This window comes from Hyla sarda, chromosome 2 (assembly GCF_029499605.1).
Source record: "Hyla sarda isolate aHylSar1 chromosome 2, aHylSar1.hap1, whole genome shotgun sequence".
NCBI lineage: Eukaryota > Metazoa > Chordata > Amphibia > Anura > Hylidae > Hyla > Hyla sarda.
The window spans coordinates 338,252,180-338,396,358 of NC_079190.1; the positions used below are offsets into that span (position 1 = coordinate 338,252,180).

At 45.0% G+C, this 144,179-nt stretch overlaps 1 protein-coding gene across 1 annotated transcript; it reads left to right on the forward strand.

The window, feature by feature from the left end:
• Positions 1-36,459: 36,459 nt before the first annotated feature.
• DSTYK (dual serine/threonine and tyrosine protein kinase) lies at positions 36,460-107,621 on the forward strand. Its single transcript, XM_056558075.1, has 13 exons — positions 36,460-36,804; positions 62,828-63,216; positions 83,897-84,548; positions 89,312-89,547; positions 90,058-90,141; positions 90,331-90,507; positions 91,459-91,588; positions 92,763-92,919; positions 95,077-95,209; positions 96,474-96,587; positions 98,058-98,172; positions 101,063-101,197; positions 106,323-107,621. The coding sequence occupies exons 1-13, from the start codon at positions 36,597-36,599 to the stop codon at positions 106,502-106,504; spliced, it is 2,712 nt and encodes a 903-aa protein (XP_056414050.1). The 5' UTR covers positions 36,460-36,596; the 3' UTR covers positions 106,505-107,621.
• The last annotated feature ends 36,558 nt before the right edge of the window (positions 107,622-144,179 follow it).

Sequence of the window (144,179 nt, forward strand, 5' to 3'; positions counted from 1 at the left end):
CATCCAACAGTCCTATCAGCTTGAGTCCCTGTATGTCCTCAGGGCTCACCTGCAGTGCTCCCCCATAATGTAATTAGTTGTACAGTACATTGAATGTAAAGGACCTTTGATATGGTCACATGGTTATTAGTCACATGATAATGGTTGTCACATGTTAAAGTGACATGTTTTGTTACCCAGAGAGCACCAGGTTACCAGATGACTCGCAGTTAGCCTATGGGCTCCTTGCAAAGCCCCCCTTTATAAGGAAGGGAGGAGCAGCAATCTGCCTCTTTTGCTCTTGTGTTTTACTTTCTGCTGAGGTCAAGTCCAGTCCAGACGTCTCAGAGCCAGTGTCCAGCACATCTGGAGACCTCAAGCCTAAATTACAGCCACAAGTCAGTAAGCCAAGTCATCTCTGTCTGCTGTCGCTATCTTCAGTCAAGTCAAGTCAAGTCAGCGTGACTGTGCTAAAGTCTGTCCAAGCCACTGCAAATCCCAGCAAGCTGTGAGGTCCCCTGTGTTACTGGTCATCTCTCTGGGATCCTGGCCTAGCTGTAAAGACTGTACCATCTGTCTACCTCAGTAAAGCTACCGTTAACCTAACCTGGCCTTGGACTCTTATTTGCCCTGCCTAAACTAGGACTAGCGGTGCTACCATTTGGGTGGTTTTCGGTTAAAACCATGCCCTGGCATCACGAACATGAAGGGGTTAACAACACCTGTCCCTGGGCTACAACACCTGCCCCATACACCTCACCTCACACCCCGTGTCTTTGCCACAGTATTATATTCAGAGGGCGCAGTGTGTGGTATTATTATATTCAGAGGGCGCAGTGTGTGGTAGTATTGTATTCAGAGGGTGCAGTGTGTCAGTGTGTAGTAGTATTTAATTCAGAGGGCGGAGTGTGTGGTAGTATAATATTCAGAGGGTGCACTGTGTGGTACTATTATATTCAAATGGAGCAGTTTGTGGCAGTTTTATGTACAGGGACATGAAAAACATCCACATGCAGTTTTCCCTTCTATTGTGTTTCAGTGATTTCAGTGGTCAGGACACATAGTAAAGGACAAGTATCATGAATACAAATGTATCCCCTATCTGAAGTTTTAGATCACGGGGGGTCTGAGCGCTGGGGCCCACTGCGCCCCAGCACTCAGACCCCCCACAATCAAAAATGTATTCCTTTTCCTTCGGATGGGAATAAGTTTCTTTTTCATGATACTTGTCCTTTAATGGAGAATTATCAAAACCTGTGTAGAGAAACATTGGAGCAGTTGCCCATAGCAACAAATCAGATTGCTTCTTTAATTTATTTTAAAAAGGCCTCTGAAAAATGAAAAAAGGCAATCTGATTGGTTGCTATGGACAATTGCACCACTCTTCCTATACACGGGTGTCACGATGCCGGCTGGCAGGAGGTGGATCCTCTGTGCCAGAGAGGGATTGGCGTGGACCGTGCTAGTGGACCGGTTCTAAGTCACTACTGGTTTTCACCAGAGCCCGCCGCAAAGCGGGATGGTCTTGCTGCGGCGGTAGTGACCAGGTCGTATCCACTAGCAACGGCTCAACCTCTCTGACTGCTGAAGATAGGCGCGGTACAAGGGAGTAGACAGAAGCAAGGTCGGACGTAGCAGAAGGTCGGGGCAGGCAGCAAGGATCGTAGTCAGGGGCAACGGCAGGAGGTCTGGAACACAGGCTAGGAACACACAAGGAAACGCTTTCACTGGCACAATGGCAACAAGATCCGGCGAGGGAGTGCAGGGGAAGTGAGGTATAAATAGGGAGTGCACAGGTGAACACACTAATTAGAACCACTGCGCCAATCAGCGGCGCAGTGGCCCTTTAAATCGCAGAGACCCGGCGCGCGCGCGCCCTAGGGAGCGGGGCCGCGCGCGCCGGGACAGGACCGACGGAGAGCGAGTCAGGTACGGGAGCCGGGGTGCGCATCGCGAGCGGGCGCCACCCGCATCGCGAATCGCATCCCGGCTGGAGGCGGTATCGCAGCGCACCGGGTCAGTGGATCTGACCGGAGCGCTGCAGTAGCGAGAGTGTAGCGAGCGCTCCGGGGAGGAGCGGGGACCCGGAGCGCTCGGCGTAACAGTACCCCCCCCCCTTGGGTCTCCCCCTCTTCTTAGAGCCTGAGAACCTGAGGAGCAGACTTTTGTCTAGGATATTGTCCTCAGGTTCCCAGGATCTCTCTTCAGGACCACAACCCTCCCAATCGACCAAAAAAAAAGTTTTCCCTCTGACCTTCTTGAAGGCCAGTATCTCCTTTACGGAGAAGATGTCCGAGGAGCCGGAAACAGGAGTGGGAGAAACAAGTTTGGGAGAGAAACGGTTGATGATGAGTGGTTTAAGAAGAGAAACGTGAAAGGCATTAGGAATACGAAGAGAAGGAGGAAGAAGAAGTTTGTAAGAGACAGGATTAATCTGGCACAAAATTTTGAAAGGACCAAGATAGCGTGGTCCCAATTTGTAGCTAGGGACACGGAAGCGGACATATTTAGCGGAGAGCCATACCTTGTCTCCAGGAGAAAAAATGGGGGGAGCTCTTCTTTTCTTATCAGCAAACTTCTTCATGCGTGATGAAGCCTGTAAGAGAGAATTTTGGGTCTCTTTCCATATGGTGGAAAGATCACGAGATATTTCATCCACAGCGGGCAAACCAGAGGGCAAGGGAGTAGGGAGGGGGGGAAGAGGGTGACGGCCGTACACCACGAAAAATGGGAATTTGGAGGAAGATTCAGAGACTCTGAAGTTATACGAGAATTCGGCCCATGGTAGAAGATCTGCCCAGTCATCCTGGCGGGAGGAAACAAAATGCCGTAAATAATCACCCAGGACCTGGTTAATTCTTTCTACTTGCCCATTGGATTGAGGATGATATGCAGAAGAAAAGTTTAATTTAATCTTGAGTTGTTTACAGAGAGCCCTCCAGAATTTTGACACGAATTGGACGCCTCTATCCGAGACGATCTGCGTGGGCAACCCGTGAAGACGAAAAATGTGTACAAAAAATAGTTTTGCCAACTGAGGCGCTGAAGGAAGACCAGGAAGAGGGATGAAATGTGCCATCTTGGAGAATCGATCAACGACCACCCAAACAACAGTGTTGCCACGGGATGGGGGTAAGTCTGTAATAAAGTCCATACCAATCAGAGACCAAGGCTGTTCGGGGACAGGCAGAGGATGAAGAAGACCAGCGGGCTTCTGGCGAGGAGTCTTATCCCGGGCACAGACAGTGCAGGCTCGCACAAAATCCACAACATCCGTCTCCAGAGTCGGCCACCAATAGAAACGAGAGATGAGTTGCACGGATTTCTTGATGCCCGCATGACCTGCGAGATGGGAGGAGTGACCCCATTTGAGGATTCCGAGGCGTTGGCGTGGAGAGACGAAGGTCTTCCCTGGAGGAGTTTGCCTGATGGAGGCTGGAAAAGTGGAGATCAGGCAGTCAGGAGGAATGATGTGTTGCGGAGAGAGCTCTACTTCCGAGGCATCCGAGGAACGAGAGAGAGCATCGGCCCTAATGTTCTTATCGGCAGGCCGAAAGTGAATTTCAAAATTAAATCGGGCAAAGAACAGAGACCACCTGGCCTGGCGAGGATTCAGCCGTTGGGCAGACTGGAGATAGGAGAGGTTCTTGTGATCGATGTAAATAATAACTGGAAATCTTGATCCCTCCAGCAGATGCCTCCATTCCTCAAGTGCTAATTTAATGGCTAGAAGCTCTCGATCCCCGATGGAGTAGTTCCTCTCCGCCGGAGAGAAGGTCCTAGAAAAAAAAACACAAGTAACAGCATGCCCGGAAGAATTTTTTTGTAGAAGGACCGCTCCAGCTCCTACTGAGGAGGCATCAACCTCCAATAGGAAGGGTTTAGATGGGTCAGGTCTGGAGAGCACGGGAGCCGAAGAAAAGGCAGACTTGAGCTGTTTAAAGGCGTCTTCCGCTTGAGGAGGCCATGACTTAGGATTGGCATTCTTTTTGGTTAAAGCCACGATAGGAGCCACAATGGTGGAAAAATGTGGAATAAATTGTCTGTAATAATTGGCGAACCCCAAAAAACGTTGGATAGCACGGAGTCCGGAGGGGCGTGGCCAATCTAAGACGGCAGAGAGTTTGTCTGGATCCATTTGTAGTCCCTGGCCAGAGACCAAGTATCCTAGGAAAGGAAGAGATTGGCATTCAAACAGACATTTCTCCATTTTGGCATAAAGTTGATTGTCACGAAGTCTCTGAAGAACCATGCGGACATGCTGGCGGTGTTCTTCTAGATTGGCAGAAAAAATCAGGATATCGTCCAGATATACAACAACACAGGAATATAAGAGATCACGAAAAATGTCATTAACAAAGTCTTGGAAGACGGCAGGGGCGTTGCACAGGCCAAAGGGCATGACCAGATACTCAAAGTGTCCATCTCTAGTGTTAAATGCCGTTTTCCATTCATCCCCCTCTCTGATGCGGATGAGATTATAAGCACCTCTTAAGTCCAGTTTGGTAAAGATGTGGGCACCTTGGAGGCGATCAAAGAGTTCAGAGATGAGAGGTAGGGGGTAGCGGTTCTTTACCGTGATTTTATTAAGACCGCGGTAGTCAATGCAAGGACGTAGGGAGCCATCTTTTTTGGACACAAAGAAAAATCCGGCTCCGGCAGGAGAGGAGGATTTGCGGATAAAGCCCTTTTTTAAATTTTCCTGGATGTACTCAGACATAGCAAGAGTCTCTGGGGCAGAGAGAGGATAAATTCTGCCCCGGGGTGGAGTAGTGCCCGGGAGGAGGTCAATAGGACAGTCATAAGGCCTGTGAGGAGGTAGAGTCTCAGCTTGTTTTTTGCAAAAAACATCCGCAAAGTCCATATAGGCCTTAGGGAGACCGGTTACAGGGGGAACCACAGAGTCACGGCAAGGAGTACTGGGAACCGGTTTAAGGCAGTCCTTGAAACAAGAGGGGCCCCAACTCTTGATCTCCCCAGTGGACCAATCCAGGGTTGGGGAATGGTGTTGAAGCCAGGGTAGTCCAAGGAGAATTTCGGAAGTGCAATTGGGGAGGACCAAAAACTCAATTTTCTCGTGATGAGGTCCGATGCACATTAGGAGGGGCTCCGTGCGGAAACGTATGGTACAGTCCAATCTTTCATTGTTAACACAATTGATGTAGAGGGGTCTGGCGAGACTGGTCACCGGGATGTTGAACCTGTTGACGAGAGAGGCCAAAATAAAATTTCCTGCAGATCCGGAATCCAAGAAGGCCATAGTAGAGAAGGAGAAGGTAGAGGCAGATATCCGCACAGGCACAGTAAGACGTGGAGAAGCAGAGTTGACATCAAGGACTGTCTCACCTTTGTGCGGAGTCAGCGTACGTCTTTCCAGGCGGGGAGGACGGATAGGACAATCCTTCAAGAAGTGTTCGGTACCGGCACAGTACAGGCAGAGATTCTCCATGCGGCGTCGTGTCCTCTCTTGAGGTGTCAGGCGAGACCGGTCGACCTGCATAGCCTCCACGGCGGGAGGCACAGGAACGGATTGCAGGGGACCAGAGGAGAGAGGAGCCGGGGAGAAAAAACGCCTCGTGCGAACAAAGTCCATATCCTGGCGGAGCTCCTGACGTCTTTCGGAAAAACGCATGTCAATGCGAGTGGCTAGATGAATGAGTTCATGTAGGTTAGCAGGGATTTCTCGTGCGGCCAGAACATCTTTAATGTTGCTGGATAGGCCTTTTTTAAAGGTCGCGCAGAGGGCCTCATTATTCCAGGATAGTTCTGAAGCAAGAGTACGGAATTGTACGGCGTACTCGCCAACGGAAGAATTACCCTGGACCAGGTTCAACAGGGCAGTCTCAGCAGAAGAGGCTCGGGCAGGTTCCTCAAAGACACTTCGAATTTCCGAGAAGAAGGAGTGTACAGAGGCAGTGACGGGGTCATTGCGGTCCCAGAGCGGTGTGGCCCATGACAGAGCTTTTCCAGACAGAAGGCTGACTACGAAAGCCACCTTAGACCTTTCAGTAGGAAACTGGTCCGACATCATCTCCAAGTGCAGGGAACATTGAGAAAGAAAGCCACGGCAAAATTTAGAGTCCCCATCAAATTTATCCGGCAAGGATAGTCGTAGGCCTGAAGCGGCCACTCGCTGCGGAGGAGGTGCAGGAGCTGGCGGAGGAGATGATTGCTGAAGCTGTGGTAGTAGCTGCTGTAGCATCACGGTCAGTTGAGACAGCTGGTGGCCTTGTTGCGCTATCTGTTGTGACTGCTGGGCGACCACCGTGGTGAGGTCGGCGACAACTGGCAGAGGAACTTCAGCGGGATCCATGGCCGGATCTACTGTCACGATGCCGGCTGGCAGGAGGTGGATCCTCTGTGCCAGAGAGGGATTGGCGTGGACCGTGCTAGTGGACCGGTTCTAAGTCACTACTGGTTTTCACCAGAGCCCGCCGCAAAGCGGGATGGTCTTGCTGCGCCGGTAGTGACCAGGTCGTATCCACTAGCAACGGCTCAACCTCTCTGACTGCTGAAGATAGGCGCGGTACAAGGGAGTAGACAGAAGCAAGGTCGGACGTAGCAGAAGGTCGGGGCAGGCAGCAAGGATCGTAGTCAGGGGCAACGGCAGGAGGTCTGGAACACAGGCTAGGAACACACAAGGAAACGCTTTCACTGGCACAATGGCAACAAGATCCGGCGAGGGAGTGCAGGGGAAGTGAGGTATAAATAGGGAGTGCACAGGTGAACACACTAATTAGAACCACTGCGCCAATCAGCGGCGCAGTGGCCCTTTAAATCGCAGAGACCCGGCGCGCGCGCCCTAGGGAGCGGGGCCGCGCACGCCGGGACAGGACCGACGGAGAGCGAGTCAGGTACGGGAGCCGGGGTGCGCATCGCGAGCGGGCGCCACCCGCATCGCGAATCGCATCCCGGCTGGAGGCGGTATCGCAGCGCACCGGGTCAGTGGATCTGACCGGAGCGCTGCAGTAGCGAGAGTGTAGCGAGCGCTCCGGGGAGGAGCGGGGACCCGGAGCGCTCGGCGTAACAACGGGTTTTAACAAATCATAGCACTTTACACATACTAAATACTCCCTGCTGCTGGGAACAAGATCTGGCTACAGCCATTTCATTGCTCACCCATTATGTGGCAATATCTGCTGGGTTTGACTTTAGTGAAATTCATTTTTATCAAAAATATTGGGGTAGATTAATCAAAACTTGTGCAGAGGAACAATTAACCAGTTGCCCATGAAAACCCGACTGCTCCTTTTATTTTCAAAAAGACCTCTGAAAAATGAAAGCTGGGATATATGGGCAACTGCTCTCCTGTTCGTCTCCACAAAGTTTCCTACAATTCCCCTATTATTATTGCTAACTTTATTTGTCCAGCTGGAAACATAATCCCTGAAAGCCTACTGGCTGCAGTGAAGAGGTCAATGCTTTCTTTGTTCAGGCTGTTGAAACCAACCGTCATGGCCATTGGAACTGTAATCGCTCTGGCACCATCTGGTCATGTCTGAGGGGCAGTTTTCTACCCATTTTCTTTTCACAGATGCCTGATGGATGGCACAGATATTCCCAGATCATCTCTTGGTGAGTGCTGCTTCTTCCACATCACACACTGGAGAACATATTCACATTGTACAGTGTAGAACAATGGTCTCCAAATCTCCAATAAGATAGCTTCTTTAATTTCTCAGAGGACTTTTCAAAAATTGAAGAGACAATCTGGTTTGGGCTATGGGCAACTGGTCAATTTATGCTCTGCACAGATTTTGATAACTCTCTCCAAAGATGCATGGAGGTGTGAAGAACTAGCCTTTAGGCAAACTTAACAACTACAGACTATCCTGAAGGTATGTAGCTCTCATTGCATGAATGCTAAGATTTGTAGTTTCCAAACAAGTGAAAAGGACAACCTAGTGGAAGATTCATCAAAACTTGTGCAGAGGAAAAGTCAACCAGTTGCCAATAGCAAACGATCTGATCACTTCTTTTATTTTTGAAAAGGCTTTTAAAAAGTAAAAGAAGCAATCTGATTGGTTGCTATGGGCAACCAGTCAACTTGTCCTCAGCACAGGTCTTGATAAGTCTTCCTCCAAAAATCTAAATATATTAAAGGACAATTATCATGCCCAACATTACAGAAAAGCGTATCTCCTATCTGCAGGATAGGGTATAAGTTGTAAATCATGGGTGGTCCGAGTGCTGTGTCCCCCCCCCCCCCCCCCCCAGATCTCCTGTTTAGAGCCCCGGCTCTCCCAGAGTGGCGCATCACCCAACTCTCCCACATAGCGGCCACGCCCCCTCCATATATCTCTGTGGGGGAACCGTTTGGCAATATTTGGCTCTCCTATAGAGATATATGGAGGGGAAGTGGCGCCCCCCACTTTGGGCGGGGGTCGTGACAGGCCGCTCTGTGGGAGAGCTGGGCCTCTGTACAGACGATCTCGGATAGGGGATATGATTTTCTGCAATGTCCGGTATGAGACTTCTTTTTTAAGGAACGGTATTTAACCTTTTGGGAACACTACTCAGTGATGTCTATACATTACACACAGGATGATATATTCACATTGTACATGGTAGAACAGTGGTCTCCAAACTGTGGATCTCCAGATGTGGCAAAACATCTTACAGCATGCTCACAGCTAACAGCATTGGGCCAGCTCAGACCATGACTTGGGCTGGGCAGGAGGTATACACTGTATATTGCCTGTACACAGGCTCTGCAGACCATATGTAATTACATACAGTTACATCTGTTGATTCACATCTTATTGGAGTTGTTCACTTTCCTTTTTCTTCTCCATCCAGCCCAGACCGTCATGACAATTTCTTACAGCCACAGCTGGTCTCCACAGAACCTGCCATACAAACATTTTAGGCAGTTATAGTGCTCCAAACAGTAATAATAACCTTCTTGGTGTCTCACATTACATAGTTAAGTCACTTGACGAGGTAGACTGGTCCCTTCACATGGTTTACCCCATTATGTAGGTGCCATCTGTAGGTAGGACCCCTGTAGATATCTGCCCCCTGTAAATAGTTTACTCTCTGTAGGCAGTAGCTGCCCATATGAGTAGGGGTACTTTCTGTAGGTAGGTTCTATTGGAGATAGTAGTCCCCCTGTATAAAGTTGCAGTACAGTGTATATAGTTGCAGCCCCGGTATATAGTAGTAGCAGCAGGCCTCTTTAGGTAGTAATAGCAGAAACCCCCTTTAAGTAGTAATAGCAGCAAACCCCTTTAGATAAGATAACAGCAGCCCCCTTTAGGTAATATAAACAGCAGCCCCCTTTAGGAAGTATAAACAACAGCCTCTTTTAGGCAGTATAAACAGCAGCCACCTTTAGGTAAGATAACAGCAGCCCAACATTACAGAAAAGCGTATCTCCTATCTGCAGGATAGGGTATAAGTTGTAAATCATGGGTGGTCCGAGTGCTGTGTCCCCCCCCCCCCCCAGATCTCCTGTTTAGAGCCCCGGCTCTCCCAGAGTGGCGCATCACCCAACTCTCCCACATAGCGGCCACGCCCCCTCCATATATCTCTGTGGGGGAACCGTTTGGCAATATTTGGCTCTCCTATAGAGATATATGGAGGGGAAGTGGCGCCCCCCACTTTGGGCGGGGGTCGTGACAGGCCGCTCTGTGGGAGAGCTGGGCCTCTGTACAGACGATCTCGGATAGGGGATATGATTTTCTGCAATGTCCGGCATGAGACTTCTTTTTTAAGGAACGGTATTTAACCTTTTGGGAACACTACTCAGTGATGTCTATACATTACACACAGGATGATATATTCACATTGTACATGGTAGAACAGTGGTCTCCAAACTGTGGATCTCCAGATGTGGCAAAACATCTTACAGCATGCTCACAGCTAACAGCATTGGGCCAGCTCAGACCATGACTTGGGCTGGGCAGGAGGTATACACTGTATATTGCCTGTACACAGGCTCTGCAGACCATATGTAATTACATACAGTTACATCTGTTGATTCACATCTTATTGGAGTTGTTCACTTTCCTTTTTCTTCTCCATCCAGCCCAGACCGTCATGACAATTTCTTACAGCCACAGCTGGTCTCCACAGAACCTGCCATACAAACATTTTAGGCAGTTATAGTGCTCCAAACACCTTCTTGGTGTCTCACATTACATAGTTAAGTCACTCGACGAGGTAGACTGGTCCCTTCACATGGTTTACCCCATTATGTAGGTGCCATCTGTAGGTAGGTCCCCCTGTAGATATCTGCCCCCTGTAAATAGTTTACTCTCTGTAGGCAGTAGCTGCCCCTATAAGTAGGGGTACTTTCTGTAGGTAGGTTCTATTGGAGATAGTAGTCCCCCTGTATAAAGTTGCAGTACAGTGTATATAGTTGCAGCCCCGGTATATAGTAGTAGCAGCAGGCCTCTTTAGGTAGTAATAGCAGAAACCCCCTTTAAGTAGTAATAGCAGCAAACCCCTTTAGATAAGATAACAGCAGCCCCCTTTAGGTAATATAAACAGCAGCCCCCTTTAGGAAGTATAAACAACAGCCTCTTTTAGGCAGTATAAACAGCAGCCACCTTTAGGTAAGATAACAGCAGCCCCCTTTAGGTAGTATGACAGCAGCCCCCTTTAGGTAAGATAACAGCAGCCCCCTTTAGGCAGTATAAATAGCAGCCCCCTTTAGGTAGCATAACAGCAGATCCCTTTAGGTAAGATAACAGCAGCCCCCCTTTAGGTAGTATAAACAGCAGCCCCACTTTAGGTATTATAAACAGCATACCCCTTCAGGTAAGATAACAGCAGCCCCCTTTAGGTAGTATAAACAGCAGCCCCCCCTTTAGGTAGTATAAACAACAGCCCCCCTTTAGGTATTATAAACAGCAGCCCCGTTTAGGTAGGATAACAGCAGCGCCCTTAAGGAAGCCTCTCTTGCAAAGATTAAAAAACAAAACAAAAAACATGTTCACCAGCTCCCGCGCAGCCTCTTCTCTCTTCCTGTCTTCTCCTCATTCTGCACTCCAGCACATGATGATGACTTCACTCATGTGCTGGAGCGCAGAGAAAGGACGTTCGGGCCTCTTCTGGTTTGCTTGCATATTGCAGGCGACCACAAGAGTGATTGACAGGGCATGGAGCCAATGGCCAATGGTCAGCAAGACGCGCTTTTAGTTAAATGTAACCCAGACAGGCCGGCCAACCGCACAACATTGCGGGGCAGGGGTGATGGCTGTTGGGCAGTAGTAATTTAGTTTGAATAAGCCAATTAAATTGGGGGCGGGGGGGGGGGCACAGCCTGATGTAGGGGGGGGGGGGGGCCATGGACCACTCTGGTGACACCATTGGCAGTATGACTCACTGGCCCTGACGTCACTTCTTGCCCAAGCGTCCAGCCAGATAACCCCTTTAATACATGACCCCGAAGTGTCTGAAGCTGGTAGGAGTTTGATACTGCTGCTGTGGGACATTTACAGTATTTTACTGTTGTCATGTCCCAGTACGGGATATAGTCCCGTACAGTACTTAGGCCCTGTCAGGTTGAGTCCCTCTGTGTCCTAGGGGCTCTCCTGCAGTGTCTCCCCCATAGTAATATATATTATTTATAGTGTTATGTGTGTTATGTATAAAGGACCTTTAAGTTAGTCACATGATAATGTGTTCACATGATGTGTTTGTTACCCAGAGAGCTCCAGCTAACAAGGTGACCTGCAGCTTGACCTATGGGCTCCTTGCTCAGCCCCCCTTTATAAGGAAGGGAGGAGCTGCAATCTGTCTCATTTGCTCTTGTGATTCATTCTCCTCTGAGGTCAAGTTCAGTCCAGACATCTCAGAGCCAGTGTTCAGCACACCTGGAGGCCTCAAGCCTAACCAGCAGTCACATGTCAGTAAGTCAAGTCATCTATGTCTGCTGTCAATACCTACAGTCAAGTCAAGTCTATAGTCAAGTCTATGATAGTGAGCGTGGCTGAGTTGAAGTCTGTCCAAACCCTGCAAATCCCAGCAAGCTGTAAGGTCCCCTCCATGTTACTGGTCATCTCTCTGAGATCCTGGCCTAGCTGTTAAGACTATAACCATCTGTCTACCTCAGTAAAGCTACCGTTAACCCTAACCTGGACTTGGACTATTATTACCCTGCCTAACCTAGGGATATCGGTGCTAACGTTCGGGTGGTTACCCGGAAAACCACACTCTGGCATCACTAACATTTAGGGGTTAACACCATCTGCCCCTGGGCTATAACATCTATCCTATACACCTCACCTTCACACCCCGAGGCTCACCACACTGATCTGGCTGACAATATTTTTTTGATTGTACTATATGCATTGTGTGGTATTATATGTAGCAAAATCAGATGTATAAGTTATTTGTATCTGGGTGACAGAAGGTTGGATGGGGGGGGGGGTGAGTGTCGGGGAAGCTAGTACAAAACTGGCACAAGCCAACAAGTTTGTACTGCAAGATATTTCCTCTGACAGCCAGAGAGGTGTCTTCTCCAATTAGAAGGAGAAGGGCAGTCCAAAACAGGCAGACAGGTAATCTGGGGCCTGTATACTTTTTTGGAGCAATTATTTGTTAAAAGTTATAGTTACTATTCTTATAGTTTAGTTACTATTCTTACTATTCTTGGCTTCTATCTCACAGGATTTCTTTTTGTCTTCATCTGGATCAACAGGGTATTAGACAGAGATGAATATACTGTACATATGCTGTTTTTCAGCTTTAAGGACTTACTATGTTACTATAAATGAAGGGACTAAGGGGTGGGAGGTTCCGCATTAGAGGGTGGTGTGCAGGATGAAAAGGACGCAGGAAGAGTCTGCCGTTATGGGGTTGGGACAAGGTACTTGTTAGGAAAGGTAATAGAATTAAATGTTTTGGAGGGTAAGGCGAGTTTTAGTTAAAAATAAGGAAAGTTTGTGCAGGTCGAGGTGTGTATTAGGGAAGGGAATTGTATGGCTGAGGCCGGTGAGGAAGTCTTAAGGGAAGTTAAACGTTAGGAAGGTTGAGGTAGTTATAATGGATGGGGAGGTAGTTATAATGAATGGTGCCTTCACCTTGACGTTATGAGGGAGCTTGCTGATCTCATGAGCTAAACTGGCTGGAGCAAAAGCTCCTGGTGGGGTCACCTGTGCCAGACAGGTCAAAGGGGAGAGGCCAGACTAAGTAAGGCACCTATAAAAAAGGGCTTACAATCCAGTTCCTTTCCCTGTTATAGGAACTCAGTGGATATACACCAGAATACACATTCAGGAAGGACTTTGGGCTATATATTTTACTGAAGCCAAATATGTGGGTTAAATGGCTGCACAAGTTGCTTGACAGAAAACAAGCTGTAATCAATTCTGAGTGTTAAAAAACTGCAATATGAGGAGCATGATGGTGTTCTAAAGTTTTCTGCGCCCTGAAGTTCTCTACATCCCGGCATCTGATTGGTCAGCCAGCAGCACACCCTCTTTTTTCTATTTGTTGAGCTACTGCTTAACCAGGCCAGGCCACAGAAGGTTTCAGAATGAGCTGGAAGTTGTTCTGGCATGAGAAAAGGATAATTCAGAAGGAGAAGGGCTAGTAGTGAGAGCCACGGCACACCTCCACAGCCTCAGAAGTTCTCAGCTCGCACCCCTTCCCGGTCTGAATTATCCTGCTTCCTCACCAAAACAGCTCTTCCCCATTGTTCCCCTTTCATGCCCACTTCACAGCAGCCTGCTGTTCAACCATTTGCCTCTGTTCGCCCACTCTGCTCAGCAAATAGCTGGGAGAAAGTGTGCCACCGGCTCAGCCAATCAGATGCCGGTACGCAGAAAACTTCTCAGGAGTGTAACACTCACGTTTCAGAAGACAGGAACAGCGGTGTATGTGGATCCGCTGGACCTGTGTGGCAGATGACTCAGACCTTACCAGGGAGAGGAGTCTGAGGTGCCGCTGGTTTTCACCTGAGCCCACCACAGAGCGAGATGGACTTGCTGCGGCAGGTGGCACCCAGGTCGCTACCCCTCGCGCGGCTCGACCACACAGGCGGCTGAGGAGATGCGAGGCACAGGAGGGATACGGCAGCTTTACTAATAACCTGCATGCATCGTATGTCTTAGGGGGAATTAAACTGGCAGAGTCACTGGTAGAGAAGGATCTGGGTGTACTTGTAGATCACAGACTACAGAATAGCATGCAATGTCAGGCTGCTGCTTCCAAAGCCGGCAGGATATTGTCATGTATCAAAAGAGGCATGGACTCAAGGGACAGGGACATAATACTCCCCCTTTATAAATCATTGGTACGGCCTTACCTGGAATATGCTGTTCAGTTTTGGGCACCTGTCCATAAAAGGGACACTGCGGAGTTGGAAAGGGTGCAGAGACGCGCGACTAAACTAATGTGGGGCATGGAACATCTTAGCTATGAGGAGCGATTAAAGGAGTTACAATTGTTTAGTCTTGAGAAGAGACGATTAAGGGGGGATATGATAAACGTATATAAGTATATTAATGGCCCATACAAAAAATATGGAGAAAAACTGTTCCAGGTTAAACCCCCCCCAAAGGACGAGGGGGCACTCCCTCCGTCTGGAGAAGAAAAAGTTTAGTCTCAAGGGGCGACACGCCTTCTTTACCGTGAGGACTGTGAATTTATGGAACGGTCTACCTCAGGAACTGGTCACAGCAGGAACAATTAACAGCTTTAAAACAGGATTAGATACATTCCTGGAACAAAATAAGATTAATGCTTATGAAGAAATATAAAATCTCATCCCTTCCCCAATATCGCGCCACACCCCTACCCCTTAATTCCCTGGTTGAACTTGATGGACATATGTCTTTTTTCGACCGTACTAACTATGTAACTATGTAACTATGTAGTCTGGGTAGTAGAGGGTCGGGGCAGGTGGCACAGGAGGGTAGTCACAACGTAGCAGGAGTTCAGTAGGCAGGCGGCAGAGGAGCAAGGTCAAAGTCACAAAGCAAGGGATCAGATACACGGCAAGGCAATACTGAATAACGCTTTCTCTAAGACACAAGGCAACAAAGATCCAGCAGGGGAGTGAGGAGGGTGGAGGAATTTATAAATGAGCCACAGGTGAATTACACTAATGAGTGTACTGGCCCTTTAAATCTTAAAGCTCCGACACAGGCGCACCCTAGGGTACAGGGGGCACGCGCACCAGAGCAGAGAGGCAGAGGCGGAGGAAGGAGAAACACCCGGAGAGTGACGGACTGGGGCTCGCATTTGGGCGCGTACCGCGATGCGAGTCCCAGCTCCATCTGCAGCAACAGGTAAGGGGACCATGCGCTCACGACCAGAGTGCATAACGTAACAAGGAGTCACAGGAGACATGACATGGCCTTCACCATTAGAAAGAACAATCACAATGCAGTGAGTTACTGCCTAACTTCTACTCGCATGCATGGTACCGTCGCCAATATCACTATTATTCAAGTGTATGCACCAGTCATAGATGCCAAAAAGGAGCATATTGATGAGTTCTATTAACCCTTTTCTTCCCCATAACATATATTTACGTGATGGGGCCAGGAAAGGTGTATGATCCTGTCCTCATCCCACTCAACACCTGTCAGCCGCCAGATGATTTCAGTAGCCAGAGCTGCCACTAATAGCTGGCATGTGGCAATCACTGCTTCTACCTATTAACTCTTTAGATGACCACTGTTTAAAACTGTTGTTGGTGGGGGCCCATGGCGTTCCCTAGCCTTCCATCGGTGCTGTGGCTCTTCTATTGTACACCTGGACTTCAACAAATGTATTGTACAGGAAACAGAGCATCGAAGACAAAGCCAGGAGCTTTTTGTGGTACCACCTTTTGACATAGTATTTTTTTTTTTCATTTCCACCAATAGGCTGGGTCTCAAAGGCGAACTGTCAGTGTACACTGACAGTTATACTATACTGCAGTACAGTTATACTTTAGTATAGTATAACAGAAATCAGAAGTAATAGGTATCAAAATAAAATATTTTTCAATAAATAAGTAAAGTGTAAAATGAATAAACAAATAAAAATAAGCCCTCACGCAACACGGTTGGACAAATTGTACTTCATACTAGTTGTAAATTTATGATGCTACATGCAGCGTTTTTTGGAAAAACTTTAAAGTATTGTATCGAGCGTCCCTTGAGAAAGTCGGGTGACGAAACGTACATTGGGACGGTGGTGACAGGTATCCATTATGGGTAAGTGAGGATCATCATTCACTTTGGGCCAGTTATTTATATGCATCAGTTTACATGTGATAGAATAGCTAGTTCTTATACACATATTGGGGCCCATAGACCCCTGTTTACTATTTCTTGTTGCATAACATATAGAGCCATTGATATTATTCCCTTGACCTCACTATATATAGATCCATTGTGATTATAACGATTGCTATATCTGTTCCACCTACGTTTATTGGTTGTATCTGATCACATCTCATTTTGTGTTGCTTTATATACACAGATCTAGTACTCTATCTTTATTGCATTTTGTCACAAGTGGTGAAGTTTTAAATTTTTTGGATATATTAATAAAATTTGTATATTATTCAGTAGCAATTGCTCTCAGTTTCAGTCCTTTTTTGTATAAAAAGTATTGTATCCGTATCCGTTTTTTAAATAATTTTTTTATGCCGTTCACTGTGCTGTAAAAATGAAGTAATTTTTATTTACATCATTGGCGATACCCAATTTGTATAGCTTTTTATGTTCTTCTCACAACAAAACCCTTCTTTGTTTTGCTATGTTCATTTACAGCCATTTTTTATTTAATACGACCGCATTGTGTGAAGGATTATTTTTTGCGGGACAAGATGTACTTGTCATTGGATCAATTTTTGTGATACATGCTACCTTTTGATCATTTTTATTCCACTTTTGAATGATTGGTGCCTGGCCCAATTAGCTTAATTGGCTTCCACCTGCTCCCAGACTATATCTGATCACTGCCCCTGCACTCCCCTGCCGGATCTTGTTGCCTTAGAGCCTAGTGAAAGCGTTACTGTGTTTGTCCATACTGTGTACTTGACCTCCTGCTATTGCCTTATTGACTACGATTCTTGCTGCCTGCCCCGACCTTCTGCTACGTCCGACCTTGCTTCTGTCTACTCCCTTGTACCGCGCCTATCTTCAGCAGTCAGAGAGGTTGAGCCGTTGCTAGTGGATACGACCTGGTCACTACCGCCGCAGCAAGACCATCCCGCTTTGCGGCGGGCTCTGGTGAACACCAGTAGTGACTTAGAACCGGTCCACTAGCACGGTCCACGCCAATCCCTCTCTGGCACAGAGGATCCACCTCCTGCCAGCCGGCATCGTGACAGTAGATCCGGCCATGGATCCCGCTGAAGTTCCTCACTACACTGGTCGCCCAGCAAGCCCGACAGATCGCCCAACAAGATCACCAGCTGTCGTACTTGACCACTATGACACAGCAACTCCAGTCGCAGCTACAGCAGCTTCAGTCACAGCTACAGCAATTTCAGTCTCAGCTACAGCAGCAACAACCATCTCCTCCGCCAGCTCCTGCACCTCTTCCGCAGCGAGTGGCCACTCCTAGCCTCCGCTTGTCCCTGCCGGACAAATTTGATGGGGACTCTAAGTTTTGCCGTGGCTTTCTTTCACAATGTTCCCTGCACTTGGAGATGATGTCGGACCAGTTTCCTACTGAAAGGTCTAAGGTGGCTTTCGTAGTCAGCCTTCTGTCTGGGAAAGCTCTGTCTTGGGCCACACCGCTCTGGGACCGCAATGACCCCGTCACTGCCTCTGTACACTCCTTCTTCTCGGAAATTCGAAGTGTCTTTGAGGAACCTGCCCGAGCCTCTTCTGCTGAGACTGCCCTGCTGAACCTGGTCCAGGGTAATTCTTCCGTTGGCGAGTACGCCATACAATTCCGTACTCTTGCTTCTGAACTATCCTGGAATAATGAGGCCCTCTGCGCGACCTTTAAAAAAGGCCTATCCAGCAACATTAAAGATGTTCTGGCCGCACGAGAAACTCCTGCTAACCTGCATGAACTCATTCATCTGGCCACTCGCATTGACATGCGTTTTTCTGAGAGGCATCAAGAGCTCCGCCAGGAAAAAGACTTAGATCTCTGGACACCTCTCCCACAGTCTCCATTGCAATCTACGCCTAGGCCTCCCGCCGAGGAGGCCATGCAAGTGGATCGGTCTCGCCTGACCCAGGAAGAGAGGAATCGCCGTAGGGAAGAGAATCTTTGTCTGTACTGTGCCAGTACCGAACATTTCTTGGTGGATTGCCCTATCCGTCCTCCACGTCTGGGAAACGCACGCTCGCACCCAGCTCTCGTGGGTGTGGCATCTCTTGATGCTAAGTCGGCTTCTCCACGTCTCACGGTGCCCGTACGGATTTCTCCTTCAGCCAACTCTTCCCTCTCAGCCGTGGCCTGCTTGGACTCCGGTGCCTCTGGGAATTTTATTCTGGATTCCTTGGTGAATAAATTCCGCATCCCGGTGACCCGTCTCGTCAAGCCACTCTACATTTCCGCGGTCAACGGAGTCAGGTTGGATTGCACCGTGCGTTACCGCACGGAGCCCCTCCTAATGTGCATCGGACCTCATCACGAAAAAATTGAGTTTTTGGTCCTCTCCAATTGCACTTCCGAAATTCTCCTTGGACTACCCTGGCTTCAACACCATTCCCCAACCCTGGATTGGTCCACAGGGGAGATCAAGAGCTGGGGTACCTCTTGTTTCAAGGACTGCCTTAAACCGGTTCCCAGTACTCCCTGCCGTGACCCTGTGGTTCCCCCTGTAACCGGTCTCCTTAAGGTCTTTATGGACTCTGCCTGCCATAAGAAGTGCCTCTCCCCCCCTCCCAGTCCAGTCAGGTAAGCCTCGGTGCCTCCTCATGGCCCCCGTCCTGGTGTCACACTGCCCCGTGCCAGGCCTCGCCCTCTGCCCTCCCTCCCCATTCCCACTCCTGCTGTGCTGCCTGCCGTTGAGGAAACCCTCCATTCTTTCCCGGTGTCCTCATCCCAGGGGAGGCAGTTACCGGACAAAGAGAAGGGGAGACCTAAGGGGGGGGGTACTGTTACGCCTAGCGCTCCGGGTCCCCGCTCCTCCCCGGAGCGCTTACGGCGTCTCTCTCTCCGCAGCGCCCCGGTCGGTCCCGCTGACCAGGAGCGCTGCACTGTCATGGCCGTCGGGGATGCGATTCGCACAGCGGGACGCGCCCGCTCGCGAATCGCATCCCAGGTCACTTACCCGTCCCGGTCCCCTGCTGTCATGTGCTGGCGCGCGCGGCTCCGCTCTCTAGGGCGCGCGCGCGCCAGCTCCCTGAGACTTAAAGGGCCAGTGCACCAATGATTGGTGCCTGGCCCAATTAGCTTAATTGGCTTCCACCTGCTCCCAGACTATATCTGATCACTGCCCCTGCACTCCCCTGCCGGATCTTGTTGCCTTAGAGCCTAGTGAAAGCGTTACTGTGTTTGTCCATACTGTGTACTTGACCTCCTGCTATTGCCTTATTGACTACGATTCTTGCTGCCTGCCCCGACCTTCTGCTACGTCCGACCTTGCTTCTGTCTACTCCCTTGTACCGCGCCTATCTTCAGCGGTCAGAGAGGTTGAGCCGTTGCTAGTGGATACGACCTGGTCACTACCGCCGCAGCAAGACCATCCCGCTTTGCGGCGGGCTCTGGTGAACACCAGTAGTGACTTAGAACCGGTCCACTAGCACGGTCCACGCCAATCCCTCTCTGGCACAGAGGATCCACCTCCTGCCAGCCGGCATCGTGACAACTGATGACATCACGAGCACAGTGCTCTCTGCTGACATCTCTGTCCAATTTAGCAACCATGCATCACAGATGCATCGCAGATGTATGCTAAGGGCAGCATGGTGGCTCAGTGGTTAGCACTGCTGCCCTGCAGAGCTGGGGACTTAGGTTCAAATCCCACTAAGGACAACAATAAATAAAGTGTTATTATTATAATAATGTCAGCAGAGAGAACTGTGCTCGTGATGTCATCAGAGAGCATTCCAAAAAGAAAATAATTTCTGCTGTAGTATTCATCAGCTAATAAGTACAGGAAGGATTAAGATTTTTTAATAGAAGTAATTTACAAATATGTTTAACCCTCTGCCACCGGTTGATTTAAAAGAAAAAAGGTTTTCACCGGAGTACCCCTTTAAACACAGGCAAAATGATCTCATGATTAATATTGGTAACAGTAGACACCTTTGGTAAAAACCCCGGCATGGTTTTTAATATAACCGCATCTGGTAAAATTTTGAGGTAAGGTTCCTTAGATGATAGTGCTTGCAGCTCACTTAGTCTTTGGGCTGAAGAAATCGCTACTAAGAAAAGACACTTGAAGGAAAGACATTTCCATGCAGATTCCTCAATCGGCTCAAACGGATGATCACATAACCTGCGCAGAACTAAGGGAAAATCACCAAATAGCATAGGATTATGGAAAGACGGGCGAAGCTTGTTGATAGCTTTGAAGAACCTTGAAATCAGCATTATTCTGGGAAACACTCCACTTCTCTGATGGAACAAGAGCTGCATGCCCGTAGGGTTTGACTTGTCCATTGAAGATTGATTGTCCTTTATTGAGAGAGGAACAACTTCATCTGTAGAGTGTCTATCGTGAAGCTCAAATAGGAGATTACACTCGAGGGGGTCAGGCAAGATTTCTTGATGTTCACCAAGAACCCATGGGAACGGAGAAACTGCAAAGTAGTGTTGAGATGTAGAATCAACAGATCTAGAGATGGAGCTTTCACCAACAAGTCGTCTAGGTATAATGTTACCGAGATTCCCTGGAGACAAAGTGCCGCTGTCAGAACAACTACAGTGGGGATGAAAAGTTTGGGCACCCCAGGTAAAAAAATTTATTAAAGGGGTACTCCGGTGCTTAGACATCTTATCCCCTATCCAAAGGATAGGGAATAATATGCCTGATCGCGGGAGTCCCGCTGCTGGGGACCCCCGTGATCTTGCACGTGGCACCCCGTTTGTAATCAGTCCCCGGAGTGTGTTCGCTCCGGGACTGATTACCGGCGACTACAGGGCGGCGTGTGATGTCATGCCCCCGCCCTCGTGTGATGTCACGCTCCGCCCCTCAATGCAAGCCTACGGAAGGGGGCGTGAAAGCTATCATGCCCCCTCCCGTAGGCTTGCATTGAAGGGCGGAGCGTGACATCACACGGGGGCGTGACGTCACACGCCGCGCCCTGTAGTCGCCGGTAATCAGTCCCAGAGCGAACACGCTCCGGGGACTGATTACAAACGGGGTGCCGCGTGCAGGATCACGGGGGTCCCCAGCGGCGGGACTCCCGCGATCAGGCATCTTATCCCCTATCCTTTGGATAGGGGATAAGATGTCTAAGCACCGGAGTACCCCTTTAACCCCTTAACGACGAAGGACGTATATGTATGTCCTCTGCCGACTCCCGCGATATGCCGCGGAGTAACGCGGTGTCCCCGCGGCATATCGGGTCGGTCTCGGCGGCTATCAACGGCCGGGACCCGCGGCTAATACAGGACAAGCGCCGATAACACTGATCACAGGCGTGTTAATACAAAAAAAGTAAAAAAAAAGTGTTAATAAAGGTCATTTAACCCCTTCCCTAATAAAAGTTTGAATCACCCCCCTTTTCTCATAAAAAAATAAAACAGTGTAAATAAAAATAAACATATGTGGTATTGCCGCATGCCTAAATGTCCGAACTATAAAAATATATTGTTAATTAAACCGCACGGTCAATGGCGTATACGTAAAAAAAAATTCCAAAGTCCAAAAAAGCATATTTTTGGTCACTTTTTATACCATTAAAAAATGAATAAAAAGTGATTAAAAAGTCAGATCAAAACAAAAATGGTACCGGTAAAAACTTCAGATCACGGCACAAAAAATTAGTCCTCATACTGCCCTGTAAATAGAAAAATAAAAAAGTTATAGGGGTCAGAAGAGGACATTTTTAAACGTATAAATTTTCCTGCATGTAGTTATGATTTTTTCCAGAAGTACGACTAAATGAAACCTATATAAGTAGGGTATCATTTTAACCGTATGGACCTACAGAATAATGATCAGGTGTAATTTTTACCAAAATATGCACTGCGTAGAAACGGAAGCCCCCAAAAGTTACAAAATTGTGTTTTTTCTTCGATTCTGTCGCAGAATTATTTTCTTTTCCGTTTCACCGTGAATTTTTGGCTAAAATTACTAATGTCCCTGCAAAGAAGAATAGGTAACGCAAAAAATAAGCCATAATATGGATTTTTAGGTGGAAAATTGAAAGGGTTACGATTTTTAAAAGGTAAGGAGGAAAAAACGAAAGTGCAAAAACTGAAAAACCCTGCGTCCTTAAGGGGTTAATGTGCATAAAGAAGCCAAGGAAAGATGGAAAAATCTCCAAAAGGCATCAAATTACAGATTAGACATTCTTATAATATGTCAACAAAAGTTAGATTTTATTTCCATCATTTACATTTTCAAAATAACAGAAAACAAAAAAATGGTGTCTGCAAAAGTTTGGGCATCCTGCAGAGTTAATATCTTGTACTGCCCCCTTTGGCAAGTATCACAGCTTGTAAACGCTTTTTGTAGCCAGCCAAGAGTCTTTCAATTCTTGTTTGAGGTATCTTTGCCCATTCTTCCTTACAAAAGTCTTCCAGTTCTTTGAAATTTCTGGGCTGTCTGTCACACACTGCTCTTTTAAGGTCTATCCATAGATTTTCAATTATGTTGAGGTCAGGAGATTGTGAAGGCCATGGCAAAACCTTCAGTTTACGCATCTTGATGTAATCCCTTGTGGATTTCGAGGTGTGTTTAGGATCATTATCCATTTGTAGAAGCCATCCTCTCTTTAACTTCAGCTTTTTCACAGATGGCATCCAAAATTTGCAGAAATTTTATTGAATCCATTTTTCCTTCTACTGGTGAGATGTTCCCTGTGCCACTGGCTGCCATACAACCCCAAAGCATGATTGATCCACCCCCATGCTTAAAAGTTGGACAGAGGTTCTTTTCATTAAATTCTGTTCCCCTTCTTCTCCGAATATACCTTTGCTCATTCCAGCCCAAAAGTTCAATTTTAACCTCATCGGTCCACAGAACTTATTTCCAAAATGCATCAGGCTTGTCTATACGTTCATTTGCAAAGTTCAAACGCTGATTTTTGTGGTGAGGACGTAGAAGAGGATTTCTTCTGATGACTCTTCCATGAAGACCATATTTGTACAAGTATCTCTTTATAGTGGAATAGTGTACCACAACTCCAGTGTCTGCCAGATCTTTCTGGAGGGATTGTGCAGTCAAAGGTGGGTTTTGAATAGTTTTTCTCACAATCATGCGAGCTGTTCTGTCTGATATTTTCTTGGTATTCCAGATCTTGCTTTAACTTCCACTGTTCCTGATGACTGCCATTTCTTAACTACATTACGAACAGAGGATATTGACACCTGAAAACGTTTTGCTATCTTCTTATAGCCTTCCCCAGCTTTGTGAGCGTCAACTATTTTCAGTTTCAGACTTCTAGACAACTGTTTAGAAGAACCCATGGTGCTGATTGTTAGGGCAAGGTCAGATGAGTCTGGGCATTTAAAACCATTGAGATTGACATCACCTGGTCTTCCCAGATGATGATTGAGAACAATCCATGACACTGGCTCAGCTTTACAAAGGGGGCAGTGCATACTATAAATTCTGCAGGGTGCCCAAACTTTTGCAGATGCCATTTTTTTGTTTTCTGTTATTTTGAAAGTGTAAATGATGGAAATAAAATCTAACTTTTGTTGACATATTATAAGAATGTCTAATCCGGAATTTGATGCCTTTTGGAGATAGATTTTTCCATCTTTCCTTGGCTTCTTTATGCACATTAATACAAATTTTTACCTGGGGTGCCCAAACTTTCGATCCCCACTGTATTTTGGTGAATACTCAGGGAGCGGATGTGATGCCAATGGAAGGCAAGTAAACTGAAAGTGGAGGATCTTGTAATGAACCAGGATGGCAATGCTGAGATTCTTCCTGTGAGCCTGTAGTATGGGAACGTGGAGGTATGCATCCTGAAGATCTATGGATGCTAAGTAGTCTCCTACTTCTATATTCATCACCGCTGACCAAATGGATTTCATTCGAAACCTGCGTTTCAAAAATAAATGGTTTAGGGGGGCGTGGCCTAGACGCTGAGCCGAACGGACGCATGCTGAACTAGCTCCGCTCTGAACCGTGTTATTTGGCATCCTGTCTTCATCCTGGACCTCAGAATTTTGCCTCAGAGACTTCGGAACCGCAGTGGATCGGTGGGGTCCATCATGCCAGCTAATAAGAGCGGTGTGGCGGCAGCCGTGAAGTTGCAGAGTTTTGCGCGCAGCCCTGACCAAGATGGCGCCGGGCCCTCTTCCTCCGCTCCTGCTGAGCCGGTCGCTGACTCCCGCCCGGAGACTCCCTCTACACTGGTCGCTGTCTCAGGGGAGGTGACCCTAAGTGAGGTGTCTGCGCAACTCCTGGCCGCCATTACCATGTGCAAAACTTCCCTGACGAGTATGCTGGAAGAAGTGAAGATTGATATTGGCCTAATCAGGCAGGACCTGCACAACCTCCGGGACAGGGTGAGACAGGCTGAAGATCGCTTCTCCTCGGTCGAGGACTCGGTGGCGCCCTTACCTGCTGCGATATCAGACCTGGAGCACACCGCGTCGCAATGGAAGGAGAAGGCAGACGACCTGGAGAACCGGTTGCGGAGGAACAACCTCCGGATTGTTGGCCTACCGGAACACTCTGAAGGTCAGGACCCCGGCTCCTTCGTTGAAAAGTGGCTGCGGGAGCTATTGCCTGTCGCTCCGTTCACTACCACCTTCGCGGTGGAGAGAGCACACCGTGTCCCGGGGCCCCGCCGAGGCTGCTCCTGGCTAGGATGCTGAATTGTAATGACAGAGACATCGCCTTACGACTGCTCCGTCGTCTGCCAGAGCTTACCTTCAATGGATCTCCGGTGTCGATATTCCCTGACTTCTCCCAGGACCTGCAGAAGAAGCGTGCCACCTTCCAAGCGGTGAAGCGGCTTATTCTATTCTATCCCTTATTCTATTGTGTACCCGGCCCGACTGAGGGTTGTGGACGGTGAGAGGGCCATCTTCTTCATTACCCCGCAGGAGGCTGACGAGTGGGCCTCAAGGAGGCGCAATGTGAGGCGCTGAGGTCTTGTGCGCCATCTGGGCCCGGCTGGGCCCTGTCACTTTTTGCTCTGCCTGGAACTCCTGGACTGCCAGTGAACTGTGAGTACTGCTGCCTACAGTGACTTTGCTTCTGAGACCCCTGGTGTGCCCCCTGTACCCATCTCCTGGTCCCCTCATGGTCTACTCCCCCATGTGCATGCACATTCTGGGCTGCACCCAACTGCCACCTTCACCCGTGGACTTTCGTCCTCCGTGCCTGCATACCCCACCCGGTCTCGCTGTCCTCCCCCCCGTTTCCCCCCCCCCCCCCATGGACTGCCCCTCAGTGACTGTATGCTCCATCTCATGCCAGACCCATGCAGACTCTTTCCTCAAGTTGCTCTGTGCCCAGCGGATCCTGCATTCTCCCTGTGCCACTTAACCCTTTCCCCTACGCTGGACTTCCCCACAGGGGACCTGGTACTCCACTGGCGAATGTCGCCATATACCTGTGATTGAAGCAGTTCTGATGGCCCGTTAATGCTTTGCTGATGGGACTTAATGTCTGGGTGATACCTCTGGACTGCATGTTGTTTTGCACTGCTCGTACTCACTATACTGTGCGGTGTATTGCCCGGGTCATAGCCCACCCGTACTTACTTTTGTTTATGTACCCTAGTTATTTGATGGCACTGCTGTTTGTCCCTGGTGGCCGATTGTGGGGTCTCTTTCCCCTGCGACCCCGATTAACACGGTTCCCCCCGTATTGCACACCTCTTCTGGGCCTTAGGCTAATGGCCTTATGCATGTTGCATTTGTTTATGACCCTCTTGTTTTGTCTTTGTCCAGTGTCCTGTGTCTGTCTCGTTCTGTGTATGTCCCGGTCGGGTTGCCTGCCTTTCTTCCCTCTTTCCTTCCCTCCTTCTCTGTGGTTTCCCTGCTCCTCTGCCTTCCTCTGTCATCCCCCTACCTGCCCCCTCTTCTACTTACACATTGGGTACTCGCTTTACCCCTGTTTCTCTTCTCTCACCACTCCTTTAATTTCAGCTTTACTCTCTCCACATGGCGAATGTTAGGTACCTTTCGTGGAATGTGAGGGGTCTCGGCTGTCCTCGTAAGCGATCTCTGGTGTATGCAACTATACGTAAGTACCAACCAACTGTGGTTTGTTTGCAGGAGACGCACTTGATTGCTCCTAATACCCGGTGGTTATCTAGGCCCTGGGTGCAATGGACGCTACACTCTTGCCACACCTCACATTCCAGGGGAGTCTCTTTTATGATACACAAATCCCTGAGGTGGGAGGCGAGGCATACACGGGTAGACTCTGAGGGCAGGTATGTGTTTATTTTCTCGCTTATTGATAATTCCTCCTACGTCCTCTTGGGTATTTATGTCCCTCCTCCTGGTGCCCTGGAGGTTCTACACCAAGCTGCAGTTTTCGCTGCCTCTTTTCCAGGGGCTAGAGTTCTCTGCATGGGTGACTTCAATAATGTGTTGGACCCGGATATGGATAGGAGAGGGGTTGGCATTGTCCCCTCCTCTTCCCCGACTCCGCTGAGTGCCCTGGTTCAGGAACTGGGTTGGAGGGACATCTTTCGGCACTTACATCCACATGCCCGAGTTTATTCCTGTCAGGCTGCTAGTGGCAACTCCCTTTCACGCATTGATATGGTGTTGGGTAACCCGTCTGTCCTCCCTATGGTCCAGGCTGTAGCGTATGTCACTAGGGGGGTCTCCAATCACTCCCCTCTCCTGCTGACCCTGCTGGCCGCTCTAATATCCGATGCTGGAAATTAAATCCTTATTGGTTATCCTTATTTGGCCCTCATGATGGTATACCTGTACAACTTTCCATGTTCTTTGTAGATCATAATGGGGCTGACGACCGAATCTTAGTGTGGGAAACCACTAAAGCATTCCTACGGGGGTGTTTACAGTCGGCCATATCTTATATTAAGCGGGAGGTGATGAGGGAGGAGTCTGAGCTGGGGGATCGTTGTGCTGGCCTGGAGAGGACTTACATCACTGACCCGACCGACACAATAAAACTGTATGGCTGCGGGCGGGGCAACAGTACTTACATTGTCTGCAGGAGAAAGCGGCTCGTAAGCTTTTTTTTACCCAACAGAAGGCCTTTGAGATGGGAAATCAGTCCAGTAGATTGCTGGCCCACCTTATTCACCAGAATTCCCAGTCTCCGACGGTTCTACAGGTCCGTTCGGTGGATGGGACTGTGTTGACCACTACTTCCCAGATCTCTGACAGATATGTCTCCTTCTACTCTGATTTATACACCTCTCAGGCCGCCTACTCCTCACAGGAACTATCTGACTACCTGGACGACATCATATTCCCTCGACTGTCCGCTGTCAGTGCTTCCTCTCTGGAGTCGGAGTTGACTATGGAGGAATTGGAAGATGCCTTGGGTGCCCTGGCGAGAGGTAAGTCGCCGGGCCCTGATGGCATTCCAGTGGAGGTTTACCAGCAATACAAGGAGCAGCTGGCTCCGGTATTGCTGGCCATGTATAACTATGCTTTTGCCTCTGATGTGTTGCCCGAGTCCTTTTATGATGCTACTATAGTGGTCATTTTGAAGCCGGATAAGGACCCCTTAGAATGTTCCTCATACAGACCCATTTCCTCCTCAATTTAGATTATAAGTTGCTCGCTAAAATACTCTCCCTTAGGCTGAATCGCGTTATTTTGGAAATCATTCATGCAGATCAGTCAGGCTTTATGCCTGGGAGATCCACATCTGATAACATCAGGAGGGTCCAGACACTCACTCAGATAGGTGCTACGGGGGGGAGGGATTGGGCGCTGGCCTCTTTAGATACTGCTAAAGCATTCGACTCCGTTGAGTGGTCTTTCCTGCTAGAAACCCTCCGGAGATTTTGCTTCGGACCTAACTTTATAAAATGGATTTCTTTTTTATATAGATCCCCGAGGGCACGTATGTGCATCAACGGTGCTCTTTCTCCTTATTTTTCCCTGGGCAGGGGCACGCGACAGGGCTGCCCTATCTCTCCCCTTTTATTTGCTATTGCTATTGAACCTTTGGCCCTCCGGATCCGTCAGCATCCGGGGTACGCTGGTAAATGCATTGGCTCGAGGGAGGATAGGGTAGGCCTGTATGCTGACGACATGATCTTATTCATGTCTGATCCTGCGTGCACTCTGGCTTTGGGGATCGGCCTCATTGACAGCTTTGGGGTCTATTCGGGTCTTAGGATCAACTGGAGCAAGTCTGTGTATATGCCCATCAGAGATTCTCAGGTAGGGACCTGCTTACATGGCCTGCGGGTCGTAGATCAGTTCAAATATTTAGGCATCAACATCAATGGGCGGTTTGGGGAGGATCACCAGATGAACATTCTACCTCTTCTACCCTATGTCCGCACCAAATTCCGGACCTGGGCTTCCTTACCCCTTTCTGTGGCGGGCCGAATTAATCTCATCAAAATGGTGGTCCTCCCTAAGTGTCTTTACCTGTTAGAGCACGCTTCGGCCATAGTACCAGTCTCCTTTTTTAAGCAGCTGCATTCTCTTTTTCCCCCGTTTATATGGGGCTGTAATAGATCCAAGCTAAAACTGACCACATTGCAAAGACCTAGAACTCAGGGAGGTATGTCACTTCCCGACCTGCAGCTATACTACATGGCTGGCCAGCTCAGGTATCTTAGATACTGGGTCTCTTTGCAGCCCCTCCCCAATAGTGAGCATCACCTTGCCCATAGTTTACACCTCTCTCACTTATGGCCCGTCTTGGAGGGTAGGATTGGCTTGGGGGGCCCTTGGCTTCCTTTGCATAGACTGGCCCTGAAACTCTGGACCTATGCTAAACGTCTATTTGTTTTTACGGACAACATGTTGGATCGACAACTGTGGCATGATCCTACGTTGCCACACTTCTCTGACCAACTGGACCCGCACTTTTGGAGGTCCTATGGTGTGATCTCCATTAGTGATGTATATGATGGTAGTGCCTTTAGGGACTTCCAGTACTTCATTGATGTTGGGTCTGTCCCCAGGCGATCATTTTACCGATACCTCCAGCTCAGACACGCCTTCCAAGTACAATTCCCTAGGTCTAGTGCTCCATTCTCCCATTTCCCGGTTATTGGGGTTTTCACCACTCAGGGGCCTCGGGGTCTTATATCGGCTCTATATACTGCCCTTTTGAATGCTAAGTTGGGGGGGAGCCGTTATCGGTTGAGGCGCGTTGGAGGAGCTGTGTAGCTGACATGACCGATGAGGAGTGGGATGATGCCCTCTCCTCACATCTCTATGTCTCACCTTCTATTAACAACCGACTGATTCAGCTGTACATGTTCCACCAGTCGTACCTTACCCCGATACGCTTGGCTAAAATGGGTAGGCGTCCTGACTCCTCTTTCCACCGTTGTGGGTACCCTAACTCTGACTTTATGCACATGATGTGGTCCTGCCATTATATAGCATCGTTCTGGTCCAAGGTGATACAGTTTCTCAATACCTTAACTCGGCGCCCGGTGCCGCTCCTCCCGAGGCACTGCCTTCTGGGTCTTTTTGATGAGGAACTGTGGTCACCAGCTGAGATTATCTTCCTCAGGGAAGTTCTTTTCCTTGCACGCAATGCCATAGCGTTGCGTTCGATGGACTCTAGGACTCCCACAGTTGCTGGTTGGAAAACCCTCGTGAACACCTCAGTGAACTATGAGTATCTGGTTTATAAGCATCGTAAGAACCCTGCCAAATTCAATAAAATATGGGCAACCTGGTGTGCCTCTCCCCATGCCCAATACACGTCCTCCAGGTTCTTGGCTGCAAGAGACCTCCTTCTATCACAGTCTTCTCCCCCGGCTACTTGATTCCTCTTTTCTTGTCTGACCTATGCTGATACTCCCCCCTTCTTCGTCTCCCTCTCTCCTTTCCCTTCTTTCTTTTCCTTTCCCCTTATTTTCTCTTGTTCTTCTTTTTCTTCTCTCCCATCTCCCTCTTCCCCTTCCCCCTGACCTGGACGGATTTGTGTGGTGTTTTGTGTTTGTGGTGTCTTGTCTTTGTGTTTGTCTTTGTTTCCCTTTCCGTAGTTCTTGCGTTCCCGCCATATGGTAGTTGGTTTCAATGTTTTCTGTGTTTTAGTTTGGTTCATTGCTGATGTATCTGCTCGTGTCATGCTGATGATTGATCCTCCTTTTTTCGGCATGGTGTCGGATGATATCTGAATGTCTCACCACCAGCTTTTGATATTCTCCTTCTGTATTTATTGTGTTGAGCACTTACATTGCAATAAAAGCAGTTTAAAAAAATAATAATAATTGGTTTAGAAAGGATAGATCCACTACTAGCCTCCAGTCTCCTGAAGCCTTGGGAACTGCGAAGATTGGCTAATACAGCCCTTTGAACCTTTCTTGAGGCAGAACTTCCTCCAGTGCATGCTTCAGAATAAACTGCTCCCTTAATTCGTTTACCACAGGGTTGAAGGCCTTGTTGAGGAGGAACCTTTCCGGAGGAAAGATTCTTTACTCGAGAGAGTACCCTCTTGTGATGATGTCTGTGACCCACGCATCTGATGATGTTTCTTGCCAAAGCTGAGAAAAAAATCTTAGCCTGCCCCCCACCGGAAATGTTCTGCTGGCGTCATAAGTCCTTATTCTTGGAGAAAGCCTTTTTCTTAGAGGCAGAGGACTCCGGCTTTTTCTTGAAGTCAGTTTTTCTATTTTAGCGAAAGGAATAATTCCTTTTTGGCGAACTTCTGGATCTCCGTTAAAGGGCTCGGGCAGGTTTCTTTTTCTTTAAAGGAAAGGCAGCATCCTTTTTCTCATTAAAGGATTTCAAGATTTCTTTAAGTTGCGGCCCAAACAAAGAGGAGGGCTGAAATGGGAGGCTGACAAAACTGAATTTTGAAGAAATGTCTCCTCCCCACTGCTTAATCCATAGTGCCCTCCAGGTAGCGTTGGAAAGAGCGAGAGCTCTGGAGGAGAACTTCATCGCATCAATGAGTGCATCACACAGGAACTCAGCTGCTGACTTCATCATATCCACACCTTTGAGAAGGCGAAACCTAGACACTCCTTCTTCAATATTTTGTGATAATTGGCTCAGCCAGATTCTCAATGCCCTAGCTACCGGGACAGAAGCCATCGCCAACTTAGAAGAAGATGCTGCTGCGAGTTAAGTTTTCTTTGCTAGACTGTCAGCTTTCCTTTCCAAAGGGTCTGAAAGCTTAGAAGATTCATCAGAAGGAAATAAGGATTTCTTTGCCAGTCTTGCAGCAACCAAGTCTAGCTTTGGTGGATCTTCCCATAATTTTCCCATATATATATATATATATATATATATATATATATATATATATATATCTACTGCATGGTTAAATTTACCCTTACTGGATATGTTGCCGGATTGATGCTGCGTTCAATCATTTAGTTTGCATTAAATGTACCTAATGGGTAGGGTCACACGTAACGGATCCGCAGTGTATTTTACACTGTGGATCCGCCGGTTACTTGACCCATAGTGTGCCTCCAGCTGTTGCTAAACGCCCCACCCCCGCCTTGCCGTGCCCTCTGGCCTGTTCGCTGTGACAACCTGCTGCTCCGAGCAGCCACACAGGGGCCTGCGAGTTGCCAAGTGCACTCGCAGTGCACTCAGATATTGCGGCAGTGTACACTGCGCATGTGCGCGATGACTCGCAGACCTGTGTGTCTGCTCAGAGCAGTGGATTGCCGTTGCGAGCAGGCCATGGGTCGGGGCAACAGCTGGAGGCACACTATGGATCGGTCACCGGTGGATCTTCAGCTTAAAGTACCGCGGATCCGCTTTGGGTACATTCACATGTGCGTAATTTTGCTGCAGATCTGCAGCATTGACTTCAATGAGGAGCAAAATCTACTACAGCAAATCTGCTGCAGATCTGCAGCAAAAATATGCACATGTGAACAAACCCTAAACCTGTAAATACGTGTCATACAGTTACCAAATACCAGTATAAAAGGAGCAAGAACTTTCACCTTACATTTTACTATCATACTGTCCTCTAATTTTCTCTTCAGATTTTTCTTTAACTTGGCAGGTATGTGATCTGTTGATCAAACGGGGCCCACCGGGCTTGCCGAGGTCTTAGGTCGGGCTTGCTGATCGCAAAAACTCAAGATTCCTGTGTCTTTTTACACCACTCGGTATTTGTAACCCTCTAGCCAATGTCTTTATTCCTTTAGTGCTGTCAGGAGATCACATTGCCCTACATCATAGTTGCATTTGCCTTAGAAAACTTGCGGGAATATTAGTCCACACAAAGTCAAAATCCTAGGTCCCTCTTGCCCGCAAAGAATATGCCAGTACCAATAGGAGCTGTTGAAGGTTTTATGGATATTTTGGTATTTGGCCCTCTAAATACTCCTTCAGGATTTGGGACTCTGGTTCTGAGAGGTAGTAGATACAACAATGGGTAGAGGAGCTCCTGGCAGTAGCTCAATAAGTCAGTCATACTGTTGATGGGGTGGTAGGATATCAGCATCTTTCTTCTCAAACACATGTGAATATTCCAGGTATTTTTTTTTCAGTAGGTCTAGACCTGTGGTTGTAGACATGTATATTGACAATGAGGAGAGGAGAAAGTAAGTTTGCCGTATATTCAGTCCACAGAAGGGTTGTGTTTTTTAAGCCTTGTGATACCCAGGATAACAAAAAACAAGGGTAAGGGAACCATGTCCCATAAGACCTGTTCTTGATGCAGTTTTCAATGGGCATATGGGTTGAATGGCATTTCAAGGTGACAGAACCAGTTTTTAGTGTGCTACCGTCAACCAGGTGGAGCAAAGAAGGATGTGTCTTGGTGCGTGTTGTTAGACTAAGACCTGCAGCAAGGGATAAGTCAAAGAAACAGCGGCTGGCACCTGAGTCTAAGATGGCTGTTAGCTTGGCCTTATTAATTCCCAGCTGTAAGGAGATAGAAATGACGAAATGTGAGGAAGCATTACTGTATAAACTGGCAGGATGAAATATAATATGAGGTAAGAAAGTACCTGTGGTCTTGTTGCACAATCCTTCAGGATATAAACAGGCTTGGCACATTAGAGGCACAAGTAGAGTGTTCTTCTCTTTGCCCTTTAAATTCTGATAGTGGCCCACAGACTAAGCTTATCTGCATAGGTTCGCCATGTTTGCTGGGGGAAAAACACAGGCATAGTGTCTCCAGAGGATTAAGTGCATCGCAGCAGCGGAGGTAGAGCGCATTGATTTCCTTGTGTTCTCTCGATGATGCATTTGGGTGACTAGAGGATAAGGCTCTTCAGGGTGGTAGGCATTTCAATTAGTGCTAGCTCATCCTTCAGGTAGTCATTTAAGTCTAGGCCTTACTGGTTAATCCAAATCGGTGGTCAGAGCAAGTACAACAGGTACACAGTCAGAAGAATAGCCAAAGGTCACAATCCTGGGGGTGCAATAAAAGGATATAAGATAAAGGAACAGGGAAAGTGGAATTAATAGCTTAGTGTTTCTGTACAAGGCAGCAGAATAACCCACCGATCAAGAGAACTGGCTGGGTTTTAAATCCCACAGGAGCCAAGAATTCCCCTGCTGATGAGACATCACATGTGTGGTTGGTTCTATGGGATTGCCTGCTGGTGGGTGGGTGGCTAAAGAGGGGGGGGGGGGGGGGGGGGGGAGTGTTTCTGACATTTCCCTTGCTTTACAGGTACAGATGAAGTGCTTCCAAAGAAACAAAGGTGATTCAACATATCCAAAAGAAGTTCATCTTTATTGAAGTGATGACAGCGCAGTACACCTGTGAGATTCAGCTATCGATACAACAGACGCATTTCAAGCACATGCGCGCTCTTCCTCGGTGATGTCCAATCCTACTCTCAAATTGGCTTAAAAGCCAAGTGGCTGGGCGGAATAAAAGAAAAACTTCAATTTCAAGCTACATGTGGAGAAGGGCAGGTAACAATGATAATAACAAGGCAAAAATAAATTGTATAAAAAAAACAATAATATATGTATTTATCGGCGTATTACATGCACCATTATTTTACCAAGTATATTTAAAGGGTAGCTCCCACCATCCTATTATTTTTTTTTGCTAGCCCGTTCTCCACCACTGGCCAGCCCCCCCGCCACCCCGCTACGGCACTAGCCCGGTCCCTCCTCCACCCCCTGCCCCGCATACCCCGTTCCCTCATTACACTTGCAGTTACTGCAGAGTCCGGCAGCAGGCGTGCAGGGACAGCGGCGGCAACGAGGCGGCGGCGATGTGCGGAGTGGCCTCCCAGCCAGTGGCCGGGGAGCCAATGCGCTCGCTCCCGCCTGTCTGATTGACAGGCAGGGAGCGTGTGCAGCCTAGCTTAAAAAGGACTGATTGCCACTCCAAAATCAGTCCTTTTTCAGTGGCCGGTTTTAAATGTAAATTAAACCTTTTTAATGAAAAAAATAATAATAAAAGTATATTAGAGATATGTTGTAGTACATAAGTACTACAACATATCAAAAAATAAAGTTGGTGACAGTGCCCATTTAAATAAATATAAATAACTTGAAAGCTCTAAACTTCATACCACATCATTCCTCCAACTGTGATTCCCCCCATTTGCCACATCATGCCTCCTGCTCCTCGGTGTGATCCCCCTGTGCCACATCATTCCTCACCCCTTTATCAGCCCCTGTGTCACATTCCCCCCAGCTGATCCCCTGTGCCACATAATTTCCCCTCCTCTGATTGCCCCAGTGCCTCATCATTTTCCCCCTCTGATCTCCCCTGTGCCTCATCCCCCCCACCTGTAACTCATCATTTCCCCCCTGTACTTTATCATTTGCCCTTGTGCCTCATCATTTCCTTCACCCCCGTGTCATTTTTTTTTTCATTAAAAATTTTTTTTTCTTACCTGGTGCGCTCAGACAGGCTCATGTTCAGTGCACTGATGAATGCTGTCCCCTGCCGCCTCCTCTGCACGGCGTCAGTGGCCGCAGCACCAGATGCTTGTTCAAGATCAGCAGCCCAGCTGTGGCCACTTTAGAACAGTGACCAGCGGCGGCTGCTGCGGGCCCGTATGCAACACCTGAACTGAGGACTCCAATTTCAGGTGTCGCATCGCGGCCACTTTAAATCAGTGAGCAGTGGATTTACCAGCGTATAACACGCAGGTAGGGTTTTCGCCATATATTTTAGTTTTAAAATCGGAAAGGGGACAGTACGGAATCGGACAAACCATCTACCTCTCTGTCACTTTGTCATATTACAGGAAAACAAAAAACGCCAGGCTCATAGGAAAACCTCCCGGCAGGGGGAGGGAGGGATGTGGCGGAAGAACGAAAGAAGGGGTAATAATACCCTGACTGAGAAGTCAGGTCCCCAAACCCACTTGGTTCTAAATGTATCTTCTTGAGTCCTTGAGGATGACTTCCCTTCTGTCCAAAGATTTTTTTCCACTATTACCGTATATACTCGAGTATATACGGTAATCACCTGAATATTTTTGGTACTTGGTTTCTTTATAGGTTATTAGTGGTGGTCATTGTAGTGACAATAATTTGGTTCAGGTTTGTACTGCCACTGCAGTTTTTGAGCCAAAGTCAGAAGTGGATCCATTAGGGAAGAGAAGTGTAAGTTCTTCCTTTATACTGTATGTCCTATTCCTTTTGAATACACTTCTGGCTTTGGCTCAAAAACTGCGGTGGCAGATATCCAAAAACTACCAGAAAAAAAACAAGTGGAAACTTAGCCTAATAGTTCCCCAACAAAATAGTCCCCCCCCCCCCCCCAATAGTGCCCATGCACAGTAGTTACCCCCATATAGTGCCCTTCCACAATACTTACCCCCATATAATGCCCCCACACATTACACACACATACAAACAAACAAACACATCACTGTACTAAACAGTAAGACGGTCCATGTATAGTTACTTGGTAGCTGACAGGAACATTGCACATAAGATTCATCTGGATTTCGGCTAGGGGGCGCTACTGGTATTGTAATGTAGTACTGTAGTGTTTTTCTATAAAGATTTGGCGCATTTAATGTGAATGGGAAATACAGGGTCTGTCTCTCTTAGGACGTTATACTGAGGTCCACACAACAATGTCTGTATACAGGGGCCATTGTATGGGGGAAACCAAGGCGCCAACAAAGAGCAGTGAGGCGGCTGGAATTGGTGGATGGATGTAGGCAACTGCGCCACCTGCAGACCACAGCAGCGATGCTCTACGTAGTGCAGTGTTTTGCAAACAGTTTGCCTCCAGCTGTTGCAAAACTACAACTCCCAGCCTGCCCGGAGAGCATTAGTTCTGCAACAGCTGGAGGCACACTGTTTGGAAAACACTGACGAAGTGTGTTCTGCTGTCAGCTCTCTCGCTTGACTACATGTCCCATTAGAAACTACATTTCCTAGCATCCCCCGCGCCGCTCTGCACGCATGCGTGTGTGTCCGTAGCTGTCCGCCTCACCCCGGGGCGCTGATGATAAAGGTTCCGTCCCATGGGCAGTGCGCTCGGCTTGTTGGTGTCTGTGCGGGCGCAGTGCACGGCCTGAGCGGGGATGGAGGAGGGCGCGAGGCGGAATGGCTCTGCCGGGGGCTCGGGCTCCTTTCAGCGGGAGCTAGGCCGGGGATTCGCCTATTACAATAAGCACCTGGGAAGACTGCAGCAGAACCTGCGGGACACTAAGCGCTTCTTCCGGGACATAAAGCATACGTACGGCGGGGTGCCCGGAGGACCTGACTCCGACCTGACCACCGGAGACCTCGGTAAGGCCGCTGGGGGGGGCGGAGGATGGCGCAGTTATGGAGAAACTCCTGGGGAACTACAGATCCCAGCATGACACTGCAGTTACAAGTGTCAGCACAGCGCATCTCATGGTTGTTATACTAGAGCAGGCATCTGTAGGTGCTGGGGGAACTACAGATCCCAGCATGGCAATGCAGCTACAAGTGTCAGCACAGCGCATCTCATGGTTGTTATACTAGAGCAGGCATCTGTAGGTGCTGGGGGAACTACAGATCCCAGCATGGCAATGCAGCTACAAGTGTCAGCACAGCGCATCTCATGGTTGTTATACTAGAGCAGGCATCTGTAGGTGCTGGGGGAACTACAGATCCCAGCATGGCAATGCAGCTACAAGTGTCAGCACAGCGCATCTCATGGTTGTTATACTAGAGCAGGCATCTGTAGGTGCTGGGGGAACTACAGATCCCAGCATGGCAATGCAGCTACAAGTGTCAGCACAGCGCATCTCATGGTTGTTATACTAGAGCAGGCATCTGTAGGTGCTGGGGGAACTACAGGTCCCAGCATGGCAATGCAGCTACAAGTGTCAGCACAGCGCATCTCATGGTTGTTATACTAGAGCAGGCATCTGTAGGTGCTGGGGGAACTACAGATCCCAGCATGGCAATGCAGCTACAAGTGTCAGCACAGCGCATCTCATGGTTGTTATACTAGAGCAGGCATCTGTAGGTGCTGGGGGAACTACAGATCCCAGCATGGCAATGCAGCTACAAGTGTCAGCACAGCGCATCTCATGGTTGTGATACTAGAGCAGGCGTATGTTGTACTGGGGGAACTACAGATCCCAGCATGGCAATGCAGCTACAAGTTTCAGCACAGCGCATCTCATAGTTGTTATACTAGAGCAGTCGTATGTTGTACTGGGGGAACTACAGATCCCAGCATGACACTGCAGTTACAAGTGTCAGCACAGCGCATCTCATGGTTGTGATACTAGAGCAGGCATCTGTAGGTGCTGGGGGAACTACAGATCCCAGCATGGCAATGCAGCTACAAGTGTCAGCACAGCGCATCTCATAGTTGTTATACTAGAGCAGTCGTATGTTGTACTGGGGGAACTACAGATCCCAGCATGACACTGCAGTTACAAGTGTCAGCACAGCACATCTCATGGTTGTGATACTAGAGCAGGCATCTGTAGGTGCTGGGGGAACTACAGATCCCAGCATGGCAATGCAGCTACAAGTGTCAGCACAGCGCATCTCGTGGTTGTGATTCTGGGGGAACTACAGATCCCAGCATGACACTGCAGCTTACAAGTGTCAGCACGGTGCATCTCATGGTTGTTATACTAGAGCAGGCATCTGTAGGTGCTGGGGGAACTACACATCCCAGCATGGCAATGCAGCTACAAGTGTCAGCACAGCGCATCTCATGGTTGTGATACTAGAGCAGGCGTATGTTGTACTGGGGGAACTACAGATCCCAGCATGACACTGCAGTTACAAGTGTCAGCACAGCGCATCTCATGGTTGTGATACTAGAGCAGGCATCTGTAGGTGCTGGGGGAACTACAGATCCCAGCATGGCAATGCAGCTACAAGTGTCAGCACAGCGCATCTCATAGTTGTTATACTAGAGCAGTCGTATGTTGTACTGGGGGAACTACAGATCCCAGCATGACACTGCAGCTACAAGTGTCAGCACAGCGCATCTCATGGTTGTGATACTAGAGCAGGCATCTGTAGGTGCTGGGGGATCCCAGCATGGCAATGCAGCTACAAGTGTCAGCACAGCGCATCTCGTGGTTGTGATTCTGGGGGAACTACAGATCCCAGCATGACACTGCAGCTTACAAGTGTCAGCACGGTGCATCTCATGGTTGTTATACTAGAGCAGGCATCTGTAGGTGCTGGGGGAACTACACATCCCAGCATGGCAATGCAGCTACAAGTGTCAGGACAGCGCATCTCATGGTTGTGATTCTGGGGGAACTACAGATCCCAGCATGGCAATGCAGCTACAAGTGTCAGCACGGTGCATCTCATGGTTGTTATACTAGAGCAGGTGTATGTTGTACTGGGGGAACTACAGATCCCAGCATGGAACTGCAGCTACAAGTGTCAGCATGGCGCATCTCATAGTTGTTATACTAGAGCAGGTGTATGTTGTACTGGGGGAACTACAGATCCCAGCATGGCAATGCAGCTACAAGTGTCAGCACAGCGCATCTCATGGTTGTGATACTAGAGATAGCATCTGTAGGTGCTGAGGAACTACAGATCCCAGCATGACACTGCAGCTACAAGTGTCAGCACAGCGCATCTCATGGTTGTTATACTAGAGCAGGCATCTGTAGGTGCTGGGGGAACTACAGGTCCCAGCATGGCACTGCAGCTACAAGTGTGAGCACAGCGCATCTCATTGTTGTGATACTAGAGCAAGCGTATGTTGTACTGGGGGAACTACAGATCCCAGCATGGCAATGCAGCCACAAGTGTCAGGACAGCGCATCTCATGGTTGTGATACTAGAGCAGGCATCTGTAGGTGCTGGGGGAACTACAGATCCCAGCATGGCACTGTAGCTACAAGTGACAGCGCATCTCATGGTTGTTATACTAGAGCAGGCGTATGTTGTACTTGGGGAACTACAGATCCCAGCATGGCACTGCAGCCACAAGTGTCAGCATGCATCAGTGGAAACAGAAGAAACAGAGAAACAGTTGTGACACTACAACTCCTAACATGCCTGGAGAGCTATAGGTTGGGGACCACTGGTGTAGACACTGATCAGTGTTTCCCAACCAGTGTGCCTCCAGCTGTTGAAAAACTACAACTCCCAACATGCCTGGACAGCCTTTGGCTGTCCAGGCATGCTGGGAGTTGTAGTTTTTCAACAGCTGGAGGCACACTGTTTGGGAAACACTACTATAGGGTCTCTTTCTAGCTCCTCGTTACTTTTATGGTCTCTTCTTCAGAACTTGGCTGTAGATGCAGTCCCCGGGACCACTGCTGTTTAGGTAGAGGGGGTGTAGAATGTGTGCCCTCCAGCTGGTATGCCCACTCTTCTAGGTAGTGATGATCAGTGCCAAGCGTTCCCATACACATGGATGCTCATCTTTTTAATGTCTAACAGGGAAGGGGACTGTCAGGTTCAGTTTCACAGTCCTTGTAGTTCATAGTGAGCTTTTCCTTTAGATCAGTTGGCTGTCTGGGCATGCTGGGAGTTTTGCAACATCCGTAGGGCCACAATTCAGAGACCACTGCATTAGGTAAACCGCATTATCGTCTTAAAGGATCGCTCTACTTTGGAATATCCCCTTTTTTTTTGTTTTGTGTTTGTTTTGTTTTCAGTTCCTTTCTAGACTTTTTTTTTTTTTTCTCCCTAGAAAATCCCTGCAGATTGCATGATGGGATATGTTCTATAGATACTGGATGTCCCCTTCACATACAGTGACCGAGGACTAAAACCTTTGTTGAAATGGACTGTATGCTTTTTGTAAGTAAAAATCCTATGTAGGGCCATTGTTCCATATGTCTAGTTTTGGCACCGCCAACTATACGGTATCGTCCATAGATCTGGTGCATTTGAGTCCTTAAGGCATCTGATGGGTGCAGCAGGTCCAAGTGTTTCTATCTGGGACAACCCTGGACCGCCAGATGTGAACCCAGCCTAATAGAACCCCCCCCCCAAAAACAAACCAAATGATAATGATACTTCTCACCGTGACGGTGCTGTTACCTCCCACCTCTTGTCCTGGTTCATGTAGTAGTGTTGTCTCTGCTGTGGGACATAACACCGCAGCAGAGATCGGGCAATGCAGGTCACAGTAGAAGGTTACCAGGATTTTAGGAACTCTTACTTTACTCTTGGCCAACCATTCTGCCAGCTGATGTTCCAGTAGCTCTTTGCCACCTGGTTGGGCTCTGTGAAACCTCATGTGGTATTGTTTATTCCCAGCATTCCTTACCCTTTGATGCTGTGACCAGTGTCACTTGCAATAACCTGTTGGTACCGACAGTGCAGGTGACACTGATGACAATGGTACTTACCTTGTCCCGTTCCGTGCAGGGGATCTTCGGTAATCTTCTGTTAAGCTTCAGCTCCGGGCCTGGCTTGGGGCACAGGTGGGGCTCAGTGACGTCACCGCTGCTGCTCTGTGCTGGGTCCTGCTGCTAGAGAACAGCAGCGGTGACGTCACTAAGCTCCGCCTGTGCCCCAAGCCGGGCCCGGAGCTGAAGATTACCGGAGATCCCCAGCATGGAACGGGACAAGTTCGTACCGTTGTCATCAATGTCACCTGTCGGTACCAACAGGTTAGTGCAGGTGACACTGGTGACAGATGTACATAGTGACAAATATTGGCATGACTTCTGGATAGAGAAGACCCTCCAGCTGGTATGCCTCCTCTGTTAGAAAGTGCCAAGCATGCCTCAGAGGACTTCACTGGGTTCACATATGTCTGCTGTCCGGCTCTGAGAACCCAGCGTCAACTCCCTAAAACTGATGACAAAAGTGCATCAGATAGGATCTGACACTTATTATTGTGCCTGCCAGACAGGGGAATGCAGCAAGATGTCCATGTGCGCACTCTGGCATCCAACTGGAGACGCTGGGTGAATGGGATCAGTTCTACAACCAGTTTCCCTCTGGTGCTTTTACAATGCCGGAGGCCAATGCCGCCAGATGATGCGTATGTGAAAGGGGCCTAAGGGAGTCAATTATTCTAGGCTTTAACATCTGTACAAGACTAGGCAGAAGTGTTTCTCATAATTGTTCTATGTGAAGTCCATCCTACACTCTTCCAGCCAATGTTTATCCCTGTGTCTATAGGGCAGACAGGGGTCTTTAAGACCATTGTAATTATAATTTTTTTTTTTTTTTTTATAGTAGGTGCTATGGAGGGGTATACTTTTTAGCAAAACTGTCCCTCTTCCTGTGCCCTTGAGGTTATGCAAGAGTGACTCTGAAATCTAGAGAATTCGGCATTGAGCTCCTTACTTTCATTCACTATTGTTAACCTGGAGCCTTGGTGTTGCAGGTCTGTTGTCGTAGTTCTCTGGGAGTTAGGTGGTTTCCTTCCCGGATCCAACCAGTGAGTTTTATTAAAAGGGGATGGTTGTGTGCAGATTGTTGTGCTAGTAATCTGCAACTCCAGTATGTGCAGCCTATAGATGTTCTGGGTCGCTGTGTACATATTTAGGGGAATTCATCAATACTATATGGCTGCCGCTGCGCTATGTGTAAAAAGTATTGTATTTGCGCATTAGGCCCACCGGGGACCCCAACACTATGCCGCTGTCTTCCCCGGCCGGCCTGCTACACATAGTACTGCGAGGGCATAAATATATAAAAGCGCTGTGGGAATATATATGTATATATATGTGTGTGTGTATTAGCCGTTCCGAATATAAGCCGAGGCCCCTAATTTCACCCCAAAAACCTAGGAAAAGTTATTGACTAGACTATAAGCCTAGGGTGGGATATACATCATTCTTCCCCCACCCCCCCCCCTTTCATCATCACTGCCGGTCAATCCCTTCGTCATTATCCAGACCCCCCCTTTTTGTTTTCTACTCACCTCCCCAGTTGTGGAAGGGTGAGCTGGTCCGGGCCGTCCATCTTTGGCCAACTATGCTGCAGGGACCGTCCGGTGGGGAGGGTTAGTCGTTCTGGGCTGTCCCTCTTCACCAGGAGGCCCTCTTCTCCGGGCCAGCCATGGACTAGTGACGTTGCGTTGACGACGACGATTCGCAGGGACATCTGTGCACAGCAGACGTTCGTGACGTCCCTGCGCAGTGGCGTCAATGCAGCGTCACTAGTTCGGGGCCGGCCCGAAGTGGAGAAGAGGCCCTCCCGGTGAAGATGGACAGCCTGGCCCATCCCCTCACAGCTAAGCCAGAAGCGTTTTTTGTTCACTCCAGTATAAGCCGAGGGGGTCGTTTTCAAGAACTCTGCTTATACTCGTGTGTGTGTGTGTGTGCGCGCGCGCGCGCGGGGGGGGGTGTAAATTGGTGTTTGTGTGTAAAGGACAGCAGCTGCGAATCGATCACCACTGCATAAAACTAGTCTAAAGCACTGCATGTGGTAGTTCGCTTTCAGATATGATCCATAGCAAAAGTCGCAGGAGACATTTGAAGCGACTTTTTTTTATTTTTATTTTTTTGTTGTATAGAAAAAAGCGGTCTAAAAAGCTTGATGAATTCCCCTCATAGTTACTGATCTAAGGAATGTGCCTCTATATAAGCTGATCTATAAACCTCAGGAGAGTAGTGTTACATACATCATCCATTCTATGGGCAGCAGGGCTTTATGGGGGGCCAGGATGACCTCATGTAAGACAACTAGGTAAAGGCTGCATTGTATGGACACTATAGTGTAGTTCTTTATGGCTCCTTTTTCAGTCTATTATCTTGTGATTCAGGAACACTTGATGTAAGTAGGAGTCCATAGACTTTCTTGGGGATAATCGGAATGCTATGACTGTTTAAGGAGTTCTGTTCAGGAATAAGATGTAAATTCGCTGGCTCTTATTGTTCCCAATCATGTGATCTTACCGCTGTCAGTCTGATAAAAGCTAACAAGTAGTTATGAACTGAGGCGAACGATTACTAACACTGCATTTATTTATTTATTTTTTATGAAGCTTTGTTTCCAAAAATTTCTTAAAACCTGGATTGTTTTTTTTTTTTTTTTTTTTTTTTTTTTTTTTTATTAACCCTCCACAGTAGTAACAAGGTTTTTATTTTAGCACAAGTATAAAGAGGATCACTTGGCACTGCACTGGGACAGAAGATTCTCAATCTGTGCGGTCAGTCGGTCTGCGCTAGTCACATCAGCACACGGGTGGTGGTGCTCACGCTGAGTAGTCACTGCATATACACTCATAGAAGTATGAAAGAAAGACGCAGATCACTCACCACGAGTCTAATGCTGTTTCTTTAGTCCAATCGACGTAGGTGGCTCTACATGGACGGATGTAACGGCAGGGCAGTAGGTGGTAGGGAGCCCCGTCCGAGCACCACCGTTTCACGCCCTCTGGGCATTTCCTCAGGCCCGCAAACAGCGGCATGAAACGGCACTGTCACTCCAGACGGGGCTTCCTACTGACCAGCCATTAGATCTGTCCATATATCGTGGTGAGTGATCGGTGTCTTTCATACTTCTATGAGTTAGGGATCGACATATTATCGGCCGATAATCACGATTTTGGGCATTATCGGTATCGGCAATTACCTTGCCGATAAGGCGATAATGCACCGCCTGCACTGCGACCGCCCCCCCCCCCCACCGTGATGCTGGGCGGTATACCGGTATGGATTTTTGCCCATACCGCTATATAGGTCGGGCCCCTTCCCCACCCTCCGAGTCAATAAAAAAAGAAAAATTAAACTTACCCGTAATGGGGGTGGTCCGGGCCATCCATCGTTCCTGTAGTGTCCGGAGGCATTCCGGGTGAAGGTTGAACCGGTCCGGGCTGTCCTTCTTCTCCGGCGGTCATCTTCTCTACTCCGGGCAGGCTCCGGCCTGCATAGACGCCGCTACGCCGTGACGTCAGGTGCGTCTCTGCGCACGGGCGTCACTGTGCAGCGGCGTCTATGCAGCGTACTAGGCCGGAGCCTGCCCGGAGTGGAGAAGAGGACCGCCGGAGAAGGACAGCCCGGACCGGTTCACCCGGAACGCCCCCGGACACTACAGGAACGATGGATGGCCCGGACCACCCTGACAGGTAGGGGGAGAGAAGCGGGTGGTGGCGGCGGCAGCGGCAGCCTATGGCACCACAAAAGCCACTGCAGTGCATTGATTTAAAGTGCCCGCTTTAAATCTATGATCTTCAGCGGTGTCGCGGGGGGGTTAAATAGCCGATAACTTATACCGATATTCTGGTATAAGTTATCGGCTATCGGCCCTAACCTCCACCGATTATCGCTATCGGCCCTAAAAAAACGATATCTGTCGATCCCTACTATGAGTGTTTTTATTTTTAGGTTCTCACTGCTGTCATTGAGCCCTAAGACTTGTTTCACATGGCATGGTTTCCCATCCTTGCTGCTAAATGGACCATACTAACTGATGCAACAGGAGGTCACTTAATGGCATCCTTTTCAGTTTTTAATCCATTTATTTTCAGTTTTTATTATTGTCTGGCTATTTACTGGTTCCTCACACCTATTCTGAACATGCTCAGAAGCAATAATGGATCAAGAACAGATTGGGGGGGAAAAAAAAGAGTCCACACAGAGACATTAAAGGCTCATCCGTTTTCAATTCGTTACCCATAGACTTCAATGTTAAAGAGTACCAATCATCAAATTATTATTTTTTGATATGTTAGAGCTGATTGTATGTAGAACAACTTTGTAATTAGATTTAATTAAAAAAAAAAATGCTTCCTTTTGTGTTTTTTTTTAGTTTAGAAAATGTGGCCACTAGGGGTCTCCCTAGCTGCAAGCTTTTCATTGATTTCAGACTCACGCCGGCCTGGCAGTGAGTCTGAAATCGCAATGCTGGCTGAGCACGTGACCAGCTCAGCTCAGTGCAGCTCCCTGCCTGTCAATCAGACAGGCGAGAGCGCTGTGCTCACATGCAGGGCACTGAGGATAAGCGGCGCTCTGAACACTGGGGACAAGCAGGCATCTGGGCAGTGAGGACAAGCGGCGCCCCGTTCACTGAGGATAAGCAGGTACTATTCTTATGACCTGAGGGCGGAAGCAGTCCCCCCCCCCCCCCCCCCCCTTTTCTAAGTTAGTGTAGAAAAGTTTTTTTTATTTTTTTATTTTTATTTTTGATAGGTACTCTTTTAAAATTTATATTATCCGTTTATAATCCATTATCTTTGACAAAATACTGCATGCAACATCTTTTCTCCTGCCAAAAAAAAAACGTAAATGAGAGCAGACTGGTGCAAACGGCTGACAAAGGGTTGTAAATAAATCCCATTGACATCGATGAGATTAATTTACAATCCTTTGTCAGCCGTTTAAAGGCTGCACTAACGGAACTTGTATGGGAGAAATATTACAGGGATAAGTGGCCATGTGAACGTGCCTAAAGAGTCCCCTCCACGGTGAACAGCTATTTCTCATTTCAGGGGGCAGGACCAGAGCTGGGCTGTTTGTTAGTAGTACACACAGTTACTTTCTCCCTACTTCTCTGGCTAATTATAGCACAGCACATGCTCAGTCTTGACATATTGGTAGTGAACACACACTAAAAAGGCTGTGCTGCTGTATAATTTACACAGTACACTACTATAGATTATGTGTTGGGGGGAGAGGGGGTTATGGATGCACTAGGCTTGCTATTTAAACAGAATTATGTGTGTATGTGTATATGTGTATATGTATGTATATATATATATATATATATATATATATATATATATATATATATATAATTTTCCTCCTTTAGGTATTTATGAGGAATGTATTTCTATCCTCAATAATATAAAGCAGTGGAAAATCTCTCTCATTGGTTAGTATGACAGTCTAGTGATTTCTTTGTCTATTTATAGACACTAGGATACATTATCTTGTATGCCTTTTATGCTTGCACATGCTCTGTTTGGTGTGTACTCCTGACCTTCTATGTAGTGAGACTCTTATAACAAAAGCTATTGTATGCTGTACAAGCAAATTATGCCATGGCTTCATTGTTAAAAAGAGAAAAATGTATGTTTCTTTGTGTATTATGTATGTGTGCCCTTGTGTTGGACAATTTAGGTATGCTGACTAAGATTTATGCCAATAGGCCAGTCTATTTGGGCAGTCTGGCCCATAGAAGTCTATGGATATGTTTGGAGTAAACTTCGGGAAGTTTCCTTTTTGGGATGGACATTGTCGAACTGGCTCCTAGAATTAATTTATTCACACCATAATGGACTGGTGGAATTACAGTACGTGACTATGGTGTGACGGGAGTTTCATGGGTTTTCCTTCCTCGTGTTACTCTTTTGCTAGTGAATGGGGAAAGTAATTGAACAGTTGTGACTGCATTGGTCACTGTCACACGTCTGTTACATTAATGTTGGAGCTCTACATGTTGCCATAGGGGTAAACATCCTAAATGATGGTACTAGGCAAATACTGTAGATAACACTTTTTTTTTTTTTTTTTTTTTCCTTTATTTAGCTTTTATAAATCTGTATTGATTTTAAATGACCTTCCAAATCGCATTGTTTTGCCTTGGCTCCTAGAATTCAGATCAAAAACTGACATCTTATCCAGAGATAAGGGAGAACAATGGTAAAGCCAATAATACGCACACAACAACTGCTAGAATAGAATGACGGGTTTGTAATAATCCCTTTACCGCAGTGGACTTGTGTGGTCAGTTACCGCAGCAGAACTGTACATCGGGCACGTGTGAATATGTACCTGCAGAATGTAGCAGCTTCAGGCTATAGAGTCTAATCTGACTTTAGTAAAGCTGTGAAATCGGGGGTTGTGGTGTTGACCTCTAATATTTGCCTAAATCCTCCAATGCTGCAGCATCACAGTTTGCTGTGAAGTGAGATCTTGTTTTCTGCTTGCACTGAGAAGCCGTGACCATTGTGATCTGACAGCTTCTATGGCTCTGGGATGGGTGGATGACTCAGTGCGTGGTATGGCTGTAAAACCTCTCAGAAAGGCTTTGTCTGCTGACAGGAATGTGGTAGATGACACATAGTGTAGATGCAAAGATTTATAATATACAGTGGTCCCTCAACCACGTTGGCTGTCCGGGCATGCTGGGTGTTGTAGTTTTGCAACAACTGTTGAGGTCCGCAGGTTGTAGACCACGATTAGAGGAAGTTGTACTCACCTGTCCCCGCCGCTCCGGACCGTCACCGCTGCCCTGGATGTCTCCTTCAATCGCAGTCGCCACGTCCCCGAGGTGTCCCCGCCGCTCCGGCAAGGCCTCTGCTTCCCTGGCATCCGTGCTCTCCGTCACCGCCATCGCGTCACTACGCACGCCGCTCCTATTGGGTGATGGGACGGCGTGCGCAGCGACGTGATGACGTCGATGCAGAGGATCCCGAAGGGGACGCGCCGGAGCCCCGAGGACAGGTAAGAGACATCACCGGAGCTCACGGGACACCGTAAACGGCTATCAGGTGGCAGCTGAAGCAGTCAGCACTGCCGGATAGCCGTTTATGCGTTGGCCCCGACATAAAAATGCATCGTATGTTGATGCTGCCTTCAACATGCGATGGCCTCTGAGAGGCCATCGCATGTTGAAATTATCGCATGTCGGGGCCATCGTAGGTCGAGGGTTCACTGTATTGCTGTATATGAACTGCATGGAATCCAGCTGGTCTACAGGTAAGCTAAGCAACAGTCCAAGTTATTAGTGTATCTAATGTATAAAGACCTAATAGTTATGGGCACATTGTTCAAAACATATAGGAAAATGTACATTTAACATACGGGTGGTTTCTGAGAATAGAAGAAAATTGTCCCCCAAAATAAATGGAGCACTGCATGTTTGCACATTCGCCACTCCATTCATTCTGTACGGGTTTTCCAAAGAATGCTGTGCACTGAGCTTGGCAATTTTTCCTCCGTTCTTGGGATTGGTGGTGGTCTGCTGGTTATTCAGGTGATTTGGAATAGCCCCCTTTAAAACCAAATGAAGGCAATTGTATAACATCTCATATTCTAATAGATATTGCCAGTGAGATGAGCATAAAAGCGTTCCCTTGGCAGAAGGATCTATGACCAGAATACTGGAGTGTCTCATTATATCCTGACCCATGAACAGTCAAGGTCCAGACAATATGTGCACTGTAAAAGAAAAAAATGCATATTGAGGTATGGTTTTTCCAATTCTGAACTAAATGCTTTCCAAACTCTGCTCAATCTGGTGTCAAGTCTGCATAAGGGTACATTCACTTGGGCAGATTAGAAGCAAATTCTCTGCAGCAGACCCTTTAGAAGTCAAGGTGTGTTTTTGAGCGTGTGCTTGCACGTTTGGAAAGAAAAACATAGGAGCTGGTGGGAGGAAGTGGCGTTCTAGCCACTAGTACTATAGATGAGGGGGTCAGCCGACTTCTGGCCGTAAATGGTGGCAGTTTGGGAGCGGGAAACTTAAACCGGAGAGTTGCCCAGCCAGTCCAGAGACCCTTCCAGGCCTAGGAGAAGGTGGACTCCAGTCTGAGGACTCGTGGAGCTTGCCACGGTGACAGTCCCCTTACCCCACCAGCAGGTACTATGTCCCAGACAATTTTCTGCCTTATACACTATCTGATCATTTATTCTATCCGTAGGCTAAGGATCTTACTAAAAAAAAAAAGCGAAAGCTAAGAGCAAAGAATGTGTTATGCAGGAGACTGGATGCAGCTTATGTGGGCTCCCATTATGAATCTTGTGTCAAGAAAATTGTGGAAGATGTTTACCCAGCGTTTACGAAGAATATGCAAGATGTGGTTAGAGAGATCAGAGCGTGCATGTTGGCCTGGTCTTCTCAGAAGCCCTGTAGGAGTAGGATGGTAGAGCCTGAATGCCTGGCCTTAGTGATTCCTGATGAGATGGAATCGTTTCATATGGAAGAAAGTCAGACCCAGCTTTGGATGAGTGCTCAGGTGGATCCTTGTTCCCTGCAGACATTGTGGAAGGTCTTGTGAGAGGGGTTAGAGCTACTATGAATTTAGAGTAAAAGAGAGCCTAAATCTGTACAAGATCACATGGTTTGAAGGTCTTGCTTCCAGGAAGCATGCTGTGTTTCCGGTCCATTAGGCTCTGTCTTCTATTATCAAAAATGAATGGCAGAAACTTGACAAAAAGTTTACGGTGGTGCCAGCATCTATTAAATGGAAGGATCCTTTTCAGGAAGAGGATTGTAGTAATTGGGACAAGTGTCCTAGAATTGACCCACCAGTGGCTAAGCTTACTAGGAAAGCAGCTCTTCCTTTTTAAAGATAACTGTTCTTTAAAAGAGCCCATTAATGGAAAGGCAGATGGGTTCCTTAAGAATTTACATGGGTCGCTGCTGCTGGTTCTTTCAAGCCTGTTATTGCCACAACTTTTGTAGCTAGATCCTTAAGAGTGTTGGTTGACCAGTTGGTTGAACAAATTAAGGACGATACCCCTGGAGAACAACTGTTTGCATCCATTCCTAAGCTGGCAGCAGCGGACTTTATCTCTGATTCTTCTGCAGACACCTTTTAAAGCTTTTAGCTAGATCCTCAGCTTTCTCTAACTTGACTAGGAGAGCCCTATGGCTGAAAGAATGGAAGGGTGATGTGGCCCCTAAATCCAAACTATGTTCCCTACCATGTGATGGAAACTACCTTTCTGGAAAGGAGCTAGACCAGGTCCTAGAGAAGGCCTCTGATAGTTTTCCTGCTATCCCTTCCCAAATAGAAAGCCCTTTCAGGGGAGGGGGTATTTCAGTATAGATTCCTCTAGGACTAGAGATTGGAGGGGCCAGAAGAGAGGTGTTTACCACCCCTTATACAGCCAAAAAGTCTTGTCAACAATGACAGGAGTTTCCCAGTGGGAGGCAGCCACTGGCTATTAAGTTCAATAAAGCATGATTTAAAAATTGTTCTCTTGTCTTCCGGGTTCCAGATTTGTGGTCACAGACCTTCAGTCCTATCCGGAGAAGTAAGTTGCCCTCTAAGGAGGTGATTTCCCTGCTAGAGAAGAAGGTTCTGGCTCTGTTCCGGTACAAGAACAGGGACAGCGATTTTTACTGGACCCTGTTTCTGGTAAGGAAGCCAAATAGCTCTTTTCGTACGATTATCTATCTAAAGCGCCTGAATTGTCCCTAAAGTACGAGAAGTTTTATATGGAAACTATCCAGTGGGCTATCCTGAACCTGAGCCAGAATTGTTTCATGGTCACCCTGGATTTGCGGGAAGCTTACTATTTCTCAGGGTGGCAGTGGTTATAGGAAATTCCATAGTGCACCTGTATTTTCAGGCCCTGCCCTCTGATCTCTCCCAAGCACCTTGGGTGTTCACGAAGCTTATGGCGGGTAGTTTCCACTACGGAAACTCACGGCACGCACCCACCCTGTATATAGAAATATATAGAGATATAGATAAACATATTAGATAAGGATCTTATCTAGACCTCCTTTATGAAGTTTGAGAATTCCTTTTAGTTTACTTCTGATTTTGTTTTTTCATGTAAGATGTATTATGTTGTTTTTTAGATATAGTAATAATCTTTTTGAGATGCTTGGTTTGGGTCCTCCATACTTTAAGAACAGGGTCCATCCTTATATGCAATTTAGTTCCTGTATCCTGTACAGCGGATGAGGAGGCAGTCTCTCCAAGGGTGCCGTCATCGGCTCAACGAAAAACAATTACCGGTAAGAGTAACTTTTTTTTATATTTTTCTACCCGTTTGAAGTCAATGGGTAACAATCAGTTGCATAAAATATCCAGTAAAATACAGCATGTCTGACCCAAAAGGGTGTATTCAAACACGTGCTGGATCCACTGTTGATCTGCAGTGGTAAATGCACAGTTGCGGATTTTACAAGGCAAGTAAAAATACAAAAGTGTAGATTTTACAGTGTCAGATATGCAGCAGATCCAGTCTGTATGAATGCAACTTAAAGAGAGCCTGTCGTCCCTCTTATGTTGCCCAAACAGCAGGCAGCATGATGCTGGAAAACTATGAATTTTTAAGTTGTTCTGGCATTTCAAAGTAATCCATAATTAAAAAATGCAGCCAGGAACGAGTTAACTATTCATGGGGAGGTACCTGTTGGCTGCTTCTGGCCAGACTGGGATAGGAGTCTCTCGCTATATGTATAGGAAGAGACATCACATAGTATTGTTGGGGTGGGAAGTAGCCACTGGGACCCCCCCCCCCCCCCATGACTAGTTAACTAGGTTCTGGCAGCACTTTTAAACCAGGATTACTGTGAAATGCCCAAGCTTATCAGTAATTCATAGTGTCATGGCAACATGCTGCCTGTAGACTGAAGCCCTGCTCTTTGGAAAGATGAACTTGCCTAAAAGACTAGCTATGTATTTATATGTCTAGTGGTTGTCACCCCATGTTTCAGTGAATGTATACGATAAATGTTGTTAACCATAGGGGTGGTGTGTCTAATCCTCCAGGTCTCCTGCTGCTCAGGTTGTATCTAAAACACGTGTATGACAGGAAAGTTGTGCTTTCAGAGAATTGGCCGCAGTTCTCACCATGGTGTGTGGAACTTGAGAGCTTAGCTTAGAATTTGGCAAGTTGGTGGCAAAGTGTGATATGTTAGAAGCCGTTATGTGAGCTTGTAGAACTTGCACTTTTTGTTAAGGTCTGACACAGTAGACTTTTTAACCCCTTAAATAGGCACGGTCAGATCCAAAACAAAATGGGTTTGACGGGTATATATTAAGGAAATCGGAACACATCATCATCACACCACAACATCTACTGTGAAATGGTGTTCTCCCTTGCATTGCGGTCCTGTCCGTATTCTATGTGTCCTCTTGGTTTGGTCTCCTGCTGGCCTGGCAGGAGAACACCTCCTCCAGAGTGCCAGGGCTCACAGACCGTGAGCTGAAGACAGAGGGCAAAAGGACAAAAGCCTGAAAATAAAACATTTGGTGGGGGAATTATATCAGGGTTGGCGGAATAAATGGCGGGAGGGGGGGGGGGGACGACTACATATTCTTCTTTTTTTAGAGGAAAAGGGGTTGGGGTGATTCTGGCATTAGCCTTGGGCCCTGGCTGCTGATGACTGATATATTTACCCCTCGTGCCTGTCAAGGAGACAGTTTTTGGCAAAAGGTGGCTGGTGAAAGCGTTGCACATACGGCAGCAGTTGCCTCCAGTGCAATTTAAGAAGAAATTTCCACATAAGCAACAAGATAAGTATCTCCTGAATGTCTACACTGCTTCTTACCTGGTAAGAACACTTAAAGGGGTATTCCAGGATTTTTTTTATTTGACTATGCTACATGGGTTGTAAAATTTGTGTAGTTCATAATATAGTGTGTGTGTGTGTGTGTGTGTGTGTGTGTGTGGGTTTTCTCACAATTCTTCTGTGATTTTCGCCCCACTATTTATTTATAACAGCATACAAAATGACTGTTGTCTCTGATTTTTCCCAGCTTGCAATGCGGCCGAGACCTGACTCATTAGTCAGCTGATGACAGGGAGCCTGTCTGCTTCAATGGGTGGAGGGATCAATCTGCAACTAATGCAACAGCTGTAGGCACCCTGATTGAAAACCACAGGTCTTTTGATTCAATGGGTGGGGTGGCTGATGTGTGGGAGGGAGGAAAATGGAATTGTGGGATTTGTAGTAACAAAAAAGTCAAACAAGAAATGCCAGTTCACAAACAGCTAGCCACAGTATTATGGTAATCTCATGACATAGCCATTTAGCCCCAAGACAAGCGCAGATCCTTTCTAAGCCATGTCCATTACTGTCTGCCAGGTACATACTAAAATCACCTTATGGTGGATAACCCCTTTAATGTAGGTGACACTGTTTCTTTTCTATATGTATATTTAGGTTAGTGTGGATGACCCTGCTGTCAATTTCCCTTTTCATGTAATATTTCCTACCTATGTTTCTTATATTGCTTTATTTCCTTCCTGTGTGAATGTACTCTAAGGGGTACGTTCACATGTAGTAATCCACTGTGGGTTACCCACAGCTGTAAGTGCATTGCTATTGCAGCCAAACGATATAGGACAGTCTCTTGGACTTTAAATGGAGCCACAGTGAAAGTGCACGTGCACAGCTTTTACTCCCTTTAGATTGAGAATCGCTGGGCGCTTGTTCTCATGGCTAGTAAAGGTCCCAGTGGTCAGATTCCCACTGATCAGACACTTGTTAGGTGATGCGCTTTGACCACACCTCTAACTTGCTTATTTTCAAATTGTTAAAGTTCACACTGCTATTTGGCATCTCACCAAATTTACTGGCAACAGTATTCAGCTATATCTATAGTAGCCCCACAAATCGCATTAATGGTCTATTCACAAGTACAGTATTCTGCGCAGATTTGATGTGCAAGATTTCAAGCTGTGTTCGGTCATTTAATTTACTTTGAAATCTGCAGCAGAAGATCCTGCGCATCAAATCTGCGCAAAATACTTTATGTGTGAATACACCCTAAAGGGGTATTCTGGCCTTAGACATCTTATCCCCTATCCAAAGGATAGGGGATAAGATGTCTGATCGCGAGGCATTCTGTGCCAGGCGCTGCTCCAGAGACGTGACGTTACGCCCCCTTGTAACATCACGCCCCCTCCATTCATGTCATCATGCTCCCCTCCCATAAAAATGAATGGAGAGGGTGTGGCGTGGTGTGACATTACATCTCTGCACCTGGTACAGGGTGCTGCACAAAGATCGTGGGGGGGTCCCAGCGGCAGGACCCCACGATCCTTTGGTTAGGGGATAAGATGTCTCATGCCGGAATACCCATTTTAAACCTGTGAACAGATGGTGTTCCCTGACTTTGATAGAACGTATTATGAGCATGCTCTGAGACCTGTGCAGGGGGCATAGTTCAAGATGGCGATGGAGGGAGCCTATGACAGTGGTCTATGAAGGGTGGATTCTGTGATGCCCTCCTCCAGCTGTAATAATAGGTATGTTACCTTCTATTGTAAACCAGCCTGTGATGACAGCTGTGAAGTGATTTATAAAGAACAGGAAGTACTTTGCCTATTAAAGTAATAAATAACATATATACAAATATTATTGGCATGACGTGTGTGTGTGTGTGTGTGTGTGTGTGTGATATATATATATATATATATATATATATATATATATATATATATATATATATATATATATATATATATATATATATATCTATCTAATATAAAAAAAAAAATTACATCACTATAAAAAAAAAATGAAATCATGTTTTCCATATCTATTTTGTAAATGGTTTTGTATTTTCTGATGTTCACTTTACACCGGTCGGACAATCCCCTGTAATGTCTGATTTTGTGTGTTCAAGTATTGGAAAGTGTTAGTGCCTTTTATAAAGAATGTTTCTTCCTGCATGTGTCAGCACTTTTCATTGGGGAATTGATGGGAGGCCTCCATCTAAGGGTGCGTTCACACGGCCGTCTGTTCCTGCTTTTAATTTTTTAAATTTTTTTAAATTTTTTTTTTTTAAATCCCCCGCTTAGGTTCCGTTGTTGCTGCTTGTAAACTGATTGTCAAAGGGATTCTTTTACAATCCTTTGACATCTGTTTGCAACTGTCTGCGCTCATTTCCTTTGTGTTGTTTTTTAATTTTTTTAATTGGGGGGGGAAAAGACGTGTTTTTTTTTGTTTGTTTTTATCCCGTCCCAAAAAAAAAAAAACAGAAGAAAAAAACTGATACAGTAAATTTAACATTGAAGTCAATGGAAAACGGATGAGCCTTTAATGCCATCCATTTGCATCCTTTATTTGATCAGTTTTTGACTTCTGAGCATGCGTATTTCTTTATTTTTTGGTTGTTTATTAACTGAACAATAACGGATCCAAACAGATAACATCCAGTTGCATCCATTATTTTTTTTTTTTTTTAAAGTCCGTTTTTATTTTTGAAGGGAGAAGAACGGGACGGGTCTAGACTGCCATGTGAACACAGCCGAAGTCAGCGTTTCCCAACCAGGGTGCCTCCAGCTGTTGCAAGATTACAACTCCCAGCATGCCCGGACAGCCTTCGGCTGTCCGGGCTTGCTGGGACTTGTAGTTTTGCAGCATCTGGAGGCACCCTGGTTGGGAAACGCTGATCTAAGTTCTCTAGTGCAGGAGGCCAGGTTATAAGCTGCAATAAAAACATTGCATGAAGTCAACTAGCCTGTCTGCAGAGCAAGAGGGGAAGAAGGGGGGAACCTAAAATGATAGCCGAGGATGAGTAATGCAGTTCTCCAATATGTCAACTTCACCATAATAATTACTTCATACTCAAATGGAGGAACCACACCCTTCGGAAGTTACTTTCCATATGGATCTCTGAGACCTATGGAGGGTCTCATAGACTTGTATAGAGAAAGTGACCACCTAAATAAAGCTGTCCAGGTAAAGGAGTATCAGTCTGACTTTGTTGCAGCTGGTCAGGGGAAAAATGGCCCACAAAAAAATGGGGGGGGGGGGGGGGGGGTCCCTTGGATTTCTTCATTGTTCTATTTTGCAATGTGCAACTTGTTCCCCTTTTTTTTTTTTTTTTTTTTTTTTTTGTTAACCCCTTAAGGACTCAGCCCATTTTGGCCTTAAGGACTCAGACAATTTAATTTTTACGTTTTCATTTTTTCCTCCTCGCCTTCTAAAAATCATAACTCTTTTATATTTTCATCCACAGACTAGTATGAGGGCTTGTTTTTTGCGCGACCAGTTGTCCTTTGTAATGACATCACTCATTATATCATAAAATGTATGGCGCAACCAAAAAACACTATTTTTGTGGGGAAATTAAAACGAAAAACGCAATTTTGCTAATTTTGGAAGGTTTCGTTTTCACGCCGTACAATTTATGGTAAAAATGACGTGTGTTCTTTATTCTGAGGGTCAATACGATTAAAATGATACCCATTATTATATACTTTTATAATATTGTTGCGCTTAAAAAAAATCACAAACTTTTTAACCAAATTAGTACGTTTATAATCCCTTTATTTTGATGACCTATAACTTTTTTATTTTTCCGTATAAGCGGCGGTATGGGGGCTCATTTTTTGCGCCATGATCTGTACTTTTTTTTGATACCACATTTGCATATAAAAAACTTTTAATACATTTTTAATTTTTTTTTAAATAAAATGTATTAAAAAAGTAGGAATTTTGGACTTTTAAAATTTTTTTTCGTTCACGCCGTTCACCGTACGGGATCATTAACATTTTATTTTAATAGTTCGGACATTTACGCACGCGGCGATACCAAATATGTCTATAAAAAATGTTTTTTACGCTTTTTGGGGGTAAAATAGGAAAAAACGGACGTTTTACTTTTTTATTGGGGGAGGGGATTTTTCACTTTTTTTTTACTTTTACTTTTACATTTTTTTACATTTTTTTTTACACTTGAATAGTCCCCATAGGGGACTATTCATAGCAATACCATGATTGCTAATACTGATCTGTTCTATGTATAGGACATAGAACAGATCAGTATTATCGGTCATCTTCTGCTCTGGTCTGCTCGATCACAGACCAGAGCAGGAGACGCCGGGAGCCGCATGGAGGAAGGTGAGGGGACCTCCGTGCGGCGTTATGAATGATCGGATCCCCGCAGCAGCGCTGCGGGCGATCCGATCGTTCATTTTAATCGCGAACTCCCGCAGATGCCGGGATCTGTATTGATCCCGGCACCTGAGGGGTTAATGTCGGACGCCCGCGAGATCGCGGGCGTCGGCCATTGCCGGCGGGTCCCTGGCTGCGATCAGCAGCCGGGATCAGCCGCGCATGACACGGGCATCGCTCCGATGCCCGCGGTTATGCTTAGGACGTAAATGTACGTCCTGGTGCGTTAAGTACCACCTCACCAGGACGTACATTTACGTCCTGCGTCCTTAAGGGGTTAAACAGTGATATTTATGAGCAATGCTTTTTTTTGTGATGCTTTTGGCTTCCACATCTGGTAAAAATAATTTCTTTCTTTCCTGTTTCTGAGGAATTGTTTTTGTGGAAGCTCTCTTTCCTATATGTGGCCTTAGAAGAACTTTCAGAAGTCCATGGTATATATTTCTGCAGACAGGAATATATACAGGGTGGTTATTGTAGGCGCAGTGTCTGTATAGAGCCCTGAGAGTGTGTGTTTGTTTATGGGGCCCGGAGTTGTGATCACATGGGAGATCTCGGGGGCTTTTTTTATCTCTAGATGTAGACAAAGAGGAGATTTATCTTGAGGTTGGCTCTTGGGTAAAACACATTCTTAGAGTTTGTGATGTAACCTCTCTGGGTTATATTTTTATTCATAGAAGTGTGGAATTTATACAGAAGTAGAGGCGCACTTATGTAACAGGCTTCACTTCGCTCTTAAGGGTCTATTCACACGTACAGTATCCTGCGCATATTTAATGCACAGAATTTGATCATGCAGATTTTAAGCTGTGTTCGGTCAATTACTTCAAATGGGCACTGTCGGATACAATCACTTTTGATTATATGTTGTAAAGCATGCAAAACCAATAGAAAATCATTAGAAAATTTTCAGTATTCCATATTGAAAATGGCAGTCAAACAACTCCCCCCCCCCCCCCCCCCCCCCCTGTCTGCTTGGATACATACTAGCCCTGCTGTGTCCATGCTTCATCACCTATGTCATGGACACATTTCCTTGATTGACAGCTGTGAGCGCAGAGCCCAGAGCTGTAGGAAAAATCCTCCCACTGTCAGCTTGTGTCCCGCTACTGTCAGTGAGGACAAGCTGGGAGTTGTAGTTTTGCTAATGCTAGGGGAGATGTGAGCAGACAGCATACTGAGGGAGGGGGCGGAGACCTGCACAGTGAGGCCACGCCCCCTCCCTTTTTGAGAGGAATTCAGACTAGTGAGCTAAATTAAGTGTAATATAAATTTAAAAAAAAAGGGGTGCTAGACACAAAAATTAGATGTACATGGTCAGGATTAGGTACTGAGTGATATATTTAAAAAAAAAAAATTGGGGGAGGGGGGGGGGATTTGACGGGTACGCTTTTAAGGGTGCATTCACAAGCTATTACTAGCAGCAGGTTTCACGCCACGGGAAACCTGCTGCGAGTTACACTACCAATGATTTGAATGGGTCCACAGACAGTCCGCAATAGTGTCAGATTTGCAGTTTCTGTGCATTTAGAATGATGTATGAACCAGTGCACATCTTCCCTATCTTGCACTAACTAGTATAGGCCATTTATTTAGAAATAGGTTCAAACAGGGGCTGACTGGCTCCCAATAACCTGACTAGACTCCAGTCACTGCTTGTCACACACTGGATTGTTTGTGTGGCACAAAATGTTATCAGTGTCTGCTACACATCCCTCTACATACACAAGTCAATGTCAGGCCAGATTCACGCAACATAAAGTGCGCATTTATTTATATATTTTTTATATATTTTTTTCCAGACAGTTTTTTATTAATGTGGGAAAAAAAACCTCAGTGGGGATTTGATCCCACAAGGTTTCCAGACAGAACTTTTCCCATGGAAATCCTACTTGAGGGTATATTTACATAGCGGAATGTCTGCCTGGGAAATGCTGCAGACACTGGGGGAAGATTTATCAAAACCTGTCCAGAGGAAAAGTTGCTGAGTTGCCCATATCAACCAATCAGATTGCTTCTTTCATTTTTAACAAGGCCTCTGCAAAATGAAAGAAGCGATCTGATTGGTTGCTATGGGCAACATTTCCTTTGCACAGGTTGTGATACATCTCCCCCACAGTCTCCATTGATAGCAATCTGTTTCCTTATTTACGAGCAGATTCCGCGGAAAGAATTGACATGTCAATTCTTTCTGCCGAGGCTGGAATTGGAAATCCCGTTGTGTGCACAGTGCAGCAGAATCCCATTGAAAACAGGAGTCTGCTGCAATGGAATTTCTGAGCTGAATTTTTTTCCCCGCCGTATTCCACTCAAACTTCACAGTGTGAATGGGGCCTGAAATTCAGTTGTGTCAATGGGCCCTTAGAGGCAATGCTCCATAGGAAAAAAATGTGGAAATTACCTCTCCCCTGAAGGTGAAAAGCTGCCTCTAGCTCCAACAAATTTCTGTAAGTCTAGGGCAGTGCTTCTCAATTATTTTGTCATGCCCCCCAGGAAGAAGAAAACATTTTGCGCCCCCTCCCCCCCCCCCCCCCCCCCCCGCGTGACTGTAAATAGTATAATTTGTGTATAAAATTGTTATAAGTACACCTCTGCATAACACTGTATCCTTATTAATGTATGAGGCTCTGTACACTGACAACAAGCAGGGCCTGTACAAGAGAGAGCAGGGCGGCGGGCGCACTGCTCGGTGGCACAGTGAACTCCGACATGGTGGGCTGCTGTGCTTAGATGTGAGGTCACGTCACCCGCGCGCCACGCCAGAGTTCAAAGCGCCTCTCCCAGGCACCACACTGACAACCCAGGGCCGTAAGTAAGATCCAGCCGTAGAGTTGCTAGGCAACAGACACCGTGTGGACGCCGCTTGCGAGTGAGTCGGGGGGGGGCCCCCCTTTACGGAGCCTTGCACCCCCCCCTGGGGGGCGCGCCCCACTATTTGAGAAGCACTGGTCTAGGGTCACGCGTGCCATATTTTGCTGTTGCGTTTGCTCAGTATGCTGCTGCAGATTTGTCCACCCATTGAAGTCAATGGGTAGCAAAATAAGCTGCAGCAAAATACAGCACGTGTGACCCTACCCTAAGATTGTTAGTGTTGCCAATAACAACTAATCAGTTCACAGCCTTCATTATCTAAACCAGTGGTCTTCAACCTGCGGACCTCCAGATGTTGCAAAACTACAACTCCCAGCATGCACGGACAGCCGTGCATGCTGGCAGTTGTAGTTTTGCAACATCTGGAGGTCCGCAGGTTGAAGACCACTGATCTAAACTGTAAGTTGTCATGTGACTGGTTACTATGGGCAGAGAAAAGTAACTTTTTAGCTCTGTTACACGGGGTTAATCCGTATTAAAATAACAGGAATTCATGTTTTTATTAGGAGCCATATTCCATCTTCACATTTTCTTAATTGTTCTAATTCATGTTCTGTAACATATTTATCCTAATTCCTAATGCTGCTGGATGGCATGTGACTCTGGTTAGGCTTCTAGAACGCCTAGGCTTTAACCCTTCCATTCCTAGACCCTAGATAACATGCTGTGCTTTCCCATCCTACTGCCGCTGCAGTTTTTGCTAAAACTTCTAAATCTTGTAGTGTGATCTCTGCTTTGAACAATCTTATTTAGGGTACATTCTAGGGATCGACCGATATCATTTTTTTTAGAGCCGATACCGATAATCGGTGGAGGTTAGGGCCGATAGCCGATAACTTATACCGGAATATCGGTATAAGTTATCGGCTATTTTTCCCCCCGCGACACCGCTGCAGATCATTTCTTTAAAGCGGGCGCTTTAAATCAATGCGCTGCAGTGGCTTTTGCGGTGCCATAGGCCGACGCCGCCACCACCCACGGTGCGGTGGGCGGGGCATTATTGGCTTATCAGCAAGGTAATTGACGATACCGATAATGCCCAAAATCGTGATTATCGGCCATACCGATAATCGGTCGATCCCTAGTACGTTCATAAGTACAGGATCTGCTGCTAATTTAGCTACCCATTAACTTCAATGGGATGCAGCATATCCTGTATGTGTGAACGTACCCCTTATACTCATATGAAGGAATCCAGTAACAAGTGACTATGCAGAGGCATTTTTTTATTTATTTTTTACTTAATTTCCTAATCAGAAAGTTCTGCGCAGCCCGAAATCGGGGTTAATTTTGTGTGGAATTTTTCTCTAAAGTTAAAGGGGTTATCCAGGAAAACTTTTTATTTTTTATTTTTTTCATATATCAACTGGCTCCTGAAAGTTAAACAGATTTGTAAATTAATTCTATTAAAAAATCTTAGTCCTTTTAGTACTTAAGAGCTTCTGAAGTTAAGGTTGTTCTTTTCTGTCTAAGTGCTCTCGTGTCTCGGGAAACGCCCAGTTTAGAAGAGGTTTACTATGGGGATTTGCTTCTAAACTGGGCGGTTCCCGAGACACGTGTCATCAGAAAGCACTTAGACAGAAAAGAACAACCTTAACTTCAGAAGCTCTTAAGTACTAAAAGGACTAAGATTTTTTAATAGAAGTAATTTACAAATCTGTTTAACTTTCTGGAGCCAGTTGATATATGAAAAAAAGTTTTTTCCTGGATAACCCCTAAAATTCGAAGTCCCATTGGCTAATGGGCTTTTTAGGGCAGATTGCGCCGAATGGATGGCTGAATGAACATTCACACAATTGGGGAGTAGATCCCGCTCAGAATTTCTTCTTAGAATTTGGTCAGTGTTCAAGGGCCCGAGCACTGTTGGTTAAATAAGCGTGCTGTCCATTTTAGTGCACTGAAGTGTCAGGTTATTGAGGATGATGATCTGTGGTAAATGCTAAATGGTCCTGAGATTTTGAATTTTTAAATGGACCCTATTTATGTAAGGACAGCATATTACAGTGCTGTTTGGCTACCAGGGAAAAGAAAAATACAAAAATACACCTGTATTAAAGGCATTCTCTGATAAAAAAATTAAAAACATGCGAGGGGTGTAAAACATTATTCTCACCAGAGATGAGCAAACTTACAGTAAATTCGATTCGTCACGAACTTCTCGGCTCGGCAGTTGATGACTTATCCTGCATAAATTAGTTCAGCCTTCAGGTGCTCTGGTGGGCTGGAAAAGGTGGATACAGTCCTAGGAAAGAGTCTCCTAGGACTGTATCCACCTTTTCCAGCCCACGGGAGCACCTGAAAGCTGAACTAATTTATGCAGGATAAGTGATCAACTGCCGAGCAGAGCAGTTCGTGACGAATCGAATTTACTGTAAGTTCGCTCATCTCTACCCAGGAAGTAGTGTTTCTGACATTTATATTACAGATGCACAAAACAAATGAGTTTTTGGTGGTTTCCAAACCTTACCTAAAGGTAAGCAATGCTCTATGCTGCTGCAGTAGTTTTATTCTTACCTGAAGTCGGAGCACCCTGTTAAGACTTAGGTTGTGTGTGAACTCTTCTGATTCAGTAATTAATTTTTCTTTTTTGAACTTTTTCACAAATAATTGCTAGAAGGGAAAATACTTTTCCACTTTAAGAACGTGTTGTTCCAGTTTGGTTTTTCTCCTAGATTATATAAGGGGTGGATCAAAAGTCAAGTAACAATAAAACCTCCCTGTTTACAAAAACCTGAGCGATGCCAAAGGTTCCCATTGTTTAAGTTCTGGTATCTAATATATGGTAACATGTAGGATATTGAGTAATCAAAAAGGTTAAGAAAATATAAAGGGACACTTCCACAAAAATATGTATAGCCAAAAATATAATGGTTGTGCAAAGTTTTGGGGCGATTATGAAATTGAGCAGTTTCCTTTTTTTTTTTTTTTTTTTTTTTGTTCATCCTAACATTTGTTTGTCTCCAATTCACAGGTCAGCTGAATTGCATCAGTTTCTCACGACACGAAGAAGACTATTTGAAGGTGACTGTTCGCTGTCGGCCATGTCTGTTTGTCCTGGGACAGAACTGTGGTGCAAGAAGCAAAGTGGTTAATGCACTTTTAGGGGATCACCTTTTACCAATTGGTGTGTGTTGCAACCCTCAAACTTGCAAGAGGAGGCGCATCCGTTTTAGGCATGGCCAACAGACTCTGGTGAGCTTAGCATTGCCAGAACAGTATGAACTGGTTCATCAACTAGTAGCCCATAAGGGCAAATGGCATACCATACCTGATGAAGACTTGGAGGTACCAGAGGATGAGGAGGATCCTGCACACAGGCTGGCAGAGCTGGAGGTGACTCTACCTCATCAGTTGCTTCAGGTAGGTAGCAGCCACTTCTCATTTTCATCAGATTACTGGGAAAAAGTAAGATAATTGGGTGTGTCTGGCAGCAACTTTCTCCCCATCCAGAGTATATGCATGCTTGATAGATAGGGTGAGATGGCTCTTGGCTGAACAAACTCTTGTCCCGCAGCTATATGAAATGTATGGCTACCTTTACTTGTTAACTGGCCTTACAGGAAGACATTTACTGTGCAAATGGTTAGCTTTCCACACTGAAACATATGTAGGATACCACCTTCTATCCGGTTGGGATGTAATTCACAACTCCAGGACCCCCATCTCCCTTAGGCTATTGTGGATTTCAGCACTTGGCAATGTTCGGCAATCGACACAGAAAATAAGTGGATCGACAAATGCACGGTGCACACCATTTATTCTAGGAAAAATTTGTGTCCTTATTCTCTGGATCAGTGAGGGTCCCAGTGTTCAGACCACTACCGATCAGCTTATCCCCTAACGTTGGATAGGTGCTAACTTCATCAGATCAGGACAACCCTGGAAGTATTTGATAGACCAAAAATAGCTAAATAATATGGGCACCTTCAAACATGACTGAGGAAAGATCCTTTATGCTAAGATTTCTAAAATGAAGAAATGCACACTATTTCCCATTGAGTGCACAGATATGTAATTTTCACAATAAAGAATATTTAAAATGTATGAATCGGACTTCCACATTGGCTAACTTACAGAAGATTACCCCTGTGAACGTACTTTACAACAGGTTATGTATTTGTTAAAAATAAATAAACACAAAAATATTAGTCCAATATATTGGATCAATCACAAGATGTATGAAAAGTAAACCAATTCATATTCGAGTTGACCATAGTGAATCAGTATTGTTGTGTTGAAATGGCTGGCTTAGAGTTGTAAGGACAAATCATTAGCCTCTTTGTATTGTCATGACCAAAATGACTAAGAAAACATAAGGTAGGGGAATGGGAAAAATTGTGGGATTGAGATAGCCTATGGGTCCATGCATAATGTTGTATTTACGCCATTCACTATATGGAATCATTAACATCACATCTCAGAAAAAACTGTTAGTGTCCAAAAATGTATATACTTGAAAATTGGTACCAGTAAAAATTACAGATCACAGCGCCAAAAAATTAGCCCTTATTCATTTCCATTTATGGAAAAATAGTTATAGGGTCAGTCATGCTTATATTTTTTAACAAAATACGTTTGACTTTTTAAAAGCTGTACAATAATAGTAAATGATGTAAGCATGGGTATCATTTTAACCGTTATAACTGGCAGATGCCCGCTGACATCTGCCGGTAATGATGGTCTTCTGAGATCGCTATGATGTCTGTCATTTAACTGGTTAAATTCCGTCATCTATACAGATCGCATCATTTAAACTGTACCTGTCATTAACAAACTTATTATATAATGTAGAAAATAACAAGTATATCTGTAATATACATTGGTTAAAAAATGTGTGTATTTTTGTCCTTACAGCTATTGTCTGTGTGTCTCTGTGATGAGACAAAATACAGTAAGTTCAAACGGACAAGCAGGGCTCTGTGCAGTGAGGCTCTGTTTCACCCCCCCCCCCCCCCCCCCCCGTCTCACACAGCATTATGACTGACAAGCCCGGAACCTGCACAGAGCACTACTTGTCCACCCTCACTTCCTGTATTTGGACTCCTCACAGAGATACACAGGCAATAGCTGCAGGGACAGAATTTTTCACCCAAAAAATATAGATTTTTTTTTATGTATATTACAAATATACATAATGGTATGAAGAGTACAATTTAACCCCTCGATGATGGAGCATTTTTCATTTTTTCCCTTCCGTTTTTTTTTTCTCTCTCTACTTCTTAAAAAAAATAAATAAATAAATAAAAAAATTTCCACCTACAGACCCATATGAAGGCTTGTTTTTTGCGCCATCAATTTTAATTTGTAATACTGTCAGTCATTTCACCACCAAATCTATGATGAAACAAGAAAAATATTTGTGAGGGAAAATTTAAGAAAAAGCGCCATTTTGTAACTTCAGATTCTACACCGTGCACTTATCGATAAAAATGACACCTATATTCTTTAGGTCCATATGTTTTAAATGATACCCAACTTAGGGCCGGTTCAAACTACGATTGTAGTGTACGGGAACCAGATACGGCTGGGGGAGTGAAAACTTTTACTAGGGAAGGGGTTAAATCACATTTATTAACAGTGTTAATTAGCAGTGTTATCGGTTATCGCCGCTCTGCTGCTCCAGCCTGCTGAGCAGGCATGAAGCAGCCGATCGGACAGAGAGGAAGCAGGTAGGGACTCTTTCCCCCCCCCCCCCCCCCCGTCCTCACAGCTGTTCGGGATACCGTGATTTAATCACAGTGGTCCCCCAAACAGCCCGACTGAGCTGCCGGGATACTTTTACTTTCACTTTAGACACGGCAATCAACTTTGATTACCACATCTAAGGGGTTAATTCCGGGCATCACCGCTGTCGGTGATATCCGGTATTAGACAAGGGTCTGCCACTGGGACCAACCCGCTATGACTCGCGCTCAGCTCCTCAGCGTGTGTCATAGAAGGGGAGCGGGACGAGGGCGTATTACGACCGCAAGATAGTCTTCATAACTGATTCGATATGTGATGAGCATTTTAGAGCTTTTTGTACCAGAGAGAGTGACTGTTTCCACTGGATTGGAGTGCAGTTTGGATGTCTCACTCCATACACATGAAGGAGTAGATTTTAATACATTCATCAGAATGGGCCATATTTGCATATACTGTAAGATTTAAGGCCCTTCAGTTGAGTAGCAAAAAAATGCGAACACCAATCCGCCAGCTCCAAAAGCTGATGGATGAAGGCGATTTAAGGTGCTTAAATAAAATCTAGTGAGAAAGAGAGTACAGTGACCCCCCCCCCCCCCGACATATGATCATTTCAACATATGATGGCCTCTCAGAGCCCATCGTATGTTGAAGGCAGCCTCGACATATGATGCTGCTGTGTGTCGGGGCCATCGTACAAACAGCTATCTGACAGCGCTGACAACTTCAGCAACTGACAGTTGTTTAGTGTGCCCCGTTCTGCCTCCTGTTACTCACATGCTGTCCTGCTAACTCATACAGGCTTCCACTGTGACTTCCGTGTAAGCCCCGCCCCCCAGTGCAGCCATAGCCAATAGCCTTGTGCATCTTGCTGCAGGCATCCAATGAGCTGCTGGCGGCCCTCCCCTTCCTTTCCTATAGAGCTGTAGTCGGCAGGATCGTAATGGAGGACATTCTGTCCCCCCTGAAGGTATTTAAAGAACTGTACAGTACTGTATGCGATGTCACACATCACATACAATACATATACACACTATACACCCCATACATCAATGTTTCCCTATCAGTGTGCCTCCAGCTGTTGCAAAACTATAACTCTCAGCATGCCCAGACAGTCAATGGCTGTACATGCATGCTGGGAGTTGTAGTTGTGCAACAGCTGGAGGCACCCTGGTTTGTTAAACACTCCACATACAATGGTCATCCCAGAACCAATTAGCAGTTTCCCATAGAGATATGTATTCAACATACAATGGTTCCAAGGCCCCAGAACCAATTACCATTTTTACATAGACATATGTACTCGACATATGATGGTTTCAACATATGATGGTTCTCCTGGAACCAATTAATATCATATGTTGAGGGACCACTGTACTTGGTGCTAAGGAAGGATTAGAGATTTACCACATCCCTCACTGTAGGAATGCTTCTGGTGATCCATGATGAGAGATCAACATGAGGTATGTGGGATAGCAAAAAGGTAGGGTGGATTTTGCCAAAATAGAGGATGTTGTTACTGTTTTATGGTAAGAGCCAGGCGTTAAAGGAGTACTGCAGCACAGATCAATAGCCAGCCATATAAATTAAAATCAGAAGTGTCCCATGTACTTGGGTTGCATTCGTTGTACCATTTGCCTATATTAGATATGGACCTCAGATTTTAGTTGGGGCAGAGTGAAAATGGAATCCTTACATTGGCACTGTCAAATACAAATACTTTTTATATGTTGTACATCTTGGCAAAAGATGAATTGTTCTAATACAGTGGTTCTCAACCTGGGGTATTTAGCAGTTTTCATGGAGGTACTTGAAAAAAAATCAGTAATGGCAGCCACAGCCACTGGTTATTGGTCTGGACCACTTTGAAATAAATGGTAGGCTGACGTCACGGCACCGAGGAGCGCGGAGCAGGAGGACAGCAAAGGGGAAGCACGGGCACTGGGCGGCTATGGGCAGTAACTACCATGAGCTTTGTTTCTCCATTGCAGACCTGGGACCTACTGCTATGAGCCATAGCAATAGGTCCCCAGACCAGAGGAGCAGTGGAGCACCAAAGCGGGACAGTATGGTGGCCTACAACTATATATAGGGGGCACAGAGAGGGCCTAACAGCTTTATGGTGATGCAAAGCGGGTACTATTACTGTGTGTGATAATAAACATGGGGAGTTTGTAAATACATTAGGTGGATATTGTACTGTAGAAAGGAGCCCAAAATGTTTGTTTGGCTGAGAAGTCTCGTATGGGAGAAATCTCAATGGCGGTCTAGGCCAGATAGTGAAGAAAACAAAAGTAAACAACTACGGTTAGAGAAGACGTCGTCACCTGTAAATCCGGGGACTGGGGAGATAGGGAGAGGAACAGGGGGCCTGTTATAAAGGAAAGTGAAGCATATAGCATATAAATTATACTATAATCATTTATAAATTTCTCTAACATGGGGGTGCAATTTTATGGGAATGGGCTGTCAAGGGGTACTCAAGCAAAAAAGGTTGAGAACCACTGTTCTAATATACTTGATTAGAAAATGTTTTATTTTTTATATAAATCATGGCTTTGTCCATGCCTGTTCTTCAGCTTTGACAAAGTCCAGTAAGGCTGGGTTCACACTACGTTTTTCAAATACGGTTACCGTATACGGTTTTCCGCTAAAAAACGTATGGCAAAAACCATATGCAACCGTATGCCTACAAATTAAAACGTATACGGTTTTTCCCCGTACGGTTCTATCCGTTTGCATCAGTTTTTGCCAACGGTTTTGCTATTTTGTTGGAATTAGTTTTCCAGCAATTTAATAAAGTTACTATTGTTCTATTGAAATGCCAATCTGCCATGTGTCAACTTCAAAAACGGATTAGAAAAACCGTGTGCAACCGTATTCTGAAATTCTGTGTACGGTTCTCATAGACAACAATGTTAAAAAAACCGCATACGGTTCGCATACGGTTTTCCAACCGGAGGCAAAAACGTGGTCGACAGCGTTTTTGCCTACGGTTGAAAAATCGGCAAAACCGTATCCGAGGCAAAACGGATGCAACCGTACACAACATTTGGAATACGGTTTACAATGCATTCTCTATGCATACGGTTTCGGATACGGTCTTATACGTTTTTTTGCGGAAAACCGTATACGGTTACCGTATTTGAAAAACATGGTGTGAACCCAGCCTAAGTGAGAGTGGGCTAGTACTCCTCTGCTCTCTCCTGCCTGATGGGACTCCTCTGTGCTCTCTCCTGCCTGATGGGACTCCTCTGTGCTCTCTCCTGTATGATGGCAATCCTCTGTGCTCTTTCCCATCTGATAGGACTCCTCTGTGCGATCTCCTGTCTGATGGCACTCCTCTGTGCTCTCTTGTCCGATGAGACGGGAGAGAGCGCAGAGAAGTGCTAGCCCACCCTCCCTTACTGGACTCTGTCCATGCCTGTGCTTCAGTTTGGACAAAACCATGACTTTACAAGCCATGAGTTCTATAAAAAGAACATTTTCTTATGAAGTATATTAGGTTAATGTTTTGTCAAGATGTACAACATATAAAATGTTTTTGACTGACCATGCCCATTTAAGGTTATACGGTAGAATAGTTTGACTGAAAGCCATTCGATTTGTCTAGCGTGTAGGATAGTTTGGTATTAGAGGAGGGGTGATGGAGGAAAGGGATCCTAGACTTGGCGTTTTGGGCTTTTCAGGTGGGAAGCCTTCAATTTACGTGCCTTTTATTGTTTGGGGCATAGCAGGTGGCCTTGAGCTTGCAGGATTAAGAATTAAATGAAACAACTAACCTGTTCCGAGGGCTGATTTACTCGCCAAATGTCATATCCTAATGCCACAAGGCAGAAGCCAACAAGGTTGAGTGAAAAAAATGTAGAAAAGGCCGGCACTTAGGATAAAAACACGAAAAATCTTTAATAAAAAAAAATCCACAAGGACAGAAGAACAGCACGGACATACATAAAGCACAAGGAGAGGATCCCCAGACTCCAAAGCTGACGCGTTTCAGGTCCAATGACCTTCACTCATAGCATGCTTCACATCAAATGCATAACATTTATATACTAAAGGTACGCCCTATTACAAAACCGGAAGGGAAGGGGATTAGAACACATTACTGTGCAATTTACAATAAAAACTGTGCAAAAAGACATGTAGAACAATACTGGGGAGGATTAAGGAAAAAAGTACAGTATTAGATCAGTTTACTATTTAAACCACAAGGTTGAATGCAATTCAATAAGTAGATCCACATTATCTCACGATTGCGGAGAGACCGCAAATGATCACCCCCTCTTTTCTATTTATGTACCTTTTCAAAGCCAGAGAAATGGAGACATGATGGATCTGGTAGATGATAGAGAACTATGGCATGTCAAAAAATTTAGGATACATTGGAAGGTGGAGAGAAATCATGCGTGGTTTGAAACCTCAACCAACGAATTGGGTACTAGATTTAAATCTCCACAAAACACAAACCACCCTGGTTGCAGCCTGTTAACGTTTTTTCATGACCCTATTGAAAAACCTAGTTGACCCATATTGGGGTCGCATATGGGAACCAACATAAGACATTATTTAAGAAACGGTTAAGAATAAGAAAACAACCAACAGGATCTGTAGTAACATTGTGCAGAGTGTTTTCATCTGAATTTCTAATTGCTATTGTGTCCGACTCTAGTTTGGGTCTGGCAATGAGCACGATATACATGAGGATAAGCTGGGTGTTTTATGTGGTGCGCATCTGTGGAGAGGTGTGTGTGTGTGTGTGTGTTTTTATATTATTTTTTTTATAGGAGATCACATTTGTGGAAGGAGGCAAAATCTCCACAATTTGGAACACTTCATAAAGCTATCTGGATAAGCAAATTGTACCATAACTAGCATATACATAAGTTAGATTATTAAAGCAAGGAATACAGTGTAAAAGAAACAAACAGGAGCAGCTCCCAGCGAGGACTGTCCTGAGGAAGTAAGCACAGTGCAGTATAAAGAAAAAAAAAACTAGAACAGAAACCTTAAGCCCGTAGACATAGAAAAAAAAATACATGTTACCAATAGGTGACAATGCAAGGAATAAGCTGGGAAAACAGTCACACTGAAGCCCAAGTATAAAAGGCTAAACTCACAGAGGAAGAGAGATGTCCCTTCAGCCATCATTTCACTAGTGTCCATTCGTCCTGAACCTTATGGCGCCATCAGGAGATGGGATGGTAATGCTCCATTTCTTCAACAGTTGTTTGCTGCCTTCAGGAGAGAAGACAACATGTAAGTGGTTGCTCCTTTTTTACAAGCGGATGTACGGGAAATCCCCAATGGTATGGAACTTTGGCTGATCTTATTCTGAGGTAATTGAGGGGAAGGTGCAGTGTCCCTGTAGATGTGCTGCTGACAGGTTGGCATAAAGGGAGACCCAATGTTGGGGCACAGGGAGACCACCATATTTTGCTAGAATAAGCACAGCTGCCTCTCATTAACAGTGTAAGCGTGTACCCCGGCTAACGCTAGGTACAAAATCCTCCAGATGTTTAGGCTGCGTAATTTTGTATGACTGGTCCACTTCTGACTCTTGGTCGCTACATGTGGGGATAAAAGCCTTGGTCAGAGCGGACATATTCAGGAATATCACTGGGCAAACCAGATTCTGCAACTTCCCTAAGTTTCAAATAGTTTTTCTTACTCTGATCTTAAAGGTCGGCTGCTTTGGCCCTCAGCATCCCCACCTCATCCACCAAATCATGATGGGAGTCAGTTCATTGTGGGAAGCTAATGGGAGGAGTCAGTTCATTCCTCCAAATTTCCTTCAGTATGGTTAAAGGGGTATTCTGGGATCTAAGCTGATATCCCCTATCCAGACCCCCTGCGATCTCCCTGCAGCACCCGCATTGTATGGGGGGTGAGACTGGAGACGTGACTTAACATCACGCCTCCCCGTGACATCATCATCATAATCATCATGCAATGCCCCTTCTATTCATGTCTATGGGAGGGGCCTTAACAGCCGTTATGCCCCCCCCCCCTCCCATAGATATGAATGGAGGGGACGTGACGTGACATCAAAGAAGTTTCCGACACTGGAGACGCAGCCCCGGAATGCGAGTGCTGCAGGGAGATCGCGGGGGGTCCCAGCAGCAGGCTCCCTGCGATCAGATATTGTATGCCCTATCCTCTGGATAGGGGATAAAAGCTTAGATCCCAGAATACCCCGTTTAACCCGGTTCCACAGTTTGTGTGTGTGTGTGGTGTGTATTTATTTTTATTTTATTTATTCTATTCATTTAAGTTATCCACTAGTCTCTGCAGCTCTTAGCAGCAAATACAGCTAAAACAACCCCTAATACAGTTGTGCATATATATATATATTGGGGGAACAGATCCTACACTTGTGGTCCATTGCTAAGGGCAATCCCCAGCATAAAATGCATACAATGGAGGATACCTGCAGCAGACTAAGTAACACAATGGCATCCTACACCCGATAAACGGTGTGGATGTGTAACAATTAGAATAATACAAAACGGAAATTTAGGTGCACTACTGTGGTTGATGTAACAATGACCTTGGCTAACCCTCAACACTGATGTTAAAATTGAGACATTAGCCAGTATATCCTTATATGAAGGACATACCTGAGCTCGCACATTAATGCCAAGGTTTCTCAAGTGGAGCGGGACCTAACACTAAACCTACCTGTGCATGATAAGCAAAACCAGGGGCCAGTGGGCAATTACGGCAGCATTAAGTCCGGCTCACAGACTGCTCCCGGGTTACCTCCAGTGTGGCTGAGCACACATACAATGGGAGGAGGGAGAAAAGCTATAAGCCCCACCCAAGTTGGCTGATATGTTTCCAGTCTCACAGGTGCAAACTAATGCTACCTATAGTGATGATACAGGCGCATTAATATACATTTTAACAGCGAAAACAACAAAGACGTGGCCTCAAATGGCTGGAGGTGCTCAACCCCAAATGCAGTTGTGCATTTATACTCTGGGAGCAGATCCTACGCTTGTGGTCGGTTGCTAGGGGCGATCCCTAGCATAAAATGCATACAATGGAGGATACCTGCAACAGACTACAAGTGCCACAATGGCATCCTACACCAGATAGATGGTGTGGATATGTAACAATTAGAATAATACAAAACAGGAATTTAGGTGCACTACTGTGGTAGATGTATACAATGACATTGGCTAATCCCTCAACACTGATGTTAAAATTGAGCAAATACAGCTGACAGATTCCCTTAAAAAAATGTTTCAGGTCAGCAGTGTATATTAACGTTGTGTTCCGTGGCTTAGATTTGTCACTTGTTTCTTTACATGTCTCTTATCATACTGGCTTTGACGTCACCCATTCCAGAACTTGTATTTTCTCTCCCATGCTTGTGATGGTCTCCTCCCTGGTCACAGACAGAGGGCTCTTTGTTCCCACAGGACTCATTTTATTCCCGTAAAATACTAGACTTAAATTTATAGCTACTTGTTTCTTGTTCATGAACGCAGGAACTATGTATAGGGTGAGAACGAGTCTGGATATTTCAAGCCTTGATATTTCTGAGAAAATTGTCTATTCAGGTGGATAATGTACTGCAAGAACAAAGAAGCCCCATTGTGTTACTTCTTTATATTCTGTAGTGACTATTTCCCTGAGCCATTTATTGATCATGATTGGTTAGATTTTTGGAAGGATCTTAATAAAGTGAAACTTCTTTGTGGTAGTGGTCACAGCATTGCACTGTACATATTGGTCACTGGTAGTTATTCTCTCCATCACAGTCAAAGATACAGTCGAGCCTTGTTATTCCGTTAGCTGAGGACATGTGATGGGGTATAAAAATAAAGCTGCATTGGTTAGAGGTTCAGTTCTATTGGCAAAGAATCCTGTGCATCATTGGAGTTATTTGAACACGGCTAAGGCTGGGTCCACACTACGTTTTGTCCCATACGGGAGCGCATACGGCAGGGGGGAGCTAAAAGCTCGCGCTCCCGTATGTGACCGTATGCGCTCCCGTATGTCATTTCAATGAGCCGACCGGAGTGAAACGTTCGGTCGGCTCATTTTTGCGCCGTATGCGCTTTTACAACCGGACCTAAAACCGTGCTTGACCACAGTTTTAGGTCCAGTTGTAAAAGCGCATACGGCGCAAACTGTCACATACGGGAGCGCGAGCTTTTAGCTCCCCCCTGCCGTATGCGCTCCCGTATGGGACAAAACGTAGTGGGGACCCAGCCTAAGACTGCACGATGACTTTGGTCACACAACAAAAACAGTTTGACTTGCTGTTGTATTTAGGTCGTGCAACTACTGTCAGACTCCAAAACCTGTGACCAAATATTCACATCACCTATAGTAAGTCAACCAGATTCCCCATCATTACGTGCAATGTTGCATTGCAGTCTTGGTGACACGTAACCTGCAGTACACTGTCAAACCTTTCATAACCTAACTCATCCTTTTTAGATGTGTTTTTTTTTTTTTTTTTCTAGGCTGGGTTCACACTACGTTTTTCAACTACCGTTCCCGCATACGTTTTCATTAGTGAAAATGTATGGAACGGTATTGAAAACCGTATACATAGACAAAGCAGTGCAAACCGTATGCACTCTGATGCATACAGCTGCGTAAGGTTTGCTTGCAATACGTTTTTAAACAGTACTCCAAACCGTGTTTGACCATGGTTTTGACTCCAGTTTTAAAACTGTATTGCAAGCGCATACCTTTTTTTTTTTTTTTTTTTTTTTTTTTTTTTACAGGGACTTCAATGGGAAATGCACATGTGTACGGTTCCATACGGCAAAACCGTATGAGTTTTTTCTTTGCACATGCGCATTTGCATCCTAAAGTCCCCACCCAAGACCCCTCCCATTAAAAATGGCCAATTTTCAAAAACGTTTTTTTTTTTTTTATAAAAACGGACGGAACAGTATGCACTTTTAAAAACAGTATACTGTTTAAAAACGCATATGGTTTACTTTTTCCCATACTGTTCCATCCGTTTTTTCCCATACAGTTTTTAATAGAGAACGTATGCAGGAACCGTAGTTGAAAAACGTAGTGTGAACCCAGTCTAAGGCATACTTTACTTCTAAGGGTGCTGAAGTCCTGGAAGAATTCCCAGTAAGGCTGGATTCACACTACGTTTTTCAACTACGGTTCCCGCATACGTTTTCTATCAAAAAACCGTTTGGGGGAAAAAACGGATGGAACAGTATGGGGAAAAAGTTAACCGTATGTGTTTTTAAACAGTATACTGTTTTTAAAAGTGCATACTGTTCCGTCCGTTTTTATAGAAAAAAAACCATACGTTTTTGAAAATTTTGTCCATTTTTAATGGGAGGGGTCTTGGGTGGGGACTTTATGATTCAAATGCGCATGTGCAAAGTAAAAACGTATACGTTTTTCCCGTATGGAACCGTATACATGTGCGTTTCCCATTGACGTCCTTGTTAAAAAAAAAAAAAAAAAAAAAAAAAACCTATGCAGTTGCAGTACGGTTTTTAAACCGGAGACAAAATTGTGGTCAACCACGGTTTTGACTCCGGTTTAAAAACCGTACTGCAACTGCATACGTTTATTTATTTATTTATTTTTAACAAGGACGTCAATGGGAAACGCACATATATGTTTTTCCCCGTATGGAACCGTATACAAGTTTTTACTTTGCACATGCGCATTTGAATCCTAAAGTCCCCACCCAAGACCCCTCCCATTAAAAATGGACAAAATTTTCAAAAACGTATGGGTTTTTTTTCTATAAAAACTGACGGAACTGTATGCACTTTTAAAAACAGTATACTGTTTAAAAACGCATACAGTTTACTTTTTTCCATACTATTCCAACTGTTTTTTTGCCATACGGTTTTCTTTAGAAAAAACGGATTGAAAACAGTATGGCAAAAACGTAGTGTGAACCCAGCCTAAGGCTGCATTTACGCCACGTTTGCAATACAGTTCCCGTATACATTGAGGGTGTAGGCCGTGTGGAAAACCGTATGCATTGACTCTCCATTGAAAACCGTATGCCAAATGATGCATCTGGTTGCACCAGTTTTGCGTCTTGTACTTTTTTAAAAAAAATTTTTAATAAACATTGGAGTCAATAGGAACTGTATGTGCGTATGGTTCCAACCAGTTTGCACCATACGGTTTTTGACTATGCAGTTATTTTTTTTCTTCTTGGAATTTCGATCAAACAAGTGAAATGTTATTCATAATGGAGTGAAAAGTTAAACGTATAAAAAAAAACAGATGCAACCGGACGTCGTGGTTTTTTTTTTTTGTTTTTTGTTTTCAAACCGTATACGGGTTCAAATTTGTACATACGTTTTGATACAGTTTAGTCCAGTTTTGAGGAATCCGTTTTTCATCAAAAACCTGATATGAACTATATTGCAAAAAACGTGGTGTGAGTGCACTCTAAGTGTGTTTGTTTGTTGTTTTTCCATGAAACGTAACACACGTGTTACTCAGAGCTGTTTTTGTTTCTGCTTTTTTGCCTGTTGCTTTTAATGCAGCTTTGCTTCTCCCTTTTCAGTGTTTGTGAGTTCTGGCTTCCTCCTTTGTATAACGGTCCTGAGTCTGACTCATCTGTCCCATCTCGCTCTCATGCGATCACCGCCCTTCCCTTCCCCCGACACAAAATATTTCCTTTTGGGAAGTAGCGCAATCTCTGACATTGCAGTGAGATTTGTTCATCTTATATGCAGTGTTTTTATCTGCAGGTAGTAAATATTCTAGATTGAGACTCCACTCTAAACTAAACTGAGTCCGTTGTGAAGCCTGGTTACAGTTCGTATCAACACAATAAACCCCCACAGTAAGGGGAGGCAGGAATTCTAATTTAGAACAAGGCCCTGGGTTTTGGTAACTGGTTACAGTTAGGGCCCTAATAATGGCCGACACCCATTGTTAATGAGCGTGGTGTACAAGGCTTGACTATCATGCAGGCAGGGGCCACAGACAATCACTGGATCAGTTGTGTGGCCCTTTACCTCCCTAGTTTGTCATCTACACATACCCTATTACACCTTGTGTGACTGACAAATAAGTACTAATTATTGCAAATTTAAAAAAATTAATCGACTAAAGGCTTTGCTCATTTGTTGTCTTCTTGCTGGTACTATTACACTAATGCATATGTACACACATTTATACCACCTGGTCCACCCTTGTGCTGCCAAATATCCGCTGACCCTTCAAAGCCTGAACTCTTAGGGTATCCTGTTGTTTCTAGCATCAAGATGCTACAGATCCTGTAAGTGTAAGGTGCGGCCTCCATAATTCACATTGGCTCTCCTAGCGCATCCTATAGAAGCGTCATCAGATTGAGATCTGTAAATTTTAGATCCAAAGTCAACTTTATTGGGGAGATTTATCAAAACCTGTAGCCCATGGTAACCAAGCAGATCCCTGCTTTCATTTTTCAGAGGCCTTTTCTAAAATGAAAAAGCGATCTGATTGGTTGCTATGGGCAATGCAGCAACGTACCCTCTAGACAGGGTTTGATAAATCTCCCCCTATGAACTTTCATGTTCCGCAAACCATTCCGAAACTCTGTAACTGAATGTATAATCTATAATTATATAAAATGTATCTATTTCTCTTTATACCATAGTTGTGTGCTTTGGTGTACAGTGTTAATATGCAGGTGTAGATGTCAAAGTAACATACACGTACCGTATATACTCGAGTATAAGCCAAGTTTTTCAGCACGATTTTTCGTGCTGAAAACACCCTCCTCTGCTTATACTCGAGTGAACTCTCCGCCTGTCAATCCGCCTGTCTTCAACCTGTGGACCTCCAGATGTTGCAAAACAACAACTCCCAGTATGCCCGGACACCCATCGGCTGTCCGAGCATTCTGGGAGTTTTAGTTTTGAAACCTCTGGAGGTCCGAAGGTTGAAGACCACTGTGCGGGCCTTTGTCATCATCCAGACACCCCCCCCCCCCCCCCTTTTCCCCTTTTAGTTTTCTACCATCCTCTCCTCGGTGGAAAGGAAGGGTGAGCTGGTCCAGGCCATCTATGCTGCAGGGACCGTCCGGTGGGGAGGGTTAGTCATTCCGGGCTGTACATTTTCACCAGGAGGCCCTCTTCTCAGCTCGCTCCAGGCCGGCCCCAGAACGTCCCTGTGCGTCATCATCAAGGCAACGTCACTAGTCCGGGGCCGGCCTGGAGCGAGCCCGGAGAAGAGGGCCTCCCAGTGAAAATGTACAGCCTGGAACAACTAACCCTCCCCACCGGACGGTCCCTGCAGATGGCCCGGACCAGCTCACCCTTCCTTCCCACCGAGGTGAGTAGAAAACTAAAGTGGGGGTCTGGATGATGACTAAGGCCTGTGCAGTGGTCTTCAATCTGCGGACCTCCAGATGTTTCAAAACTACAACTCCCAGCATGCCCGGACAGCCGATGGTTGTCCGTGCATGCTGGGAGTTGTTGTTTTGCAACATCTGGAGGTCCACAGGGGACCTACAGGTGGTGGGGATTGACAGGCGGTGATGATGAAAGGAGTGGGGGGGGGGGGGGATGATTTATTTCCCACCCTAGGCTTATAGACGAGTCAATAACTTATTTTTTTTTTTTTTTTTTTTTCTGGGTTTTGGGGGTGAAATTAGGGGCCTCTGCTTATATTCGGGTCGGCTTATACTCGAGTATATACAGTAAATGGCAACACAATCTTGTCTGTGAATTGTAAAATTGGGGCACTACCATTAAGTGCTCATCCGCCCCTGTGTAGAATCTTATTTTGTATCAGTGCAGACTTATTTTGTATCAGTTGGTAGTTTCTGAAACCCCTAAGCGATTTAAATCACCTCAGGTCTGCTATTGAAGGGCTTGTTTTTGTCTTTTTATGCTGTGATCTGGCTCACACGTTATAAAACATGAGCATTGTGTTCGTGTCAGTTGTGAGTCTGGCATCTATCCAGCATTGCTTTAGCCTGAAAATCTGGCATGTTGGAGACAGCAGATAAGTTGATGGTTTGATTGCATTCAGCTTATTTTGCTGCTGTTCCGCTGAATGAGGAAAGCGCTGCTTCCTTTTTCTTATTGCAGAAGTTATATCCTTTTTTATTTTGTTTCCATTCATTTAGCCCAATTGGCTGGGTTTACACTTTGGCTAAAAACTACCATGGAAAATACAAATTTAGACGAAGTTCCTATCGGAGCTTTGTTTCCAGGATCCATTTTTGTCTGCTCAAATCCAGCTAATAAGTGGACACCAGTCAGACCCCATTAATGGCAACATCAGTCCGTCGTACTGGTCAGGCTTCGCGCTCCACGCTCATGCATGAAGTATGAAAGCAGTCCAAATATACAATATGCAGTGATCCCTCAACTTACAATGGCCTCAACATACAATAGTTTCAACATACAATGGTCTTTTCTGGACCGACCAATCAGAATGGACATTCACTTGTAAAACCCCTGTATTACTGAAGCGTATGCACTGACTGGCTGTCTGGTAGCGCCCCCAACAGTACAAGGAGGTATTACATGTTCTGTACTCTTTACCTATGCCACAGTTAGCTGCTCCTTTGGACACCAGGTGAGGGCGGCTCCATTTTATTTTTTAGGACACTGTGTACTGTACAGGACCCGAAAGAAGCTCCTATCCTCTACATAGACCAGTGTTTCCCAAAGAGGGTGCCTCCAGCTGTTGCAAAACTACAACTCCCAGCATGCCCGGACAGCCTTCGGCTGTCCGGGCATGCTGGGAGTTGTAGTTTTGCAACAGCTGGAGGCACCCTCTTTGGGAAACTCTGAAATAAACAGTGATTTACAGCTCCCAGCAGATCTTTATTACTTTTATATGTAAGGATTTGCTTTATCTGTATTAGTTTTGTACTTATTTTTCCTTAATCCTCACTTTTTCCTATTTTTGGATGACATTTTGGTGACTTCAGAACCAATTACCAGGTTTCCATAGAATTATGGCCCCAGATTATCAAACTGTGTGAGAGAAAAAATAGAGGGAATGTCCCACAGCAACCAATCACGGCTCAGCTTTCACTTTACCTCAGCTCATTAGCTGAGCTGTGATTGGTTGCTGTGGGAAAATCTCTTTTTTTTTTTTCTCTCACACAGTTTGATAAATCTGGGCCATGGTCTCTACATGTAATGGTTTCAACATACAATGGTCGCCCTGGAACCAATTAATATTGTAACTTGAGGGACCACTGTATATAGAAATATTGTGACACTGACTAGTCTTGGCCTCTTACACACTTCTTTGTAAGAACAGATTTACAATTGTGATGGTAACCTTTTAGAATCCAATGTGCTTTGCTTTGAAGAAGCATAGTGTATTTTAATTTTTGAATTTTGAATTTTTTGCATTTTTAAAGTCATTATTTTAAATGGCAACAAAAATCCTATTGCCAGCTGAAGTAATCAAGTATTTGTAATAGATCATACATGTCCTTAAAGGGGTACGCCGCCCCTAGGCATCTTATCCCCTATACAAAGGATAGGGGATAAGATGTCTAGGGGCGGAGTACCCCTTTAATATACAAAGGTATGGATGTTTTACGGTATGTAACTTCACTTTATATATTTATATTGCTATGATTTAAGTATGTATTTCCTATAAATACGTGATAGCAAACTTAATGACATGTATCAAGGCCTGACTGAACAGTTGTTGCCTTTCTTGTACACCCCCGATGTCTTTTTGTACTAAACTCCCCGCAATTGTAAGGCTGCATTCACACCACGTCTTTGCAATACAGTTTGAGTATCAGGTTTTTGATGAAAAAAAGGATTCCTCAAAACCTGACTAAACTGTATGAAAACGAGTGTACAAATTTGAACCTGTATACGGTTAAAAAAAAGTATACGGTTTAAAAAATGATGTCCAGTTGCATGAGTTTTTAATAAAATTAAAGTAGTTTTGAACTTTTCATAACATTTTGAATAAAGTTTCACTTGTTTGATTGAAATTGCAAGAAAAAAAGAGAAGTCAAAAAACATATGGTGAAAACCGGATGGAACCATACGCACATACAGTTCTGTACAGTTCCCATTGACTCCCATGTTTTAAAATAAAAATAAAAAAGTGTACGGTTTTTCACCCGGACCAAAAAAACGTGGTAGACTACGGTTTTGGGTGCGGGTGAAAAACCAGACAAAACCGTATAAGATGCAAAATGGACTAAACCGGATGATGCGTTTGACATACTGTTTACAATGTTAAGTCAATGCATACGGTTTTCTATACGGTTCTGTACTGTTTATCTTGAAATTGTATACAGGAACTGTATAGCAAAAACGTGGTGTGCATGCACCCTAAGGATGTTCTAATAAAGGTGTTTGTAAGAAGCCAAGACTGGTGAGTGTGTGCAACAAGATCTCGATCATGTATCCATTGGTGTCAATTGTGCAATGGACCAGTCTCTGTGAACTTAGTTTACATCTTGATGCTACATTTTTAAGAATTACAAAAATACAGAAAAAAAGACAATAACCATCAAATTCTGTAGCTAGTCAGCAAATAGTGCTTCAAAAAGGCAGTGTATTGCAAAATCTTTTTGATCCCAGCGAATATGCAATTTTAAGTGGTACTCCGGTGGAAAACTTTTTTTTTTTTTTTTTTTAAATGGTGCCAGAAAGTTACACAAATTTTGTAAATTATTTCTATTAAAAAATCTTAAAGGGGTTATCCACCATAAGGGGATTTTAGTACATACCTGGCAGATAGTAATGGACATGCTTAGGCAGGATCTGCACTTGTCTTGGGGCTAAATCGCTATGTCATGAGATTACCATAACACTGTGTGGCTAGCTTTTTGTGAAATTGTATTTCCTGTTTTGACTTATGTTTTTTTGACTACAAATCCCACAGTGCCATTTTCCAGCCACCCCACCCATTGAAACAAAAGACCTGTGGTTTTCAATCAGGGTGCCTACAGCTGTTGCATTAGTTGCAGATTGATCCCTCCACCCATTGAAGCAGACAGGCTCCCTGTCATCAGCTGGGAAAAATCCGAGACAACAGTAATTTTGTATGCTGGTAAAAATAAATATTGGGGTGAAAATCACAGAAAAATTGTGAGAGAACCGTCACACACAGGTACAGACACTATATTATGAAGTACACTAACTTTACAGCCCCTGTAGCATAGTCAAATAAAAAAAATCCTGGAATATCCCTTTTAATCCTCCCAGTAGTTATTAGCTGCTGAATACTACAGAAGAAATTCTTTTCTTTTTGGAACACAGAGCTCTCTGCTGACACCTCTGTCCATTTTAAGAATTGTCCAGAGTAGGAGAAAATCCCCATAGAAATCATATGCTGCTCTGGATAGTTCCTAAAATGGACAGAGATGTCAGCAGAGAGCACTGTGGTCATGATGTCAGCAGAAAGCACGGTGTTCCAAAAAGAAAATAATTTCCTCTGTAGTATTCAGCAGCTAATAAGTACTGGAAGGATTAAGATGTTTTAATAGAAGTAATTTACAAATCTGTTTAATGTTCTGGCACAAGTTTATTTTAAAAGAAATTATTCCCCCCCCCCCCCCCCCCCCGGAGTACCCCTTTAAAGGTTTATCCAAAATGGACAACCCCTGTCCACATGCCCTTTGAAAACATATGGACAAGTTATTGGAAGATCCATATACCTAGGCAGAAAGCGAGTTTTTTGTTTTTGAGGTCTTAGTGTAATATCAGTCATGGCTTCCAATGGGGCTATCTGGGGCTCAAGTACTGCAGGAATGCTGGGGAAGGGAGTTCCTGCACTTTTTTTTTTTTTTTTCCCAGGACTCGACCCCTGGTGCTATCCCTTCTGTAAATTGATTCCAGACCATTCCTTTGAAGTGTTCTAGATGTATGTTTTGTGGGCATACTGTAGATTTTTATTAAAGTTTTATAAGTACAAATACAAGCAACACAGAAATAGCGGCTCATAATATCAAGTCAAACACAAGATAACTCTAGCAAGAAGTTTAGCTCTAGAGAAAGAGTTAACTAACTCCTGGGACGCTCCATGAGGTCCACTATCGAATCTATCCATGTTACCAAGAACACCACAACTATACAGGGAAGGACATACTCTTTAATTTCTCAACATGTACTTTTCAATATGCCGACATATATACCAAACACGATCAGCACTTTTGTAAACCTAGCCTTAGTATATACGGTAATAAAATTCCGGCATATAAGACGACTTTTTAACCCCCGACTTTTTTTCCGGAAAAGTCGGGGGTCGTCTTATACGCCGGGTATTTGGGTCCGGGATAGGAAAACTTATGACTATCTGCCCGGGCCGGCTCCCGTGTGCGGGGGCCGGCTCCCGTGTGCGGGGGCCGGCCAGAGCAGATAAAAACTAAATACTGATACTAAAAACTAAGGTGTCTCCAGCTGTTGTGAAACTACAACTCCCAGCATGCCCGGACAGTGTTTGCCGGTCCGGGCATGCTGGTAGTTGTAGTTACACAACAGCTGGAGGCACCCTGGGTTTTAGTATCACGGGTGCAGATAATCATAGCTTTTCCTATGCCGGACATCCCTGTGTCCCGAAAGATCTTTTTGGGACATAGGGATGTCTGCCGGTCACTCGCCATTCCCCGACCGCCGCGCGTCCTCCTGCGGTCCTTCTCCGTCTCTATGATTGTACGCACGGGACGTCAGTGACATCCTCCTGCGACCATAGAGACGCAGGAGGACGCACGCCGGCCGGGGCCTGGTGAGTGACCGGCGGCGCGTCATCTTCTTCAGTGATCCGGTCACCGCTCCTACAGGCCCGGGACTGCTGCGATGGTCCATAGCAGTAGATGGTGACCCCGGGCCGGAGGAGAACACTGTGGGGGCAGTACAGACATACAGCCTCCAGCCATACATTGTATATGGCTGGAGGCTGTATGTCTGTGAGGGGGGGTGGGGGGAGCTGTCTACTAATGTGGGGGAGCTGTCTACTAATGTGGGGTAACTCCCGACCTAATGTGGGGGAAGCTGCCTACTATTGTGGGGGAGTTGGCAACCTAATGTGGGGGGGAACTGCCAACCTACCTAATGTGGGGGGAACGGGAACTGCCAACCTACCTAATGTGGGGGGGAAACTACAAGGTACTGTACATCGCGGTAGAAGGGGTAGTCTTATACGGTGAGTATATCCCAAACTCTATATTTTAACTGTAAAAGTTGGGGATCATCTTATACGCCGGCATATACGGTATGTGTGTGTGTATGTGTTTTCTGTGTATAAGGTGGGGAGTGCTGCAGGCTAGCTGACGCTCGGGTAGCAGCAAGATGGTGTTTGTTGTTTTTATATCTTGTGTAGGTAGTGTAGAAGGTTTATGTAGAAGTCACCAGGCTGCCTTTTTCTGGATTGCCACCTGTCACATAAACTGTTCTTTGCTATTCCATAGGATGTTGACATTGTGGTTTCTCCTTGTCGGGGATCTCAACCTGCAACTACTACACTGGAAGACTATGTGGACCATGTGCAGTCAGTGGTTGTTTATGCCATAAGTGAGGACCTTCTGTCTCCTCAGGACGAAGAGGAGCTGACAGATATTAAGGCAAAGTACAAACTTCCTGTCTTCTTTATCCGAACAACAAAAGACAAGCTGATAAATAGCTCAGAAGGTGGGTGCTCAGAACTACATGAGCAGCTGACAGAACTCGGGTATCTTAAAAGAGGTTTATGTAGCTGTGGAGCTGCAGGATCTGGCAGTCCAGCCCCCAATCTTCTGGTAGAACAGTTTGACAAGTTGCGGCAACTCGGCAGTTTCTCCCGGCAAGTGCTGCAGATGCACCTGGTTGATGCAGCAATGGTCCTGAACATGGTGCACAGTCGCTGTTTAGACTTATTCATCAATAAAGCTTTTGACATGAGGCGAGATCTTCAGATTACTCCTAAGAGACTGGAGTACACCCGCCAGAAGGAGAGCGAGCTGTATGAATCCCTCATGCGGATCTCTGATCGCAAACAAGAAGAACTCAAGGACATGATTGTGGAAACTCTAAACAGCATGAGAGAGCAACTCCTGGAGGATGCCGCCAACATGGAGTTCAAAGGTTGGTGCTTACAATTGTCTGTATACCAGTTAATGTGTATTGGCCCCTAAGAATGAATGAACCACATGACAGATCTCATTAGGTATAAACAAAATCTAGTTACAGAATAAGTATTGTGTGGCTGGAATTCTTGTGCTTGAATGTTGGCTGTTTTTAGGGGTCCTAACAGTCATACCACCAATTATATTTATGGCAATCTTGCATATATCTATATCATAACTTACTGTGGTTAAAAAACATAAGTTTATTTTTTATTTTTTTATGCCTTGCATGTATTTGGTTAGAAAGTGAATTCCCAGCTTCACACATGGGACAAGGCTGTGAGTGCAGCTGCTGAATGGTACCTTACATCCTACAAGGAATGGAGTGGCATAGTTTATATGGTGCCAGTATTAATGCATCCCCTTTGTGCACAATACTTAAAAACCTTTCTACACAAAAATAGATATTGGAGAGGTGTGCCGAAAAAAATACAACTGGGTGTAGTAACGCAACAAACTGATTTACTTTAATTCTGTATACCTTTTTGTAAGGAGAGATGTCACTCAATGCCAGTGGATCGGGGAGCTGCCATTGGGGAGTGCCCCTATAACAAGATTTATCAAAACCTGTGTAGAAGGTGTGGTGCAGTTGCCCATAGCAACCAATCAGATCGCTTCTTACACCTTTATTTATTTAGATTTTTTTTTAAAGTAATGATTGGTTGCTATAGGCAACTATGCCACTGGTCCTCTGCACAAGGTTTGATATCTCCCCCTATGTTTTCTCTGAAATGCCCCAGCTTGGTGGTGTGGGCAGCATAAAAGTGTCAGGTTCTGTGGGGCTGGACACACAACCGGTTTTAGAATGTATCAGATTTGCCTACACTTAAAGGAGAACTTTAGTACAATATAACTTATCACCTATTTAAAGGATAGGTGATAAGTTATAGATCACGGGGATCTGATTGCTGGGGCCCCCTGCGATCTCCTGTATGGGGCCACGACAGTATGCTGGAAGGGGGTGTGTCTGCCGCAGCTTCCTACTGAGGAGGACACTGCACTTCCTGTAGATTGCCCCGCCCCGTACAGGAGATTGGGGGGGGGGGGGGTCGCCAGCGGTTCAACCCCCGCGATCTAGAACTTATCTTCGGATAGGGGATAAGTTATATTGCACTCCAGTTCTTTCATTTATCCTTTGCTGCTAGTATCATAGTCCAGAGCAGCATATAAAATTCTACTGTCCTCAGAGTGAAGATTGTTTTCCAATTCTAGCTGCAACAGTGTCTGCACAAAGAGCGCTTTCACTATTCTGTGATGTGTAATGTTTAACCTAGGTCATGTACGGTAATATGAACACTAACAGTAGGTAGTGCAGTGAAGAGCATTACGTTATAGGGTTTCCAATAAAGATCTGCTGTATAATATAAGGTTTTAACTAATATTATTATATTAATATTAGTAATGTAAAGTATTTACAAAGTTATTCAATGTCTAAAGCAAATTGTATATGAACTGTGAAATTCTTTTTTAAAGGTTAATCAAGGCTTCTAGTCCCTTTTATTTTTTATTATTTTTTATTTTTTTATAGTCTTTCCGTTCAGGGTGGGTAAAAAAAATGGCTCCGTTGCTGCTGCCATTTCAGTGCAGATCGGGTCCCTGCTGATCGTGCCTTTTTGTTTCCATTTAAACAAACGTGGGATCACCGACAACCCATTTAAAACACAGTGAAAATACTAACTTCTATGAGGCACACAGTAGTTCCTTTTCAATATAAGTAAGCCCTTGGCAGTGAACGTTTGCTGTCTTATGAGCAGACTGTGTAATTGTCTTATTACCCTTGCAAATTGAATAAATGTGAAATGATAGTTACAGATGGCATAATGATGATAAAAGCCATCAGAAATTTTTTTTTTTTCCCGGCAGGGTTCTTCCGGCTATCACATGACTAGATCTGATTTGACGTTGCTGTTAAATATAAATATACTTCTTAATAGAGAACTGTACTACAGAGCTTTAGATAAGCCCTCATTTTGTATGAAACACAATGCATACAAAGATGGTGGTTCTTCCATTTATTTCTGCCTTGTGTTCAGAAAAGGAACCAGAGAGAGGGTGGGGGTAAAGTAACAAGGCAAAGTAATTTTATTTTCTGCCTGAAATATAAAACCCAGGGAGATACTAGATCGTTTCTTAACATTTATGTTGATATTCTGTCTCCTTATTACTCTACTAGCAAATATGTGACCTGTTGAACAGCAGTGGAATGAGGGCGGCAGTTGTCCAAAAGCCAAGCAACAAAATGGTCTTGCAGGGTCCAGCCCCTTGCCGGAGTTGCACCTATTTGTGTGAATCCTAGATAAGGAAATGAAGGCGAGGAAAAGGATGGGTTATGTAGTATTGGTGTAAGAGCTTAGCAAGGTGTCTTGGGAGGTTTTGAGCTATATTCTCATGCCATCAGGAGAACAGTTTTTTTAGTGGCTGTTCCCAGAGAAGTTCCAGTCTTTTTTTAGGATCCGTGAAGGATGTAATAGGGAGTGATGTCAATCGTTTTTTTTTTTTCTCTCCATAGAAACCCACAACTTGTCTGTCTTACTATAATGTACTCACTCCGATAGATGTACAGCAGGGCAAAAAGTATTGTCAGCCACCAATTGTGCAAGTTCTCCTACTTAAAATGATGAGAGGCCTGTAATTTTCATCATAAGTATACCTCAACTATGAGAGACATAATAAGAAAAAAAAAATCCATAAAATCACTGCCTGAGTTTTAAAGAATTTATCTGCAAATTATGGTGGAAAAGTATTTGGTCAATAACAAAAGTTTATCTCCATACTTTGTTATATACCCTTTGTTGGCAATGAAAGAGGTCAAACATTTTCTGTAAGTCTTCCCAAGGTTTTCACACACTGTTGCTGGTATTTTGGCCCATTCCTCCATGCAGATCTCCTCTAGAGCAGTGATGTTTTGGGGCTGTCGCTGGGCAATACAGACTTTCAACTCCATCCAAATGTTTTCTATGGGGCTGAGATCTGGAGACTGGCTAGTTCACTCCAGGACCTTGAAATGCTTCTTACGAAGCCACTCCTTCATTGTCCGGGTTGTGTGTTTGGGATCATTGTTATGCTGAAAGACCCAGCCATGTTTCATCTTCAATGCCCTTGCTGATGGAAGGAGGTTTTCACTCAAAATCTCACAATACATGGCCCCATTCATTCTTTCCTTTACACTGATCAGTCGTCCTAGACCCTTAGCATAAAAAACAGCCCCAAAGCATGATGTTTCCACCGCCATGCTTCACAGTAGGTATGGTGTTCTTTGGATGCAACTCAGCATTATTTCTCCTCCAAAACACGACAAGTTGAATTTTTACCAAAAAGTTCTGGCCATATGACATTCTCCCAATACTCTTATGGATCATCCAAATGCTCTCTAGCAAACTTCAGAGGGGCCCATACATGTACTGGCTTAAGCAGAGGGACACGTCTTGCACGGCATGATGTGAGTCCCTGGCGGCGTAGTGTTACTGATTGTAGCCTTTGTTACTTTGGTCCCAGCTCTCTGCAGGTCATTCACTAGGTCCTCTCCGTGTGGTTCTGGGATTTTTGCTCGCCATTTTGACACCACGGGGTGAGATCTTGCGTGAAGCCCCAGATGGAGGGAGATTATCAGTGGTCTTGTATGTCTTCCATTTTCTAATAATTGATCCCACAGTTGATTTCTTCACACCAAGCTGCTTGCATATTGCAGATTCAGTCTTCCCAGCCTGGTGTAGGTCTATAATTTTGTTTCTGGTGTCCTTCCACAGCTCTTTGTTCTTGGTCATAGTGGAGTTTGGAGTGTGACTGTTTGAGGTTGTGGACAGATGTCTTTTATACTGATAACAAGTTCAAACAGGCGCCATTATTACAGGTAACGAGTGGAGGACAGAGGAGACTCTTAAAGAAGTTACAGGTCTGTGAGAGCCAGAAATCTTGCTTGTTTGTAGGTGACCAAATACTTATTTTCCACCATAATTTGCAAATAAATTCTTTAAAAATCAGACTGTGATATTTTTTTTTTCCCCTCAGTATGTCTCTCATAGTTGAAGTATACCTATGATGCAAATTACAGGCATCTCTCTTCAAGTGGGAGAACTTGCACAGTTGGTGGATGACTAAATACATTTTTGCCCCACTGTACAACTAGATACCAGGAAGACAAACTCCTTCAGATTCAGAAGAATCTTGTTAAGTTTTATTTGTGGAGTAACAAGAACAGTTGAAATGGAGCAGTAACCTGGGACGACGACCGTTTCGCGGGAGTTACCCTCAACTGGTCCCTACCTGATCAGGTAGGGACCAGTTGAAGCAGGTAACTCCTGCGAAATGGTCGTTGTCCCAGGTTACTGCTCTGTTTCAACTGGTCTTGTTACTCCACCAATAAAACTTAACAAGATTCTTCACCGCAAGGTGAGAGTGCTATTGTTTATTCCTTCTACTGCATATTGCAAGTTCATTGGGACTATGTCTTTTGATGACTGAGCACCACCAACACTTGCGGGAGCGGCTTGCTGGAATCCTTGGTCGAGCGCACCGGTGTGCGGCTTCAGTCTAAGGTGTGTGAATAGTGCCGACAGCCTCATCTCTTATCAGCTGTTTTGGTCAGTATAGCCCTGTGCCTTTATTAGTGTCTAGGTGGAAAATTTGATAGCTTACAATTGCCATTTTTGCCGGTGTTGCAGTTCCCAATGACCTTTGTTTGACATGAATACTTTTATTTTTATTTTTTTGCTGGTTCTTCAGGTATTACTATCCCACAGAATGGGGAGCCCATTGGAGTCCAAGAAGTGAAGAGCTGCATCTTTCAGATCAAAGAGCTGATCATTTCACGGCTCAACCAGGCTGTAGTGAACAAACTGATCAGCTCTGTGGATTATCTACGAGAAAGTTTTGTGGGAACACTAGAAAGATGTCTCCGCAGTCTAGAAAGGTCCCAGCAAGAGTCCTCTTCACATGTAACCAGCAACCACCTAAAGCAGGTAAGAATGTCAGGAGTCATAACACGTGTCGTTGTCACTTTACCACATAGCAGTTGGCATTGCTGCTGTACTTAAGAATGGATAAGTTGTTTTTTACTCAAGCATACCAATGGTTAGTCTTATTGCTGCCTTTCACGTCACAGGGAAGATTATAGGTTGTCAAATACTGTACTGCTAGCTAATGCTCTTACACAACATCTATTTAGGAAGGATTGTGAATCACAGCAGGTCATTTTAAATGACAAGTTTAGTAATTCATGTTTCCCCTGCTGTCATCAGATGAGTGATATAATATTAGGGTACGTTCCCACATACAGGATCCTGTGCAGATTTGATGCGCAGGATTTGTAACTGCAGATTAGAAGCTGTGCTCAGTCATTTAGTTTACATTAAAATCTGCAGCAGAAAATCCTGTGCATCAAATCTGCGGACGTGTGAACTTACCCTTATGTTTTTTTTAAAATGGTTAGTACACACAGTAGTAACCTCTTTGTACATATGTCTTTCCAGATATTGAACGCTGCGTATCATGTGGAGGTCACCTTTAATTCTGGGTCCACCGTTACCAGAATGGTGTGGGAGCAAATAGTCCAGGTGGGTAGAAATGACTCTTTGGTGGTTAGTACTTGGTGTATATAGGGTACATACATGTGCATGTATCATAATTTAATAACACTGATCTTTTATCCTATCTAATAGACTTTTTTTTTTTAAATTTTTAAATTTTTTTTAAATTATTAAATAAACGACTATTCAGTATATTGATGCAATTTACTTCTTTAGATAATACAGCGCATTACATGGGTCAGTCCCCCATCCATAACCCCTGAATGGAAGCGAAAGGTGGCTCAGGATGCAATGGAAGGCTTAAGTGCATCTAAACTTGCAAAGCGCATCTGCAGCCAGTTTTGTAAGCGTCTCAAAAGTTCTCATGAAGCTTTTGCAGCATCCCTCAAACAGGTAGGTATAGCCAGAGTTACCTTGTTTGCCATGGATGTAGTAATCAAGGTATTGGCTTTTAGATAGGGCCCTATGGGCAACATATCCTACTGTATGCCTCACAGCCCTATGCTGGATGCTGGAGGAATATGCATTGAACTTTAATCTGATGTACATATTATTAAATTATATATTATCATTTTTTATATATACTATATAATATAGTATAATAAATATTAAAAAATAAAAAAAATTAAAAAATATGTGTGTGTGTATGTATGTGTGTGTGTGTGTGTGTATATATATATATATATATATATATATATATATATATATATATATATATATATATATATATAATGATCCACAATTTATATTTTGATCTACTTGCTTTTTGGCATAAATTAAAGCACTAACAGGTTGTTGGTATACATTTTGATAAAAAAAAAGTACAAGCCCACTCGTCACGTCAAGGTCACCTAGTTAGAGTAGGTCCATAACCCAACATTGGCGTGGTGCCGGGCGGTGGCCACCTCAACACCATGCCCATGGGGAGCAACCCAGTGGCCAGGCAGCCCCACTGCTGCCAGACCAAGCAAACCCCTGGCTCAGAGCCACACAACCCCACAGACAAAGCATCACAGCAACTATGACCGCCGCAGTGCAACCATACCAGTGTGAATACCTACGTAGTGCTCCCTGCCAAAGGGCTGGGAGAATGCTAGTAGGAAACCCTTATGCAGTCTCCTTTTTAATTTAAAAACACCTAGTTGTTTGTTTTTTTTGTAATTTTATTTTTACATATGTGTATATATAATTTTTTTTTTTCTAGAATAAATTTATATATATATATTATATTAAATACATTTTAAAGGCTGTCCAAAGCAGGGAAACTCCTTTTTAAGAAGTCCCTTTTCAGTTTTATTTTATTGTTTTTAATAGCTTTGGTTTTCACTTGTGTTTTATTTTTAGCTTGAGGTTGGTCACTCTGGCAGACTAGAAAAAACGGAAGATCTTTGGCTAAAGGTTCGGAAAGATCATGCCCCGCGTCTGGCACGACTATCACTAGAAAGCAGATCCCTGCGGGATGTTTTGTTACATGGTAAGAGACTGAGACTAATATTTTTTGTGTCAGAACTTCTTAAAAGGGTCGTCCTACTAAGTGCGGATTATGCCAGCACTTGTATAACAATTATAATAATTCTAATAATAATAATAATTCTAAAGAAAATCATAAGTGCTGGAATTCCCCCATTAAGTGCATTTATTTTATTTTATTTTTCTTCCTTCTACTCTTCCTTTTGGAGTACCCTTTTAAGTCAACTAGTGCCAGAAAGTTATACAGGTTTGTAAACTACTTCCATTTAATAATCATAAGCCTTCCAGTACTTATCAGGTGCTATATGCCCTAGTGGAAGTCATGTAGTCTTTCCAGTCATACACTTTGTTCTCTGCTGCCACCTCTGTTCATGAGCAGGATCGAATTCCCATAGGGAACCTCTCCTGCTGCAGACCGTTCCTGACACGATTTGGCAGCAGAGAGAACTGGGGTCAGACTGGAAAGAACTACACCACTTTCTCTGAAGTATACAACAGCTGACAAATACCGGAAGGTTTAAAGGGGTATTCCAGGCCAAAACTTTTTTTTTTATATATCAACTGGCTCCAGAAAGTTAAACAGATTTGTAAATTACTTCTATTAAAAAATCTTAATCCTTCCAATAGTTATTAGCTTCTGAAGTTGAGTTGTTTTCTGTCTAACTGCTCTCTGATGACTCACATCCCGGGAGCTGTGCAGTTCCTATGGGGATATTCTCCCATCATGCACAGCTCCCGGGACGTGACATCATCATTGAGCAGTTAGACAGAAAACTTCCGAAGCTAATAACTATTGGAATTATGATTTTTTTTAATAGAAATAATTTACAAATCTGTTTAACTTTCCGGAGCAAGTTAATAAATATATATATAATTTATTATATTTGTATTATATATATCTATATATCTATATATATATGGTTTTGCCTGGAATACCCCTTTTAAGATTAAATAGAATTTAAATGAATGAATCCTCCAGAGTACTTCTTTCAACTGCTAGGACCTTCTGTGGGTTCTGATGTTGCATGCATCTGATGGGAAATCCTTATCAAAAATTTTTTTCAACCAAAGGGAAAAGTTAAAAATACATTGTACTATTTTTATTATAAGCATTAAAACACTTAAAATATTTTATAGCATTTTAATCTTTAGCTTTCTATCCTTTTTAAAATTTACAGGGAAACCAAGACTGGGCCGAGAGCTGGGGAGAGGGCAGTATGGCGTTGTCTACTTGTGTGATAGCTGGGGAGGGCATTTCCCTTGTGCTTTAAAGTCTGTTGTGCCACCAGATGAAAAACATTGGAATGACCTGGCTCTGGAATTTCACTACATGCGGTAAATTGTGTAAATCTTTTATATGCTGGTAACCACTTGCAAGTTTTTCTTAGTTATATTCAGAAGACTATATTTTAACTGGCATGTAGCAGTGTCCCACTGGAACTAAAAAGCAGTCCTGGCACACGAACATCACAAGACCAGAATGGAAAATTAGTGGGGTGTACTGCAGCCAATTTTGCTTTTCTTAAGGCCTCCACCACTGATGTGTAACTTGCACCATAAACCCAAGAAGAGAATGAAAAGTGGAGCATAACGGTTTGATAAAGGACAAGTTTGTGCTATTCCTACCAGGTCTACACAGGTTGTCTGTAGAGTATTCTAGATATATAATGTATTCAAAAAGTGTTCAGACCCTTTTACTCTCCTCTCTGGCGGCACTCCTCTGTGCGCTCTCCTGTCTGGCGGCACTCCTCTGTGCGCTCTCCTGTCTGGCGGCACTCCTCTGTGCTCTCTCCTCTCTGGCGGCACTCCTCTGTGCTCTCTCCTGTCTGGCGGCACTCCTCTGTGCTCTCTCCTCTCTGGCGGCACTCCTCTGTGCTCTCTCCTCTCTGGCGGCACTCCTCTGTGCTCTCTCCTCTCTGGCGGCACTCCTCTGTGCTCTCTCCTCTCTGGCGGCACTCCTCTGTGCTCTCTCCTCTCTGGCGGCACTCCTCTGTGCTCTCTCCTCTCTGGCGGCACTCCTCTGTGCTCTCTCCTCTCTGGCGGCACTCCTCTGTGCTCTCTCCTCTCTGGCGGCACTCCTCTGTGCTCTCTCCTCTCTGGCGGCACTCCTCTGTGCTCTCTCCTCTCTGGCGGCACTCCTCTGTGCTCTCTCCTGTCTGGCGGCACTCCTCTGTGCTCTCTCCTGTCTGGCGGCACTCCTCTGTGCTAGCTCACCCTCACTTACTGGACTTTGTCCGTGCCTGTGCTTCAGCTTGGACAAAGCTATGATTTTATAAGCCATGATTTCTATAAAGAAAATTTTCTTATGAAGTATGTTAGAAAGGTTAATGTTTTGCCAATATATACAATATATAAACAGTTTTTTTTTTACCTGACAGTGCCCAGACAGTTAGAAACAAGATGCACTTGTCTAATAAAGCCGATATTGAACTTTTTGTCCTAAATTATTTTTGCGTAATGTCTGGAGGAAGCCAGACACTGCCCATCACTTGCTCAATACCATCCCTACAGTGAGGCATGTGGTGGCAGCATCATGGTGTTGATATTTGGGGGGGAGTTCTGTACCTAGGACAGGGAAGACTGGTCAGGGTTGAGGGAAAACTAAAGGATCAGAGACATTAATGAAAACCTCATCCAGAATCCTCTGTACCTTACACTGGGCTGAAGGTTCACCATCTGTCAATGACCCTAAGCACACAGCCAAGACAACATAGGAGAAGCTTGGGAACAAGCCCTGATTTAAAACGGTCGAAAACCTCCGGAGGTTTGTAACATTCTGTTTTTACTTTGTCATTTTGCGGTATTATTATTGGGGACATGATTTTTTTATTTTTTTTTTATTTAAAATTGTCGGGTCTTAAAAACTTTTCAAATGCACTGTATGTATGGTTATTATATAACATTGTTGCTTTTATACCAGGGCCAAATATTACTACTAGAGATGAGCGAACTTACAGTAAATTAGATTTGTCACGAACTTCTCGGCTCGGCAGTTGATGACTACATAAATTAGTTCAGCTTTCAGGTGTTCCCGTGGGCTGGAAAAGGTGGATACAGTCCTAGGAGACTCTTTCCTAGGACTGTATCCACCTTTTCCAGCCCACCGGAAAGCTGAACTAATTGATGCAGGATAAGTCATCAACTGCCGAGCCTAAGATAAATACATTCCCCATAAAGTAAACATAGCGGTAGTGGTCCCATGGCTTTCTGGGAACATTTTCTGTGATTGGTGTTGCTCTTTTTACCTATCTTTTCTATGTGGCCCAGGCATGTGTCAAATGCCTGCTGCCTAGACATATTTGGTTCCTCACCCTTCCAGTACCCTCTGTAGCTTCCTGACCTACACAAAGAAATATTACTATGGCTGGAATAACTGATTGAAATTGTGTTCTATTATGAGTGATATAAAATGAAACCCTGTCATGAATACAATGTTGATGATGATCCAGTTGTAATAATTTCATTAGCTGTTATTTATTTCTGTCCTCCTAGGTCTCTCCCAAAGCACGAGCGTCTAGTGGATTTGCATGGCTCAGTGATAGATTACAGCTATGGAGGTGGCTCAAGCATTGCAGTATTGCTGATCACAGAACGTCTACATAGAGACCTCTATGCAGGTCTTAAGGTGAGTGTAAGATCTCTGCACTGCACTTTCCTTGTAGATGGAGGCTACTTTTCTTAGTTCACACCTCTTCATACTATAAGGGTTGTCCAGGATCAGACAACCATGGCTGCTTTTGTGTAAGAACAGTACCACACCTGTCCATGGGTTGTATGTCAAATTGCAGTTCCACTTTAGTCACTTCATTGTTTCGGAGCTCCACTCTAATTGCCTTCAAGCAACAAAACCTTGTATGCTACCCACTGAAATATAGTGTACAAAGAAACCTTTATTTAGTATATTGAAACCAGCCTGTCGGCCCTACTATTGCGTGAGAGAGCAATGTATAACCCCCTGGGGTCCTTTTTTCTTTACTCTGTAATTTTACAGCTATGCTGCTGTTCTCATGTTGTGACTGTACTCAACAAATACTAATCTGCATATTATTGAAGGTCTAGGAGCCAGAACTTACACTAAACAGTCACTGCTATACATTGACTGGGATGACAGTCTGCTGGCCTATCCCAATCTTTCCAAAAATGACAGATTTAAAGGGATTGCTGGGACTAAATTGCTCCAACTCCTGGCACCCCCACTGATCAGCTGATCGAGGAGGATATGGTGTACTGGTGAGCGATGAGGCCTCTTCATTGTTCTGTCCCCCATAGCTCTGTACTTTAGCGGCTGTGCCTTGTATAAGAGCTCTCTGCAATTGTGTCTTATTTAAGTGAATGAAATTAAACTGCAATACTAGGCACAACTGCTACAGAATGTATAGAGCAGTGTGTGGTAAATTGTAAAGAAACCATAGTCCTCACCATTGTGCCATGCCCTTTTAATTGGTGTTGGTAGACAGATCCACCATTTTTATATACTAGAAGCCTGTTGTCCAAAGATCCTATGTCCTACTCATATAATCCCCATTTTCTTCTATCCCCATCTTTAAGAACTTAAACAAATGTAAGGGCAGAGAATGGTAGGAGAAGGTTAATAAAATAAATAAAATAACACTCCTCCCTTGCATGTGCCCAGGCTATTAATTGGCTGCAGCATCCAGTACACAGTGTTCAATGACATCAGGCCACTTCCAAAATGAAGGAGGAATATAGGTTCTCTTCCCCACCTGCTATTATATACTCATCTACCCTTGTCTAATTTTCTTCATTAACGTGAAAAACTCCTTTTAAAATGGTCGGTATGATGTAAAGTTATTAGGACCTCCAGGCTGCCTGTGTTGACTTTTACCGTCTCTACGTTCTACTTACAAAGCTGTGTTTTCTCTTCTCAGAGTGAGCTGTCTCTGGAAACGCGGTTGCAGATTGCCTTAGATGTAGTGGAAGGCATCCGTTTTCTACACAGCCAGGGCCTGGTCCACAGAGATATTAAGTTAAAGAATGTCCTGGTAAGAGGCTAATAGAATAAACACTTGATAAGGTGTACCTCTACTCATGCTCCTATTTTTTTAGGACCTATCCTGCTGCTGGGAGTGTGATTAGGAGTGCACCTACCCTAACCTTTTAAGGGTGCCTCTGTCTGTTAAACCTCAGCAGCCCAGGGAAATACTTGCAAATGGGCCAAACGTAGTCACCTTAAGACTACAAAGGCACATTCAAGTGAACGGGTATGTAGTATACCCTGTGCCTGGGCATTGTTTCCCTGGGCTTCTGACATACACCACATAAATTTGCACTGGATGTAGCGGAAAACATGGGCGGACATTCCACAAATAGCGGGTGCCAACAGAATATACTGGTACTAGGGCTGCTTGGAAATGTGCCGTTGCCATAGACTGCAATGCACTTCCTAGCGTATTGTGCTGAAAGTATTGGCATGTCCATTCTTTCAGCTGTGACTGGAATTGGAATTTTGCCTTGTGAGAATCCCATTGAAAGCCTGGATTTCTGCTCTGAATTTCTGTTGTATGAACATGGCCTAACAGTGCTTCCCTTTTCAGCTACTTAAATGCCTAATATAGGTTTTAAAACCTATAAAGCTTAGCCAATGTAACATTTTTTTTTTTTTTTTTTTTAATGAAGTATATGTTCACGTATGCACGTATGGGGTCTGTTCTGTTAGGTCTCCATAGCATTCAAACATGCAGAAAATGTGGCAAAATGTAACTGTTAATATTGAAAAGAGGGGAAAAAATTAGAACCCATATGCCACCTTTATGCTTCTAGGTCATGACAAACTATGGTGCTCTGTTAAATGTTAAAGAATACCTCTCATGATCTTGTTAAATTTTAAATCTTCCCAGGTCACTGCCCCCATCATGATAAACCACTTCCTGTCTTTATTTTTATTATTTGTTAGTTTTCTACCTTGATATTTTCTGCTCAGCCTCAGTCAGATTCACAGACTGGGAAGTTGAGTTCCCCAGCAGGCGTGACATCTGAAGCCATACAGGGAAGAACTTCCTCCCTCACTCTGCTACACACAGCCCAGAGCAGTTCAGCATGTGAGATGAGCTCTGATTGGCTAAGACTTCACAACCCCCATCAGCACTTCCTGATTTTGGACTTCTGCCAGGCCAGCAGGAGTCCAAAGTCTGTGCAAGAGATGGGGGGAAATGTGCTTTGTATAAGTAGGGAGACACCTAGTGGCAGCTTTTATAAACACAAATAAAGCATAATACATTTTTTAAAACAAAGTATATTAGAAAGATTTTTTTTAATTTACCATAAGGAGTGGTAAATAACCAGTGTGCCCATTTAAATCTGACAGCCTATGTTCTTTGTAGTCTATATTCAGAATGTTCTATATGCTGGATGAATGGAATGTATATGATTTACTGTATCTTTCATACGTGAATCTAGTCATTTGTGTTTTCATGCTGGCAGACACATGCCTATAATGTCTAATACTTTTACAGTTGGATAAAACTAACAGGGCGAAGATAACTGATCTGGGTTTCTGCAAGCCGGAGGCTATGATGTCAGGCAGCATTGTAGGAACTCCTATACACATGGCGCCTGAGCTCTTTTCAGGTAAAACTTCATTTGTGTGTGTTTGGACATAATCTGTGTACCTAACATACTATATGCATCCTGTTTGCAGTATTTTCATTAACATTTTTGTACAAAAAACAGATGAGCAAGGTACATAGTATTTATAAACATACATCAGTCTTGAGCTATTCAGGTTGTAAAACGTAATACCTGGTAAGCATAAGCAGTCCAGCATTATCCAATGTACTTTTGGGTGTAACTAGATCTAATGAAACCACTTTATTTTATTTATTTTTAAAATTTTTTGTCTGTCTTAACAGTTACACAGCCTTGCTCTGTTTGCACCATGTTGTTGTTGACATTGCCCAACTAGCAAAACATTACCTTGCGTTGCGTATTTTCTCCCTATTTTCACTATAGTATTGACCCCCCCTCTTTTTTGGTTGGATGTGAATGCTTTAACTTCTTTAACATATTTTTTTATTCGGGGCTGAATATTGTTGTAACTGTTTTATTGGTTAACATGACAATTTGTAGTTTTTTGAAATTGGGGACTGTATCCATGTTTATCTGATCTAATGGAAACTCCATGATTTGGAGGATTTTTGGGATCCCTGCATTTTATTTAATGCTCCACTTTTAATTTATTTTTTATTTTTTTTGTAACCTCTTTTTAAACAATTGTGCCACACTTTACAAATGGGCGTGGCTTAAAGGGAATGCGTTTTGTTTATTTTTCTTTACTAATTAGAGGCAGATACTAAAACCTTTTTCATTCTTTACTTTTTTTTGTTTCTGATTTTGACATTTGTATTTCTTTGACATGAATGGGAAACATCATTAGGTGTGCTATCTGTCTAGTAATTCCTTTTCTTATCTGAAATTATTCTTAGATGCTTTTTGAAGGATATAAATCACATTGGAGTGATTATACAAAATCTGTCTATCTTTTAGGCACGCTGTTTAAGTTTGTGCATGGCTTTACTATTGTGGCAAATGTTCATGGACACTTAAGAATTTTTGGTGATTTGCTATTTCTAAATCTAAATGATATAATCCTGAAATCTTGCAATTTTGTCTGCCCACTAGGCCCAAAACTGAGCTGAGACTTTCTTTTTTTTATTTGCGATAAGGAGAAAGCTGTTAGAAAGGGATGTCTACAGGTGATGCCAGTAGATAGAGAAGACTGTAGAAGCTTAGCCTCCCCTGCAGAATGACCTGTACAGGTCACAGAGCAGGCTTACAAAAATGGCCCATTCAAAGAATTGGGTTGTCCATGGGACTTACTGTAAAGCATATCAGTAAATGCTGTGAAAAACTGCTAAGGCAAGATGGCAGCCCCCATAATTTATAAAATAAAATAAAAAATTAACAAAAATATTACAAAAGAAAATAGAAACAAATAAGAGATGAAGGGGGAGATTCATCAAAACCCGTGCAGAGAGAAAGTTGACCAGTTGCCCATAAAACTAATCAGGTAATTCTTTAATTTCTCAGAGGCCTTTTCAAGAATGAAAGAAGCCATCTGATTGGTTACTATGTGAAATTTGTGAACTTTTCCTCAGATTTTGATAAATGTTATACGTTTTCATATCTGGCTCCAATCTGTGTTTAAAAAAAAAATAAAAACACTACACATTTACTTTAAACATAGGGAGTCCTTAGCCATTGCTTTTTGGTGTAAACGACAAGTGTGGCGCATTTAACTATTCTTTCTGGTGCAAACTTTAAATATGTCGGACAATGTTTAGCTTTTTTCCATATGTGGTGCCAACATTTTGCCACATCAGCTATTGTAAAAGTGGGTTATTCTTCCATTCCTTCCAAAATGCCCCTGTTGATTTTTATTCCAGTGGATTCTCAAAAAAAAAAAAAAAAAAAAATCATGTTCAACATCTATGCTGAGTTTTATTCTGCATTCTATGAGCTACAGTAACCCCCCGACATGCGATGGCCCCGACATATGATCAAATCGACATACGATGGCCTCTCAGAGGCCATCGCATGTTGATGTCAGCATCGACATACAATGCTTTTATATGTCGGGGCCATCGCATTAACTGCTATCCGACAGCGCAAAATGCTTAAGCTGCTGTTGGATAGCAGTTTAAGCATCCCGGACAGGTTCACTTACCTATCCCCACTGCTCCCTGTCCACTTCGCGATCCTCCGGCGTCTTCTGCATCTTTTCCGGTGTCCGGGCCTCGCTTTCCGGCGTGGTTATTACGTCGCTACGCACGCCGTGCCGGCGCAGCAGCGTAATAACGTCACCAGAAAGCGAGGCCCGGACACCGGAGAAGATTCGGAAGAAGCCGGAGGATCCCGAAGTGGACCCGGAGCAACGGGACATCATCGGGAGCCCCTGGGACAGCATCGGGAGCGGTGAGGACGCGGACCGGAGCGGCGGTGACAGGTGAGTATTAAATGCACTTTTTACATTGCACGGATCCCTCAACATACGATGGATTCAACAAACGATGGGTCGTTTGGAATGAATTACCATCGTATGTTGAGGGACCACTGTATATGAATACGTTGGGCAAGACTGGATTTATGTGGGTATATTTTATATACGCAAACCATATTGAGTACTTTGGCTTTAATGACCTCAAAAATGTGTTCAGAAAGTTATTACAGGGGTTGTCTGGAGAATTGTTTACAGGTAAATGCTCTCAGGCGTAAGTGAAAATCTATTAAAGAAAATATAAATGCACTCCTGCTTTAATTTCCTGCTACTGCTGTGCCAGCAGTACCTGTAACCTGTTGCACACTACTCGCTGATGCTTTTTTCAAGCATTGTTGTACTCTAGTCCTCAAGTACCCCAAACAGATCATGATTTCAGGATATCCTATAGAGAGACGACTATCAGCTGTGAAATCCAAAACCATGACCTGGATAACCTGAATTATTCTGTTCTTTCTGCTTTAGGAAAATATGACAATTCTGTGGATGTGTATGCATTTGGGATCCTGTTTTGGTATATTTGCTCAGGATCAGTGAAACTTCCAGAGGCTTTTGAGAGATGCTCAAGTAAAGACCATCTATGGAATAATGTCAGAAAAGGTAAACTAGTGCTCAGTAAAATGAAATGTCATCATACTGTTCTATGAGCAGAATAGGCTGTTATTAGAGAATAATGTAGAGGCTCTTAAGTATGCCTTCTCCTTACCTGTGCTAACTGATATGTCAGGCATGGGATAGGCTCAAAGTTAGATGCACACAGAATATCTAAAATGACCTTGATAATGCAGTCTACATTTCCCACAAATCTGCTGGCTGAGGATCAGGTGTTTGATTATTGCAGCTGGCCATCTCATCAGGCTGCTAGTGCTAGTCGCCAAACTAAACTTTTAATATATTGTTCCTTATGTAAGAAGACACTTTGCTATTTACTTGCTGTTAAAATTCTTAAACTTTTTTTTATATGTTTTTAATGTGGTTGAAAAAACACCCGCTAGGTGGCTCTGTTCTTTTCCATGCCCGACCTGGCAGGAGACCTAACTCAGGAAGTGCGGGCAGGGCTTAGCGAGGCACAGCTCTCGCAAGCTTCAGTGACTGGGGAGTGCTCATTTTCTTCTGCCGGGAGCTAGGGATTGTGTGAGCAGGGTAAAGGTAGGATACAGAGCTTTTGAAAGCTCAGAATTATTTTGTAAGTGCAGGGAGGGATGTTAGGAGTAGTTAGGGAATATAATCTGTTAGTTTAGAAAATATGGTTTGATGACAGGCACGCTTTAAAGTCTTTACGATGTCCACATATTACATTTCTACTTCATTTTGCACACACTTTTTGACTGGGCAGTTTTTTTTTTTTTTTTTTTTTTGTCCAAATCAAACCCAGGTCTGACATCCTGTGACTCACATTAAGCACAATGGGGGAGCTTCAAGACCTGTGCTGGAGAAAAGTTGACCAGTTGCCCAACTTGTCAACTTTTCCACTGCACAGGTTTTGATGACTCTCTCCCACTAGCTCCTGTGTTAACTGGGAGTATCCATGCGCCCCCGTTTTAAAGTCCTTAAGGACTGAGGGCATATGGGAATTTTGGTTCTAGTTTTGCAACAGCTGGAGGCACACTGGTTGCGAAACACTGAGTTAAGTAACAAACTCTGTGTTTCACAACCAATGTACCATCAGCTGTTGCATAACTACAACTCCCAGCATGTATGGTCTGTCAGTTCATGCTGGGAGTTGTAGTTTTGCAACAGCTGGAGGTTTGTACAGGGTACATTCACACGGGCAGGTTTACAGTGAGTTTTCTGCTGCAAGTTTGAGATGTGGCAAATTTTCTGCCGCAGCTCAAACTCCCAGCGAGAAACTCACGGTAAACCCGCCCATGTGAATGTTCCCTAAAAACACTAGACTACACCTACACAAAATAAAAAGTAAAACACTACATATACACATACATACAAAACACATACAAAAAAAAAAAAACTGTTTCCAAATGGAGCCCCCAGCTGTTGAAAAACAACTCACAGTATTGCGGGACAGCCACTGACTGTCCAGGCATGCTGGTAGTTTTGCAACAAGTGGAGACACCCTGTTTGGGAAACACTGCCGTAGGGTATTTCCGTGCCGGATTCAAATCCCCAATTTAGGCCTCAAATGCGCACGGCGCGCTCTCACTTCGGAGCCCTGTCGTATTTCAAGGAAACAGTTTAGGGCCACATGGCATATCTCCGTACTCTGGAGAAATTGCATAAGAAATTTTGGGGGCTTTTTCTCCTTTTCCCCCTTATGAAAAGGAAAAGTTGAGGTCTACACCAGCATGTCAGTGTAAAAAAATTAAAAAATAAAATTATAATAATAATAATTTTACACTAACATGCTGGTGTTGCCCCAAGCGGTAAAAGGAAAAAAAGACCCCCCAAAAGTACAGAACTACTTCATATGTGGGCGTAAAGTGATCTGCGGGCGCACAACAAGGCTCAGGTGTAAGGGCGTGCCATGTACATTTGAGGTCTAAATTGGTGATTTGCACAGGCGGTGCTGATTTTACAGCGGTTCTGACATAAACGCAAAACAATAAATACCCACATGTGACCCCATTTTGGAAACTACACCCCTCATGGAATGTAACAAGGGGTATAGTGAGCCTTAACACCCCACAGGCGTTTCCCGAATTTTCGTTTAAAGTTGGATTGGAAAATGAGAAAAAAAAATGTCACTAAAATGCTGGTGTTACCCTACATTTTTCATTTTCACAAGGGAAAATAGGAAAAAAAAGCCCCCCCAAAAATTTGTAACCCCATTTCTTCTGAGTAGGAGCATACCCCATATGTGGATGTAAAGTGCTCTGCGGGCTAACTACAATTCTCAGAAGAGAAGGAGTGCCATTGGGCTTTTGGCAAGAGAATGCTTTTGTGAAAAAAAAAATTGGGGTAACACCAGCATTTTAGTGAGAGAATTATTTTTTTCATTTTCACGTCAAACTTAAAATTTGCTTTCCAAAAGCCAAATGTGACTACTTCTCTTCTGAGCATTGTAGTTCGCCCGCAATGCCCTTGACATCCACACATGGGGTATTTCCATACTCAGAAGAGACGGGGTTACAAATTTTGCGGGGCATTTTCTCCTAGAACGCCTTGTAAAAATGTAAAATTTGGGGGAAAACCAGCATTTTAGTGAGAAGAAACAAAAAAAAATACATTTACACATCTGACTTTGACGAAAAGTTGTCAAACACCTGTGGGGTGTTAAGGCTCACTGGACCCCATGTTACATTCCTTGAGTGGTGTACTTTCCCAAATAGTATGCCATGTGGGGTGTTTTTATTTTTTTTTATTTTTTGCTGTTCTGGCACAATAGGGGCTTCCTAAATGTGACATGCCCCCCAAAAACCATTTCAGAAAAACTCACTCTCCAAAATCCCACTGTCGCTCCTTCCCTTCTGAGCCTTGTAGTGCACCCACAGAGCACTTGACATCCACATATGAGGTATTTCCTTACTCGAGAGAAATTGGGTTACAAATTTTGGGGGGCTTTTTCTTCTTTTACCCCTTGTAAAATTTCAAAAACTTGGGTCTACAAGAACATAAAACTATGGGGCAACACCAGCATGTTAGTGTAAAAAAACTTTTTTTTTTTTTTACACTAACATGCTGGTGTAGACCCTAACTTTACCTTTTCATAAGGAGAAAAAGCCACCAAAAATGTGTAGCTCGATTTCTCCCGAGTACGGAGATACCTTATGTGTGGTCCTAAACTGTTGCCTTGAAATACGACAGGGCTCCGAAGTGAGAGAGCACCATGTGCATTTGAGGCTTGAATTACAGATTTTCATAGGAGTGTAACCGGTTGCAAGCGTTACAGTGTTTTTGGAATCGGAGGCAAGTGTAAGTCAGCTTTCCCCAAACAGGGTGCCTCCAGCTGTTGCAAAACTCCCAACATGCCTGGACAGTCAGTGGCTGTCCGGCAATACTGGGAGTTATTTTGCAACAGCTAGAGGCTCCATTTTGGAAAAACTGACGTGCAGGACATTTTTTTTATTTTTATTGGGCTGGGGGGGGGGCACAAAAGTGTAAGGGTGTAATGTATATGTAGTGTTTTTACTCTTTATTTAGGGTTAGTGTAGAGTTTTTAGGGTACATTCACATGGGCGGGGGGGTTTACAGTGAATTTGCCGCATCTCAAACATGAAGCGGGAAACTTGCTGTAATCCCCCGCCCGTGTGACTGTGCCTTGCAAAACTACAACTCCCAGCATGCACTGACAGACCGTGCATGCTGGGAGTTTTAGTTATGCAACAGTTAGAGGCACACTGGTTGGGAAACACTATTAGGTAACAGACTACCGCAGTGTTTCCGCACCACTGTTTGTTACCTAACTCAGTATTTCCCAACCCATGTGCCTCCAGCTGTTGCAAAACTACAACTCCCAGCATGCATGGTCTGTCATTGCATGCTGGGAATTATAGTTTTGCAGCAGCAGGAGGCACACGGGTTGGGAAACACTGAGTTAGGAAACGGACAATGTTTCCCAACCAGGGTGCCTCCAGTTGTTGCAAAACTATAACTTCCAGCATGCCCAGACAACCAAAAGGCATGTTGGAAGTTGTAGTTATGCAACAACTGGAGGAGAACAGTTTTGAGACCACTGTGTAGTGGTCTCCAAACTGTAGCCCTCCAGATGTTGTAGTTCTGCAACATCTGAAGGGCCAGATGTTGCCGAACTACAACTCCCAGCATGCCTGGACAGTCTCGGCATGCTTTTGAATTGACATCTGGAAGGGCAGTTTGGAGACCACTGTATAGTGGTCTCCAAACTGTGCCCTTCCAGATGTTGCAAAACTACAACTCCCAGCATGCTGAGACTGTGTCCAGGCCTGCTGGGAGTTGTAGTTCTGCAACATCTGAAGGGCCAGATTACAGCCAAAGGCTGTCTGGGCATGCAGGGAGTTGTAGTTTTGAAACTCCTAGAAGCAGCAGTGAAGATCACCTTACGGCGATCTTCACTGCTGTGTCTGACACCGCCGCCACTGCACCACTTGCCTGCTGCCAGTCCCTGATATCCCCGCGTGATACCAGGTAACTGCCTCCGGACCCTGCCGCATCCACGGCCCCTGCACCCCGCCGCCATCTTCCCCCGCCGCCATCTTCCCCCGCTCTGCCCCAACATCCAGGAGCGGGGGAAATGAACTTTGACATTCCGGGCTATCAGAGACCCGATCATCCCAGAATCTCCGCAAATCGCCAATCTGAATCTCAGGACCCCCCCCCCCAGGCATTTGTACGGGATGCCTGCTGAATGATTTTAAGAACCAGGGAGCAAAGGCGTACCTGTACGCCCTTCGTCCCCAAGAGGTTTAGACTGGTGATCACATGACCAAGTTCAAGTAATTAAATGCACGGATGCAGCTGTGCTGGAATTTAACAGCATTTTATGACTAGTGATGGGGAGTGTGTATGATATGGGCAAAAAACAAAACCTGGAGTGCTTCTTTAATCAGGCCTTTTAGGGCAAAGTCAAATGGGTGCGCATCCGCAGGGTATTTCACTAAACTGATGCACCAATAGCAGTGACGTATGGACTGCAGAGAGAGAGCTCGCGGCTGGGTAGCTTTCTCTGTCTGCTAGTAGCGCACATTTCTCTTCACTCACAGGTGTGTAGGTAGCACAAGTACATCCTTTAGTAGATGGCATTCCTTGGCATAACATAAGATGACTGGATCACACTTCTCTTTACTCACAGGTGCACGCCCTGAGCGGCTTCCAGTCTTTGATGAGGAGTGCTGGAAGTTAATGGAGGCATGCTGGAATGGAGACCCCTCTCAGAGACCCCTTCTGGGCATTGTACAGCCCATGTTACAGGGTATCATGGACAGACTTTGCCGCAGCCAGGAATCTAACAAAAACTTGGAAGATTCAACCTGAACCCCTTCTGTAGCACTTGTGGTGTCCGAATGTTACCTATTGACTCTTTGTACAGCAAGCAGGTGACCACTCCCTGTATGACCTGGCATTCCTAGTCCTGTGCATGCTGTCTTGCTATGGAATGAGCTCTTCCATTTGCACACATCTAGTCGCCTATATACTCCCAATGCAGGACTGATGGCTTTTGGGCAAACTTGCACGCATCAGTCTGACTACAACATGAAGAGGTTACATTTGTTTACAGTGGGTGCTGGGTGAGCCATCTCCTGAGCGTGGTATCGTGATGGATTCCATGGAAAGTCAACGTATGTGGCTTTCTTAAATTAGGAAAGAATTTTCCATTCCAAATTTGACTCCATTACTGAAATGAACACTATTGAGTTGTGCTGAGATGTCCCCTGTGAAGGCCTATTTCTTCCCCTCTAAAAGAAAACTTCCCACCTATTTTGCAGTTCACTCCTCCGAATTGTCTTTTCCCAGAATGGGTCAGCGCAGTTGTTTTTTTTTTTTTGTTTTTTTGCAGTGAGATGTCCTACAGTATACCCTGCATTCTGCCCATGTTGCGGAAGACGTAATTCATTGAGTTTGGTTTGTGTTTAAAGGTGTTGAACATTTTAAATGCACTCTTGTGTTTTTTTTAAATGTTTTTCAGTATATTTTTCATTTTTAATTCTATTTAATTCTGAATCTACAGAGAGGGGAGAAAAAGAAAACAGGAATCTCAAGTGTATACCATTCTGAATTATAGGTGTGAGGAGAGATTTTGGCAAACAATACTTAACCATCATGTAATGAAACTTCCTACTTTTTATGAAAACCTCGTGGAATTATTGCAAAGAGTCGCGTAAAAAGTAGAAAGTTTGGCCAATTTCAATTCACTGACAGCCAGCACTTGTTGAAAATCTTGTGGAATTATTGCAGGCTGTCAGTGAATTAAAATTGGTCAAACGTTCTACTGTTTACGTGACTCTTTGCAATAATTCCACAGGGTTTTCAACAACTGCTGGCTGTCAGTGAATTGAAATTGGTCATCTAATCCTTACACAGGTCTGTATTACAGTGCCCCAGGACAGTTTATCCTCTAGAGCAGTGGTCTCCAAACTGCAGCCTTCCAGATGTTGCAAAACTACAACTCCCAGCATGCCCAGACAGCCGTTGGCTGTCCGGGCATGCTGGGAGTTGTAGTTTGGCAACATCTGCAGGGCCGCAGTTTGGAGGCCACTGCTTTAGAGGTAAAATTGAACACTTCAATTAACCGACGACAAGCAGAGATCTGTATAATTTGAGGAATTGGTACAAAGTATACTAGAAAGCTGTAATACTTTTATAATACAAAAATAAGCTTTGTTTACATAGGTTCCATTTTTATGGATTTTATCACTTCCATACTGTCCGAACCATCAAGGAGTGGTCCTCAGTAGCTTTTTCTAGCCACTCCAGCCTTTATTTATCTTTCCCTATACCAAAGCAGGGACAGATCCATGGTGGGGCAAGTAGAAGCCTCTAGGGGGGCACCCTGAAGACTTATAGTTCGGGCAGCATGAAAGTGGTGGTGCCTATAGTGCTCTTCTTCCACAGTGGTTTTAAGCATTTCACATTGCACCAATGACCAGTAACATCGACAGTGCTCATGTATTTCTGTGTGTTGTGCCTATGTTTACCTAGTACTAAAACACTATATCCTCCATGAGCAGTGACTATAGCTTACTGTCCTGTAATGTACTGTACTTGTATTGTTTGTATTATGTTTCTATATTTCATTTTTTTTTTTCTCTCGCGTTAAACCAACACGAAGGACTTGACATGTAATATATTGCTAATATGGGCTCCCAGTTTTAAAAGAAGTTTAATAGTCTACAAACTCAGTTTATTAAATATTTTATTAAAAGCTAAAATAATAAATGGTGCCTTTCCAATACATTGTGTTGAGTTTCGCATTCTACCTTCTGCAGTAGCCCTTTGGTATTAGAAGTAAAGCTTCACAGAAGTATTACTCATGAACTGCTCAGACTGGTGGGTAACCTCTAGGTTGGCAGAGATGGGTGGCATTCTCTGAAGTAAAGAATTGCATAGCTTGATCTTGAATAAATGTACAGTTCTCACGTTTGGCGCAAAAACAAAAATTTAGACTTTGTTTTAAGGGCCTCAAACGGGTCAAGAAGAAATGAAATCTTCTTACAGTAAGGGGAGGGGTTGTAGAAACAATTAATATTAGATGAAGTCTGGGTTGTTATTGGAAAGAGTGGATACAAATAGCAAACTCAATTGATTTTACTTGGTCTCCCTTGGGACTTTTCTTTTTTTTGTGTTTTACGCTATATGGTATTCCATGGACTCTTTAAAGGAGTAGTGCAGTAAAAAATAACATCCCCTATCCAAGGGATAGGGGATAAGGTATAGATTGGGGGGATGGGCGGGGCTGACCGCTGGGAACCCCCAACCACCCCCGCGATCTCCTAAATGGGACCCCAGCAGTCTGCCGGAAGCGGTCGTTCCGACCCCCACAGGAAGCTGCAGCTGACACGTCCCCACAGTGTATCTCTATGGGATACACGGAGTGGGCGCGTTAGCCACCGCTCTTTGCGGCGGTCAGTGCGCTCCCTTTCAGCAGACTGCCTGGGCCCCTTTCAGGAGATCATGGGGGTCCCAGCGGTCAGCCCCCCCCAATCTATTACTTATCCCTTTTCCTTTTGGATAGGGGATAAGTTTATTTTTCACTGCACTTTTAATGGCATCAGATTGTTTGCAGAACAAAACTAGTAGGTAAGGTATAAATCTACTGTCTGGAGAAGAGCTTCTACTTTCACTTTCTTCATGTTGCATGGCTGTTTCAAAACCTGTCCAGAGGAAAAGTTGCCCATGGCAACGAATTAGCTTGCTGCTTTCATTTTTAACAAGGCCTCTGAAAAATGAAAGCAACTGTCTGGTTGCTATGGGCAACTTTGCCTTTCACAGGTTTTGGTAAATCTCCCCCTTAGAGTTAAAAACTGAAGATTTTAGCAACAATTTATGGGTAAATTGTTATAAATTTGCCGCATTGGGCCCATCTGCGCCAAGCCCCACCACTTGGTGAACATGAGGCAGATTGTGCAAACTGAGGGTTTGTGGCCTTTTGATTGATCTGCTCTAGGCACCGGTGTTAAAGGGGTACTACGCAGGGGGGGGGGGGGGGAATTCCAATCAACTGGTGCCAGAAAGTTACAGCTTTGTAAATTGTATTTAAAAACTTTTTATCCTTCTAGTACTTATCAGTTGCTGTATGCTGCAGAGGAGGTTGTGTAGTTCTTTCCAGTCTGACCACAGTGCTCTCTGCTACCACCTTTTGTCAGGAACTGTCCAGAGCATGAGAAAATGCAGACACAGACAGAGGTGGCAGCATAGAGCAATGTGTCTGATGGGTACTAGAAAGTGTTGAGATTTTTTAAATGAAAATGAATGTTGAAATCTTTATAAATTTCAGTTGATTAAAAAAATATATATACATCTTTCTTTTCCTCTGAAGTACCCCTTAATAAACTCCTCAGCAAATTGTGAGCAATGTTAATATGATAAATTGTTCTACATTTTCAATTGTTCTGCCATATGATAAAAGCAGCTACAGGCAAGAGCCCCTAGACATGCATAGAATGAACCTGATTATGCTGACATCAGCTAAACTGGGAAACAGTCATCTGCCTTGGCATCTAACATGGGTCATTCTACCACTATCCTACTTGCCAGAAAGACAGTAGATGGATTGCCGCATGCCTTAAGTGTACATACAGTGGACATACCGTTCTTCCTCTATAGATAAATTCAAGAAAACACACTGCATTGCTATGAACGTTGCTCTCCTATAATGTATGTTGTATGTGATTTTACCTTTGTGTCCTACACTGGTACGTTCCGCAAGGAGACTGCCTTTTTGTCACTTAATGTTCATGTATCCGTTTCTATATTGCACTTTGAGAGTGAGGGCTACAAAACTGCAGTCCCTCCTATAGCGCATCTGCCCATATACAGGATTTACTGAATTGAGCACTTATGTAGTTTTCCTTCACTCCATGTAACCTTGTGTAAATACTAAACCCTAGAACACTGTCGAGCACATCCACATATCTTTTTATATATAGCACTGGACCTAGGAAGTGCATAAATAGCCATTCCTAATATATGTATCAGAAATGCTTCCTTCACCACCAAATTCTCCCACACCTAAAAAACCTTCTTTTGCAAGTATGGGACTTCCAAAATCCTATATTAATTCCATAAACAGGAATTCCTCATATGTTTAGAACTTAGAGCCGCCGCCAGGAGCTCGTGATGTCCTAGCCCCGCCCCCTCATGTCACGTCACACCCCTCATGACGTCACGTCCTGCCCCCTCAATGCAAGTCTATGGGAGGGGGCGTGACTGATGTCACACCCCGCCCATAGACTTGCATTGAGGGGGCGTGACTTCATGAGGGGCGGGGCTATGACATCACAAGCTCCCGTCGCTGGCTCTAAGCATTCGGAACCTTTTTGTTCCAAACGCTGAGCAGCAGAGTACCCCTTTTTAGGTGAGCATACAGAATCTCATAAGTGAGACCACCCCTCACATTTTTGTAAATGTTTTATCTTTTCGTCTGATAACGCTGAAGAAATGATCCTCTGCTACGAGTAGTGAGTGCACAGTCTGTATGAGTGTTTAATGTTGTCCTCTTAAAATAACAACATACAGCCATTAATGGTTAAACCTTGACAGCTAAAGCTAGTACACCCCTAAGTGGTAATGTCCAATTTGGGCCCAAAATGTCAATATTTTGTGTGGCCACCATTATTTTCTCCACTGGGGAAAAAAATTGTAAATCAACTGGTGCAAGAAAGTTAAACAGATTTTTAAATTACTTCTGTTAAAATCTTAATCTTTCCAGTACTTATCAGCTGCGGTTATGATCCACAGGAAGTTTTTATTTTTGAATTTCCTTTCTGCCTGACCACAGTGCTCTCTGCTTACACCTTTGTCCATTTTAGGAACTTTCCACATAAAAAGCAAATCCCCATAGAAAACCTATCCTGCTCTGAACAGTTCCTAAAATCCTGCACTGTGGTCAGACAGAAAGGAAATACAAAAAGAAAAGAACTTCCTTTGGATCATAACAGCAGCTGATAAATACTGGAAGGATTAAGTTTACAGTGGGAGTACCTTAAGCCTCTTGGGAATGGTCTTCACCAGAGCTTTACAGGTTATCACTGTAGTCCTCTTCCACTCCTCCATGTCAACATCACTGAGCTGGTGGATATTAGACTTTGTGCTCCCCCACCTTTCACTTAAGGATGCTCCACAGATGCTCTATAGAGTTTGTCTAGAGGCATGCTCGGCCAGTCAATTACCTTTTCCCTCAGTTTCTTTAGCAAGGCTGCTTGACTGTAAGCAAGACACACTCCTTACCTGGTTGCCTCCACACACGCTTGACATTATCTGAAACAAATAAGTTTCTTGGTCTCACTGGACCACAGAACATGGTTCCAGTAATCCATGTCCTTAGTTTGCTTGTCTTTAGCAAATTGTTTGCAGGATTTCTTTTGCTTCATCTTCCCACTGGGACGACAGCTATGTAGACCAATTTAAAGCAGTGATCAACATATGGTCTGAGCACTGACAGGATGACCCCATTCCATTCAACCTCTGCAGCAAGGCTGGCAGCATTTATATCTCTACAACCTCTAGATATGACGCTAAGCATGTGCACTTCTGTGAAACCAGTGTATTGTCTTGTCCAAAATGCTGCAGCTGAGTTTCAGGGCCTAGGCCATCTTTATCTAAAGCAGGCATAGGCAACCTTTTGCACTGCAGATGTTTTGGTCTACATCTCTCATGATGCTCTTACTACCAAAATGCCGACAAAGCATCATGGGAGTTGTAGTCCAAAACATCTGCAGTGCCGAAGGTTGCCTGATCTGTATTAAAAAAGAATTGTTACTCTAGATCCTCAGAAAGGTCTTTGCCATGAGGTGCCTTGTTGAACTTTTAGTGACCAGTATATAAGACATGCTCCCCATTCACACCTGAGACTTTGTAACGGAGTCACATGACATTGGGAAGGGAATATTACTAATTGGGCCCAAGTTGGACACTTCCACTTAGGGGTGTACTCACTTTTGTTGCCAAGGTTTAGACCTTAATGTTGTGTGCCCTCAAAATAACTCATCACACAGTCATTAAACACTGTTATACAGACTGTGCACTCACTACTTTACATTGTAGCAGAGGGTCATATCTATAGTGTTGTCACATGAAATTATATAATAAAATATTGACAAATGTGAGGGGTGAACTTACCTATGTAGATGACTAAGGCTATACCCTAAAATATGTGTGCGCAACAGAAGAATAGAAGTACATTAAGACTCTCTAGTCACACATTTATTTTAATGACCAGAATATATTTTATGCACTTATCACAACCGGGAATTGGCACAGCTAGAGGTTGCCATATACCCCACGTTCAAGATATGGTATGGCTAAAATGTAGTGTATTTATAATTTTAAAATGAAGCAGGCATCACAATGTATAACAATTCATGTTCAGTTCCCTCTTATGTGGAGGTGGGTAGGGAATGAAGTCTTGGAATATTATTGTTGGTGACTTTAAACACTACGTTTGTCAAATTCAGAACGATTTCTCTTTTTTTCTTTTCTTTTCTTTTTATCGGGGGGGGGGGGGGGGGTGTAACCTGTATTAAAACTAATAGCACAACATCACTCCTTTTCAGAAATCTTTAAACTGTAAACAGCAAGGCCTTTCCCCCCCCCCCCCCCCCCCCCCCTATTTTGAGGCCTGTATGCATAGTATGCTTGTGCTCTGAATTCTTTTTTTTTTTACTCTTCTCCTGGACACTAAGTCTGTAAATGTGTATTTTATGAATGTAACTATTTATATATGTACTACATGTAAAATATTAGACTACACTGTATTGTACAATTTACCATTAAACTCCTTTACTAGATTTATACTTTGTATGTTTATTTTTTAGGGGAGGGGATACATGTGTTTTTTGTATAATTTGGACAAGGTTATTTTCAGTTCTTTGAATATTACAAGGGTAAATGTGTGCACATCTGGTTGTAACCATTTTTTACACTGTTGCCATGCACAAATAGAAAATCATATATTCTTTTTAATATCCTACAGTCATGGCCGTAAATGTTGACCCCCCCCCCCCCCCGTGAAATTTTTCAAGAAAATGAAGTATTTCTCACAGAAAAGAATTGCAGTAACACATGTTTTGCTATACACATGTTTATTCCCTTTTGTGTGTATTTTAACCAAACCAAATAAGGGAGGAGAAAAAGCTAATTACCGTATTTATCGGCGTATAACACGCACTTTTTAGGCAAAAATTTTGTGCCTAAAGTCTATGTGCGTGTTATACGCCGATACACCCCCAGGAAAGGCAGGGGGAGAGAGGCAGTCGCTGCCCGCTTTTCTCCCCCTGCCTTCCCTGGGGTCTAGAGCCCTGCTGCCGGCCCTTCTCACCCCCTGGCTATCGGCGCCGCTGCCCGTTCTGTCCCCCTGACTATCGGTACCGGCGCCCCATTGCCGTCACCGATAGCCAGGGGGAGAGAAGCGGCGCCGACAGCCAGGGGGAGAGAAGGGGCAGCGGCACCCATTGCCGGCGCCGTTGCCCCGTTGCCTCCCCCCATCCCCGGTGGCATAATTACCTGGGTCGGATCCGCGCTGCTGCAGGCCTCCAGCGTGCGTCCCCTGCGTCGTTGCTATGCGCGGCGCACTGACGTCATGCGCCGCGCATAGCAATGACGCCGGGGACGCACGCCGGAGGCCTGCAGCAGCGCAGATCCGACCCAGGTAATTATGCCACCGGGGATGGGGGGGATGCAACGGGGCAGCGGCGCCGGCAATCGGTGCCGCTGCCCCTTCTCTCCCCCTGGCTATCGGCGCTGGCAATGGGCTGCCGGCACCGATAGTCAGGGGGACAGAACGGGCAGCGGCGCCGATGGCTAGGGGGAGAGAAGGGCCGGCAGCAGCGCTCTAGACCCCAGGAAAGGCAGGGGGAGAGAAGCGGGCAGGGACGGCCTCTCTCCCCCTGCCTTTCCTGGGGGTATATCGGGGTATACACGCGCACACACGCACCCTCATTTTACCATGGATATTTGGGTAAACTTTTTTTACCCAAATATCCTTGGTAAAATGAGGGTGCGTGTTATAGGCCGGTGCGTGGTATACCCCGATAAATACGGTAGACATAATGTCAAACCAAACTCCAAAAATGGTCTGAACAAAATTATTGGCACCCTTTCAAAATTGTGGAAAAATAAGATTGTTTCAAGCATGTGATGCTCCTTTAAACTCACCTGGGGCAAGTAACAGGTGTGGGCAATATAAAAATCCCACCTGAAAACAGACAAAATGGAGAGAAGTTCACTTAGTCTTTGCATTGTGTGTCTGTGTGTGCCACACTAAGCATGTACAACAGAAAAAGAACGGTCTGAGGACTTGTAACCTTGAGATTAATTATATTTTTTTCCACAATTTTGGTTCTCAAGTCCATCTCCAGAGATCTAGATTTGCCTTTGTCCACAGTGCGCAACGTTATCAAGAAGTTTACAACCCATGGCATTGTAGCTAATCTCCCTGGGCTGAAAGGTATCAATGCAGGATAGTCGATCGTGGATAAGCAGCCCCAAACAAGTTCCAAAGATATTCAAGCTGCCCTGCAGGCTCGAGGAGAATCAGTGTCAGCACGAACTATCAGTCGACATTTTAAATGAAATCTAATGCTATGGCAGGAGGACCCCACTGCTGACACAGACATAAAAAAGCAAGACTACATTTTGCCAAAATGAACTTGAGTAAGCCAAAATCCTTCTGGGAAAACGTCTTGTGGACAGATGAGACCAAGATAGAGCTTTTTGGTAAAGCACATCGTTCTACTGTTTACCAAAAACTGAATGAGGCCTACAAAGAAAAGAACACAGTACCTACAGTGAAATCTGGTGGAGGTTCAATGATCTTTTGGGGTTGTTTGGCTGCCTCTGGCACTGGGTGTCTTGAATGTGTAGAAGGCATCATGAAATCTGAGGATTACCAATGGATTTGTGGTAACACTGTACAGCCCAGTGTCAGAAAGCTGGGTTTGCGTCCGAGATCTTGGGTCTTCCAGGAAGGCAATGGGGGAAATTTATCAAAACCTGTGCAAAGGAAAAGTTGCCCATAGCAACCAATCAGATCGCTTCTTTCATTTTGCACAGGCCTTGTTAAAAAATGAAAGAAGCGAGCTGATTGGTTGCTATGGGCAACTTTTCTTCTGGACAGGGTTTGATGAATCTCCCCCAATGACCCCAAACATATGTCAAAAAGCAAAAATAAACTCTTAATTTATTAGTTCAAGACTTCATACTTGCATAAGTATTGGGACAACCTGGAATACCCTACTACTTCAGCAGAGGCGCTGCAAAGCAGGCAAGAGACCCATAGTACTGGACTTCCATCTCCCGGACTCCCATCTCCCTCTCACAGCTTTCACCGTGCCGTCGGGGCAGAGAGGCACAGATTCGGAGGGTCTCTGGCACCGCCATGTATACTACGTGCATCGTGCATTTAGCAACAACTGATCCGGTAAGAGGCACATAGTGCCGACTATCCATCTCCCTCTTACACAATATCCCCGTGCCGTCGGGGTATAGAGGTTGAATCTCGAGCGCAGATATGCGCATATATATGGCATCTTAACAGCCCTGCACAGACAGGACACATTGGGCTCATATTTGGGAGTCTCCAGCACTGCCAAACACCTTTTTAACCTTATATAGGATCAATTTTAACATTACTGCTTTCGTTAAACTAACCATCTGAACTTGTGACTTATATTATCCAGCATTCATAAGGATAAGACAATCCAGACTATCGCATCACGCTCACAGTAGCGCAGACTTTGTTTGTCCCATATATTTTACCAAATGCATTGTTTTTCAACCATTTGTTTCTTAACCATTTGATTCATGTAACCTATTTTGTGAGTTGTCCGAAGCAAGGGCCCTGCCAAAGACCTCACCTCAGAGTTATTATATTATATCCGATAAATGTAAATTTATTTAGACACAAGCTCTCTCTTCTTTCTCTAAATTCTACTTTTCACCTATAGCCTAGTAGGACTGCTTCACTGTTTAAATTTTTATACGTTAAAAAAAAAAAACAGAAATTGATGGCAACAAAGCGCTGGAGAGTTCTGAAGTGGACAGCAATGAGTCCAGATCTAAATCCCATTGAACACCTGTGGAGAGATCTTAAAATTGCTGTTGGGAAAAGGCGCCCTTCCAATAAGAGAGACGTGGAGCAGTTTTCAAAGGAAGAGTGGTCCAACATTCCGGCTGAGAGGTGTAAGAAGCTTATTGATGGTTATAGGAAGCGACTGGTTTGTTATTTTTTCCAAAGGGTGTGCAACCAAATATTAAGTTAAGGGTGCCAATAATTTTGTCCAGCCCATTTTTGGAGTTTGGTGTGACATTATGTCCAATTAGCTTTTTTTTCCCCAAAATTTTTTGGTTCAGTTCCAATACACACAAAGGAAATAAACGTGTATAGCAAAACATGTGTTACTGCAATCCTTTTCTGTGAGAAATACTTCATTTTCTTGAAAAATTTCAGGGGTGCCAACATTTACGGCCGTGACTGTATAATGTTAATTATATATTGGTACATTGCACAATTTTCAAAAGTTCTTACCTGCTCCAAGGCCCAACAAGGTCCTTTTCCTGGTGAGCAGGAAATGCCTACTCCGCCAAACACTGGTTAGCAGGTCACTGCTATGGCCTTATCCTATGTGTCCAGAAGAGAGCAGGATTTATTGAGCATGATTAACCCCTTAATGACGCAGGACGTATATTTACGTCCTGCGCCGGCTCCCGTGATATAACGGGGGGTCACGCGGTGTCCCCGCGGCATATCGGGTCGGTCCCGGCGGCCATCAACAGCCGGGACCCGCTGCTAATACAGGACATCACCTATCGCGGTGATGCCCTGTATTAACCCTTCAGATGCAGCGAGCAAAGTTGACTGCCGCATCTGAAGTGAAACTGAAAGTATCCCAGCAGCTCAGTCGGGCTGTTCGGGACTGCCGCAATGAAATCGGACATCGGGAGAATCCCTACCTGCCTCCTCGGTGTCCGATCGGCAAATGACTGCTCCGTGCCTGAGATCCAAGCAGGAGCAGTCAATCGCCGATAACACAATGGCATATTAATACATGCCCGTAATCAGTGTAAAAGATCAGTGTGTGCAGTATTATAGTCCCCTATGGGTTAATAAATGTGATTTAACCCCTTCCCTAATAAAAGTTTGACTCACCCCCCATTTCCCATAAAAGAAAGTGTAAATAAAAATAAACATATGTGGTATCGCCGCATGCGTAATATCGTTAATTAAAAGCATGGTCAATGGTGTACGCGCAAAAAGATACCGAAGTTCAAAATAGCGTATTTTTATACCCTTAAAAAAATGAATAAAAAGCTATCAAAAAGTCCGATCAAAACAAATAAAAACTTCAGCTCACGGGGTCAGAAGATGACATTTTTAAACGTATACATTTTCCTGCATGTAGTTATGATTTTTACCAGAAGTCCGACAAAATCAAACCTATATAAGTAGGGTATCATTTTAACAGTATGGGCCTACAGAATAAAGATAAGGTGTAATTTTTACCGAAAAATGCACTGTGTAGAAACGGAAGCCCCCAAAAGTTACAAAATGGCGTTTTTTCTTCAATTTTGTCGCACAATTATTTTTTTTTCCCATTTCGCCGTGGATTTTTGGGTAAAATGACTGTCACTGCAAAGTAGAATTGGTGGCGCAAAAATAAAGTAATAATATGGATTTTTAGGTGGAAATTGAGGGGTTAAAAATAATTCTCCAGACAACCACTTTAAATGGGCACTGTCAGAATCAAACTTTTTATGTTTTACATCTTGCCAAAACATTACTACTAATCTACTTAATTTAATATAGATATATATTTCCTTTTTATAGAAATCATGGCTAATAAAGAGAGACCACTAGGGGTCCCCATACCATCCAGAACATAATCCTGTCCAGCTGCAGCATCATCTTTGTCCCAGCTGAAGCATAGTCTGGGACAAAGTCCAGGAAGCAAGGTCGGGACTAGCACTCCTCTGTGCTCTCATGTCCTATCACACTCCTGTCTGAAAACAGAGAGGAGGGGGTTAAAGAGCAGCCTGCAGTGATTGGATGACGAGACCCAACACAGCAAACTCAGGGAGGAAGTGAATGCATGGTGAGTGAGGGTGGGCTTAGCTTTTGCCTCTGGCACTCTACTCCTTGAGCAGTGGATGTCAGAATGAGTGAACAACTAAAGCTAAGTTCATAACTATAAACTACCCTACCATGTTGGAATACATAAGCAAACCGGCAGGATGGTATGCCAATGTATACTGGTTTGTACTAGTGATGAATTGATTGATTTCATTGGACCAAACATAATCTAATAGAGACTTTTACAACAGGCGATTATTGGCTAAATGGAGCGATATCCTCCTGTGTAATATGGTTAACGATCAGCCGACAAACAAACAAATGCTTATTTATTGGCTAAATGGGATGTTCTCGCCTGCTGAAAAATCATCATCTGTCAGCTACAACCCCGGTATAATGAGATGTTCGGCCAAATGGTTGGTTGCAGTAAAGGGCCCCACAAATAATCCAACGGTCAGCCGGTTTAGGGCTTGTTCACACTGCCGACGTGCTCCACCAATGGACGCTCCACCAATGGACGCTCCATAGGTCAGTCTGTTGGAACTCGGGATGATGGAATTGAGTCCAGAAAATAATAGTGCATGTCCAATTATTACTCTGCTCAACTCCTGTAAAGTACTGGACACCCCAAGTCCCCATTCAAGTCAATGGGATCCGTCGGGAGATGGCGGTGTCAGACGTGCTCTACTCATTCGGGGCGCAAAAAAAAAAAAGGCAAACAGACCCTGAACATGAGAACTTAGCCTTATGCTGTCTAATAGAACATTAATTGTATACTTTTTTATGGGTAAAAACATGGCCACCAGCGCTTTGGAGTGCAACAAAAAGAAAATTGCAAATGCTTGAAAATGACTGAAAGTATTAGTATTTAGACTATGTTTGGTTTACTAAACTGGATGCGGTATGGGTACATTGGTATATGCTGGCATACCGTTCTGCCTCTGCTGACAACTGCCATAATGGCCAAAATCCATATGTATTGAGCCCCTACACCTTTTTACATGACAAGTGGTGGAAAACAGCCCCATGCCAGAATGTGTGGCACTGTCCTAAGAAAGTGTCCACCACTGCTGGCCTTGCAGTATATCTTTTTCACAGTATAGGTAGTGGTAAGAGATACGGTACGTCTATTACTCCATAAGAAACTCCGCTCATGTCACTTTGTTACTGAATCAACAAAAGAACCACCAGCACCCCCAACTTGGTCAGTTCAGAAGGTACTTAGGAAGCATTAATTAATAGGGAACATTTCTGAAATGACTCCAATCTAGGCACCTCCATACTGATCTGTCTACACTGGGCTTATTAGGAGGACCTCCGCTATAGTATTCTGGTCCCTGCTAGGCTTATTAGGATGACCCCCGCTATAGTATTCTGGTCCCTGCCATGCTTGTTAGGATGACCCCCGCTATAGTATTCTGGTCCCTGCTAGGCTTGTTAGGATGACCTCCGCTATAGTATTCTGGTCCCTGCTAGACTTGTTAGGATGACCTCCGCTATAGTATTCTGGTCCCTGCCATGCTTGTTAGGATGACCTCCGCTATAGTATTCTGGTCCCTGCTAGGCTTAGTAGGATGACCTCCGCTATAGTAGTCTGGTCCCTGCTAGGCTTGTTAGGATGACCCCCGCTATAGTATTCTGGTCCCTGCTAGGCTTGTTAGGATGACCTCCGCTATAGTATTCTGGTCCCTGCTAGGCTTGTTAGGATGACCTCCGCTATAGTATTCTGGTCCCTGCTAGGCTTATTAGGATGACCCCCGCTATAGTATTCTGGTCCCTGCTAGGCTTATTAGGATGACCTCCGCTATAGTATTCTGGTCCCTGCTAGGCTTATTAGGATGACCCCCGCTATAGTATTCTGGTCCCTGCTAGGCTTGTTAGGATGACCTCCGCTATAGTATTCTGGTCCCTGCTAGGCTTGTTAGGATGACCTCCACTATAGTATTCTGGTCCCTGCTAGGCTTATTAGGATGACCTCCACTATAGTATTCTGGTCCCTGCTAGGCTTGTTAGGATGACCTCCGCTATAGTATTCTGGTCCCTGCTAGGCTTGTTAGGATGACCTCCACTGTAGTAGTCTGGTCCCTGCTAGGCTTGTTAGGAGGACCTCCACAGTAGTAGTCTGGTCCCTGCTAGGCTTGTTAGGAGGACCTCCACAGTAGTACACTGGTCCCTGCTAGGCTTGTTAGGGTGACCTCCATTGTAGTATTCTGGTCCCTGCTAGGCTTGTTTGGAGGACCTCCATAGTAGTAGACTGGTCCCTGCTAGGCTTGTTAGGAGGACCTCCACTGTAGTAGTCTGGTCCCTGCTAGGCTTGTTAGGATGACCTCCACTTTAGTAGTCTGGTCCCTGCTAGGCTTGTTAGGAGGACCTCCACAGTAGTACACTGGTCCCTGCTAGGCTTGTTAGGGTGACCTCCATTGTAGTATTCTGGTCCCTGCTAGGCTTGTTTGGAGGACCTCCATAGTAGTAGACTGGTCCCTGCTAGGCTTGTTAGGATGACCTCCACTGTAGTAGTCTGGTCCCTGCTAGGCTTGTTAGGATGACCTCCACTGTAGTAGTCTGGTCCCTGCTAGGCTTGTTAGGATGACCTCCACTGTAGTAGTCTGGTCCCTGCTAGGCTTGTTAGGATGACCTCCACTGTAGTAGTCTGGTCCCTGCTAGGCTTGTTAAAAGGACCTCCACGGTAGTACACTGGTCCCTGCTATGCTTGTTAGGATGACCTCCACTGTAGTAGTCTGGTCCCTGCTAGGCTTGTTAGCAGGACCTTCATTGTAGTAGTCTGGTCCCTGCCATGCTTGTTAGGATGACCTCCGCTATAGTATTCTGGTCCCTGCTAGGCTTGTTAGGATGACCTCCACTATAGTATTCTGGTCCCTGCTAGGCATGTTAGGAGGACCTCCGCTATAGTATTCTGGTCCCTGCTAGGCTTGTTAGGATGACCTCCACAGTAGTACACTGGTCCCTGCTAGGCTTGTTAGGAGGACCTCCACTGTAGTAGTCTGGTCCCTGCTAGGCATGTTAGGAGGACCTCCTTAGTAGTAGTCTGGTCCCTGCTAGGCATGTTAGGAGGACCTTCATTGTAGTAGTCTGGTCCCTGTTAGGCTTGTTAGGAGGACCTCCACAGTAGTACACTTTTCCCTGCTAGGCTGGTTAGGAGGACCTCCACAGTAGTACACTGGTCCCTGCTAGGCTTGTTAGGAGGACCTCCACTGTAGTAGTCTGGTCCCTGCTAGGCATGTTAGGAGGACCTCCTTAGTAGTAGTCTGGTCCCTGCTAGGCATGTTAGGAGGACCTTCATTGTAGTAGTCTGGTCCCTGTTAGGCTTGTTAGGAGGACCTCCACAGTAGTACACTTTTCCCTGCTAGGCTGGTTAGGAGGACCTCCACAGTAGTACACTGGTCCCTGCTAGGCTTGTTATGAGGACCTCCATTGTAGTAGTCTGGTCCCTGCTAGGCTTGTTAGGATAACCTCCACTGTAGTAGTCTGGTCCCTGCTAGGCTTATTAGGAGGACCTCCTTAGTAGTAGTCTGGTCCCTGCTAGGCTTGTTAGGATGACCTCCACAGTAGTAGTCTGGTCCCTGCTAGGCTTGTTAGGATGACCTCCACAGTAGTAGTCTGGTCCCTGCTAGGCATGCTAGGATGACCTCCACAGTAGTACACTGGTCCCTGCTAGGCTTTTTAGGATGACCTCCACTGTAGTAGTCTGGTCCCTGCTAGGCATGCTAGGATGACCTCCACAGTAGTACACTGGTCCCTGCTAGGCTTGTTAGGAGGACCTCCACTGTAGTAGTCTGGTCCCTGCTAGGCATGTTAGGAGGACCCCCACTGTAGTAGTCTGGTCCCTGCTAGGCTTGTTAGGAGGACCCCCACTGTAGTAGTCTGGTCCCTGCTAGGCTTGTTAGGAGGACCTCCACAGTAGTACACTGGTCCCTGCTAGGCTTGTTAGGAGGACCTCCACTGTAGTAGTCTGGGCCCTGCTAGGCATGTTAGGAGGACCTCCACTGTAGTAGTCTGGTCCCTGCTAGGCTTGTTAGGAGGACCTTCATTGTAGTAGTCTGGTCCCTGTTAGGCTTGTTAGGAGGACCTCCACAGTAGTACACTGGTCCCTGCTAGGCTTGTTAGGAGGACCTTCATTGTAGTAGTCTGGTCCCTGTTAGGCTTGTTAGAAGGACTTCCACAGTAGTACACTGGTCCCTGCTAGGCTTGTTAGGAGGACCTCCATTGTAGTAGTCTGGTCCCTGCTAGGCATGTTAGGAGGACCTCCATAGTAGTACACATGTCCCTGCTAGGCTTGTTAGGAGTACCTCCACTGTAGTAGTCTGGTCCCTGCTAGGCTTGTTAGGAGGACCTCCATAGTAGTATTCTGGTCCCTACTAGGCTTGTTAGGAGGACCTTCACTGTAGTAGTCTGGTCCCTGCTAGGCTTGTTAGGAGTACCTCCACTGTAGTAGTCTGGTCCCTGCTAGGCTTGTTAGGAGGACCTCCATAGTAGTATTCTGGTCCCTACTAGGCTTGTTAGGAGGACCTCCACAGTAGTACACTGGTCCCTGCTAGGCTTGTTAGGAGGACCTTCATTGTAGTAGTCTGGTCCCTGTTAGGCTTGTTAGAAGGACTTCCACAGTAGTACACTGGTCCCTGCTAGGCTTGTTAGGAGGACCTCCATTGTAGTAGTCTGGTCCCTGCTAGGCATGTTAGGAGGACCTCCATAGTAGTACACATGTCCCTGCTAGGCTTGTTAGGAGTACCTCGACTGTAGTAGTCTGGTCCCTGCTAGGCTTGTTAGGAGGACCTCCACTGTAGTAGTCTGGTCCCTACTAGGCTTGTTAGGAGGACCTCCACTGTAGTATTCTGGTCCCTACTAGGCTTGTTAGGAGGACCTTCACTGTAGTAGTATGGTCCCTGCTAGGCTTGTTAGGAGGACCTCCACTGTAGTAGTCTGGTCCCTGCTAGGCATGTTAGGAGGACCTCCTTAGTAGTACACTGGTCCCTGCTAGGCATGTTAGGAGGACCTCCACTGTAGTAGTCTGGTCCCTGCTAGGCATGTTAGGAGGACCTCCACTGTAGTAGTATGGTCCCTGCTAGGCTTGTTAGGAGGACCTCCACTGAAGTAGTATGGTCCCTGCTAGGCATGTTAGGAGGACCTCCATTGTAGTAGTCTGGTCCCTTCTAGGCATGTTAGGAGGACCTCAATTGTAGTAGTCTGGTCCCTGCTAGGCATGTTAGGAGGACTTCCACTGTAGTAGTCTGGTCCCTGCTAGGCTTGTTAGGAGGACCTCCACTGTAGTAGTCTGGTCCCTGCTAGGCTTGTTAGGAGGACCTCCACTGTAGTAGTCTGGTCCCTGCTAGGCTTGTTAGGAGGACCTCCACTGTAGTAGTCTGGTCCCTGCTAGGCTTGTTAGGAGGACCTCCATAGTAGTATTCTGGTCCCTACTAGGCTTGTTAGGAGGACCTCCACATTAGTACACTGGTCCCTGCTAGGCTTGTTAGGAGGACCTTCATTGTAGTAGTCTGGTCCCTGTTAGGCTTGTTAGAAGGACTTCCACAGTAGTACACTGGTCCCTGCTAGGCTTGTTAGGAGGACCTCCATTGTAGTAGTCTGGTCCCTGCTAGGCATGTTAGGAGGACCTCCATAGTAGTACACATGTCCCTGCTAGGCTTGTTAGGAGTACCTCGACTGTAGTAGTCTGGTCCCTGCTAGGCTTGTTAGGAGGACCTCCACTGTAGTAGTCTGGTCCCTGCTAGGCTTGTTAGGAGGACCTCCACTGTACTAGTCTGGTCCCTACTAGGCTTGTTAGGAGGACCTCCACTGTAGTATTCTGGTCCCTACTAGGCTTGTTAGGAGGACCTTCACTGTAGTAGTATGGTCCCTGCTAGGCTTGTTAGGAGGACCTCCACTGTAGTAGTCTGGTCCCTGCTAGGCATGTTAGGAGGACCTCCTTAGTAGTACACTGGTCCCTGCTAGGCATGTTAGGAGGACCTCCACTGTAGTAGTCTGGTCCCTGCTAGGCATGTTAGGAGGACCTCCACTGTAGTAGTATGGTCCCTGCTAGGCTTGTTAGGAGGACCTCCACTGTAGTAGTCTGGTCCCTGCTAGGCTTGTTAGGAGGACCTCCATAGTAGTATTCTGGTCCCTACTAGGCTTGTTAGGAGGACCTTCACTGTAGTAGTCTGGTCCCTGCTAGGCTTGTTAGGAGTACCTCCACTGTAGTAGTCTGGTCCCTGCTAGGCTTGTTAGGAGGACCTCCATAGTAGTACACATGTCCCTGCTAGGCTTGTTAGGAGTACCTCCACTGTAGTAGTCTGGTCCCTGCTAGGCTTGTTAGGAGGACCTCCATAGTAGTATTCTGGTCCCTACTAGGCTTGTTAGGAGGACCTTCACTGTAGTAGTCTGGTCCCTGCTAGGCTTGTTAGGACTACCTCCACTGTAGTAGTCTGGTCCCTGCTAGGCTTGTTAGGAGGACCTCCATAGTAGTATTCTGGTCCCTACTAGGCTTGTTAGAAGGACTTCCACAGTAGTACACTGGTCCCTGCTAGGCTTGTTAGGAGGACCTCCATTGTAGTAGTCTGGTCCCTGCTAGGCATGTTAGGAGGACCTCCATAGTAGTACACATGTCCCTGCTAGGCTTGTTAGGAGTACCTCGACTGTAGTAGTCTGGTCCCTGCTAGGCTTGTTAGGAGGACCTCCACTGTAGTAGTCTGGTCCCTGCTAGGCTTGTTAGGAGGACCTCCACTGTACTAGTCTGGTCCCTACTAGGCTTGTTAGGAGGACCTCCACTGTAGTATTCTGGTCCCTACTAGGCTTGTTAGGAGGACCTTCACTGTAGTAGTATGGTCCCTGCTAGGCTTGTTAGGAGGACCTCCACTGTAGTAGTCTGGTCCCTGCTAGGCATGTTAGGAGGACCTCCTTAGTAGTACACTGGTCCCTGCTAGGCATGTTAGGAGGACCTCCACTGTAGTAGTCTGGTCCCTGCTAGGCATGTTAGGAGGACCTCCACTGTAGTAGTCTGGTCCCTGCTAGGCTTGTTAGGAGGACCTCCACTGTAGTAGTATGGTCCCTGCTAGGCATGTTAGGAGGACCTCCATTGTAGTAGTCTGGTCCCTTCTAGGCATGTTAGGAGGACCTCAATTGTAGTAGTCTGGTCCCTGCTAGGCATGTTAGGAGGACCTCCACTGTAGTAGTCTGGTCCCTGCTAGGCTTGTTAGGAGGACCTCCACTGTAGTAGTCTGGTCCCTGCTAGGCTTGTTAGGAGGACCTCCACTGTAGTAGTCTGGTCCCTGCTAGGCTTGTTAGGAGGACCTCCACTGTAGTAGTCTGGTCCCTGCTAGGCTTGTTAGGAGGACCTCCATAGTAGTATTCTGGTCCCTACTAGGCTTGTTAGGAGGACCTCCACATTAGTACACTGGTCCCTGCTAGGCTTGTTAGGAGGACCTTCATTGTAGTAGTCTGGTCCCTGTTAGGCTTGTTAGAAGGACTTCCACAGTAGTACACTGGTCCCTGCTAGGCTTGTTAGGAGGACCTCCATTGTAGTAGTCTGGTCCCTGCTAGGCATGTTAGGAGGACCTCCACTGTAGTAGTCTGGTCCCTGCTAGGCTTGTTAGGAGGACCTCCACTGTAGTAGTCTGGTCCCTGCTAGGCTTGTTAGGAGGACCTCCACTGTAGTAGTCTGGTCCCTGCTAGGCTTGTTAGGAGGACCTCCACTGTAGTAGTCTGGTCCCTGCTAGGCTTGTTAGGAGGACCTCCACTGTAGTAGTCTGGTCCCTGCTAGACTTGTTAGGAGGACCTCCATAGTAGTATTCTGGTCCCTACTAGGCTTGTTAGGAGGACCTCCACATTAGTACACTGGTCCCTGCTAGGCTTGTTAGGAGGACCTTCATTGTAGTAGTCTGGTCCCTGTTAGGCTTGTTAGAAGGACTTCCACAGTAGTACACTGGTCCCTGCTAGGCTTGTTAGGAGGACCTCCATTGTAGTAGTCTGGTCCCTGCTAGGCATGTTAGGAGGACCTCCATAGTAGTACACATGTCCCTGCTAGGCTTGTTAGGAGTACCTCGACTGTAGTAGTCTGGTCCCTGCTAGGCTTGTTAGGAGGACCTCCACTGTAGTAGTCTGGTCCCTGCTAGGCTTGTTAGGAGGACCTCCACTGTACTAGTCTGGTCCCTACTAGGCTTGTTAGGAGGACCTCCACTGTAGTATTCTGGTCCCTACTAGGCTTGTTAGGAGGACCTTCACTGTAGTAGTACTGTCCCTGCTAGGCTTGTTAGGAGGACCTCCACTGTAGTAGTCTGGTCCCTGCTAGGCATGTTAGGAGGACCTCCTTAGTAGTACACTGGTCCCTGCTAGGCATGTTAGGAGGACCTCCACTGTAGTAGTCTGGTCCCTGCTAGGCATGTTAGGAGGACCTCCACTGTAGTAGTATGGTCCCTGCTAGGCTTGTTAGGAGGACCTCCACTGTAGTAGTATGGTCCCTGCTAGGCATGTTAGGAGGACCTCCATTGTAGTAGTCTGGTCCCTTCTAGGCATGTTAGGAGGACCTCAATTGTAGTAGTCTGGTCCCTGCTAGGCATGTTAGGAGGACCTCCACTGTAGTAGTCTGGTCCCTGCTAGGCTTGTTAGGAGGACCTCCACTGTAGTAGTCTGGTCCCTGCTAGGCTTGTTAGGAGGACCTCCACTGTAGTAGTCTGGTCCCTGCTAGGCTTGTTAGGAGGACCTCCACTGTAGTTGTCTGGTCCCTGTCAGGCTTGTTGGCCCTCCTGGTCTCCAGTACACAGACGCGGATCTCCAGAGCTTTTGGTCAGTGTGCTCCTTAGTAGTACACTGGTCCCTGCTAGGCATGTTAGGAGGACCTCCACTGTAGTAGTCTGGTCCCTGCTAGGCATGTTAGGAGGACCTCCACTGTAGTAGTATGGTCCCTGCTAGGCTTGTTAGGAGGACCTCCACTGTAGTAGTATGGTCCCTGCTAGGCATGTTAGGAGGACCTCCATTGTAGTAGTCTGGTCCCTGCTAGGCATGTTAGGAGGACCTCCATTGTAGTAGTCTGGTCCCTTCTAGGCATGTTAGGAGGACCTCAATTGTAGTAGTCTGGTCCCTGCTAGGCATGTTAGGAGGACCTCCACTGTAGTAGTCTGGTCCCTTCTAGGCTTGTTAGGAGGACCTCCACTGTAGTAGTCTGGTCCCTGCTAGGCTTGTTAGGAGGACCTCCACTGTAGTAGTCTGGTCCCTGCTAGGCTTGTTAGGAGGACCTCCACTGTAGTAGTCTGGTCCCTGCTAGGCTTGTTAGGAGGACCTCCACTGTAGTAGTCTGGTCCCTGCTAGGCTTGTTAGGAGGACCTCCACTGTAGTAGTCTGGTCCCTGCTAGGCTTGTTAGGAGGACCTCCACTGTAGTAGTCTGGTCCCTTCTAGGCTTGTTAGGAGGACCTCCACTGTAGTAGTCTGGTCCCTGCTAGGCTTGTTAGGAGGACCTCCACTGTAGTAGTCTGGTCCCTGCTAGGCTTGTTAGGAGGACCTCCACTGTAGTTGTCTGGTCCCTGTCAGGCTTGTTGGCCCTCCTGGTCTCCAGTACACAGACGCGGATCTCCAGAGCTTTTGGTCAGTGTGCTCAGCAATCTACAGGTGACGTCTTGCTGGTTGCGGTCCTGTCATTGACATGTGCGGAGGATGTGGGGTGAGATCTTGTTTTTATTTACTGAACTTACTGCCGGGCTCTTACTGATTACATTACTTCTAGATTATCAGCGTCTGTCATGTTTCCCACCAGTGCTTGAACCGTAGAGAACCCTGTGAGTTCGGAACGTTCCTGAACCGGTAAAGAAATGATCAGCTATCAGAAAATAGTAGAGTATCGCCCCCATTCTGTCTATGTAGCCTTGGACTACTACTATTATCTTTAGCTACAAAACAATATCAGCTCAGACCCCGGACCTGCTGGAGACTATAGCAATCTCACTAGCTGTGGCTTCAAATCCCTATTCTTATTGGTAAGAAGATCTCTTCCATACACCAAGTCACCACAGTCTCTAATGCACAAACATGCCAGAATATTCTAGTATTCAACCCTAAGCTGCAAATAGATCCACATATAATAGCCAAACAATGATAACCTGATCTACAAAACTGTAAGTACTGAAAACACCACTTACCTGGAATGGAGAGTGTGTATGGTATTCCTGACTGCCAATAATATTAATATTAGGGAACCCTACAGCCATAGTCATATAATCTTTAGACTGGCTATAGACACATACAGTGGTCCCTCAAGTTACAATATAATTGGTTCCAGGACAACCATTGTTTGTTGAGACCATTGTTTGTTGAAACCATTGTATGTTGAGACTATAACTCTATGGAAACCTGGTAATTGGTTTTAAAGGCACCAAAATGTCATCCAAATATAGGAAAAAGTGAGGATTAAAGATAAATAAGCAGATAACTAATATAAAGAAAATCCTTACATATAAAGGTAAGAAAGATCTGCTGGGAGCTGTAAATCACTATCTATGTCAGTGTTTCCCAAGCAGGGAGCCTCCAGCTGTTGCAAAACTACAACTCCCAGCATGCCCGGACAGCCTTTGGCTTCCTGTATGCTGGGAGTTGTATTTTTGCAACAGCTGGGGGCTCCCTGCTTAGGAAACACTGGTCTATGTAGAGGACAGGAGCTTCTTCAGGGTCCTGTACAGAACACGCAATGTCCTAAAAAAGTAACATGAAGCCGCCCTCACCTGATGTCCAAAGGAGCAGGTAACCCTGGTACAGATAAAGTGTACAGAACATGTAATACCTCCCTGTACTGTAGGGGGCGCTACCAGACACCAGTCAGTGCATACACTTCAGTAATACAAGAGTTTTACCAGTGAATGCCCATTCTGATTGGTCAGTTCTTCCAGCCATTGACACGTTTCACAGATCTGGACTGTCCGTAGCAGTGTATGTTGAGTCTGGTTTCAACTTACAATGTTCCAGAAAAGACCATCGTATGTTGAAACTATTGTATGTTGAGGCCATTGTAAGTTGAGGGATCACTGTATTGTATGGAACTAACTGTAGATGACCAAATGTACATGCAATTGCATGCATTACAGTTAACAGGTTTTTTTTTTCTAATTAGATTATTTATTTAACCATAACCAGCTGTATCTGGAGCTGGAAGAAGCTGTTACATAAATATTTACTGTGAATAATGAAGATGTTGATCTAAATAGTTCCCACCATATTTAAGGGAATATCATAGGCCGGTTGGTACACACAATTCCGCATCACAGTACAGTGATCCCTCAACTTACAATGGCCTTAACAGACAATCGTTTCAACATACAATGGTCTTTTCTGGACCATTGTAAGTTGAAACCAGACTCAACATACAATGCTACAGACAGTCCAGATCTGTGAAATGTGTCAATGGCTATTGACCAATCAGAATGGGCATTCACTGGTAAAAAAAAAACCTGTATTACTGAAGTGCATGCACTGACTGATGTCTGGTACAGGGGAAGTATTACATGTTCTGTACACTTTACCTTTACCAGGGTTACCTGGTCCTTTGGACACTAGGTAAGGGCGACTCCATGTTACTTTTTTAGGACACTGTGTGTACTGTAAAGGACCCTGAAGAAGCTCCTGTCCTCTTTATTGACCAGTTTCCCAAGCAAGGTGCCCCCAGCTGTTGCAAAACTACAACTCCCAGCATGCCCGGACAACCTTTGGCTGTCCGGACATGCTGGGAGTTGTAGTTTTGCAACAGCTGGAGGCTCCCTGGTTGGGAAACACTGACATAGACCGTGATTTACAGCTCCCAGCAGATCTTTATTACTTTTATATGGAAGGATTTGCTTTATCTATATTAGTTATCTACTTATTTTTCTTTAATCCTCACCTTTTCCTATTTTTGGATGACATTTTGGTGCCTTTAGAACCAATTACCAGGTTTCCATAGAGTTCTGGTCTCAACACGCAATGGTCTCAACATACAATGGTCGTCCTGGAACCAATTAATATTGTAACTTGAGGGACCACTGTATATGAATTCATCCAATGTCATGTACTATTCATAATCCTTCCTTTTCAGATAAAGTTGCACTTTGCCAAAAATGGTTTGATAGAATTGGTTTTTTTTACGCCACCAGCAGTGCAGATGAAAGCAGGATATGCATGTCCTCTGTCCAGATGCCAAGGGTTCAGATGCCAAGCCACCAAGCATGCCCATTGTACTAGCCCCTGTCCTGCACCAGGCTCGTACAGAATGGATCCTCATTGCTCAGTAACAGTTGAAGTGGTTTAGAGTGCTATTGTTATCTATGAACTCTTCGTCATAATTCTTTAACCATTTCTGAACAATTTCTGCAGTGTGATAGGTGACCAGTGCCAATAGGTAGGTGGTATGTGTTAAAATAACATTAACAAGAATACCAGAGCCCAACGTTCCTCAGCACTCACAACATGGCTCAAAGTATCACAATGCATCTGCCAGTACATAGTTGTGCATGTGCTGAGAGAGGAAATGTGACTCCTCAGGGGACCTGCTTCCATTGCTCATTGGGGCACTTCTGATGCTCAGGTGCCCATTGTAGGTGCTTTCAGGAGTGGACAGGGGTCAACGTGGTTACTCTATCTGCTTGTTTTTATGATGAAAAGGTGCAGATGCTCCAGCTCCCAAAAAGAAATATTATTTAAAAGTCCAAAATTTAATTGATCCATATTAAAATAGGGAACAACAAAAGTCCACGTGAGGTTAAAAACAAAGTGGAAACGCCAACGCGTTTCGAATCGTGTGGTTCTTAGTCATGGCACGTTTGTGTCATGGCATGCTTGTTTTTATGATACCACATACACATTAAGCTGTGATGCACTGTATATTCTGACACCTTTTTCTCAATGTCCGTACTAAAGGTTTTTTTAAGGGACTAATACGTTTATGTTAGTTGCCTTCCTGTGCACTCAAAATGATAAAGCTGGCATACTCACCTCCACTGCTCCCCCGCTGCAGCCACTGTCAAGCCTTTTGTTCCACACTGCCATTTTCTTTTTCCTCTTTATGAAATTTCATATTGACAGAAGCTGCTCGCTCAACCTAGTAATTGGCTGCGCAGGCATGAATGAGAACCACATCAAGGTCCGGAAGACTTGACAGTGGCATCAGCAGGGGGCAGTACAGCCTTTTTTTTTTTTTTTAATGCCCAGGGAGAGAGATGATAAATATTTTTTTTTCCTTGGAAAAACTCTTTGACAGACATTTATCAACCAATTTACCTGAGTTTTTTTTTTTTTAAATTGTCGCTAAAAATTCGCAATTGCGCCACCGTCTTTTTTCGTTCAACAATCTGCCACCAGAGCGAGAAAAGCATTTTTTTTTTAAATCGACGTATATAAGCGTTTTCACAATTTTGACTTGCCATAGTCAGAAATTTATCAACCGTGAAATTCGCAAAAAAGTCGCTACGGCTTTAAAAACCTACTAAATATACTCCAGCCAAACCTTGGCTTAAATAACAGAAACGGACTATTGTTTTCACTTAGGTGAGAAAAAAACTTAAGCTTTTGCTTACCTGCGAAAAATTTATTAACGCTGTGAAATAATATAGTAAATTTGTTGCATGTAAGCAGAATGGAAGTGGAAAAAAAAACAACAACAAAATAGCATACCTAAGCAAACTTTCATAAATGCCCCTCTTTAACTTTTTCACCTATTAATGCTATAGTGGCTCTTCTGTTGCATCTGACCATGCAGGGTTGTCTTCACTCCCAAAATTCATCAATGAACCATAGGCTCACTTTGCCCACTACTCTGCCACCACCTTCCTGACCCTTTCTGGTCCTGCTGCTCAGTAGTTCTTAGTGTCAGTCTCTAAAATAGGAAAGTACCCACTCAGCCAATCACTGGCTAAAGTGGGACACCGCTGCCGACTGTGGACCAGGCACAGTTAGAAAGATGGTAGTAGAGGATCGGGAAAGGTGAGTACAATTTATTTATTTTTTTGCCCTTTAACTAATAAAATGTTTCAGAAAACCATGAAAATATTGTTGTCTGAGGTTAGACAACCAGTGGAGAGACATGCAGTGTGCAACAACAAGAGCGTTTTGCAGTACATGTTAAAATATAGTGCAGAGGAAAACTGAAGTAAGTTGTCTATAGCAGCCTATCACATTAAAGAAGATTGACTAAGCATGGGATTGAGACTGGTGTCACACAGCAGGGTTTAGCTCAGCATTTTGCATTAGCATTTTTCAGCCAAGACAAGAAGTGGTCTAGGGTCCAAAACACAGAAAAGGTTCAAATCTTTTCTACAAATCTATGTTTTTTTTTCCTGTAGGTTCCACTTCTGATTTCGGCTTACAAATACTGGTCCAAAATACTTAACCAATACTTTCATGTAAAACTAGCCTTAAAGGAGTACTCCAGTTTGGGAAAATGTATCCCCTTTCCAAAGGATAGGGGTTAAGTGTCTGATGCGGGAGTCCGACCTGACGGAGTTGGAGTTGGCAAGCACCCTCCATTCACTTCTATGGGAAAACTGGAGATACAGGGATGCTGTACTCGTGCATCTCTGGCGCTCCCATAGAGATTCATAGAGGGCGCGTGCCGACCCCTGCTCCATATACGAGAAGAGATGGAGCGCCATACAGGAGATTGCAGGGGGTCCCAGCAGTCTGACCGCCCGAGATCAGGCACTTATCTTATTCTTTGGATAGGGGATACATTTTCCTACCCCTTTAAATTTGAACTCCAGCGGGAGTTTTTTCTTTCTAATAATGTCCATTGTATGGGATGTAAACAAATAAACACCTACTTACCTCCAGCATTCCCACTGTGCCTCCATTGTCTTCCTCTGGTCCACAGTGCAGTCATCTTCCTGAGCTGCAGCGTGACTGTCTTCTATAAAATCACCCAGGCCCAATGTTTCATACTGCAGCGCAGCAAATCACTTGCCGCAGCAATGTCCCGCCTCAACCAATGATCGCGTGTCTTGTTTCCATCTGGTTGCTAATACTAGTGCATGGTATGTTTTTTTTTTAAGAACAGAAAACCAGTTTTCAGGCTGTGCATATTGTTTTTCTTACAGCTTAAATGTTACTTATGTCTCTCTTTTATATCCTACAGGTAGAAGGTCACACACACGGAGCAGAAAAGGTAAGACTGCGTCCTGCACCAATAGCCCAGATTGTAACTGTGGTTGAAAATCAACTATATAGCTGTTAGAAAAGGAGGAGTATAAAGTAAAGCTTTACTCTTTTTGGATTTATTCTCAGCACTTTGAACTGTTCTTTGTGGACAAGGCCTAATTGTTAAAGGGAAGCTGACAGCAGGGTCTGTTAAATGGGTATTCTGATTTATGTAGAAACTACTGTACTTCAGGACTGTAAAATAACAAGGGCATGCTCAACTCGCCCAGTCTAGTGGTGGGCTCTTGTCGTACCCAGTGACAGTGTTTACTTACCTAGAAGATATAAGTGACACTGGGACCTTTAGGTTAGTGTGTAAAACATTTTACTAATTATTGGGGATAAATTCAAATATATAAAAATTTGTTAAAATTCATGACCATAAGGTGCCAGTATTTGCACCACAATCACAGCAGTTCACTGGGGTCTACTAAAGAGACCTCCATGTATAGAGCCATGTGCTAAGCTTATGCCTGCATATTATTGCATTGTATTCTTTTATATTCTTGCTTCTTCATGCATATCCCTTCAATTGGCTGTTTAGAAAAGCCTATGTTGTTGGTCCAAGCAAGTCTATAACATCTAGAAAATACATCTGGAATGGTGCTTTGCCTAAGCTCTCTGTGTCTGCCGCCATGACGAAGTCTCTCGCCAGCATACCAGCTTTCTGAAGGATAAGAGGCATTACCATATACCATTGACAACGTAGGCTTTCAAGAATCTAAAAAAAAAAGCAAAGTGCAATAATATGCAGGCATCAGCTGAGCATATGTCTCTATATGTGGAGATTAGTTAAAAAGACCTCACATTATATTACATTATAGCACCTCAGATAAATGCTGTGATTTGAGTGCAAATATTGACACTTAGTGGGCTTAAATTGTAGCATAAATTTTTATATCTATGAAATAAAAGTTGTGGTAAGGGGTGCGATGAGGGCAGATGGAATTACCCTAGGGGCAGATGGCATTAACCCCTTGTATTTGTGACGCCAGGGCGTGGTTTATCCTCAATACCACCCGAAGGTATACAGCTGGATCCTGGGCTAGGCACGGGGGCAATAATGACTCAGACGCCAAGTTACGGACAATGGTAGCTTTACTGAGTGACAGATGGTACAGTCTATACAGTTCAGCCAGGGTCCACGGAGGTGACCAGTGACTTGAGAGACCTTAAGGGCTTGCTGGGATTTGTAGTAGATTTGGACAATTTTAGTGCAGGCCACTCTGACTTGACAATAGATGACTGTGACTGACTTGACTTGACTTGACTTGAGACTGACTAAGCTGTGACTGTAACTTACTTGTAGACTTGGAGGCTTGTGGCTGCAGGATGGACTTGAGGTCTCCTATGGACTTCAGACACACTCCAGGACTTGACTACACTGGACCTCAGCAAAAACTAAGAGAGAGAGAGTAAAGTTTCCACCCAGGGCTTATATGGTGGAGACTCTGGAGGAGTCCCATAGGTCACCCTTAGGTCACATGGTCACTGATACCTCATGAGGTTACACTCACATGACAACTCACAACTGGTGATCACATGTTAACATTTCTTAAAGCAATAACACTCATATACATTTTACAGTATAACACATGGCAGAAAATATATACACATAAGGGGACAGATGTTGGGGGCCCAGGGGACACTGCAGGGAGGCTGCCTGACAGGGCAGCAAGGGTACAGGGGTATAACTCCTGTACTGGGCCACCACAGTTGTTTTAGGGGAGGCCCCTATCTATAGGGATTATCTGATGAGTTTATCCCCAAGGCTTGGAAAATTGCGGAGAGAGTGTGCCATCCGGGTGAGTAAACAGAGGCACTGGACCGGGCTGGGTGGGTATACTCTAGTTTGTTATTATTCATTCTGTTTTTTTGTTGCAATGCCTCCCTGTTCCCAAGATATAAGAATTCCTAAATGAGCTGTGAATGATAGACTCAGAATGGGATATTTATCAATACCTGTGCAGAGTAAAGGTTCCCCAGTTGCCCATAGCAACCAATCAGATGGCTTCTTTAATTTTTCAAAGGTCTAGTTCAAAATTAAAGAAGTAATCTGATTGGTTGCTATGGGCAACTGCACCACTCTTCCTCTACACTGGTTTTGATGAATCTCCCCCAGAGGGTGTGATTAGTAGGCTGGGGGTGAATCAGGCTCAGGGGGTGTGAATATAAGAATGAGGGGGCATGAATAAGGCTTAGTTCATGTCTACTCGACTATTCAGGAAAAGTGGCAATATATAAAAATCCATGTACTGTATCCTGTGAACAGTGTAGCAACAAAATAAAAGTAGCATTTGAATCAGCAGGGACGTAACTAGAATCCTTTAGGTCCCAAAGCAAATTTTGGACCTGAGCTTTCCCAATAGATAGCCGCAAAATTATATAAAGGGACATACAATATAATGTTAATTTATATACAGTATGTGTAAATAATTGTTTTTCTGCCTTTTTATTGATGTATTTAGTTACAATTTCAGGAATCCAGCAAATAGTGGTGGTCCACAGCTATCTGAATATGTACATATATGTCTGCACCTGTGTGTAACTGTGTGTATGTGTGTCTGCATCTATGTGTATGTAACTGTATCTATGTGTGATAGCCTGGGGGATGTAGGGTGTTGGCTCCTCAGTAATGCTTGTCCTACCACCACCCTTCCCAAGAGTGATAGGAAGGTAGATAATAATAGAATGTCCACAACCAGAGAGTTTTCTGAAACAGGTTTACCTTTTACTGAAGACTGAGACTGATACAGTCTCTATACATACAACTGCTTTCTTGTAGACTGACAAAGGTTGGGACTTTAGCAATTTAGAGTCTTTAAGGTAATATGCGCTGTTCTACTGGATTTAGGGGATTTAGTTGCGGCCCAGTAGTCACGCTACCTTTAGCGGGGTAGTTTAGAACTCACGGTTTTAGTTCAGCTGAGGCCGGTAGGTTTTCAGGCCTAGCGTATCTTTGCAAGTTGCGCAGATCCGTCCTGCTAGTCCGGCATCCACGAGAGCAGCAACCCAAGAGAGCGATAATTGACTACAGCTCCCTTATATGGGCAGGGGCTGGACTAGAGCTAATTGGTCCCATACTGATGTCAATCACCATTACAACGGATTATGGGTAACATGTGACCCAAGGACCTCCAAAGGTCCTCTAACATACCATAGAGGATTTTAACCTGGTCACATGACCGAAGGTCCTGCGACGCCAACCAAGGTAAGTACTATACATCATATTAGATATACATTATTATTAAATATATACAGGTATTAACATTAGAGAATTAGAGTAGAGGCGACTAGGGGCTGTCCCACCTGAGTGATCCTACCTGAGCGTAGTTACTCTGACTTTGGGGACCTCTACACTAGGTATGGTATGCAATACAGTACCGGGACACCACATATGTGTGTCCTTTGTGTAAAATGTTGTAATAGTTTGGACAACAATTCTGTCAATTAAAAGTAAACTACTCTTGCAAGAAACGTATGGAAAACGAGTTCCTGCACTTTTCTTCAACCTAAGCAATTACATTAGAATGAAATTGGTTTGGTTTGAGGAAATGAATCCTATCAATATGGACAGTCTCCCCATTTCTTCTACACCATCCACACAGTGCCTAGCCCCCTGCTTGCTTTTTTCTTCAATCTGTGTGGATTACATAATCTTCTCCATACTGGTGTGGGGACACTCCAAACTGTGAGTTGGACTCTGCAGATTTGCTAGGTAGGAACTTGCCCAGCATCTGACTCTATGACGACACTCATAACAACTGATACCATTATGGTATAACTAAACAGAGGGTCCATTTTAATGAACAAGAGGTCTCTACTTCCGTACATGACCCTTCTCAGGCTGGGTTCACACCACGTTTTGTTAAATACGGCTCCCGTATACGGCTGGGAGGAGGGGGGGCGGGGCTTAATCGCGGCGCCCGCACTCAGCCGTATTCGGGAACCGTATTTAATGTATGTCTATGAGCCAACCGGAGTGTACCGCAGCCTCCGGTCGGCTTCGTTTTTGGCCGTATGCGGTTTCCCGACCGCAGGCAAAAACGCGGTCGACCACGTTTTTGCCTGCGGTCGGGAAACCGCATACGGTCGAAAAAGCAGCCGACCGGAGGTTGCGGTTCACTCCGGTCGGCTCATAGACATATACATTAAATACGGTTCCCGAATACGGCTGAGTGCGGGAGCCGCGATTAAGCCCCGCCCCACTCCTCCCAACCGTACAAGGAAGCCGTATTTAACAAAGTGTGGTGTGAACCCAGCCTCACAGACCTGTTCTTAGAAGGCTTTCTCTCCACACGTGACATTTCTTCAGGGCTGCCTATACAGCCACTGGGGTCATCTCGCCTGTTCTTCATTAACCCTGGGCTCCTACCTAGCCAATGATCTTCACTTCTGTACTGAATGTCAATAGACTGACTTTAATCTTACATGGTTTTCCTTTGTTTACCTTTTTAGACATCTTTATACCCTGCGTGGTTGTCCATAACATTAGGTTTCCCTCCTTTCTTGTGTCTTATCATCCTTCTTGTAATCCCCGCACATAAGACCCTCCTATAGAGGACATCCATGATTATCAGCTAAAATACCCCACCTGTTCTGCTGATGGTCATCAGTTTGTCTGGTCGTGAAAAAGGGATCCATGAGTACCTACTACCGGAAACTTTGGCCCCCGGGCCCCTGACAGCAGTACCGCCAGTACTGCCCAGATGGCAGCCTTGCCTACCCCCACAGAAGACTGGCCAATAAGCTGCATTGACTTTGTCATTCAAATGTGATAGCATTGCTGTCCTGCCTTCCTCCATTCCTTCCTACAGTTTCAGGTAACTTTTAGGCTTTCCGGATCCTTCCTACCATTCTCTTTTTCTGTTTCCATTTTTCTATTTTTTCCAGACTTATGTGATTTGTTTCCTTTCTTATGACATACTTATCATTCATATTGTCATAAGGAGTCAGGACTCTATTGTATTTTTCTCTCCATTCTTTATTGTATAAATGATAAAACATTTTTGTAGAAGCAGGTTTAACTAACTTTCTTTTATATTTGTTAACTATGCAGAGAATTAAACAAGAGCCCTGCTTGTCCTCAGTGTACAGGGCCCTGCTTGTCCTCAGTGTACAGAGCCCTGCTTGTTCTCAGTGCATATAGCCCCGCTTGTCCTCAGTGTACAGGGCCCTGCTTGTCCTCAGTGTACAGAGCCCTGCATGTTCTCAGTGTACATAGCCCTGCTTGTTCTCAGTGCATATAGCCCCGCTTGTCCTCAGTGTACATAGCCCTGATTGTTCTCAGTGCATATAGCCCCGCTTGTCCTCAGTGTACAGAGCCCTGCTTGTCCTCAGTGTACAGAGCCCTGCTTGTCCTCACTGCACAGAGCCCTGCTTGTTCTCAGTGCATATAGCCCCGCTTGTCCTCAGTGTACAGAGCCCTGCTTGTCCTCACTGTACAAAGCCCTGCTTGTCCTCAGTGCACAGAGCCCTGATTGTTCTCAGTGCACAGAGTCCTGCTTGTCCTCACTGCACAGAGCCCTGATTGATCTCAGTGTACAGAGCCCTGCTTGTCCTCAGTGTATAGCGCCCTGCTTGTCCTCAGTGCACAGAGCCCTGCTTGTCCTCAGTGTACAGAGCCCTGCTTGTCCCCAGTGTACAGAGCACTGCTTGTCCCCAGTGTACAGAGCCCTGCTTGTCCCTAGTGTACAGAGCCCTGCTTGTCCCCAGTGTACAGAGCCCTGCTTGTCCCCAGTGTACAGAGCCCTGCTTGTCCCCAGTGTACAGAGCCCTGCTTGTCCCCAGTGTACAGAGCCCTGCTTGTCCCCAGTGCACAGAGCCCTGATTGTTCTCAGTGCACAGAGCCCTGCTTGTCCTCAGTGCACAGAGCCCTGCTTGTCCTCAGTGCACAGAGCCCTGCTTGTGCTCAATGTACAGAGCCCTGCTTGTCCTCAGTGTACAGAGCCCTGCTTGTCCTCAGTGTACAGAGCCCTGCTTGTCTTCAGTGTATAGAGCCCTGCCTGTCCTCAGTGTACAGAGCCCTGCCTGTCCTCAGTGTACAGAGCCCTGCTTGTTCTCAGTGCACAGAGCCCTGCTTGTCCTCACTGCACAGAGCCCTGCTTGTGCTCAATGTACAGAGCCCTGCTTGTCCTCAGTGTACAGAGCCCTGCTTGTCCTTAGTGTACAGAGCCCTGCTTGTCTTCAGTGTACAGAGCCCTGCTTGTCTTCAGTGTACAGAGCCCTGCCTGTCCTCAGTGTACAGAGCCCTGCCTGTCCTCAGTGTACAGAGCCCTGCTTGTTCTCAGTGCACAGAGCCCTGCTTGTCCTCACTGCACAGAGCCCTGCCTGTCCGCCCAGTTTTCCTGTATTTGGTCTCTGCACAGAGACACACAGACAATAGCTAAAGGGACATAAATATACACATTTTTTAACCAATGTACAGCATATTACAAATATATATAATGACATTATCTACATTATATAAAAAGTTTTTGTTAACAACAGGTACACTTTTTTTGTCTGTAAGATCATGTAAAGTGTAACAGTATTGAATTTGTAATTATTAAAATACAATTCCTCCTGTGTCTATATTCCTGTTACATTCTTGTTATGGCTCCTCCTGCTATCCTGATTGACTCTGAAAACATTTACCAGTGTACTGCCAGTTATTCCCACTTCCTGATTCCACTTGATGACTGGAGGCAGAGTAACTCCTGCTGTAATAAAGGGCAGAATGTAAGAACCATCAGACAAGAAGTGGCTTCTTCTCACCAGCACTGGATACATAAGTGGACATTGTGAGAGGAAATGCAATGGACAGATATATGAGATAAACAAGCAGATAATTCAGCTCAGTCACATACCGTATTTTTCGTCCTATAGGACGCACCGGCGTATAAGACGCACCCAATTTATAGGTGCAAAATCTTAAAAAATAAAGATTTTGAACCCAATAGTGGTCTTCAACCTGCGGACCTCCAGATGTTGCAAAACTACAACTCCCAGCATGCCCGGACAGCCGCTGGCTGTCCGGGCATGCTGGGAGTTGTAGTTTTGCAACATCTGGAGGTCCGCAGATTGAAGACCACTGTATAGGAGGTAATACTCACGTGTCCCCGCCGCTCCGGACCCATCACCACTGCCCTGGATGTCGCTCCATCGCTGTCGCCGTGTCCCCGTCACTTCAGAGCATCTCTGCTGCCGGCCGGGTATCCTTGCTCTCCGTCGCCGCCATCACGTCGTTACGCATGCCGACGCACGTACTCGACGACGTGATGACGAGGAAGGGGAGCACCGGCCATACAGGGGATCCCTGAACGGAGAAGACACCGAGGAGGCAGGTAAGGTCCCTTCCGGTGTCCTGTAAGCACTAACCCGGCTATTGAGTCGGGCTGTTCGGGACCGCCGGGGTGACAGCCTGACTGAACAGCCGGGTTAGTGTCACTTTCCCTTCAGACGCGGCGGTCAGCTTTGATCGCCGCGTCTGAAGGGTTAATACAGGGCATCACCGCGATCGGCCATTGATGGCCGCAGGGACCGCCGCGATAGGGGTGTATTCGCCGTATAAGACGCACCGACTTTTTCCCCCCAGTTTTGGTTAAGAAAAAGTGCGTCTTATACGGCGAAAAATACGGTATGTCAAAAGAAGAAGAAATAAAATAAAGCCATAGAATGAGTGTGTAACTGGTTTGATTATGAGCCACTCCCAAGGGCGTTGTCTAATATCCCCAGGTTTCCACCCCTTAACACTTTCCTGTGAGGATCTAGTTTTCATTGCAGGGGGCTACCAGGTTGCTACCTCTGGAAGTGGTCGCATGTGGCTATCGGCTTGCCCATGAGTTCACGAAACACCTCTCTGAAGCACAGAGAGGACAGACCAAGATTAGTCAAGATACTGGCTGAGGTCTTAGGCTGGCAGCAAACGTGCATTCATAGATAGGCAAGCAGGTCAGGGTGGGCAGCACAGGCTTGAAGTCAAGCAGGACAAGGTTAAACACAGGAGGAGCAAACTAAATACAAAGCAGTGGGCAGAAATGGATCAATGAAGCATAGGATATGGATCTAATACAGAATATGAAAAAAAAATACCTTCACTTAAAGGGGTAGTCCAGTGGTGAAAAACTTATCCCCTTATCCTAAGGATAGGGGATAAGTTTGAGATTGCGTGGGGTCCGACCGCTGGGGCCCCCTGCGATCTCTCTGTACGGGGCCCCGGCTCTCCGCCCAGATAGCGGGTGTCGACCCCCGCACGAAGCGGCAGCCGACACGCCCCCTCAATACATCTCTATGGCAGAGCCGGAGATAGCCGAAGGCAGCCCTTCGGCTCTGCCATAGAGTTGTATTGAGGGGGCGTGTCGGCCACCGCTTCGTGCGGAGGTCAACACGCCCCCTTCCCGTGGGCTGTCGGGGCTCCGTACAGGAGATCGCAGGGGGCCCCAGGGGTCGGACCCCCCGCAATCTGCAACTTATCCCCTATCCTTAAGATAGGGGATAAGTTGTTCACCACTGAGTCACCACTGGACTACTCCTTATAAGCTATTGCTTTGGTAAATAGTGAAGAGAAAAAAAATGATATATCCGGTGTTGACAGTTGATTGGAGGACATTCAGGCCCTTTGTAAAAACAGAAAGAGGACATGCATAACCTACAGGCTGACAGAGGAACAGCAGCAAGAGGAGACACCAGAGAACAGCAGCAAGAGGACATACCTGAGTCTTACTATACTGTTTCGTCCAGTGTCACCTATACTTATCTATCATAAGTTATTCTTACTTATCTGTGTACGGTTTGATTCATACACACACTATACCCATTGTGTGAGATCTAACACAAATTAGCCTCTACTTACCTCCAGCGCTCCCACAGTGCATCCAATGTCCTGCTTAGGTCCCCTGATGCAATTTTTTTCCTGACTGAGCTGCAGTAACACAATGTCCCTCACCATATGATGGTAATCCGTTCCAAATGGACCATCAATTGTTGAAACCATCGTATGTTGAGGGATCCGTGCAATGTAAAGTATAGGACAGTGGTCTGCAACCTGCAGACCTCCAGATGTTGCAAAACTACAACACCCAGCATGCCCGGACAGCCATCGGCTGTCCGGGCATGCTGGAAGTTGTAGTTTTGCAACATCTGGAGGTCCGCAAGTTGAAGACCACTGGTATAGGAAGTTGTACTCACCTGTCCCTGCCGCTCCGGACCGTCACCGCTGCCCTGGATGTCGCCTTCCATCACTGTCGCCGTGTCCCCAGGGTGTCCCCGCCATTCCGGCAAGGCCTCTGCTTCCCCGGCATCCTCGCTTTCCGTCGCCGCCATCACGTCGCTAAGCAGGCCGCTCCTATTGGATAACAGGACGGCGTGCGCAGCGATGTGATGATGACGATGGAGAGTGCCGACGATGCAGGGGATCCCGAAGATTACATGCCAGAGCCCCAAGGACAGGTGAGTGATCGTCAGCGGACCATACGGGGCACCGTAAACGGCTATCCGGTGGCAGCTGAAGCAGTCAGCGCTGCCAGATAGCCGTTTATGCGATGGCCCCGACATACAAAAGCATTGTATGTTGATGCTGCCTTCAACATGCGATGGCCTCTGAGAGGCCATCGTATGTTGAATTGATCGTATGTCGGGGCCATCGTAGGTCGGGGCGGTCACTGTACTATTAAAATAAACTTCATCAGATTGTCTTGCACCGTAGACTCCTTGAGTTTAATCCTATTACCTTTCTTTGGCCTCTAAAGTGTCCACTTGCAGCCTTGGAAGACGTTATAGGGGAAAACAAGAGAGGCACTCGAAACTGGGAAATAACATACAGCTACAGCATCATAGCTTAATGCCCTCTCCTCGCATGGAGAAAACCTAGCTAAGAATTCCATTTCCACATTTTCATAATATAGTCTTTTATTATAACACTGTCATAATATAATCTTTTATTTAATAACACAGTACTGGAGGAAACTGGGGCACCGGTATTAATAATTTTACATAATTTACTTTCAATGTTTTTTTTTTTTTTATTATTTTCAATGAAATGAGAAATATAGATTACTCAAATAAAAATAAACAGGAGACAGACACAGCTGTCATCTATGAATAGTAAATCGTTGAATTTTAGGAACAAGGAAACATAAACAGGAAAAGCATACCTGTAAGGCTAAGTTTCCACTTAGTTTTTTTTTCTGGCAGTTTTTGGAGCACTTCCACTGCAGTTTTTGAGCCAAAGTCAGAAGTGGATCCATAAGGGAGGAGAAGTATAAGTCATTCCTTTATATGTCCTATTCCTTTTG

What these genes read in the sequence shown, in the direction of transcription:
- DSTYK (XM_056558075.1), top strand. Translation starts at nt 36,597, where the DNA reads ATGGAGGAGGGCGCGAGGCGGAATGGCTCTGCCGGGGGCTCGGGCTCC. An exon ending in TTGCAGCATCCCTCAAACAG is followed by an intron (nt 90,508 to 91,458) that starts GTAGGTATAGCC and finishes TTTTATTTTTAG; the next exon opens with CTTGAGGTTGGTCACTCTGG. An exon ending in GCGGGATGTTTTGTTACATG is followed by an intron (nt 91,589 to 92,762) that starts GTAAGAGACTGA and finishes TAAAATTTACAG; the next exon opens with GGAAACCAAGACTGGGCCGA.